At 56.1% G+C, this 101173-nt stretch overlaps 1 protein-coding gene across 3 annotated transcripts; it reads right to left on the minus strand.

The window, feature by feature from the left end:
- Window positions 1-1379: 1379 nt before the first annotated feature.
- On the minus strand, window positions 1380-92537 carry SEMA6C (semaphorin 6C). Of its 3 annotated transcripts, XM_050929804.1 has the most exons (20): window positions 92429-92537; window positions 62168-62248; window positions 35444-35646; window positions 34888-35002; window positions 34177-34234; window positions 33566-33622; window positions 32594-32695; window positions 31780-31870; window positions 30616-30738; window positions 30029-30117; window positions 29160-29377; window positions 27786-27917; window positions 27129-27284; window positions 26154-26327; window positions 25344-25481; window positions 21431-21508; window positions 17305-17360; window positions 16314-16364; window positions 13222-13371; window positions 1380-3645 (listed from the first exon to the last, which is right to left on the minus strand). In XM_050929804.1, the coding sequence occupies exons 3-20, from the start codon at window positions 35559-35561 to the stop codon at window positions 2423-2425; spliced, it is 3129 nt and encodes a 1042-aa protein (XP_050785761.1). In that variant the 5' UTR covers window positions 35562-35646; window positions 62168-62248; window positions 92429-92537; the 3' UTR covers window positions 1380-2422. The 3 variants fall into 3 exon arrangements, with proteins under 3 accessions (XP_050785761.1, XP_050785762.1, XP_050785763.1); XM_050929805.1 differs by lacking the exon at window positions 13222-13371; XM_050929806.1 differs by lacking the exons at window positions 1380-3645; window positions 13222-13371; window positions 16314-16364; ... (1 more) ...; window positions 21431-21508; window positions 25344-25481 and having other exon boundaries at window positions 26150-26327.
- Window positions 92538-101173: the final 8636 nt, after the last annotated feature.

The following is a 101173-nucleotide window of genomic DNA, read 5'->3' on the forward strand; positions in this document are numbered from 1 at the left end:
AAAATCAGAGCGCGCCCACAGCTCAGGTTTCAGTTCCTACCCGTGATTAAAGCTAGGCCGAACCAACTGCCCCCACGCCTGGTTCTTGCCAGCCTGGTACCTTGTGCAGGGCCAGATTTCCAAAAGTGCTGCGCTCCCACTGGTCTCAGTGGGGGAGGGAGGAGGATTCACCATTGTTTTCTGTGCCCGGGTTAGGAGTTAGCCGTTCTCTAGGACGGAGGAAAGGGATGATCCATTGCTCTCAATAGTAGTGTGTGTGTGATACTCCATTGTTCTCAGCGGGTGTCTCTGTTCTCAGTGGGGGTGGCTGGGTGCTGACACATTTGAAATTCTAGCTTTTGGGGCCAGATCCAAAGCAGGCTGGAGATGATGGGAAGCCTCTCACAGAGGTGGGCTTTGGACCACAGCTATATCCCTGTGCTGGGGGCGGGAGGGGCAGATAGATCAGACCATATCCCAGGGAGAGGGTTTGTGTGTGTGTGTGAGATGGATCAGACCCATACACCAGTGTGGGGAGTGAGAAGGATCAGACCCGTACCCCAGTGGGGGGAGTGAGATGGATCAGACCCATACCCCAGTGGTTAGTGGGGGGGAATGAGATGGATCAGACCCATACCCCAATGGTTGGTGGGGGGGAATGAGATGGATCAGACCCATACCCCAATGGTTGGTGGGGGGGATGTGAGATGGATCAGACTCGTACCCCAGTGGTTAGTGGGGGGGAATGAGATGGATCAGACCCGTACCCCAGTGGTTGGTGGGGGGGAGTGAGACAGATCAGACCCGTACCCCAGTGCGGGGAGTGAGATGGATTAGACCCGTACCCCAATGGTTGGTGGGGGGGAGTGAGATGGATCAGACCCGTACCCCAGTGCGGGGAGTGAGATGGATTAGACCCGTACCCCAGTGGGGGGAGTGAGATGGATCAGACCTGTACCCCAATGGTTGGTGGGGGGGAATGAGATGGATCAGACCCGTACCCTAGTGCGGGGAGTGAGATGAATCAGACCCGTACCACAGTGGGGGATGTGAGATGGATCAGACCCGTACCCCAATGGTTGGTGAGGGGGGAGTGAGATGGATCAGACCCGTACCACAGTGGGGGATGTGAGATGGATCAGACCCGTACCCCAATGGTTGGTGGGGGGGAATGAGATTGATCAGACCCGTACCCCAGTGCGGGGAGTGAGATGGATTAGACCCATACCCCAGTGGAGAATTCTCCCCCCTCCCCCAGCATCTATCCTGATGATCAGACTCAGCCCAAACACTGGAGCTCTCTCTCCTTTGTTGCTGTTTTTTTAACGCTCTGGTACAAAGCTCATTTGAGGGTAACTGACCCTGCCCACCCACACCCAAAAAACGACCCAACATTTGGGGCACGACGAGATTATATAATTCAGGCATCAACACGGGCTGTGTCTGTCCCGACACCGCATGTCCATGGCTGCAGCACCATTGGCTCGTGCACAGCTCACTCTCCTACACGGTAGGATAAATTTGACTTCTCTTATGTGAAGTTACCTTGAAATATATATATATATATATATATATATATATATATAGCTATGTACAGTATTTATATATATATATTCCACAAGGCTCGTAGGGCCATCTGTCTGAGGCTTCCTAGCCCTCTGCAATCCTGTCAAGTCGCTGGTCGGGTGGGAGCGCTCTGATCTTCACCCCAAAATTGATTTTTGCTCCACGATGGGCTGTCCCAGGCCGATGCTTTCATCTGCCTCGGGGAGGCTCCGAAATGTGCCTGGCTGCAGTGACACCGCTGGGTGTCAAACCTCTGGCTCCAGCACGGGCCGATGCTACAACGGGGCTGTTGCGTTTAAATTAGTTTCATCTAATAAATAAAACCAGTGAGCGGCAGGTTACTGGGGGCTTAAATGGAGCTAGGGGGAGGCATGATCCCCTTTTCTTCCCGCCCCGGCTGGTTACTGGAGTCGTTTGGAAGCAAAATGCAGCTGTGGTGTGGCGGGCTGGCCCAACTTCCCTTCCCTCAGGTGCTGACAAGCTGCAGGCGACAGCCAGGAGGCGCTCATGTCTCTCAGGGCTCCACCGGCCCTGCCTCCCCGCAAATCGCAACAGGCCAAGCAGGAAAGGAGGTGGCTGGTTGACAACGTGGCCCCTGCAGCTTTTTATGGGGGGGTGGATGTGGTGGCAGGGAGTCTGGGGGACATGTTCTCCGCTCGCCCCATGGTCTTGAAGCTCGGGCGTTAGGAGGGGACGTGTGCTGGATGCATGTTAAAAAAAAATGCTCTTTTAGATGCAAAACTACAAATCCAGGGGGCAGAGGGCAGGACCTTTTGCCCAGCCGGTGCCAATTGTTCTCCCCTCCCCTCCCCCGGAACCGTGGACGGGGGCTCAGGGGGCACCGGCAAGCAGTGCCCCCCAGCTCATGTTGGCGGGGTCAGTACTTGAACTGGGTGGCCGACTTGATGGGGGATGAGGGCATGAAGAGCAGCTTGGAGGGCACGTCGGGCTTCATAGAGGCTGATCTCTTGATGCCGCCAGGCCTGGGCAGCGAGCTCTGGAAGACGCCGTGCCCTTCGAGGGGCACCTGGGTGCCCGTGGAGTGCATACGAGTCAGGAGCGTGGGGGGCGGGTGCTGCCGAACTGCCTGGCTCAGGCTGTGCTGCCGGGAGATTAGCCCCCCGCCTACTGCTAGGTTCATCAGCTTCTGCGCCGAGCATAGCGAGTGCCTCTGCGACGGGTGCCTGGATGGCGGCTGCTTCTCCAGGCAGGACTGCGGCGTGCCGTCGGGGGGAACGTCCAGCCTCCGGGGCAAGCTGTCCCTGGGGAGGGTGGAGGAGCTGTAATAGGGGGCGCTCTCGGTGTCCGGGATCTTGGGCTGCACCCTGTTAGTGAAGGACATGGCTGCGTGGGGGCTGATGGCCGGCTGATGGCTCAGCAGCTTCTTCGGGGATCCACTAGCCTCGTGGAGGTGTTTCAGCAGCTCCTCCAACGTCGTCACCTCCACCCCTTTGGGCAGGTAGCACTGGGAGGGGCGCACCAGCACCCGCTCTGCGTTGGGGATCTTCTTTTCATCCGGATAGCCGGCCAGCGATGGGTCGTAGCCCTGGAGGTTGCTAGGCAGCACCATGGCACCGGGGAACTGGAAGACCTGGGTGCCGGAGACGGGGCCGGGGAACAGGTGGCCCTTGCCTTGCGACTCCTTGGCGTTGTTGCAGTTTTGGTTCTTCTCCCATTGGTTCCTGATGGCCTTCATGTTCTTCATGGGCAGCTCTGGGGTGGACTCAGGCGTGGGCAAACCGGACAGCTCTGGGTGCTCCTTCACGCCGACCTTGGCCGTTCCGTTGTGCGGCTCTTTCTCACTGGGCAGCAGCGTGGTGTACAGTTTTGGAGAGGAGGCTTCCGTCAGCCCATCCTTGGACGGGTTGTCCAGCAGCCCGTTCATCTTAGCCAAGCTCCGCAGGGACAGGGGGCGCTGGATCGTGTTCTCAGGGTCCTTGCTGACGTGCTTGGTCTTCTGGAACACGTGGCTGCAGTAGCAGGAGACAAACAAACCGGAAAAGAAAGCCCCAAGGATGAATGCCACAAAGACGCAGCCGATGAGGAAGGTGAAATGGACGCTCTTGGAGCTGTCTTTGCCTTCGGATTCCTGCCACACACCTAGAAACACAACAAGAGAGTTAGATGGGAGGTTAATCCATCAATCATCCATCAACATCCTCAAAAGTCCCAGAAGAATTGTCTGAGGCAGGAATGTCCTTTCGTGGGCTGGAGCTGAGTAAAATACCCTTCCCAGGTTGGGACCCATTTTAGAGAGGCCAGAGACTTCAGCTCACGGTGTCTTTTCTCTCTTGTTTTCTGTTCAGAATGAAATAGGGTCAAGCCAAGGAAATCCCTGAATTTGTGCTCCTGCTGAATAATCTCTGGGACTGCAGAAAGGGGCAATGACATGAGATGGGGAATGGAATCGGATGGCCAACATGGAGTCAATGAAGGTGCAACATGGAAGATTCCTGCCTGAAATAACTCCTTTGATTTTGCCCAGGGGTGATATCTGGCCCAGTGGCTGCTGTCTTGCATGGAAAGCTATGCCAGCTATTCGGAGCCAGTGCGAAACTCCAAGGGTGCGCGGATTGGGGGAAGGAGGGGGTTATTATTTCTAGCGATGGGCAAGCGAAGAAGGCCACTCGAAGGCCTCATTTGGGAGCAACTTCTTTAAAGTCAACAGAGTCACAGCGATGTAATGAAAAGGAGGTTCAGGCTGTGGGTTCAGATGAGCATCTGAAGGTCCCAGATTCAGAGGTGTTAAGAGCAGAAGGGACCATTAGATCATGCAGCTGTGCCTCCTGTATGGCCACAGGCCAGATAATTTCACCCAGTTCCCCCTGGATTTGCCAAAACCTTGCTCTTGGCTAAAGTTTTGGCTTTTGAGCCACATCTTGGATGTTGCTTTGAACTTTGAACAATATGGATGGAAATCTTGGGGGAACATGGGGGACGCTGGCCAGTCCCTGCCTCTTGTAGGGGCAGAAATACTGCCAAGAGAAGATGAAAAACAGCCTGAAGAACCCAAGTGGCTTCTGCTGGAGGTTGGGATGATGGGTCCTCACCAGTCTACCCAGTTAGAGACGGCAACGTGTCAGCTTCCTGTGGGAAAATCCCTTGAAATTCAATCATCCCATTAGTCGGGCTGCTGCAGCTGTTTCTGCTCCTTTATTCTTTTCCTCCCCTTTGCAAGCCGCTGAGGCATTATTCTAAGGGCACCGTATGGGGGGAGCTGATTAATTTCAAAGCTGCGTGCTCCGAACAGGGAATGGAGCAGCCAAGCCCAAGGCAGCCAGAAGGCAGGCGGCTGCAGAGAGCGACGAGTGGCCTACAGCGCAGAGTGGCAGGGAAAGCAATCAGGCTGCCTGACGGCTAATTGTGAAAGCTGGCAGCAGAGAGAGAAAGAGACAAAGACCAGACAGAGGAATGGAAAACTAGAGAAAAAAGAGAACAGGAAATACGGACACGGAGAGCGAGGGAAAGGACCCTCCCCCACTCCACTCCCACTGGCTATCAGGCCAACAAGAGGCACTGAGGAGGGGGTCACCACTGGGCCCCAAGAAAGACATGGAGATAAAAGAGGCAGAGAGGTTAGGGGACAGAAAAAGACAGAAAAAAGAGATTAGCTAGAGAGGGTGTGTGTGTGTGTGTGGGCTAGATAAATAGAGAGATGGGATGTGTGGGGATAGATAGATAGATAGGGGGTGTATGGGGATAGATTCACAGAGGGGGTGTCTGGGGATAAATAGTTAGACAGACAGACATACAGATAGATAGATACAGGGGGTGTATGGGGATAGATAGATAGAGGGGGTGTATGGGGATAGATAGATGGATAGATAGAGGGGGTGTATGGAGATAGATAGATGGATAGATAGAGGGGGTGTATGGAGATAGATAGATAGATAGATAGATAGATAGATAGATAGATAGATAGATAGGGTATGGAGATTGTTTGTTCATAGTTTGTCCACTGGCTCCCAAGGCCTTTGGGTTGGCCGCTTTGTGTAACTTGCCCTGAGCCCCAGGCTGGCTGTGTGGCCCCCGTGGGTCTTTGCTGATTTAGCTCTTTCTGGGGGTGTGGGGTAGCGAAGGAAGATGGCCAGTAGGGCAGCAGGGAGGGACCTGGGGGATTTGACTGGTGGAGCAGCCACTGGGCTCATCCCATCCTGCAGCTTGTGAAGAGACCCAAGTGGGCCCTGCTGGGACGACGGGTGTAGGGAAGGGAGGGGTTCAGGACTCAGAGCATAATCCAGCCACCAGTCCTGGGGTCAGGAGGGAGCATTCCCTGGGGGCAGGTTCTCCATCGCTGCAGGATCTTGGCAGCTTCCTCTGATGCAGCTGGTACCAGCCACGGGGCAAGAGGAGATTGCGGCTAGCCAGAGCCCCGTCCTGACCCAGCCCAGAGATTCCAATGGGAAGGCAGTAGGGGAACAGAGCCCAGGGACCCAGCTGGGGCCATGGGGGTCAGCGGCAGGGCTGTGCTGTTTTGCAGTTATCCCAAAGGGCATGTGATGAGCACAGGTCTGTCCTGAAATGGCACAAGACACCATGGGCTTTGCGCAGGCCAGGGCTGATGGCACAGAAGGAGCATGCCGCCCGGACACACGCGCCCTGCCCAGCCCTCGCCAGCCCCGAGGGACTAATCACACGCCGTGCAGTTAGTCATTACACGAGAAGCATGTGTGCCACTGGGGGACTGAAGCTGCAGTGGGAGCTGGTCAGCCGACCGTGGCAGTAAAGCATGTGCGGGTGACAGGGGCAAGCAACGCGTTCCATGCAGCAGCAACGGCGGCGCTCGGGGAAGATGCCCACGAGGAGGGGCTGGCGCATGACACAGGATCGAGGGCCCCTACCCGAGTACTCACGCTCACCCAACAGCTGATCAGTCGACCAAGAGAACAAAGGGCCATGATCCCGGTTTCTGACTCCTAAAAATATCCTGTTCCTCCCTGGCTCTAACTGCCAGACCCAATACCCTCCAGTGGAACCCAGGAGTCCTGGATTCCAGCCCCCCACACTAACCACGAGGCCCCATGTCCTCCCAAAGCCAGGAAAGGAACCCAGGAGTCCTGGCTTTTATTCCCTTGCTCTTACAACTAGGAAACACTTCCCCTCGGTGCCATGAACAGAACTCCAGGGTCCCGACCACCCGTCCCCTACGCCACAAAGCCTGGAATAGAACCCAGATGTCCTGACTCCTCCTCCCAAGCTCCGGCAGGGTTCAGATGAACAGTGGGGGGATTGCAACACTAAGTCGTGTGGTTGTGCGTGGTCTCCCACAGCTTGACCAGACCATTGCCATTTTCTGTTAGCCACAGGGGTCAGGAAAAAAGGCACCATCTTCCCATTCATGCCTTGAATTTTTCAAGTACGGCACGAGAAATGAAAGAGACGGGAGGGGGCTGATTATTATGATCGGGTACAAAATCCTGTGAGTCAAGGGAAAAAACGATTTTTTCCAGTAAAAAAAAAGAGGGAGTAATAAAGTATCCATGGAAACGGGCCATTTCTTTCTACTGGGGCTGGGAGAGTTGGACATCTGTAGTTCTTTTATCCGAGCAGCCGGGAGGGAAGGGGGGCTGGAACTGGGTCAGACCGGCATCTGCCAAAGGCACACGTCTCCCCAGAGCGAAGGCATCAATAAAGCTCCTTTGCACCCGAACTTTTGGGAGTTAAACCCCCCAAGCCAGCCCCTGCTGAAATCAGCCTTTCTGCTGTGCTGAGGCATAAATCTTAAAAATCCCAGAAGAGGGGGAAGGGGAGAAGGCTGGAAGAGAACTGGATTTCTTCTCCTTTTTTGTGGGGGGTGTTGTTTTTTAGCTCCATCGAGCAGGAATTTGCTCCCTGGCTCGGAAAACACCAAAGCGCCACATCACAGGCTGGAACTGGTCCACAATCTACCCCACAACCCCTTCGCCACGGACTTTTAACCCACTGGTACCTAGGAACCCTGCAGCTCCAATGCCTTCCATTTTAGGGGATTTTTTATTTTATCATTTGCTCTGTGCTTAAAGAGGGAGACGCAAGGGGTCACGGCTGTTAACTGAGCTGGGTCGCTGCGGGGCACATGTTAAGTGCTCTTACCACAGCTGCAGCTCCCAGCTTATGATAGCCCTCTCCACCGCTTTCACTGCCCTCCCTCCTGCCCTGGCTGGGTACCGCTCGCTTTACAAAAGCCAAGCCATGAGAGGCCTTTAAAGAAAAGACAGTGGATCCCTTTAATCTGCTGCATTTCACCGTGAGGAGCAAGGGGCAGGAGTGCTGGAGGTGGGGACCCTCTTCAGTTTGTTAAAAATGGGAGCTTGAGGAATGACAGAGGAAATCCGCGTCTGTGCAGAACCGATCTGTTATTCAGCCAAAGTTCATGGGACTCTGTGCTTTCAAATTCCCTTGAGGGCTGAACCCCTCCTTTGGCTGCTCAGAAGTTCAGCCCAGCAGCTGGGAGGGTGCAATTTACAAGCGCAAGATGCTTTTTTATGTGTTGCAAGCGTCTCCCCAGCCCGCCAGCGGCAAGCGGTATGGGGCCAAGCTTGTCTCCCCATGCCACAAGGGCCAGATCCTCGGCTGGTGTAAATGGGCATCGCTCCATAGGAGTCAACCGTGCTGCATAAGCTGAGGATCTGGCCCATTGACTCCCATGGAGAGATGCCTGTTCAACCCAGCTGAGAATGTGACCCCATGGACATGCCCAGCCTCAGGGACAGGTACAGGGGTGGGGTGGGGGGAATACTGTTGTTACCTTAGGCACTCTTGGCTTTCCAAGGCTGCGGTATGAGGCACCCCGATCTGCCCTGGGACCTGCCATTTCCAGCTCTGATTTATTTCCCGGGGCAGGAGAGCCAGTGCTGCCCATCTGCGTCACGGTGTCTGTCCCGGCACGGCTTACGGGGGAAGCAGCTGGGATGGCAGGAACTGAGCCACTGGGGCTGCGTGGCTGGGTCGGTGGAACCGGTGTCTCAGACTGGACGTTACAGTCTGGGCATCAGGCTGTCTAAGCTCACCCCTCCTGATAAACCTCATGCTGCAGTGAGGAGTGTGGGGGGCAGGCGAAGGGCTGTGGGCCACCCGCGTTTAGCAGAAGGGTGATGGGGGGGACTTCGCTCCCGTCTCTTGCTCTCGTCCGTTATAGTTCAAGGCAGAGCAATGAGTAACCCTGGGCAATGGAAACAAGGCGGCAGAATGTGCTGCTGATGGAAAGTCACTGGCTCATCTGGAGGGCAGGGTCTGGCACAGGCTGCAGGTAGCTGAGCTGCCTTGCACTGGGGTCCTGGATCTGCAGGGCTAGGGAGGTCGGTGCTTGGAGTGGAGACCTCTCCCCCGGCCAAGAGCCTGGTGGATACGAGAGGGGTGCTGACCCCGGTGTCCCAGGGAGCTACGGTATTTCAGGGGAGGCGTAACCCCTTGTGGCTGGTGACGATCCTGAGGCACTTTCAGCTAGTGTCAGGGGGTTAACCCCCCACTCCAGTCTGAACGCTAACCTGCGTAGTTCCCTTCTACCCTACCCCTGCATGTTCTCTTCTGCATCCCAGCTTGGTCTGCATGGCTGTTAAAAAGCTGCTGCGTTCCACTCTAGAGGTGGCTGCATGCTAGTGGTGAGTGAATGAGCCCTACATAAAGAGCTGCTGTGTTCCACCCCAGAGGCAGCTGCATGTCAGAGGGGGCTGAAGTAAAAACAGCTGTAGCAGTAAAGTCACTCTCAGAGGCTTTGAGAGGTTTTGGTTATTAACAACACTGGGCTCTGCTCAGTCACCCTAGAATGTCACCAAACACCCTCCTCCTTTTGCTGCAGAAGTTGGGGCCAGGCCTCGCGCTGGGGAAGGCTCCCCAGGAGCTGCTCTATTCACCGGCTCTGGGAGCAGTGACAACAGCTGGTCCTTGACTGAGGACCTGGTTCGAAGGTCACATCAGCGACAATACCCTGGGTCACCCCCTCAGGGCTCCTGCCCCACTGATTTAGCAGGGATCAGACACCGTGCCCATGCAGAACTGCTCAGCCCACTGCTCCGGCCCTGCCAGCCCCTGCTCACATGAATTCAGCCTCACAGGCACCCTGCGAGGGAGAGGCGTCCAGGGTCACAGTCAGTTCTCTGCTCGACCCATGGCTTACACCCGGGACGGATTCGGCCCATTTCCCTCACTGGATGGCCAGGGAAGTGAAGGTGCAGAGGGAGGCAGAGGCCAGGCCACACCCTGAGTCGGGGCTTGTTCACATGGGAAAGTTATCCCGGGGAAGGCTCGTCCACACCACGGATGGCGCTGTAGCACCGTAGTATGGACACCTCCTACAGTGGGAGACGGGGTTTCCCCATTGCTGCAGGAACACCGCTTCCCTGAGCAGCTGTAGCCAGCCAACTGATGCATCCGTCCATCAACCTAGCCGTGTCTAGGCCAGGAGTTAAGCTGGTACAGCCGCAGAGCGGAGGACTGTGGATTTTTCACACCCCTGAGCGATACAGCTATGTCGACCTGCATTTTACATGTAGACCAGGTGTGAATTCAAACTGTGCTAGGTATAACCCACGGGGGGGATGCTTTATCCCAGGACAAGGGGCTTTTTTTCTGGTTTAGTATAATCCTTGTCCAAAGTGATATATGCCAAGCCTAAAAGAGATACAGGGTTCTTGTGGAGGTTATCCTGGTATCTCTCTCGTGGTTTAAATTCTCACCTTATCTCATACTGGTATAACTTTCTCTTACAGCCAAGCCCTTCGCAGCTGTCAGCAAGAGAATCCAAGTGTCCTGGCTCCCCATCCCCTGCTCTAACCACTAGACCACACTCCTCTCCCAGAACCAAGACTGGAACCCAGGAGTCCCAACTCCCAGCCCCTTCTGCTCTAACCACTAGAGACCACTGCCTGCCTGCAAGCTGGGAAGAGATGCCAGGACTCGTGACTACCATTTATCGGCTCTAACCACTAGCGAACACTCCCCTCCCAGAGCCAACAGAACGCAGGAGTCCTGCATCCCAGTCCCGTGTGCTAACCATCAGCTTGCAACTCCATCACTGATTTTCCAGGCAGTATATATAAGGGGTGTGTGTGAGGAGCTGTTTTTTTCTGGGAGGTGGAGGAGGTTCCCCTGAAATCATCCCCTCTGATCCCCCAGTACCCGGCTGGGTCGGTGACTTTACCCAGGGCTCAGAGCTGCCAGCAATCTGTGGCCTTCCCCCTGCCCATCCTGCTGCCAGTGCTGACTGGGTAAGGCCAGACAAGCCTTTCATCTGTGGCGGGGGGGATAATCTGGCTGCTTTTTGCGACCCATTTCCGCGCACTCCAGAGCCCGCTTCCGAGCGCTCGCTGCAATTTGATGGTTATTTTCTCACCTTCCCTCCTGCCAGGAGCAGCTCCGTCTCGCTGACTGGCTTTGTTTTTATAGCTTGTTGAGTGTCTGGCTGGGTTTTTAAAATAGACATTAGTCCTAATGCCCCAATCAGCTTGGCTTTTAAAAGCCATTTCGGCTCTGGCCCTTCAGCGGTCTCCCAGGCAAAGGGCATCCGTGTCTTCCCTCGCCAAAGGGTTGGGCTCGTTTCAGCTTGTGAATTCTGCAGAGGGGATGGACTGACAGCGCTGGAGCCTGTCGTACCTCAAGCCTCAGGTGGGGGAAGGCATCAGAGCTCCACCGTCTTCAAGTCAGGACTCCTGGGTTCTGCTCTGGGTCCCTGTGTTGGGTTAGTGGTTAGAGCAGACTCAGGACTCCTGGGTTCTGCTCTGGGTCCCTGTGTTGGGTTAGTAGATAGAGGAGGTGTCAGGACTTCTGGGTTCTGCTCTGGGTCCCTGTGTTGGGTTAGTGGTTAGAGCAGACTCAGGACTCCTGGGTTCTGCTCTGGGTCCCTGTGTTGGGTTAGTGGACAGAGGAGGTGTCAGGACTCCTGGGTTCTGCTCTGGGTCCCTGTGTAGGGTTAGTGGTTAGAGCAGACTCAGGACTCCTGGGTTCTGCTCTGGGTCCCTGTGTTGGGTTAGTAGATAGAGGAGGTGTCAGGACTTCTGGGTTCTGCTCTGGGTCCCTGTGTTGGGTTAGTGGTTAGAGCAGACTCAGGACTCCTGGGTTCTGCTCTGGGTCCCTGTGTTGGGTTAGTGGACAGAGGAGGTGTCAGGACTCCTGGGTTCTGCTCTGGGTCCCTGTGTAGGGTTAGTGGTTAGAGCAGACTCAGGAGTCCTGGGTTCTGCTCTGGGTCCCTGTGTTGGGCTAGTGGATAGAGCGGGTGTCAGGACTCCTGGGTTCTCTCCCAGGCTCTGCAAGGGAGGTGCAGCCTAATGCCTAGAGGAGGATGGGGGACTGGACTTCAGAAGAGCTACCCCAGCTGCCGATCTGTCTGTGCAGCACAACTCCCCAGCACCCGAATCCTGATGGCTCCTTCCCTGGTGGCACTAAGGGAGCAGTGGCAAGTGCCAAGCGCTCACTCTGAGTTCAGCGGCAGAGGGCAGGACACTGGGGTAGCGAGGCCAAAGGTCCCACTGACTGCAGCAGGGACACCGGGCAGATTCCTGTTCTAACCACCTCCCACCCAGTGCCTGGAACAGAACCCAGGAGTCCTACTCGTGCTGGGGACAGGGTGTGGGACTGGCTCTGCTACTGATTCCCTCTGGGACCCTGGACAAGTCCCGGCCTCTCTTTGGGCCTGTTTCCCCATCATGACACTAGCTCTGCTGCATATGGCCTGGGGGATCGAAGGGAGATGAGCTAAGGATGAGCCGCTCTGTGACACACACACGTACAAACTGCTCACCACACGTGTGCACACCTCTCACCAACACACACACACACAGTACCCTGTGCACAGGCCTCGCACACACACAAAGCACCCTGTGCACATGTCCCCACACAGCGCCCTGTGCACACCTCTCTCACACACACACAGCACCCTGTGCACACGTCCCCCAACAGCACTCTGTGCGCACACACACACACCACACACCACTATAGCCAGGTGGGAACTCTCTCTCCTGACCCATGACAATTTTCAGAACGACCCCTGTGTGGCCTGGGGCTAACCCTGCGCCCTTTTGCCATTCTTCATGGAAACCCAGGCAGCGAGAGTGGCACTGCCCCTCCCCAGAACAGCCAGCAGCTCAGGGATCGGGGCTGTCGCCTGCAATGTGGAAGCCCGAGGTTCAGAGCAGGGACTTGACCACAGATCGCCCCATACCACATGACAGCAGTGGGCACCGGGCGATTGGCTCCTCTGGGGTGGGAGGCTCTCTCTCTCTCTATTTCTCTCCCCCAGCAAGTGAAATCCCAGCCTGGCCCAGAGAACGTCCCGCATGAACTTGCAAAAAGTATCAGTTTCTGATGAAAAACCTGCTGCATCACCTAATCCCCACCCTGATCCAGCAGCATCCCCGCCTGCGGTGGCATTCACTGCCCCTCCTGCAGCATCCAGTGATGGGACACTGGGCTAGACGGGCCCTGAATCCGGCCCCACACCGCTCTCATACGCACACACACCCTGACCCCCCGATCCTGTCCCTCTCCTTGCACACCAGGGGTTATGCACTGCAGAGAAGCTTCCCCCTGCCGAACACCACTGAAAGGGAGAGAGCTGGTTATTCTCCGCTTGCAAACAGGTGCCATGCTCCCACGAGTTAATCCTCGCTGTGGGGAACCGCAGCCGCCACAGCTCCGGGGCTTGAGTTAATGGTGCTGGTGACAGCCCGTCGTGCAGCTCCGCGCGGGCACATCCCCTCTTACCCTGAGTGTTTACAGCCACGCGTAAGGTGGAGCGTGGGTCCCCGGCGCCAGGGGCGGGCCGGGCGTCTCGGGCTGTGCCCGCCTGGGTACGGCCCGTGGGCGCCGGGAAGGATGCGGCATTGGCAGTGGGGCCCGCGGCTCGGACTTGCCCTGTGTTACCGGCAACAAAGAAAAACATCAGGGAGACGCAGCAGGCTGGTGACGGCAGCATAAGCCTGCACCCTTGTGGGATCCGGGTCGGGGTCGGGCTGGGTCACCCCCTCCACCTACTGCATTATCACCAGTGACTCCCAGCGCCGGCACAAAGGGCCAAAAGTCAGCCACAAAGCAGGTAGCCCAGCACCTCCTGCTGGATGGTAAAATACCCGCGCCCAGATCTATCCCACTGGTGGCTGCAACAGGCCCCTACACACCAACGCTGGCTCTGCACAGAGCATACGCAGGGACAGCTTCCCCTACACCCAACCCCCCTGCCCATGGGCCTGGGCCCTGCCCTGGAGAGACCCCCCTTGAGGGTGTGGGAAGGAGAAGCCCACTCGCTGGCCCCATTGACCACTGTAGGGTGGGCCTAGGTGCAGAAGGCTTGCCTGTGATACAGCCCAGGAGAACCTAGGGCTGGGCTGGTCGGGATTGAGGGGCATTGGCAGAGCTGTGGGGGGAGCACAGGGCTGGGTTAGCAGGGGCCTGTGGGTCGGGATTGAGGGGCACTGGCAGAGCTGTGGGGGGAGCACAGGGATGGGCTAGCAGGGGGCTGGGGTTCGGGATTGAGGGGCACTGGCAGAGCTGTGGGGGAAGCACAGAGCTGGGCTAGCAGGGGACTGGGGGTCGGGATTGAGGGGCACTGGCAGAGCTGTGAGGGGAGCACAGGGCTGGGATAGCAGGGGGCTGCAGGTCAGGATTGAGGGGCACCGGAAGAGCTGTGGGGGGACCCAGGGCTGGGCTAGCAGGGGGCTGCAGGTCAGGATTGAGGGGCACTGGCAGAGCTGTGGGGGGACAGGGCTGGGACAGCAGGGGGCTGTGGGTCAGGATTGAGGGGCACTGGCAGAGCTGTGGAGGGAGCACAGAGCTGGGCTAGCAGGGGGCTGTGGGTTGGGATTGAGGGGCACTGGCAGAGCTGTGGGGGGAGCACAGGGCTGGGCTAGCAGGGGGCTGTGGGTCGGGATTGAGGGGCACTGGCAGAGCTGTGGGGGGAGCAAAGGGCTGGGACAGCAGGGGGCTGTGGGTCAGGATTGAGGGGCACCGGCAGAGCTGTGGGGGGAGCACAGGGCTGGGCTAGCAGGGGGCTGTGGGTCGGGATTGAGGGGCACTGGCAGAGCTGTGGGGGGAGCACAGAGCTGGGCTTGCAGGGGGCTGCGGGTTGGGATTGAGGGGCACTGGCAGAGCTGTGGGTGGGGTGGGGGAAAGCCCAGCATTGCCCAGGAGGAGTTTGCACGGCACCTGCCCATGCTGTGCCTGGCTCTGTGTACAGAGCAGCCGGCGTGAGCCCCATGCTCAGAGCCTGGGCCTAGCACCTCACTTGCTACGGCACTGCATGGCCGGCCCTGTGTCCTCAGCCCTAGTCCGGAGGGGTGAGAAGATGAGCGAGAGAGAAACCAACACCGCACTCTGCCCCATGCCACGGCGCTTCGTGACGCTCCGAAGGACAGATTCAGATTCAGCCCCCACCCCATGCCTGGGGGCATCTCCCGCCGCAATCTAACCCCTCTCTTCAATAAACCCAGCTGCCCCTTCCTGCCTTCCTTCGAACAGGGACTACGCACGCAGCTGTCTGGCCCTGCTTTCTCCTCCAGACCTAGCCCCGGGGGAGGACAGGTCGGGTCCTGGCTGCCCGGGGGCTACGAGGAATTCTGCTGCTGCGCACAGAACCAGGATCTGGCCCGCTGGATTCACAGCACGACCTTAGGGGTGAAGGCCGTCATCGCGGGGCCTGACTCGAGCTGTGCAGCACAGCCGGTGAGGGAGCCACTGGGTTCCCAACCTCCCTCCACACCCTGGGGATCAGCGGCTCCGTCCCTGCCCTGGCAGAGAGGGATGTGGGACGTTCTGAGTGACGATGAGCAGAGATGGCAGGTGGGGTGATGAGAGATGACAGGGTTAGAGATGGCAGCCAGGGGACACAGTTAGTGTCGGTGTGGATGGTGACAGACTAGCAACGCAACTCCTGGCACCCAACCCTCTGCCCTCTCTCCATTTTACCACCTTGTCAAGCCTCACTGGCTGGTGAGCATTTTGTCTGAGCATGGTCGGGCCTGGTGGGAGCCATCTTTGGACACCAGGCTTCAGCAGACCCGCACTCCCAGAGCAGGAGACACCGGGCCTGGCCCTGAGGCAGTTTATCGCTGTCCCAATAGGATGGTGTGGGGGATTCATGGAGGGTGTTACTCTTAGCCAACAGGAAGAAATGGTGGTACTGCAGACGGGGGGTCCTGGTCAGTGGCACAATGCTAATACACTGGGGGGTGGGGGGGTCAGGGGATTCCCAACATGGCACCGTCATGGAGTAACCCAACATGGCGTCACCAAGGGGCATCCCAACATAGCGTCCCCATGAGGTGTTCCAATATGGCATCCCCATGAGGTGTTCCAATATGGCCTCACAACATAGCATCCTCACAACCTGTCCCAACATGGCCTCCCGCTGAGGTGTCCCAACATGGCGTCCCCACGAGGTGTCCCAGTGTAATGTCCCAACATGGCGTTGCCAACGGTTATCCCCATGAGAACCCCCAACGTGACATCCCAATATAGAGTCCATATGGGGCAGCCCAATATGGCATCCCAACATGGGCTGTCTCACTGTTCTGTCCCCATAGGCTGTCTCAATACGGCGTCCCAGCATGGCGTGCTCATGGGACACACCAATGTTGGGGTCTCAGTGAGACTGGGATAAGCCCTCTGTGTTGTAACCCACCCTCAAACTCTCCCCGGCCCCGGGGTGGGGGGCGAGAGCAGAACCGCGATGAGGAGTAAACCGTGTAGGGCCAGTCCCTCCCCGGGGCCTTGGGAGGAGACGTCACAGAGGGTTGGGGGTAAGGGATCTGGGGGGCAGCAGAGTTGGCAGGAGGCCGAAAGCGAGGGGGGGGGTCACTGACCATACGATGAGTCACTGGCACTGTTGTGATTCCCCGTGGAGGTCACAGCGTCTATGGAAAGGAGAAGAGAGAGAGAGCTAGATATCAACAGGGAGAGGGGGCAGGAACGGGGAGACTGCAGCACAGCTGGGGGGAATGTCAGGGTGGGAAACTACAGGGCAGGGGACAGAGGTTCAGGGATTCATCCGACTAGGCCAGCACCTTGTGCACCCGCTCCCTGTGACACCCACCGCTAAGGGTCTGGGCGGCCCCATGGGTCCCAGCGCTCCCAGCCAGGGAGGCCTGGAGTTCGGTTTGCAAACTGAGGCCCTTATGGGTTCAGCACATGGGGCTTTTAGCAAGAACTGCTCCCATGGTCACAGCTCTGGGTCACCAGGTGGGAACCAGAGCCTGGGAGGTAACAGGCCCCATTCTACCAGCACCCCAGAAAGGCAAGTCCCCACAATCCATTCCTAGCTCCCCTTAGCCAGCCAGTGCCCTGGCCTGGGCACAGCTCGGCACTAACCTCCCAGCAGCGAAAGGCCCCATACCCCCTTCCTTGCCTCCCGGATCCCTCCAGTACCCCAGGATGGAAACACGAGGATTTTCCCCCTAGAATCCAGCTCCAAATTTTGCATCTCTCCACAACAGGCAGAACCCGGCCCCCCGCTGGCCCCACAGCTGCGATATCACAGGGGGCTGCAAACCGGATGGGAATTTTTCTTTTTCGCAATTTAAAGAGGCTCCATGATGAAGAAACCATGATGGCTGCTGCTTCCTCCTCTTTCCTCAGATGAGGTTCACGCTCCCACGCAACAGCTATTCGCCCGCCGCCAGGCTGCCAGAGCCGGGCCTCGGGGGGCACACGGCCACTTTTGTTCTGCTGGGCCAGGCCTGTTTTATGGGCAGCCCGGGATGCTGACTCATCCCATTTCTCCTCCGCGGAGACCCCCAGCGCTTCCTGCCCCTGCAGCTGCTGCTGCTGGGGGGAGGTGGCCCTGGCCCCACGTACCTTGACAGCTCCCCGGCTGCTTGGCGGCGTTCTCAACATCTTGTTCGAATCCGGCCCTGGAAGGAAACCAAGGGAGACTGCGGTGAAGGAGCCTGTCGCCTCCATTAGCCCCTCCGCTCGTTAATCGGGGCTCCAGGAAAATGATACAGAGATAAAGCTAGAGGCAAGGGATCCCCTCCCCCAAAGCACCCCCTCCCCGCAAACCCCCAGCCCTCGCTCTGCTTGGAGGAGCCTGATGTAATGTCTTCCCTTGGCTGGTTAGTTGGGTTGATGTCGGATCAGTCGGGTCTTGGTCTCGTGGCAAAGGTAGGAAGGAGTTGGGGGGGTGGAAGCAGGGAAGGCCATCAGGAAGGAGCTAGAGTGAAGAACCCAGGAGACCCTGGAATTCAGGTGACAGGCGGTTAGGAGAGGGCTCTTCCACCCTGCCCCCTACCACCTGGGCTCGGAGACAAATGAGGCTCAGTAAAGGGACTCCCTCACACTGCTCTCATTCACACTATCACCCTTGCCCCCAACCCTTCTGGATGCAGGGTCACTGCATGGCAGAGCCGGGCTGCTCTCAGGTCCTCACTCTCCCCTCATTAAGGTTTCCACTTCACAAACAACATCCAGCCTGTGGCTGCGACGGGCTAGTGGGGTCATGAAGACCCCATAAAACACCCCATATGGAATAGGCAGTGTCTCCATGGAAGTGTGATGTAGTGGTTAGGGCAGGGAGGACTTGGCGTCAGGATGCCTGGGTTCTGCTCCTGGTTTGGGAAGGGGAGTGGTGCCCAGTTGTAAGAGAAAGGGGAACTTGGAATCAAGAGTCCTGCGTTCGATTCTCTCCATTCATTCCAGGCTCTCTGTGCCTCAGTTTCCCCATCTGTGAGATGGGGGCACTTGCCTAGATCTCTCTCTTTCAGGGAATGCTGTGGGGCTTATAGAACAGGTGAGATGGGGGGTGACCCAGACTGAGAGATGTTCAGCTCAGAAGGCTTCACTCTCATCATCTAGTTTGACCTCCTGGCTGACCGCCAGCCATAGGACTTCCCTGAATTAATTCCTAGTCCGAGTTGAACGCGAGCAGGTCTTTTAGAAAAGCAGCTGGTCTTGATCTGAAAATGTCCAATGAAGGAAAGTTCCTGGTGCTGCTAGGTCATTAGCTGGGCCAATGGTTAATAACCCTCACTGTGAAAAATTCCTAGTCCACAGGGTTGGAAGGGACTTCAGGAGGTCACCTAGTCTGACCTCCTGCTCAAAGCAGGACCAGTCTCCAGATAGATTTTTGCCCCAGATCCCTAAATGGCCCCCTTAAGGATTGAAGTCATAACCCTGGGTTTAGCAGGCCACGGCTCAAACCACTGAGCTATCCCTCCCCTCTAGCTTGACCTCCCAGCTGTTGGGTTGTGTTGGATGGAAGAGACCTCTATTCTCAAATTTCTGCTCCCCTCTATGTACCACTAGACTGTGATCAAGTCACCCCCCAACCTGCTCTTTGTTAAGCTAAACAGATTGAGCTCCTTGAGTCTCTCACTATAAGGTTTTCCAATCCTCAATCTTATGGCTCTTCTCTGACTCCTCTCCAAGAGGGAGGGAGGGTACATAGAATGGGGACACAATGAGGGGTGGGATCCAGGTGGCCCCTGACCAGACGACCAAAGGCCGGATGGACCCAATCTGAGAGCATGGCATTGCTACCTGACACATGGAGTCACAACGCCACTCAAAGATAGGGCAGCTGGGCAGGGAATCTGGGCCTCGTCCTTAGCAAAACTCTGGTTGTGCTCCTGATACAGTGTTCCCAGAGAAGAGAAGTGGAGGGCGCAGGAGCAGTCTCGGAGGCCTAGTTTACACTAGGTCAACCCAGCTATGGTACCGCTCAGGGGTGTGACTGATGCGGTGCAGACTTTGCTAGATCCATGGAAGAATTCTCCTTCCAACCTAGCTACAGCTTCTCAGGGAGGTGGATTAATGACAGGGATGGGAGCACACCCGAGGTCGACACTGAAGCATTTCACCGTAAACCATCTAACACCCAATGCACAGCATGATCCCAGGAACTGACAAACCAGCAGCCTTGATTTCTGTCCTTCCCCCACTATCGCGCCGCTCGGACCCTTTCCAGAGCCAACCAGACAATCCCCTTTTGAGGTGCAGAAACATATTGTCCTCCTGCCTGGGACGGAAGCCAAGCCTCTCCAACCGTTTTTGCCAAAGAGAGCAGTTGAAATGTCCCAGGATGTGAGGCCAATGGCCGGGGACCGGGGAGTCCCTGCTCTGCCTGGGTCAAAGCTGAATTTTTTAACCCGGAGCACGCTGCTCCAGGCAGAATCTGGCTCTTTCCCCAGGCTACAGAACATGACTCTCCCTCCGCTCCAAAACCCGCTTTGTCGCAGCTTGTCTCAAAACATTTCGGCTTCCATGAAATTTCAGTTCATAAAAAATGTTCCTACCAGTTCCACCTTCCTCCTCTCCTCCCGGCCCCGCACGGGCTGGGTTTCAAGGGTTCCTTTCTAGCACCCAGATCTGGCGGGACTCCTAAGGCAGGCTGAGGACCCAGGAGTCCGGGGGCCGGAGGCTGCAGGAGCTGCTGTGGCTGCTCTGTGGGTGAGCCCAGCCGCCCATGTAGCCAGGGAGTGGGGTTTGTCCCGAGCTTTCTCAGGGATGGAGCCTTCCGTGTGTCCCCCGCTAGGCGCCCTGTTCTGCAGCTTCAGAAAGTGACACGCTGGGGAGCCCTCTGGCTAGTGCCACTGTGTCCCCATCTCTGTGCATGTTCCCAAGCATAACCGAACCCAGAGCCCAGTATTCCCCAGGCAGCTGTTCCCCAGCACAAGATCCTAATTAGATGCAGCTGGGAGGCGTGGCTGTACTGCCGCCGAGTTCCATACACTCTAGGAGCCGGCAGTGGGGTTTATTTGTGCTGCGGCCCTAATGAGGCTAATTACACGTTTCGTGCCCTGTGGTTTTCTCATGGTCCCCACGCAGGTGTCTTCTCCAGCAGAGGGCGCTCTGGGCACACGCCTGCTGGGTCCTGGCCAGCCAGGGTGATGCGGGAACCGGGAATTGAAGGGAACAGCTGACACAGGGCAGGGCCTGAGGGAAGTCACTGCATGGACACATGCACAATGCTTCCGGGTGGGCACGTGGCTAGCTCTGCCGTGGCACGGCGGCACTCCGCTTGCTTCTGCAATACGCCCGCTTAGCGCATGCAACTCTTGTCTCCCTCTAAGGGTCAGCCTGGCAACTGCACCAGCTCACAGAGAAAGGCGCCATTGCCCCCAGAGGGGTGGAGCGAGGCAGATTTGGCATCGGTCGGTGCCCAGCACCCTGTGCATTATACTTCCCAAGGGGACCCAGCTGCTGGGCATTCCAAGGAGGGTGGGGCGGGGGAAGGGGAGCTCTGCTAACCATCTTTGCCAGCACATGGGCCTCGGGCCTGATTCTCCAGAGCCAGGCATGGACAGAACAGGTGGGTACACAGCAGGGTGCTATCAGATGGCAGCGGCAGCCTGTCACACCCACTGTGTGCTGGGGAAAATGACTGTGCAATCAGGGAACAGGCGCACGCCAGCTGTGAGAACCAGATCACACTCGCCACAGCTGTGTGTGTGTGTTACACACCCCACTGACTGGAAGGGTCTTTCCTCACTGGCACCCTGGAGACTCAGCTTGGGGAGAGCTTTCCGTGCAATCTGTATTGCTGAGCTCCGTGGGATAGGAGTGATTCAGACGGTGCAAGAGCGACTCGAACTGAGCCCGAGAGTTGGCAGTGACAGAGAGACCGACTCTGCCAGCTGGAGACGCAGAGGAGAGACACTGTGTGAAGGAGACAGATGCAGAGGGGTGGGAGAGGAGAGGAGAATCTGAGCCTGAAGTGGGGGTGAAAGGCCACTGTCCTGATTTGACTGGCGCAATGAGCGCACACCAGGTGGGCAATTTGTAACAGGCTCAGTGAGCGGTGGAGTCGGCCGGGCAGGGCAGCTAGTCAGGGACATATGGTAAATTCTTCCATCCCCCAGCTGAGTTGTGTCAGGGCACATTTGAAACCCGCATCTGGTTTGCTTCAACGGCCGTCCCGTGCACTGTGCCGGGGACTGCAGACCCCTGGGAAATGCCCCTCCAATCTCTAACCAGAGCCACTCACCTGATTTCTTGCCCATAAGCCACGCATGCTCCCGGCCTGAGCCAGACACAGTAAGGATCGCGGGAGGCCAAGCAGCTCCTGTGATGGATTGGGAAGCAGATCAGACACAGAATCACAGAAATGCAGGGCTGGACGGAACCTCGGTAGGTCAGCTGATCCAATTCCCTGCACCGAGGCAGGACTGAATATTAACTAGACCATCCCTGACATGTGTTTGTCCAATCTGCTCTTAAAAACCTCCAACGATGAGATTTCAAAACCACCCTAGGTAATTTGTTTGAATGTTTAACTCTCCTTGCAGTTAGGAAGTTTCTCCTAATGGCTGACCTAAATCTCCCTAACTGCAATTTAAGCCCATTGCTTCTTGTCCTATCCTCAGGGGTTAAGGAGAATAATTTATCACCCTCCTCTTTATCACAACCTGTTACCGACTTGAAGGCTGTTATCATGTCCCAGACTCGGTCTTCTCTTCTCCAGACTAAACAACCCCAATTTTTCTAATCTTTCCTCGCAGGTCAAGCTTTCTAGACCTTTAATCATTTTTGTTGCTCTCCTCCGGACTTTCTCCAATTTGTCCACATCTTTCCCGAAGTGTGAACTGGACACAATACTCCAGGTGAGACCTTATCAGCGCCAAGTAGAGCGGAAGAATTACCTCTCGTGTCTTGCTTACAACCCTCCTGCTAATATGGCTCGGAATGATGTTCACTTTTTTGGCCACAGTATTACATTGTTGACTCATATTTAGTTTGTGATCCGTTATAACCCCCAGATCCCTCTCCGCAGTCCTCCTTCCTAGGCAGTCATTTCCCATTTTGTATGTGTGCAACTGACTGTTCCTTCCTAAGTGGAGCACTCTGCATTTGTCCTTACTGAATTTCATCCTATTTAATTCAAACCATTTCTCCACTTTGTCCAGATCGTTTTGAATTTCTAATCCTGTCTCCGAAAGTGCTTTCAACCTCTCCCAGCTTGGCGTGGTCCACAGACTTTATAAGTGTACTCGCTGTGCCATTATCCATATCTGCGATGAAGATATTGACTAGAACCAGAGTAAGGAGAAAGCCCGGCGGGACCCCACTCGATATGTGCCTCCAGCTTGACTTTTCCAGCCTGTTGTGCACCCACCTTACAGTAGATCATCTCTAAGCTATGTTTCTCTAGTTCATTTACGAGACGGTCATGTGAGACAGTATCAAAAGCCAGACTGAGGTTGAGATATACCGCATCTACCGCTTCCCCCCATCGACAAGGCTTGTTAGCCTATCCGGGAAGGGTAGTAGGTTGGTTTGACATGGTTTGTCTTTTGACAAATCCATGTTGACTGTTACTTATCATCTTATTTTCTTCTAGGTCGGGGTAGGCACCCTATGGCACGCGTGCCGAAGGCGGCATGCGAGCTGATTTTCAGTGGCACTCACACTGCCTGGGTCCTGGCCACCAGTCCAGGGGGCTCTGCATTTTAATTTAATGTTAAATGAAGATTCTTAAACATTTTAAAAACCTTATTTGCTTTACATACAACAATAGTTTAGTTATATATTATAGACTTAGAGAAAGAGAACTGCTAAAAACATTAAAATGTATTACTGGCACGCAAAACCTTAAATTAGCGTGAATAAATGAAGACTCAGCACACCACTTCTGAAAGGTTGCCGACCCCTGTTCTAAGTTTTTGCAACTCGACTGTTTAATTATTTGCTCCATTATCTTTCCAGGTACCACAGTTCTGTAATTCCCTGGGTTGTCTTTAGTCTCCTTTTTACAACTAGCTACTATGTTTGCCCTTTTCCAGTCCTCTGGGATCGCTCCCGTCCTCCATGAGTTCTCAAAGATAGTCACTAATGGCTCACAGATCTCTTCAGCCATCTGCTTAAGCAATATGAATGGTAGCAGCCTGGATGGGGCTAGCCAGCCTCATGCTCCAGGGCAAAATCAGATCATCCTCTGAGGGCCAGGAAGGAATCCCCCACTTCTGGCCCCAGGGGTAGTTAATGCTCATGTGGGGGGTGGTTTACCTGCCTTCAAAACAGCTGGCATGGGATAGTCAGGAAACCAGGCAAGACTGATCACAGGTGTGTTCTGGGGCCTGATTCTGCCTTCACTTATGGCCCGATCCAAGGCCAGTGAAGTCAGTGGGGGGACGTCCCTGGGTGTCAGATCAGACTTTGGTTTGATGCCCATGTCAATGACAGACTGATCCCGGAGCATGTGGGTGTGAGAGCAGGGCCAGGATGTCCAGCGTGCTCCTTTAGCTCCTCCCGCCCAGAGGGCCAGCAGTGCCGCCGGGTTGGGCAGGCTGCACCAGGCAGGGGAACTACGAATGCGAGGCAGCGGGGAACTCCTAGGTTCTGGTCCCGGCTCTGCCGTCTGCGTGACCCCTGTGCAATGAGGCGAATGGTCCTGGGAGCCGCAGGGATTAGGCAGCTAAGAAGCGCTAAGGATTAGAGCACCGAGCAGCAATAAACTAGCAGTGTGGAGATGACGCAGCTGGTAACACATGCTGCAGAGACACCAGCTCATCACCTCCCTGCCCCTCCACCCCCACCCCTGGGGCCACTTTCAGCCACGTAGAAAATGAGGCTCAGAGGATGGAAGTGACCTATCCGAAATCACACATATCACTGGCAGAGCTGGGAATGGGACCCAGGAGTCCTGGCTCCCTTCCCCCTCCCCCATGTCAACCATTAGGCCCCAGTCTCCTCTCAGAGCTGGGAATAGAACCCAGGAGTCCTGACTCCCTCCCCCTCCCAGCTCCAACCACTAGACAGGCCCCCATGCTTCTAATGCCAGGCTGGTTCTGCTTGTTATCCTGGCTCCTGGCGACTCGGAGGGGGCTGCTCAGGGCTCCGCTGGGGGCTTTTTATAGGTGGTTTTAATTACCAGATAAAGGCCATGGAAAGGTCAGAGAGAGACTGCAGGGGGCTCTGGGTTTCTTGGAACTGGCTCGGGTCGGACATCTACACCTGTCGGGGCTGGGACACGGGCCAGGCCCAGGGCATTGGGGGAGCCAATGGCTGCTTACAGTGCAAACACACCCTACGCTCACACAAACACACACACACACACATACACACACACACATTCCCCCTCGACACACACGCTGTACACTCCCCACCCTACACGCACAGAGACTTCCCCAACATGCATACCCTACACACACTCACCCCCCCTGACACACACACACATGCTGTACACCCCACCCTACACACACACACACGTCCCCAATGCACAGACAGACACACACTCCCCCTTGACACATATGCTGTACACCCTCACCCTACACACACACACACACACACACACACACAGACTTCCCCAATATGCACACCCTACACATACACGCTGTACACTCCCACCCTACACACACACACACAGACTTTCCCAACACACACACACCCTACTCACACACACACATGCAGACACACACACTTCCCCTTGACACACATACACATGCTTTACACCCCGATACCTTTCACATACACACGCACACTTCCCCTCAACACACATTCACATGCTGTACCTGCCCTTCTCTCTCACACACACACTCACACTTTCCCACCACACACACACACTTTCAAAAACATACATAGACATGCTGTACACTCCCCATGCCCTCACACACAGACTTTCCCCAACACACACACCCTACACACACGTGCACACTTCCCCGACACTCAGATACACACTTCCTTGACACAGATACACATGCTGTACACCGTGAACACACACACACACACATTCCCCCACCTGACACACGCACACAGTTTCCGTCCCTCTCACCCACCCCAGCACACGCACTGTATGAATGGAGCCCTGGGCCTTGCTGGACCTTCAGGACTCTGCTGGGAAGGGTCCCTCCAAGCCAGGGGGCAGCAGGCCTCCGCCCATCCCACGGCCCTTCCCCACTCACTTCCGGCAGCTCCCATAGATGTCGCAGCGGCTGAGTGGCACACGGCGCACGCAGCTGGAGAAGGCCACGTACAGGGCCTGCTGGGCCGCGTCCAGCTCCAGGCCCAAAATCCGCCTGTCCTCCTTCTTCACGTTGCATCTGGGGCCGAGCACAGAGAGCCAGAGTCAAAACCAAGCCCGCGCCCCCAGTCCCTGTGCCGGCCTGAGCCCCTCCTCCCACATGAGCACAGGGACAGCAGAAGCGCTCTCCCTGTTTGACAGGTGGGGAAACTGAGGCACAGAGGGGGCGAGGTGAAGACTCCCAGGCTAAACGGCTAGTCAGTGGCACAGGGGAATAGGACCCAGGAGTCTGAACTCCCAGGTGCCTTTGCTAATCAGTCAGCCACATCCAGGAACAGAACCCTGGAGCCGTGATCCTCCTCCCCCTTGCTCTAACCACTAGACACCACTTCCATAACACTGAGGCCAGAACCCAGGAGTCCTGCTCTAAGCCCTAGACTCCACGTCCCCAAAACTGAGGCCAGAACCCAGGAGCCCCGCTCTAAGCCCTAGATCCATGTCCCCAAAACTGAGGCCAGAACCCAGGAGTTTTGCTCTAAGCCCTAGATCTCGCATCCCCAAAACTGAGGCCAGAACCAGGAGTCCTGCTCTAAGCCCTAGACCTCGCGTTCCCAAAACTGAGGCCAGAACCCAGGAGGTTCCTCTAATCCACTAGGTCTCACGCTCTCCAGTGAGCACTTTGCTTGGTCTCCATCCCTCCGTCAAGGTGCCCCTCCCACAGGGCTGTGCGGAGTGCCCCGGCTGCACTCACTGGGCCAGGCTGTAGACGCTGATCTCCTCCAGGAGCAGGGTCTCCACGCTGGAGTTCTCCTTCGTCCCGGTAAGAACCTTCAGCACCTTCCCGTCCTCCGAGCCGAGGAACAGCACCGTGTAGTTCCTGTGGGGGCCGGCAGCTGTGTCGACTGCCAGCTGGGTCAGCTTGTACCTGTGGGGGGCGGCAGGGAGCAAGGTCAGGGCACGAGCCTGGCGTGGCAGCCATTGCACACACAGACACATGAACATGCATGTGCACCCATGCGTGTGCACATGAATGCACGCCCCTGCACATGCACTACTGCACAAGGGAAAAACATAACAGACATGCACACATACCCGTGCACACATGATCACACCTCCAAAGGCATGCACACGTGCCCAACGGGCGCACATAGAACCGTATCTGGGCACGGCACACGCACATGTAAATGCACACCATTGTGCACACACGTGTCACACATGTGAACACCCCCCCATGAACACGTACACATCCGCGCACACTGGTACGTGTGCAGAGGCCGGTCTGTCGCCAGGGCCCAGGTGGTTTATTCTCACTGACCACTGGCCAATAGTAATAATAGTAATAGTATTACTGGCCCCAAAGGATCCCAGCCCAAGAGCCCAGGGTCGATTACCTCCGCCACTGATGGCTGCCCCTCAACCCCAGGCCCCTTCCCTGGGCACAGCTGAGCTGGAGGATCAGGCCGCACAGGGCTGTTTAGCGTGAGCCATCAGGGACTGAGGCGGAGCACAATTAAGCAGGGAAAACGTTCGGACAGCATCAGCTCCCGGGGGAAGGGCTGGGAGCCCCCTCCCCGGGGCCCTTTTGCCCTAGGTTGAGACCATCTTGATGGAGGCGAATGCGGTACAGGAGGAGCTGGCCCTGGACTAGGTGGACCTGGCTGGACTCGATGGTTCCCCGCCTCAGCCTTCCTCGGCTGCCCCTCTAGCCCCAGTGCCCACAGGGTACCTGCTGGTGGTCTTGGTGAACCAGGGCCTTCCCGTGGCGGCGGGCACGGCCTCGTCCAGCAGCGGGTAGGACTTGATGAAGGCCAGCGTCTCGTCGGGGAACTCATTGGAGGTTCTGTAGCCGGCCGCTTGCCCAACGCTGGCACAGCTGCCTGGCCTGCAGGGACGGAGAGAATCCAGATGTAGGCGCAGGGGCCAAGGGGTGGCACTTCAGCTGGCACTGGGCAGGGGGCAGTGCCCCTCCATATTGTAGCTGCTTCACACGCCCAACTCCCAGTCCCATCCACAGGGTTGGACTGGGGAGCCCCCAAGGGAGCCGATGTTGCGTTAACAAAACCTTGTGTCCACCTCTTTACATAATTAAGGTGCCAGGGTAGAACCCCCTAGACCCCACTTCCCAGCTTGGAAGAGGCGCCCACCCCTGCTCCACTAGACCATACTCCCCTCCAAGAGCCAGGAGAAGAACCCAGGAGTCCTGGTTCCCAACCCTCTGCTCCGATGCCCAGGCCACTGTTCTAGCCCCTAGTCCCAGTGCTGGAACTAGAACCAAGGAGTCCTGGCTTCTGGCCCATTGCCTTGACAGGCGGGCCAGGGGCTGTGCCCAGTAACAGCCCCCACATGTCCTGCTCCATTTCGGGGAGGGAGAGGTGTTGTTTACCTGGGTTTAGGCACCTTCTCCTCCGGGACTGGCGTCCAGGCGGAATCCGCGTTCTTCTGCTCCTTGAACTTCCCGGTGAATGCTCGCTCGATGTCGTCCAGGTAGAAGGCGCAGACGGCCGAGCCAGTGATGCTGGGGGGTAGGAGAGATGAGAGGAGGCGTGAGTGGGGCTGCCGGTGGCTCCAACCTCCACCCAGCTGCTGCTGGGTCCAGCTTGGATTCACCTCCCAGCAGTCATCTCCCTCCCTGTTACCTTCAGGCCCCGACCTCCCGAGGGGGCTGCAGCAATCTAGGAGGCTAATGGGGTCAGAGGCTGCGACGCGAGGGGTGGGGGTCACAGTCAGTGTATGGGCACCCGTGAGCAAGGAGGGGCTAGAGCCCCATTGCCCCCCCCCCGGCATCTCAGTCCATCTCAGACCCGCCACAAGTCCCCCTCCCCCGCATCTCGTTCCAATCCCACCCCCACCCCAGGACTCTCCTCCAGCCCCTCCCATCCTGTCCTTTCCATGCCCCCTCCTGCCCAGCACCCCCTCACCCAGCCAGGGTCCTCCTTCCTTCATTCTCTACCCCACATATTTACCCCTTCCCCAGTCAGCACCCCCCCAGCCCTAAATCCCCCTCCATCCCCCCCATGATACCCCCTAGTCTCTTTCCATCCCCCCATAATGGGCACGATCTATTCCCCACCCCGGTCCCTTCGCATCCTGGGAAATGGCCCTCACAGTGGTGGGGTGAGGGGGGTTTTCTTATTGTAGGGTCTCTGGGCTGTGCACACTGGTTTGTTATTGTAGGGTCTCTGGGCTGCGCACATCACTTGTTATCACAGGATCATTTATAAAGAATCCCAATGGGCTTTGCAGGCAGGAAGTGACAGGGCAATGGGGAAGGCACAGCAGGGGGATTTATAGAATCCAGGCCCCCTCTCACAGCGCTGCACCTGCCCCTTTCAGCCTTTTCTAACAGGCTCCTCTGCTCCACATCGGAGCCCGTCACTGACAGGAATGGATGGATCCTCCCACCCTCCTGGGAGGCAGGAATGTTTCCTTATCCCCATTGTACTCATGGGGAAACTGAGGCACGGTGCAATCAAGTGACTTATCCATGGTCACATGGGAAGTCATCGGCAGAGCCAGCTCCCCTACCCCAGGCTGGGGAGTGGATCTCAACCCTTCCCCTCCTGCCAGCACCCTCAAGATTCCTCCCTCCTCCTCCTCAAAAGGCCCCCGAAGGCACATGATGTTTTGCAGGCACATGGCATCCCAGCGCCACACTCCAGGGCCTGGCACCCTGGGTGCTGCTGGGCTGTCAGCAGGAAGGCCTAGCAGGACCCGCCCCACTGAGCGAGTCGGCAGGGCTGGAGTGGGGCTGCAGTACCTGTTGGACTGGGTGGTGAACACCCCGAAGACGGCGGGGCGCCCGTTGACCTGGAAGACATCGGTGACGGCCTGCAGCACGTCGAAGTAGAAGAAGGCGTCTCCGGGCACGGAGCAGTTGAGCCGGGCCTTGAGGAAGGAGGTCCAGTACTTCTCCAGCACGCGGGGAGAACCCCCCATGTCGTTCTTACACACCCGGCCCACGCGCGAGAAGATCACCTGCCGGGACAGGGCACTGGTTACAGGGAGGGGCCGGCCGGCCCAGCTGGGGGCACTAACACTCAGCTCCAGCCACGCTGAGGTGCCCTGCGGCAGGCCCAGCCTTTGGGCTGAGTGCTTACGCTGCCTTGGATTAGGACACTGGGGGGAGAGGATGTTCTCTTCCTGCTGTGGGGCTCAACTGAAGCATGGCCTGGCCAGAGGCCACAGTGATGGGCACACAGCAGGCTCCAAGCCTAAGGGGTAAACTGTTCAAAGCTGCTCAGTACCCAGCAGCACCCACTGAGACTCTCCCCATGGAGAGCAATGGGGAATCCCACCCAACCCCCCATGGAGAGCAACGGGACAGGGCTTTAGAAAGTGGCTTAAAGGGTTCAGGGATCCCCTCAGCTTCCCTGTCTATGGGATTTAGATGCCCAGGTACCTTCGACCCCATTGCAAAGCCCAGGCTGGGAGGTGCTGGGCATGGGCCCCACTGGCTGTCAGGCCGCTACCATGTCCGGGGACCGGAGTATTGCCACACGGGCTGTGGGTGCCCCAGAGGGCATGGTGCCCCCAACCGCCAGCATGCTAACCCCCACCTGCCATGGTTGCACCCCATCCCTTGGGGCCTGGCCACGCTGAGTCCCCTCGGCCCCGCCCAGCACTCACCCTGCCCAGCGTGGTGTATTCCATGGAGATCTCCCGGAAGAAGAAGTAGACGTAATTCCCGTACTCCAGAGCGTGGAGGAAGTGGGGCTCTGCAAGGAGGGGCAAAGACAGGGGGTAAAGCCATTATGATACATGTGTTCGTCTCAGGCACGAGCCGCAGAAGGAGCGCGAAGCACTTTGCAGATATTAATTCAGGCTGCCTCGGAGCCCTGCCCCCCAAGGGCTGGGTCAATATTATCCCCACTACACGTGGGGGGAAACTGAGGCAAAGGGTGGGGAAGGGGCTTGCCAGAGCTAGTAGCAGAGCCAGAGATAGAATCCAGAAGTCCAGTCTCACCTGCTCTAACCACCAGACCTCACTCTCCTCCCAGAGCTGGGAACAGAACCCAGGGGTCCTGGCATCCAGCCCTCTGCTTTAACTACTAATCTATGCTCCCTGCTAGTTCCCTTGATATGAGTCATTTGCTTCCCTGGGACGGCTCCAAGAGAATCCTGGCTTGGGGGCAAGGCTCCCAAATGTGACCTATTCCTGCTGCTCCCCCGCCCCCTCACCAGCCGGGGCTTACCCACGGCTTCTGGCCCCTCACCTCGCAGCCACTTGGAGTCGTACTTGACGGTGCGGAGCACGGGGCTCCTCTCACCCAGGCTGCGGTAAATCACCGCGTCGCTGGCCTGGAAGTCTGCCACGGTGGCTGAGTACAGGTTCCCGTCTGGGAGGGGGAAGGAAGAACGAGAGAGGGAAGGAGGGAGGGAGAGAAAAGGGGAGATTAGATACATAGATAAATAAAGAGAAGGAGTGTATGGGGATAGACAGATCGATAGATAGATGGGGTGTATGGGGATAGATAGATAGATGAGTGTGTATGGGGATAGACAGACAGACAAACAGAGGGGGTGTCTGGGAACGGGACAGATACATTTAGGGTGACCAGACAGCAAATGTGAAAAATCAGGACAGGGGGTGGGGGGTAATAGGAGACTATATAAGAAAAAGACCCAAAAATCAGGACTGTCCCTATAAAACCAGGACGTCTGGTCACCCAAGACACATTAAACAGCTAGACATGTAGGAAGGAAGGAAGGAAACATGAGGATGGAACTCAGGAAGCTGTCTAGTGTAATGCAGATGGGCTTGTCCGGGGGTGCCCCACACGTGCCCCGTAGCGCCCACTCCTGGTGATCTCAGGGCAAGGACTGAGCTGGTCACCGTCAAGGATTTATCCCTGGTGAACTGAGCCAACAGGCAGCTTCTGCGAACACTCCCATGTGTCAACGCACACGTGTCAGAGATGGGTCCCAGCCCTGCCCCGCAGACCTAGCGCTCCCCGGTGTCAGAATGAAAACCCCTGTGTGGGTCAGAGTTGTGTGCGAACTCCCCCCGCAGCCCCAGAACGACCCTCAGGTCCGGACACCCTGGGGGGAGAACAGGAGTCTGAACCCCAAAGCAATTGACTCAGCTGATGGTGCACAATGTGACAGGACTACGATGCTCACTGACATTACGCTTTGAAGTCTGTGACCAAACAAAGGGAGAAGTGGCTTTTCCCCCAGGCAGGCTGGTGTGTCATGACTGGCTGCACAGTGTGACCACTTGCCTGTGCAATTGCGTATTCTATGGGGATCAGACCCCCTGTTCTCCCCATGGGGTGTCTGGAACCTGAGTGTCACCCCCGCATCCTGGCACAGCATCTGGAGGTTAGCTGTCCCCCTCAGCCTGTGTCCCACCACCCGCTGAGGGCGCGGCAGCGTACCTGCAAAGAGGGCAACGTTGGTCTGCTTGGCATCGAAGGGGCAGCGGGCCTGGCCATTCAGCTCCTCCCCTTCCTGCTCCAGGCTGCTGATCTGAGAACCAAGGGCTGAGGTGAACTCATGGGCCACGCAGATAACACCCCAGGGCCCTACAGGAGAGCACGTCGCAGCGATGCATGGGGCCCCGTCAAGGGAGGGCTGGACTGGGCTGACCCACACAGATCCTGGGTGGCCTGAGTGCAGCCCATGGAGCTGATGGCCACCTCATTACCTTTGATAGGGAGACACGGCCCATGGGGCCTCTTGCTCTCAGCATGCATTGCCCCACCCTGACCCTGGGGGAATCGGACAAGGCGCGCTCATACCTGGCCAGGGGGAGACTCCAGTCTGTGGGACCCACTCACTCCTCGGCCTCTCTTCTGAGGCTGCCCACAAGGGGGTGGTTTCTGAGTCCTGGACACCTGGGCTGAGCCCCAGCAAACTCATTTCACTTGGGGGTCACCCAGCAGCCACCTGCCGGCCCAGCCTTTGAGACGTGAGCCTGGATTGGAACCTAAGGGCCCTGCAGCACGATCGTTGGAAGTTCACTGGAGCCTAATCAGATTTGCTCAGGCACGTAGGCCACCAGGAACAGCCCTGAGCGTGTGCAGGGCGCTGAGTGAGAGAGGGATCCAGCCAGCAACCAGCGTCCGTCCACCTCCCAAGCCCCACCACCTCAGCCCCATCTGAGCTCAGCGGGGATTGGGCTTGGTCCCCGTGGGGCTCTGTGATGCTGCAGACAGGTCAGTGCAGGGGACGGATGGGTGGTGCCCTCACCTTGTAAGTTCGGCACACGGGATTGAAGGAGTTCGTCCCGCAGGCGAAGAGGCTCCGATCATTCTTGGGCACCAGCACCTTGATGTAGTTATAGCATTCGTCCTGCGGGGGGGGTAGCCATGATCCAAATGAAAGGGGATTGGGGAAGGGGTGGGGAACCTGGCATTGTGGGGGGGCATGGCTTTGCCTAGCACTGGGAAGGGGGAGGTCTGAGGGGTGGGAGTGGGCTCCCTGGTATAGGGGAAGTGCAATCAGGTGGTAAGGAGGGGCAAAGAAGGGGGCATGGTCAGTTGGTTCTGATGGGGGTGTGGAGTGAGTCACCTGGGGCGGCGCGGGTGTGTAGATCACCCGGCACCAGAACCTGGGCTAAGTGATGAAGAAAGGAGACAGGAACCAGGAGATGTCACATTTCCCTAGCCCCTTCCAGCCTGGAGGATCTCAAAGTGTTTTGGAAACTTGTGCCTAGAGCACCACGGGAATGCAGCCACCTCTGGGGTGGAGGGCAACATCTGACAGGCACATAGGGTATGGCACAACCCTGCAGGGTGGGGCCCTGAGCCAACCCTCCCCGACCGTTGATGCTGTAGATGTCATGGGCTTTGGACTGGGCTCTTAGAGCGCATCTCCCAAGAAGGGGGGATGAATCTCCCAAGGCGCCCAGAGCTGCTCCCTGCTATAGGAGCTCAGAGACCCACGGGGAATGGGCGACAGGGGATGGATCACTTGGTGATCACCTGTTCTGTTCATTCCCTCTGGGGCACCTGGCACTGGCCACTGTCGGCAGACAGGATGCGGGGCTAGATGGACCTTTGATCTGACCCAGTGGGGCTGTTCTTATGATCTCATGGGGGAGAGAGAGGCTCCGGGACTTGCACAGGGGCATTTCCAGACTCCAGCTCTCCCCTCTCCCTGGGGTGGCTGAGGAGGGAACATTTGTACGAGAACATCTGGCGGCAGAGCCACATTTCTTACCCGCAGCTTCCCACGCATGGCGCAGTTCTTCATGTCCTGGGTCTTCCAGGTGAGATGCTAGAGAAGGGGTGGGGGAGGCAAAGAAAAGGGGTTAGGAGGGGCACAGAGGTGTTCTGGGGGGAGCATGGGACCCCGCAGGCGTCTGGCTAAGGAAGGGAAGGGCAGGATGGCAGCAGAGGTCACAGGATGCTCTGTGGACAGCCCCAGCCAGCAGCTTTTAACTCTTGGGGAGGGATAGCTGTAACTGGGGGAGGGGTAGCTCAGTGGTTTGAGCATTGGCCGGCTAAACCCAGGGTTGTGAGTTCAATTCTTGAGGGGGACATTTAGTGAACTGGGGTAAAAATCTGTCTGGGGATTGGTCCTGCTTTGAGCAGGGGGTTGGACTAGATACCTCCTGAGGTCCCTTCCAACCCTAATCTTCTATGATTCTTGAGCAGTGTGAGCCAAGAATGCCCAGGCCACTGTTCTAACCCCAGAGGTGAAAAAGAACCCAGGAGTCCTGTTCCCAGCCCCCTGCTCTAAGCACTGCACCCCATCCTGACATGAGGGAAGATTGCCAAACAGTCCCACCCCACGCCAGTGCCATGGCTGCGACTCCTCTTCCTCCTTACCCTGTCGGGATAGAACTCCTCTGGGGTCTGGCTGAGGTCAAAGGCATAAACGTGGTCCCTGTGGAGAGAGAGCAGGGAACATGATGATCTCCCGAGCATAGGAGGAGGCAAAAGGACCACGGCTGAGGGCAGGGGGTGTGTGATGGTCTATGTGAGTGTGCTGCGGTCACATGCGAGGTGTGTGAGCGGGCTCTGATTGTTTGAGGGGACCCTGTGAGGGATGGGACCGTGCTGTGTGTGTGAGGCCATGTGTACCCTGCGGGGTGTGGGAGGGGATGCATGCACTGTGGCTGGGTGAAGGGCGTGTGCACACTGTGCTTGTGCGAGAGGCATGAGAGGTCTGTTCTGTGGCTGTGTGGGACGGGGTGTGCTCACACTGTGGTTGTGCAAGGGCCGGGGCAGGTTTGTGCTGTAGTTGTGATGATGTGGGAGGGGGTGTGCTCACTCCAGCTGGGCGAGGAGCATGTACACACAGCTGATCATGGGGCATGCACACACAGCTGATTTAGGGGCGTAGACACAGCTGGGTGAGGGGTGTACGTACACACAACTGATTGACGGGCGTACACACGGCTGATCAAGGAGTGTGAACACACGTCTGGGCGAGGGGCCTGTGCACACTGGCATCTGGAGGAGGGGTGTAGGGCCCCCGTGTTGCACGTGGGGTGCCCTGGCACGATGCCCCCGGGGGCTGTCTCTCTCCTAACTCACCGCGCGGCGATGAAGAGCGTCTGGTTGAGCCGCAGCATCCTCTGGAAGTCCAGGCCGAGCTGGGCCGTGTCATTGTCACCGGTGAGGCCTCGGAAGCAGGGGTACATGGACGTCGCTGGTGGCAGAGAATAGGGCGGCCATTATATGCTTCCACCTCCCCTAGCATGGGGTCCCCCCCCACACGATGGCCACCAGTGACATCCCAGCCCAGCAGCTGAGGAGAACCCCATAGTGTCCTTCATACATCACCCCCCACACCCCACTTATAGACCCTGTTCCATTCCAGACTTGGGGAGACACCCCAGCCCAGGAAGGGGGCCATCCCATTTGCTCTCCCTCTGACGGGGAGGGGGGGACATGTCGTGGCCCTGGCAGCAGGCCATGTGGTCTAGCAGCCATGGCCAAGGCCACTATGTGGCTCGCCCAGTGTCCTGTCCTGCAGGCAGCTGCCTCGGGCGACACGAGCGTGGCAGGTCTCAGCCCAGACCCGTGGCTCGACAGCTGTGGGCTCCCTGCTCCGGGGGGCAGCGTGGAGGGCGCAACCGGGCTGGCTTACTCGGCAGGCCCACGGTGCTGAGGGGAGCGAGGTCCTTGGGGAAGGAGAGCGCGGATGGCAGCAGGCATCGGCCCAGCAGGAGGAGCAGAGCGGCCGCAGCAGGGCAGGAGGAGGGCATCCTCGTGGCCTTCCCAGCCGGAGAGCAGAGCGGAACCGGCTGGGCCTTACGACTGGACCATCACTCGCTCGCCCATCAGCAGGCCCTGTGGAGACCGGGGGGGGCTGTCACTGTCACATCAACCTTGGAGCCCACGCTGCTGGCTCCATGCAGCTCCTCCTCTCCAGAACATGCCTCACAAGCTCTCGTTCCACCCCAGAGCCAGGGCGGGGTGAACAAAGGGGCTGTGCCAACGGAGCTGGGGCCGGGGAAGCTTCCCGCACGCTCTGCCTCCCTGCCGACGCGCTCCAGCCCTGCCTTCCGGGCACCCCCTCTTTTTAAGATAGCGCCCCCCTCAGGTTGCTTCTGGTTGATGCCTCGTGGGGCATGGCACAGGAAGGACGGAGGTTAATCCGTCCTAATCCGGGACAGGGCTCTGAAGGGAGGGTGCTGTGTAGACAGAGAGGCCTGGGGTGCAGGGCAGCTAACACTGGGTCAGTCCAACCGGGCACAGTGGGGAGGGAATGGGACACACACGGGTACCGTGAGTCAGGCTGGGCTGGCTCCAGAAAAGCCGGTAAAGCCAAATGGAAGCAAGATGGTCAATCCGCACCCACAACCTCCGTCCCCCCACCCCACAACAAAAAATTAATTTAAGAGTCTATTGGTAACAGCAGAGTCAAAGGGCTAATCGGAGGGAAAGGCAGATATAGGCAATTTGCCAGCATTGACTCACTAAAGCCCACAGCATCCCTGTGAAGGCATCACCACTGCATTATACAAATGGAAAAACTGAGGCAGGTGGGGGGGTGACTGCCCCAGGTCATACATCCGGTCAGCTGCAAATCTTGGGAAAGAACCCTTAACCACTAGATCACACTCCCCTTCCCTAGAGCCCAGAAACCCTGATTCCTACGTCCTTGCTCTAACCATTGGATTATACTCTCCTGCCAGAGCTGGAGAGAGAAGCCAGGAGTCCTGACTCCCAGACCCTCCTGCTTTGCCCCTAGACCCTGCTGCCCACCCAGGACTGCAAACAGAACCCAGGAGGCCGGATGCCCAGACCTTGTAGCCTGATTCTTATTTACATTAAGACTTCATTGTGCCCCCTGGCAACATAATGGGTCCATAAAAGGAGCATCAGCTTAATTTACCCATTTTAAGGCCTTTTCATTTTGCCCTGGCTTTCCCAGCCCACACACTGCCCTGCTCTAACCACTAGACACCATGCCCAATGCCAAGGGGTCCTACAAGTAGCCACATGGGATTGGGAGATGCTGAGGACTGCTGAAAACTCAGGCCTGTTCCGGCCGGAGCACAGAAATCCCTGCCGAGGGTGCACTCATTCTCAGAATATCCGGTCGACGCGGGGGCTCTGGGAGCGCGGGCTCCACCCCAGCGGGGATGGGCAGGGGTGTGAACACCCCCCACCCCCAGCTTCCACTTTGTGCTGCGGGCTGGAGCTCTTCCCAGGCCAGGTTATAACCAGGGTACCAGACCCTCACCCGGCCCCACTCGCATATGGGGCTTGCAAGCATTAGGGAGCAGCAGCTGGGGCAAGGGGTGGAGTTACAATGGGAGCTGCAGCCTCAGATCTGGGTTGTAGGGGGAGGAAGGGAGCAAGCAGAGGGGGAAGAACACAGGGGCGGGGGAGAAGCAACCCCATTTCTCCCCCTCCCCCGATGCCAGAGGACCCACACCTCTTCCCCAATCCCCTTTCAGTTGGATGATGGCAAACCCCCTACATCAAGGTGCTGCTGCAGGAAGTAGTAACAACAGCCCAAATACATGGTTTCTGCCTTCAGCACTCCCATTGAAAACCTGCTCCAGCACCATTGATACCTGGGCGTGTGTAAGGCGCCTGCGTGTGTGAGTGTAACCCTGTGTGTGTGAATGTATGTGTAAGCGGTGCGTGCTATGTAGACCGCTGCGTGTGTGTGTAATGGTTGTGTATGTGTATACCAGTGAGTGTGTATACCTGTATGTGAGCGGGTGTGGGAGGCGTGTAAGGGGTGTGTGCGTATAACTGTGTGTGTGAGGTGTATAAAGTGTGTGTGAGTCTATGTTTATATGTCGTGTGTACAGGCTGTGTGTGAGGGCTGTGGGGGATGTATAAGGTGTATATGTGTCTATGTAAACCTGCGTGTGTAAAGATTGTGTGTGTATTACCTGTGAGCGGGTGTATAAGAGGTGTGTGTGAGTCTATGTATAAGCCTGTGTGTGTAGGCTGTGTGTGAGGGGTGTATAAGGGGAGTTGTAAAAGCTGTGTGTGTGAGGGGGTGTTGGAGTGTATAAGAGCTGTGTGGGAGTGGAAAAGGGGGTGTAAAGGCTGTGTGTGAGGAGGTGTACAAGGACTGTGTGTGTGCAGGGCATGGGGGTGTAAAAGGGCTGTGTGTGAGGGGTGTGGGAGTGTATAAGGGGGGTGTATGGGCTGGGGGGGTGTACAAGGACTGTGTGCGCAGGGCATGGGGGTGTAAAAGGGGTGTGTGTGAGAGGTGTGGGAGTGTATAAGGGGGGTGTATGGGCTGGGGGGTGTACAAGGACTGTGTGTGCAGGGCATGGGAGTGTAAAAGGGGTGTGTGTGAGGGTGTTTGGGAGTGTATAAGGGGGGTGTATGGGCTGGGGGGGTGTACAAGGACTGTGTGCGCAGGGCATGGGGGTGTAAAGGGGTGTGGGGGGAGATGTGAGAGTGTATAAGGACTGTGTCAGAGGGGGTGTGGGAGTGTATAAGGGGGTGTATGGGCTGTGGGGGGGTGTACAAGGACTCTGTGTGTGTGCAGGGTGTGGGGGTGTAAAAGGGGGATGTACGGCCTCTGGGGGCAGGTGTACAAGGACTGTGTGTGTGAGGAGCGTGAGGGTGTAAAAGGGGTGTGTGTACAAGGAGTGTGTGTGAGAGGTGTGGTGGAGCCTCTCCCCATCTACACACCCCAGGAGAGCCACATTCTGGGCTGCCAATTAGCAGGCCCTGCCCACAGGGCCTCCCCCGGGGTGCAGCGGGCACCCAGTGCCCCGGAACAGAGGCAGGTGATGGCGTCAGTGCCAAGTGGCGCTGACGGGCGCTGACGCATGTTGGCTCTTGCGGGAGCCTCAGAAAATCTCTCCGGTAATTCCAGGACGGAGCCCGAGACGATTCCCCATCCTCCAGAGTTCCCACGCAGGCAGGATGTAGGCTCCCCACCCCCCCGGAGGGCTCCCCAAACCACAGGCAAGGGGGGTTAGAGACTAGCCAACTGGGGGGGCACATGGGGGTGCTACTGCAAAGGCCAGCTCAGCAGCAGTTTGGAGCAGAGCCCCAGACGGACGGACAGACACCCGTTTTAAAGGAAAAACGTGACAACAAACTCTGACCACTAGACCCAACTCCCCTCCCAGAGCTCCTTCCCAGCACTGAAAATAGAACCCAGGAGTCCTGACTCCCAGTCCCCTCCCCCCTGCTCACACCATGAGAAACCACTCCTGGCCTAGAGCGGGACGAACCCAGGAGTCCTGGCTGCCAGTCACCTGTCCTAACCACTGCTCCATGCCACCTGCTATCTCGGCGCTGTGCCCCTTTCCCCTTGGGCCGTGGGAGGAGTCGGAGATCTGCCCCAGGAAGGGGAAATTGCCACCAAAGCCCAATTAATGCCCAACACGATGACAGTTACAGGGAGGCTTGTAGGGTGGGCTGGGGGGGGACCCCGTTCCAGGGCGGTTTTCCAGCCGGGATCCAAGTGCCAGGCTTTAGAAATAACCTGGCGCGGTCAGGTCGGGGTGGTGAGCCGTGATTAGCCAGGGACGGGAGTTTGTGCTGCCGGATTTATAGGGAGCGGAGGGGCTGGGGTCCCGGTTCAGGGCAGCGGGGGTTAGCCGCAGGGGAGGGGAGACAGCACTGGGGAAGGAAGGAAGGAAGGAAGAAGAGAAAAGAGGAGAAAAGGAGGCGCTAGGGACAGAGAGATGGAGGGAAGCTGGGCTGAGTGTGAGAGAGAGGAGCGGGGAGAGGTGTGAGTATGGAAATGACTGGGAAATGAGTGTGTGTGGGTGTGGGTGTGTGTCCAGGAAGGATGAGGCTGTGTGTGTGTGTATTCTGATAGGGACAATGCATAGTGTGTGTGTGTGGGTCTGTGCGTGTGCGCACAGCTGCGGGGGCAATGCATGGTGTGAGTGTGTGTGTGTATCCAGGAAGGAGGAGACTGTATATGCATGTGTGTAGTCAGGCAGGGGCAACGCATAGTGTGTGTGTGCGTCTGCAGCTATGGGGGCAATGCATGGTGTGTGTATCCAGGCAGCGGGATTCATGGCATGTGGGGGCTGTAGCTGAGCAGGGAGAATACATGGAGGGGATTACTGGGGGGGCGGGGTGATGCATGGAGTGTGTGTGTGTATCCAGGAAGGATGAGGCACTGTGTGTGTGTATAGAGTCAGGCAGGGGCGATGCATAGTGTGTGTGTCTGCAGCTGTGGGGGCAATGCATGGGGTGTGTGTGTTTGTATGTGTGTGTGCGCGCATGTGTTTAGGCAGCGGGATGCACGGCATGTGGGGGTGTAGCTGGGTAGGGACTAGGGTGACCAGACGTCCCGATTTTATAGGGAGAGCCCCGATTTTTGGGTCTTTTTGTTATATCAGCTCCTATTACCAGTCACCCCGTCCTGATTTTTTAGGGATGAATGGAACACCATTTCAAGGACCCAGGCCCGTAGCCACATACGAGCTCCGGCTCCGGGTCCTGGCGCTCCAGCCCTGTGCCCTCGGAGGCTGCTGGGGTGGCCGGGCTGGAGTGCCAGGACCTGGCGTGGTGCTGGCCATGCTGATGGGCCGCCTGGGCTGTGGGCTCTCTGCAGTCCGACAGCAACACCCAGTGAGTGGGGAGGGCTGGAGCCACTCACCTGCCAGGAGCCTGGTGCCTGTAGCAGAGCACCTGGGCTCCAACCCAGGGCTCCATCTCACTGTGAATCCCAGTGCGCCCCTGGGCATGGGCCCCATCCCGCCCCTGCCCTGTGAATCTGCCCCCACACAGAATGCACTAGCAGCTGAGCAGCACAGCACCCACCACACCTGGGAGCCCGAGGTTTGGTCAGGGGTCAGCCCCCCACTCTCCTGTTGCCGTCACCTCCTGGATGCAGGCAACATCTGTGGGAGTGCAGACAACAGCTGTCATTCCCATCACCTACATGCCCCGTCCATGTATCCATCCCTCCACCACCTAACAACCCTCTATGTATCCATCCACCCATCCATCCCCTACACAGCCCTCCATGTACCCATCCATCCCTCCATCCCCTACACACCCCTCCATGTACCCATCCATCCCTCCATCCCCTACACACCCGTCCATGTATCCATCTATCCCTCCATCCCCTACACAGCCCTCCATGTACCCATTCATCCCTCCATCCCCTACACATCCCTCCATGTATCCATCTATCCCTCCATCCCCTACACACCCCTCCATGTATCCATCCACCCATCCATCCCCTACACAGCCCTCCATGTACCCATCCATCCCTCCATCCCCTACACACCCTTTCATGTACCCATCCATCCCTCCATCCCCTACACACCCCTCCATGTACCCATTCATCCCTCCATCCCCTACACACCCCTCCATGTATCCATCTATCCCTCCATCCCCTACACACCCCTCCATGTATCCATCGATCCCTCCATAACCCTCCACAGATCCAACCATCCCTTCCATCACCTACACACCCCTCCATCCAGTCTTCCATCCAATGCCATAATACTCTATATATACACATCCATCACGATGCACAACCTTCCCTTTCTCCCTTCAGTCCTGTGCCATAAACACCCGCCCTCCTTCCGTCCATCCACCCTGTTCTGTACATACCGCTCCATGGATCCCCGGATTCCCTTCATCACTGGCTATCCAGTGCCACATGCACCCGTTCATCATGACATGTACCCTTCCTCGATTCCCGCATGCATTCATCTAACCTACCTCTCAGGACACCTGCTTCTCTGTCTACCTATCCATCCAGTGCCTTACGTGAGCCTCTCTCCATCCACCTATCTATTATCCTACATGCTTCTCTACCTACGGGTTTTTCGGGAGAGCTTGCAGGCAGCAGGATCAGGCCCCTGTGTCTTCATAACAACCTAATTCTTGCTCAGATGGGGAGCTGGGGAGTGTGCGTGGGAGGAGTGGGGGGTGAGCAGGGGCTGGGAAGAGGAGAATGATTTAAGCTCGTCAGCCGGTTTGCAAGTCCCAGCACCCCATCGCCTCCCGTCAGCCCGAGCTCCCTGCTGCACTGCTAATTATGACGAGCTGCACCATCCCAATCACCTGCTAATTGGAAGTTGGGACTGATTAGCTGTAATCTGATTGTGATGAGGCACCAGGTTAGAACAAAGACAGGCTGCCAGGCTGGTCACTTTCTTGGCCAGTGGCCGGGAGGGGTTGGGGGGGGGGGAAGAACCTGGCACCCTGAAGACGCCCCCCAGTGTCGGGCGTCGTTCTCAGCCACGCCCTGCTACTTCTTGCCATTTACTCAATGGAGCCAGCGCACGGTCCCCCAAAGTGGGGCGAGGGGACCTGGACTCCGGAGCGGAAGGAAGTGTGGTCACTCGGCTTGGACTCTTGATCATGAAGAAAGCTGAGGTGATGCACTGGAGCACAATGCGTAGCCAGGAGCCCTTTGCCAACAGGGGAAACATCCAGGCCTAATCACAGAACTCCATTAGCACCCAGGTCCGGTTGCTCAGTCACACATATCACTCCCCCACAGCTAACAAGAGGCCCCAGGCTCCTGATGGAGGCAGGGGACCTGGGTTCTCATCCCAGCTCGGCCACCTGCCAGAGAACATTGGGCTGGAGAATCCGTCCACTCTCTGTGCCTCAGTTTCCCCTCCCCTGCATCCATCTGTTTAGCTTGGGAGGGCTTTGGGGCAGGGATTGTCTCTCGCTTCACATCTGTCAAGTGCCCGGCACAATGGGGCCCCTACCTGAGTTGCTGCCATAATGTAACTAAGTAGTTGTAAAAGCCAGGAAATCCTGGTTTAAACCACCAGCGGCAATTTCTCTGGAACCCTGTTAACTGCCCTGCGTCCACGCTAACCCCCGTGAAATGGAGCAGCTGCGGTCTCATAGCTGAGAATAAGCAGCGGGAGCTGGGCAAACCCTTGAGCCGCATGGCTTCTCTGTTCGCATCTCAACTGCGCCCTGGTAACAGGGGGGATGGATGCAGCAAACCTCAGGCCCGGCTGGGGCGAAAGCTTCTAAATGGGCCGTTTATCGGCCTTTTCCAGGAAGTCTCAGCAGGCTCCTGCGGGAGGCTCACTGCATTTTGCTGTTCTTGTCTCCCAGCGCCTGTTCTTCCTGGTGATTGAGTTACAATGAAAATACACACGGCGCCGGGACTGATCATATGGTTCCCTCGTGAGTGACTGAGCTGAGAATTCGTCCCCCTCCCCCCTCGCTCACTGCCTGTCAGCAGCCAGGAGAACGTTGGTTATGAACCTCCAGCCCGCACTGAACGAGAGGGGAGTCAAATCACCCCACTGACATGGCTTGCCAGCTTAGCTGTACGTCACTGCCTGGAGACAGCCGAGGGCCTAGGTTAACATCCTACACAAGCTTTGGTACAGTTAGGATGGCTAACCTTCAGCAGTGATGCCTAGTGGGAGGATCGCTACCCTGGGACTCAGGAGACCTGAGTTTTAGACCCACCTCTACCACTAGACTGCTGGGTGACCTTGGGCAAGTCCTTTCCCTGCCCCCGTGCCTCAGTTTCCCCATCTGTGAAACAGGGATAACAGTACCGACCTCCTTTGTAAAGCGCATTGAGATCTGTGGAAAGGCGCTATTAAAGGGTGTCAGAATGTACACAGCTTTCCCCAGACCCAGTCTGATTTCTTTTACGGGAAGCATGACGGTAGCAGGGAACACCCCCCTGCTGAGATCCGAGCCCCATTGTGCCAGGCGCTGCACAGACAGAGCAGAGCGCATCCCTGCTCCAGAGGGATCCCAGCCCAAACACATACAGGGACAAACAGGAGCTGAGGCCTGGGATGCACAGGGTGTTTCTGCAGCTTGTACAGACATACCCGAGCTGGCTTTAATCTCACGAAGCTGTGGCAGGATGGACTTCAGCGTGGGCTAGCTGCCCACGTAATTACCCAGTGGGGTTGGGGGGGGACTTGCACAGCTGCTGCCAGGGCATCTCTGCTCCAGCACCCGAGCAAGCCCCAGGAAATCTAGCTGGGGTACGTTTACACACGCTGCAGTCACCCCACGACTGCAGTCTAGGACAAGAGACAGCAGGTGGAGACAGCCCGGGGAGACAATATTGGGCCAGCATGACGGGCAGTGAGATCTGCTTCTGCAAAGCTGGTCAGATCCCTTCCCTGGATCCTATTCCAATGAGGAGCCGATCCCAGGTGCTGCGAAGCCAGCACAGTCTATGAAAAGCCATGAATTTGGCAGGGGGGGGGAGACAGACGGCAAAGACGCGTTTTAAATATAGACCGAAAATGAATTTCTTCCCCGAGCGACCGTTACCATTCCCAGAATCCCAGCGAGGCGTGTGCCAAGATCTCCTTTGTCAGCACGGCCCAGCAGGTGAGAAGGAGACCGGGGCGGATTTATTTACATTTGATAAACTGACGTTCCAGCCGATTTATAATTAGACTGATGGGGAAGGGGCCCTTTTATGTTTTCAACACCATTTAAAAATAGATGGTGAGTAACATGGAGAGAAGGTTTCTTTTTACCCCAGGGCACAGAGTAGCCAGGACTCAGCCCTCCCTGCTATGGCTGGCCCAGGCCGTAGGCTGCGGAGCGATACACACCGGGGGATTGCAAAGGTGGGTGAGGATCATTTTTCACACTTGACAGATGGAGAAAAATGAGGCAGAGAGATGGGAAGTGACTTACCCAGCAAGGAATCAGCAGAGCTCGGTACAGAGCCTGGGAGTCTTGAGTCACCATTCCCTGTGCTAACCACTAGATCACACTGCCTCCTATGGCTGGGAATAGAAACCAGGAGTCCTGGCTCCCAGTATCCCCTACTCTGATGACTAGATTCCCCTCCCCTCTCACAGGTGTGAAGAGACTAGCAGTCCTGACTCTGAGCCCCTCCTACTCTACCAACTAGGCCACACACCTTTCCAGAACCAGGACTAGAACCCAGGAGTCCTGCTGCTAAGGCCTGCCTACTCTAACCCACAGCAAGGAATAGAACCCAGGAGTCCTGCTGCTAAGGCCTGCCTACTCTAACCCACAGCAAGGAACAGAACCCAGGAGTCCTGCTGCTAAGGCCTGCCTACTCTAACCCACAGCAAGGAACAGAACCCAGGAGTCCTGCTGCTAAGGCATGGGATAAAAGGGAAGGTCCTTTCATGGACTGAGAACTGGTTAAAAGACAGGGAACAAAGGGTAGGAATTAATGGTAAATTCTCAGAATGGAGAGGGGTAACTGGTGGTGTTCCCCAAGGGTCAGTCCTAGGATCAATCCTATTCAATTTATTCATAAATGATCTGGAGAAAGGGGTAAACAGTGAGGTGGCAAAGTTTGCAGATGATACTAAACTACTCAAGATAGTTAAGACCAAAGCAGATTGTGAAGAACTTCAAAAAGATCTCACAAAACTAACTGATTGGGCAACAAAATGGCAAATGAAATTTAATGTGGATAAATGTAAAGTGATGCATACTGGAAAAAATAACCCCAACTATACATACAATATGATGGGGGCTAATTTAGCTACAAAAAGTCAGGAAAAAGATCTTGGCGTCATCGTGGATAGTTCTCTGAAGATGTCCATGCAGTGTGCAGAGGCGGTCAAAAAAGCAAACAGGATGTTAGGAATCATTAAAAAGCGGATAGAGAATAAGACTGAGAATATATTATTGCCCTTATATAAATCCATGGTACGCCCACATCTCGAATACTGTGTACAGATGTGGTCTCCTCACCTCAAAAAAGATATTCTAGCACTAGAAAAGGTTCAGAAAAGGGCAACTAAAATGATTAGGGGTTTGGAGAGGGTCCCATATGAGGAAAGATTAAATAGGCTAGGACTCTTCAGCTTGGAAAAGAGGAGACTAAGGGGGGATATGATAGAGGTATATAAAATCATGAGTGATGTTGAGAAAGTGGATAAGGAAAAGTTATTTACTTATTCCCATAATACAAGAACTAGGAGTCACCAAATGAAATTAATGGGCAGCAGGTTTAAAACAAATAAAAGGAAGTTCTTCTTCACACAGCGCACAGTCAACTTGTGGAACTCCTTACCTGAGGAGGTTGTGAAGGCTGGGACTATAACAATGTTTAAAAGGGAACTGGACAAATTCATGGTGGCTAAGTCCATAAATGGCTATTAGCCAGGCTGGGTAAGGAATGATGTCCCTAGCTTCTGTTCATCAGAGGATGGAGATGGATGGCAGGAGAGAGATCACTTGATCATTGCCTGTTAGCGTCACTCCCTCTGGGGCACCTGGCATTGGCCACTGTCGGTAGACAGATACTGGGCTAGATGGAGCTTTGGTCTGACCCGGTACGGCCGTTCTTATGTTCTTAAGGCCTGCCTACTGTAACCCACAGCAAGGAGTCCTGGCTCCCAATCCCATCCTACCTGTAACCCACTACACCTCACTCCCCTCCCAGAGCAGGGAACAGAACCCAGGAGTCCTGGCTCCCTGTCCTCTGCACTACAACCTCATGGGCAGCCTAAGAGTGTTGGACTCATGCCAGTCCTACCAACTCCCTCGGTGAGTTTTGTGCCAGTCACCCTCAGTGTAACATTAACCCCTATTTCAGAAGCTGAGCAATTGGGGGGGGGGGAACTAGGGCCCCAAATGCCTATGAATTTAGAGAAACTGTACAGAGCTGCCGCTGGTGGGGGGGAGCCCCACAGCTTGGGGGCTGTATAACACTGGGCAGCACAAAGCGCTAGAGAGAGGGATGGAACAATCCTGGGCCAGATCCTGACCCTACTAGGCCTGATCCATGGCCAATATCCCATCACATTTCATGGGAGCAGCCCTGGTTCCTAGAGGGTGCATCAGGATCCTCCGTCTCCGGGCCCTGGAACTCGCCATGGGGTGAAACGAGTTGGGGTAGGGGGGACCTCGAGCCAGTCGCCACGTCCCCAAACGCTCCCAGAAGATTCATCACTCAACCAGTCCCCGATTTGGGAAGGGAGTGAGATGTAGTGGGTTAGAGGCTGGATGGGATTGGGAGCCAAGACTCCTGGGTTCTATTGCTTTCTGTGGGTTAAAGTAGGCAGGTCTTACCAGCCCCTCCCAGCCAAACCTCTCCCCCAACAAAGGGAATTAAATAACAAGACTGAACCCAAAGATCCCTGGCGCTACCATGCCAGCTGCCCACTCGCTCTGCAGGCAGGTTCTACCCCTTCTCCCCGCCCCCCACCCGGTGGCTGTCTTGTCTGTACAGCACCTGGCACAAGGAGGCCCTGTTCTCAGTTGGAAACCAGGCGCTCCAGTCATAAACAAGCTCCCCTGTGGATGAACAGAGTTGTTAAGCTGGAACCTTTCGTAGCAATTACTGGCTTAGGCGCTAATCTAGCCGGGAGCCTGCATCTGCCAGTGGCTGGCATCAGATGGAAGAGGCTGGCATAAAAAGCCCTGCAGGAGGTAGGGTAACCTGCCCCCCCTAGTTAGAACTGGAGACCGTTTTTCTCATCTAAGCAAAGGCCTCTCTGCTTTGGCTCTTCCCCATGGTACCCGGGGAGGCGTGTGGCCTGATCTCAGTCTAGCTCTGCAGGGTGGAGGAGGTGTTGGGTTTTTTCCCCTTGTGCCATAAAAACGTGTCATCATTTTAAAGCCCGGGCGAAGGAAAGGGAAGGGAAGGGGAGAGGAAAAGCACAAATGCGAAGGACCCCCCGATAGGCTGAGAAACGGTTGAAACGGCAGTGCTGTCACGCCATCTGTCTGCCTGGGTGGCACTATAAATAGGCCAGGAACAAGCCTGGCTCAGGTGCCAGCGAGCTGCTGTGATTGACGGGAGAGCTGCCAGACAGTGGCAGAGGGGGACAGGGTGGCTCCGGCACACATGGCCTTTCACCTCTGAGGCTAGGGCTGGAGATTTCCCACTGGAGCCTTGGGCTCCTCTGTCTGTTTGCATCTGCTGTCTCTTCTCTTAGACTGTGAGCTCTTTGGGGCAGCAATCGTCTGTTTCTTCTGGGCTTGTACAGTGCCTAGCACCATGGGGTCTAGGCCATGACTGGGGCCTCAAGGCACTGCCATAGTATATCTAATAGATAATGTAGAGCACCTGGCACCATGGGGTCTGGGCCATGATTGGGGCTCTTTGGTGCTACCATAATACACCTAATAGATAATGTACAGCACCTGGCACCACGGTGTCTGGGCCATGATTGGGGCTCCTAGGTGCTACCGTAATACACCTAATAGATAATGTACAGCACCTGGTACCATGGGGTCTGGACCATGATTGGGGTTCCTAAGTGTTCCCATAATACACCTAATAGATAATATACAGCGCCTAGCTCCATGGGGGTCTGATCCATGACTGTGGCTTCTTAGTGCTACCAAAATACACCTAATAGATAATAATAGTAACTCAATAGCAGGCAAACTTTCTCTCTGTGTGGGTCACTGTCTTCCATGGAAATGCTTAGATGGGGCACAGGCATCCTCTTCCATGGCAGAGGAATCAGGGCGGCTGTGTGTACTGGCGGGTGGGTCACTAGGTTAGGCTGTGGGAGCTGTGAGTTCCAGACACAGCCCTGCAATCTTGGGCCAATCACTCCCCCACACGGTGCCTCAGTTTCCTCTCCTGGCCTGTCTCTATTTTCACTGTAAGCTCTTTGGGGCAGGGGCAGTCTCTGCGTTTGTACAGTGCTGGGCACAATATGCCCCCTTCCCCCCAGATGCTACTGCAGTACGAATAACAAGGCCCTGGCACCAGTGGGTGACAATCCAGCTCTGACTGTGCCCTCCGGTGGGCAGGCGCTGCAAAGAGGCCAAGGATGGAATGGGCCACTGAATATGAGCTCCTCTCCCTGTATCACAGGGCAACTTGCTGGGGTAGAACCAGGGCATTCAAAGGACCCACGTACGGTTTCTAAGAGCTGTTTGATCAGATCAGACCACTGGGCAGTAGTTTAGCACCTACTCTCGTCACACGATCGGGTCTTTTAGTTGGCGTTGGTCAGCTTTGAGCAGGAGGCTGGACTGGACGACCTCCTGAGGTCCCTTCCAACCCTAATCTTCTATGATTCTTTTCACCAGCCGGGCCTACATCACAATGTACCCCATCCCAGCCAGACGAGCATCCCCCCATCTCCCAGTGCAGAGCACTCGGCCCAAGCAGGAAAAAGCAAACCACCAGGGCCAGATTAGAGACACGGGCCTGGAGCAACCCTTCCTGGGGAGTGAATTCCAAGGACAACCCGCCATACAGCAATGACAATAATGCTTGTCTCCGTTATTAGGGATATTTGCACAGCCCTGACGCATTATGCAATGTCTCCCCGCGCAATACGCCACCCCTGAGGCAATAGAGATATTTACCCTCTCGGACGACGGGCTGGGGATTTGAACCAGCAACCACCGAAGCAAAACGCAGGAGCTGCTACGCTTGGGTGAAGGCTCCCGAGGTGGGCGTGAGACGAGACACAGCTGAGCTTGGCCACATTCATTCAGGGTGGACCAAGGCCTGTGTTACGCCGGCGGTGAGATGAGATGATGCCAACGGTCCCATCTGGCCTTGGAATTCAGGCCTCTGTTTCCATTTGAAAAGGGGGTGCGAGGGATGGCCGGAGGCTGCGTGTGCATGTCAGAGGCGTGCCGAGGCATGTCACAGACGTGTTATAGGCACCGCGGGGGGGGGGGGGGATGGGACAGACGGTTAGACATGACCTATAGCAATTGGTCACTCGGCTCTATAGGAATCGATTAACCTTTCTGAGTATGCTTTATAAAGAGGACCTGATGGAAAGGTTTCCCCCATGCCCTGCGGCCCCCATTGGCATACGCTGGCAAAGCTCCATTGCCTTCAGCTGAAGGGGCAGGTGCTGGCATGAACCCCTGAGGCTGTGCCCCCTGCCATTAAGATACAGAGCGGGTCCCGCTCTCCTCCGCCAACCTGAGCTTGCGTGGTACCATCCTGTCACACTGTCTTGCCTTCCAAGTGGTCCTGTCTGCAGGAGGGACTGCGAGGGCCTCCAGGCTGCTGGCAGGGACAGGGCAGGGAAGGCATCAGAGCTGGGCGGGGCGGGGGGGGAGAGTGAGCAGACAGGTTGGGTGGGGGGTGCCAACATATGGCTGGTTTTGCTGCTCTGCCCTGCTGAGCTAGGCAGGTTCAGGACTAAAATAGGAGGCCCCAGATCGAAATCCTCCAAGTGCTCAGGAGTTAGGAGCTCTGGCCTCATTCCAGCTCCATTTATTGCTCCTTGCTGTTGCCCAGACATAGCTGCTTTCCAGCAATGGGTGGCTGGGATCCTAGGCCAGTGACTGTGTCAGAGCTGCGGAGAGAACCCAGGAGTCCTGGCTCACCCCTCCACGGCCGGTCTCTCCCTTCCCCCCACCTCACTCTCTCTCTGAATCCATCAGGTCTTTTTCCGCTCTATTATTTTTAAAGAAAGATCCCAGCACTGCTGTCGCTGCCACACGCATCATTAGCGTGGTTAATTACACTGCTGCTGAAAAGCCGGGCTCAGCCACTTCCCCCGGCCCCCCAGCTGCCCCCAGCCCCACGCTGGCACGGCCCTGTGCTCCTAGAACTACCTGTGTGAGCGTGGGGAGCGGGCTTCAGGCCTCTAGAGGTTATGGGATGGGACTTGGATCTATTCCCAGCTCTAGCAGAGGACTGGGGACTAATGGTTAAAGCAGGGCCAGGGGGATCCAAGAATCCTAGGTTCTGCAGCCGGCTCTGGGAGGGGAATGGCAACTAGTGGTTAGAGGAGGGAAGTGGGGGGGAGCCAGGATTCCTGGGTTCTGCTCCCAGCTCTGGGAGGGGAGTGGCGACTAGTGGTCAGAGCCAGGCAGCAGGGGTGGGGGATAGCCAGGACTCCTGGGTTCTGTTTCCTCACTCTGCCAGTGTGGCCCTAGGTGAGTTGCTTCCCTCTCTCTCTCCCGCCTCTCCCAACAAACAAAGCCTGCTGAGACACAAACACCCTTTCTAGGGTCCTTTCCTCACACTGCAACAGCTCAGCCCCCAGGAGGGGCGGCTGCTGAATGACGCTGAGAAGGCACCAGGCTAACGGCCAGCTACCCCACCTGTGGGTCTGGTCCCTGGTGTCCATGACCACAGGGTAACTACCATGCACGGTGCTTGCACGGTAACAAAGACACCCCCCAAGGAGCTGTTCCCACCTTCCAGCTGTCCCGGTCTCCCAAGGCAGCTGCTCCCATACAACAGCGTGGGAACACTGGGGGGACAAAGGGCTTGGTCCTGCAGAGGGAAGATTCATCTCCTGTCCAGCAACTGATTCCCCATGACTCCCCTATCACCCTCAGGGAAGGAGAGGGGAGATGGGAGCCTGGACTGCAGTCTCCAGCCCTGTCTCCCAGGGGGGTCCCATTCCTGCATGTGGGACAGGGACAGACATGGGGATGGGAAGCTGCTCTGAGCCCCCTTTGAACTCCCTGTATCCAGGCAGCCCAGCCGGGGTATAAATTAGAGCAGTTCCGGGGTGGCTCTAACTTACTCGCTGCTTCCCATGATCCCTTTGGGGTCAGAGAATAGCCAGAGCGCAATGTGCTCTGATCACACCCCCAATGCTGGGGGGCTAGCAGCAGGACTGGTGCACAGGGAGGCTGTTTCCACCCACTCCAAGGTCCTTTTATGCTGCTGGGGCAGGGGGGGCAAAGAGGCCAGAGAATTGCCCCCCTCACCCTCCGCACACACCCTCATCTCTCGTTCAGCAACATTTTGTGGTTTAATGCAAATTTAATGGCAGACAATTACGCTCTGCATCAAAGAGGATCCTGCCAGTAACAACCGCTCCCGCAGGCCCGTTCAGCGGTAATTTGTGTCAGCCTCAAATTGGTGCTCGGCTGCAATTTAAATATCATCTCTAACTGCGGATGCATCGCCTGGGCTGGGGACTTGTAGAGAAATCAATGTGCCACAGGTAGAGAGGTGGGCCGCATGTCTGGGTAGGGTGCCGATCCAGCCCCCACAGCTATGGCAATAAACAAGTGGAGAGTTCTGGGATTTATCTGCGAAGGTCCTCTTTGTCCCCATTTAACTGGTGAGGAAACTGAGGCACGTCACAAATGGGTTTTTTTGGTAAATGATTTGGAGGTGGGAATAAAAGCGGGTTTCCTAGGTCCCAGTGAAGTATCCTACCAACAAGCCTACTTTGGATTACAGTGCAACTGAAAGGCCCCTGATCACACTAGGCAGCAGGGCAACCAGATCCTTACACACCTGTCTAAAATGTGTAGCAAAAGAACAAGAACTGCATGAGACTTCAATTTGAGTGACACAAGCTGGAGGTCTCAGGCTGCCAGCTGTGAAACATCCTCGGAATTTCTAAATATTATAGATTGCAATTTCCTAACTCAAAACATGTTGCAGCCAACAGCTAGGAATTCTATATTAGACCTTATCTTGACAGATAAAGAGGGACTGATCACAGAACTAACAATTAATGGCAACTGAGGTATAAGTGATCAAGACTTGATCACATTTATAATGCACATGCAGAATAAAGTCCAGACCAGCCATAGATATACTTGGTGCTTTACAAGGGCCAGTTTCACAAAGTTGAAAACAATTCTGAGCCAAATCAACTGGGAGGAATAATTTAATCATAAAAATGTGAAAGATCATCGGGAATTGCTTAAGAACGCTTTACATGCCCAAGAAAACACAATTTCACAATCAAGGAAGGAGGCTGTATTGATTAAAAAAAGCCAGCAGTCTGGTTTAGAGAGGAAGTGAAGACAGCTATAATAATAAAAAAATAATATATATATAAAATGGAAAAGAGGGGAAGCTGATACTAACAAAAATCAATCAGAAGTTAGGAACTGTAGAAAACTGAAAAGGGAAGCAAAGGACACAAGTAGACCACTATGTCCAGCAGAGTTAAGGACAATAAGGAGTTTCTTTAAGTATATTAGGGGGAAAAAAAGAATCTTAACAATGATATTGGTCCATCGGTAGATGGAAATGGTAGAATTATCAAGAACAATTCAGAAAAGGCAGAAGTGTTCAATTAATATTTTTATTCTGTATTTAGGAGAAAAACAGAAGACAAGACTTTTATTTCCACTAGTATCTCAGGTGGATAAACACCAGCTACTAAAGTTAGACATTTTTAAATTGGCAAGTCTGGATAACTTTCATCCAAGAGTTTTAACAGATCTGGCTAAGGAGCTCGCTGGACCATTAATATTGCTTCTCAATAAGTCTTGGAACACTGGGGACGTTCCAGAAGACTAGAAGAAAGCGGCTGCTATGCCGATATTTAAAAAGGGTAAATGGAATGACCGTGTAATTATAGGCCTGTCGGTCTGACACTGCACCCTGCAAGATAATGCAGTGGCTGATATGGCACTCGATTAATAAAGAATTAAAGGAGGGTAATATAATTAATGGGTTTATGCAAAATAGATCCTCTGTAACTTGATCTTTTTTGATGAGATTACAAGATTGATTGATAAAAGGAACAGCCTTGATGTAATAGACAAACTTCCGCACGGCATTTCACTCAGTACTGCACGGCATTTTGATGAAAAAACTGGAAAGATATCAAATTAACATGGCACAGATTAAATGGATTTAAATGCTGGCTCACTGATAGGTCTCCAAATGTAACTGTAAACCGCGAGGGGGTGTGTTTCTAGTGGAGTCCTGCAGGGATCGGTTCTCGGCCTCACGCTATCGAACATTTTTATTAACCAAGAAAACATAAAAGCATCACTGATGAAGCTTGCAGATGATGCAAAAATTGGGGACGTGGTAAATAATGAAGAGGACGGGTCACTGATACAGAGCGATCTGGATCGCTGGGTAAACTGAGGGCACGCGTGTGCATCTAGGAACAAAGAACACAAACCATACTTACAGGATGGGGACTCTGTCCTAGGAAGCAGGGACTCTGAACAAGTTCCGGGGGGGGGAGTGGGGGAAGGTTCTTGGACGATAATCAGCTGAACTTGAGCCCCCCAGTGCGATGCTGTGGCCAAATGGGCTAATATCGTGGGAGGCATAAAGAGGGGAATGGGGAGTAGGAGCAGAGAGGTTATTTTACCTCCGTGTCTGGCACTGGTGCGACCGGTGCTGGAATCCCGTATCCAGTGTTGGTGCCCACAATTCAAAAAGGATATTGAAAAATTGGAAAAGGGACAGAGAAGACCCCCAAGGATGATTAAAGGGCTAGAAAACCTGACTTAGAGTGACAGACGCCAGGAGGTGAATCTATTTAGTTTAACAAAGAACGCTATGGGGTGACTTGATCACCGTCTATAAGTACCTAGATGGGGAACAAATATTTAATAAAGGGCTCTTCAGCCTAGCCGAGAAAGGTCGAACACCATCCAAGAGCTGGAAGTTGAAGCGAGATACATTCAGACTGAAAATAAGGTGCATGTTTTTAACAGGTGGGTAATTAACCATCAGAACAATTTCCCAAGGGTCGTGATGGATTCTCCGTCGCTGACCATATTTAAATAAAGACTGGCTGTTTCTCTAACATCTCTGCTCTAGGATTTCCTTTTGGGCAGTTCTCTGGCCCGAGCTACCCAAGACGTCAGAGTAAATGATCACAGTGGTCCCCTCTGGCCTTGGAATTTGTGACAATCCAGGCCCCAGTGCGCCGGGTGCTGGACAAACATATAGTGCGAGACAGAGTGCAGGCTCTTCAGGGCAGGGAGGGAAATGGAGGCACCAAGAGGGAAAGTGACTTGTCAAGATCAGAGAGCTGGTCAGTGGCAGAGGCTGGAAAAGAACCTAGGTGTCCTGCCCAGCACCCTGCCCGCTAGGCCACATTGCCTCTTCTACAGGCTGGCCTTCCAAGACATCGCAGCATTAGGCCCACGAGGTCTCTGGGAGGGGAAAAGCATCCAGGGGTCAGCTGAGGGGTGAGCTGAGCTGACATGGGTCTGAAGTTGGGCTGCCCAGGCTGGGTTATGGAGATGCCGGACCTGGGGAAATCCCGCCTCTGGCTTAGCATAGGGCAGCCTATAGGGCAGAGGTGGGGGAGAGCAGGGGTTTAGCTGGAGCTTGAGCTTAAGCAATAGCTGTTCCTCTCCACAGACCTGGGTTTAAATCCTGCCTGAGGGTCATGACTGAGGGGCATCGGCAGGGCACCAGCAGGGACCCCCATGTCCAGGCTGGAGCTGACAAGCACAGCAGTTCCCCCTGGCTCTATCTCTGCCCCATTGATCCCTGGTTTCCACGGCCCTTAGCATCTCCTCAGTGACAAACAGAATGAGCGGGGATGCAGGCCCCTGGCCCAGGAGGCTGCAGCTGGGAAGGCACATATCACCCTGGGCTTTGCAGACAGCAGCAGCCTGTGGCCCCATCGGCTGCTCCCAGATGTGGCCAAGGAGCCTCTCCAACTGCCCTGCCAGGATTGGGGAGCAGGGGGAGCTCGGGACCAGAGGACTGAGTCCCTTATGGTTTATTCTTCCATCATTGCTATCCCCGCAGGGGAGGAAGACACAAGCCACCCTTCCCAGCACGGGGTGAAGGTGGAATCGGGCCCCACTTCCCCCCAGCAGGCCGGTGGGTGCCGACCTGTCTCTGCCAAAGGGGATTGGCTTGGGAGCCCCATTTCTGAGCATCCTGCAAGCCCCCCGCCATTCCCTCTATGGGGCTGTCCCCCCAGTGCCACGATTCCCCCCTAGCCCCAGGCTCTCTCTGGACGACAGAAGAGAATCCTCAGGCCTTATGGGCACCCGCCCCCACACTGTGCTGCTGGGCATTGGGGTGGGCATCATGCACCCACGGGGCGGGGCAGTGCTCAGGGCCGGCTCTAGCCATTTCGCTGCCCCAAGCACGGCGGCACGCCGCAGGGGACGCTCTGCCGCTCGCCAGTCCCGCGGCTCCGGTGGACCTCCCGCAGGCGTCCCTGCGGAGGGTCTGTTGGTCCCACGGCTCCGGTGGAGCATCCACAGGCATGCCTGCGGGAGGTCCACCGGAGCCGCCTGCCGCCCTCCTGGCAACCGGCAGAGTGACCCCTGCGGCATGCCACCCCAAGCATGCGCTTGGTGCACTGGGGCATGGAGCCGACCCTGGCAGTGCTGAAGCCTTCATGGTGGACCCAGAGGGGGCATGTGCCCAGCCCGCAGAAAGGCTGCTTAGGGCAAGGCTGCAGTGTGCCGCCCCTTCAGCTCTGAGTGAATGGCGAATGGCACACGAGGTCACCGCGCCACTCAGGACAGCTGGGTGGCTGGGCTAAATCTGCCACTGTAGGCAGCGGCCCAGAAATCTGCAGCTTGCCTGTGGCTAGAACGGACTCTAGGGCACACTGGGCTGGGCAGGGGCTGGGGCTGGGAACTCTGCTTTTGAGCCAAGGAGGCAGAGGGCTCCCCGCAGTGGGAGGATTTCTGTGACCAAGGGAACAGATCCCAGCTGCCAGCCCTGGTGTCTGAGCACAGCGGGGTGGGTGCTAGTGAACCTGGTCTGGGTCTCTGTGCCAACCTGGAGCTGCCTCCGGGTGCCACCCTTCCCCCATCAGAGCTGCGCCGCCCGCCCCACAGATCCCTCCCATTCCCAGCTCTCCAGCCCGTCGCCCGCCTCCTCCTTCCCAGCTATTGCGCAGCAGCTGGGGCCTGGCCAAGTCCTCCAGAGGCCACTCGACTTCTCAGTGCCCGGGGCTTTTCCAGGAACGAGCCGTTCAGCGCCGTGGCCTCACACCGACCCAGCCTGGCCGGGCACGGCGCCGGGGGGAGCGGGGCAAGGCGGGGCGGCCTAACACTGCCAGCAGCCCACGGGTACGCGCCAAGCTGCCTTGGACCGGTGCCAGGTGCAGAGAGAGCAGGAGATGCCATGGCCCTGGTGCAGGTGGAGAGGAGGGGCATTTGATGGGCACCTATCACTAGGGCATGAAAAGGGGCGAGAATTCAGACCTGCTTCTCGCCTGGGAGGGGGGAGTCTGCTGGGTGGGGCTGGGAGTCAGGGCTCCTGCGTTCTAGCCCCAGCTCTGGGGGGCGGGGTCTAGTGGCTGCTATGGGGGCAGGACTCCTGGGTTCTATTCCCAACTCATTTTAATGATGTGTGAGGAGAAGGAAGAAAGCTTTTCTATGTTCCGATTTACAGATCAAGGCTCTGACGCGCCACAGCTCAGGGTTGCTGGCTGGAGACAAGCGCAGGGAGCTAGGGGTCGGTGCCCCTCGGGTCGGCGAGACCGTTGTCCCCCAAAGCCCTTCTCACAAACAGCACTTGTCATTAAGCACGTTCCTGCTGGCAGAGGCCATGAGAATCCCCATCCCCAACCCGCCACCCTGCTCCAAGGGCCAGGAGAACCAGGGCCACTGGCCTTAAGCTACACTCTGAGCTGCGGCACTGGGGAACAAAATCTGTTCGGACCCCAAGGCCAGAGAGAGGTGGAGGAGATGCAATGGGCACACCATCCCCATCTGCTGGATGGAAAATGAACTGCTCACCTGTGTGTCATATTCCCATCACTGCTAATGGGGATTCTTCTTCAGCTCTAGCTGGGGATTGGGGCTTTTGATCCCTAATTCAACCCTTGCAGTCACCATGGAGTTCTCAGCAGCCCCTCCCTGGATCGCAAGGTGCTTAAAACATACCCAAGGGTCAGGTCTAAATCCAATATGGAGTCAGGCATAATTAACCCTGCATCACAAAGGGGAAAACTGAGTCACAAGAGGAGAGAGACTTGGCTTAAGGATCACACAGCAAGTCAGTGACTGAGCTGCAAATAGAACCCAGGAATCCTGGCTCCTAGATCTAAGCCTCCCAAAGCTGAGGGCAGAACCCAGGAGTCCTAGCTCGTTGCCTGATCTAACCACTACACCACATCCCTCTGAGATCTTTCTCCACTCCAAGTTCTACCCATTCCAATGTCCCTTTCCTTTATTATTCATATCACAGCAGCAGCAGCCCAAGATTAGGGCCCTGTTGCGTCCGGCGCTGCACACTCACCTAGTGAGAGACAGCCCCAGCCTTGAAGAGCTCCGTCGCAACACACCAGACAGACAAAAGATGGGAGGGGAAACTGAGGCAAAGAAGAGTGAAGTGACTTGCCCATGTTCACCCAGCAGGCCAAGTAGCAGAGCAAGGAATCAAACCCAGCCATCCTGGCTCCCAGCCCAGTGCGCCAGCCACTAGGTCACAGCGGGTGGGGTCTAGCTCCCACTCCTTGCAGGCGGCTGTCACGGCCTGACCAATACGCTCTGCTCCCCAAGCAGGCACCAAGCAGTTAAAGGAGCGAATGCCGAGTTAATGGCACAGATCTAATGGCGTTCTATTGAGAAATGTCGTTACTACTGAAGACCTGTGCTGGGTGTCTGAAATAGACGATGTAATTAAATGAAATATTATGCCAATTAAAATCCAGGCCCCCATATGCCAATATAATTCTTACACTGGGCCATTCGCAATGTAAATTTAATGTATGACGTCTCATCAGTCCCACGTTATATTCTGCTGTCTCGGAGCGGTGGTTAATTTTAGCCTGCGCTCCAGCCATCTCTTCTGCTTCCTCCAGGCCAGCGAAGCCAGGTCCGTACAACGCAATAGAGACTCATTCTTTCAGCGTTACTTCTGCTTCCACCCCCTATTTCACATGAGTTGGGAATGGAACCCAGGAGTCCTGACCTCCGCCCCCCAGCTCTCACTCAGCCCTACACCCTATGACTCAAATGCATCTCCCACAAGCATTAATGCATCACTGAGATCCTGAGGGAAATGGGGGGGGCGCGCCCCCTCCCTCTGCACTGGGACTGGATTCACTCTTTCCTTTCACAGTGGGGCAGGGGAACAAATGAAGTTAAAAGGCTACTAATGCAGAGCATGAAGGAAGGAAATGTTTTCTAATGCCACACGTGAGTAACTTGTGGAACTCCTCGCCACATGATGTCCTTGAGGCCAAGGGCTAAGCAGGATCCACAACTGACAGGACCAGACACTGCTGCATTAAAGAGAAGGACTAGGGACCCTTCAGCTTTAGGGCCTGAGCCCACCACCAACTGAACAGGCTCAGGAAGGGATTTCCTCTGAATCAGTGACTGTGGGCAAGTCACTCCCCCATGCTGTGCCTCAGTTTCCCTTCCCATCCTCTGTCTGTCTGGTCTATTCAGCCTGTGAGCTCTCTGGGGGAGGGACTGTCTCACTCTGTAGCTGTGCAGTGCCCGGTGCAACAGAGACCTGGGCTCGGAGGAGGGATGGGGGGGGGCAACAGCTGGATCCAGTTGCAGCTCTTAAGGGAGCCCAGCCAGCCTGGTGCACTGTGCCCCATCAGGAGCCCCTGCAGCCTACAGCTTCCCCATGGCCTGACTCAGCTGCCTACCCCTTGCCTGCTTCGCTGCTTCTCTGCCTGGGATTGAACCCACAGCCTCTGGAGCTCAGCCCCTCTGTCTGCCCCAACTGCTACACATGAACCGGCCACTGGAGGGAGACGGGGAGCCACTCCAGGGGCCAGTCCCCACTGTGGAGGAGCAGGCAGGTGTGATGGAGCGATGAGCTGACCAGGCGTGGTAGCCACCACCATGTGATTTCAACTTCCCCACTCCCTACTTAGCATCCCCCTCGCCCCTCCTTGGCTCCCAAACCAGTCCCTCCCCACTGCTAAAGGAGAATCCCTGCCAGCTGCTGCACTGCAGGGGCTATGGTACACACCGCTGAGCAGGTGAGCTCCTGGCCTTCTCCCCAGACTCGGCCGCCCCGTGCACCCCTCCATCCCTCCCCCGGGCCCTCGGCTGGCTGCATCGGAAATTAAAATATAAATAATTCAGTCTCCATCGCCGTTATGAATAAGAATATGAACCTGACAGAAAGCGCCTGGGAGAAATTTATGTAGGGGGAGAAGTGACTCCGCTTTCAGATCCATTTGTGAGCAGGAGGGAGCTGGGTGCAGGAGGGACGCCGAACAGGGGGACCGGGACGGAGAGTCAGGAGGAACTCAGTTTCAATCCGGGCAAGGTTGTAATTGCTCCTGATCGACGCACACGTCACATCTTTGGCAAGCGTCAAAGCCCTGGGCACCGATGCCAGGAGCACAGTGAGGAGGCGTCGTCCCCCTCCGCTGCCATGAGGACAGGAAGTGAGAAAAGAACCCTGGGCCCAGATCCACAGCGGGTGCAAAGGGCTTTAACGGAGCTGGCTTACACCAGCGGAGGATCCGGGCCCCTGTCTCCAGCTGCAGCTCGTGGGAAGGTGGAGGGGCGTTTCGAAACCCGCAGGCGGCGTTCAGCTGGGACATGGCGGGATAGTGAGATCCCAAGAGATCCCAGAGGTCAGGACCCGCGTCGTTTACATCACAGCACCAATATTAACAGAGACAGGAGCGCACACCCGTGGCCTAGCTGTGCGCTCGAGAGCTCCCCTCTGCTAGTGCGAATCACTGCACTCCCAAAGCATGTCGGTGCCAACAGTGCCCGGGGCCAGTAACTCCATGCCTGGCATACACCAGCCTGCCCGGGGCCAGTCCTCACTCAGAGCCCCCTGCCCTGTGGCAGTCCACACTGGGCACCCCATGCCCTGGGCCAGAGCTGGACCAGTCCATGCTGAGCACCACCCCGGGCCGGTCTGCACTGGGCACAAGCAGCCCCATTTCTGTTCCCGTAACTTTTATTTTGGAAACTGGAACGGGTCATGGTTACGAGCCCCAAACCCTTTGCCATTGACGGAGCCGGAGTGCCAGGGCCAGGGATGCACTGTGGGGGGGGTCACTTTCATTTCTTTTAGGGAAAAGAGCAGGAGGAAAACAACCAATCTGATTTGTTTTAAAAGCTGCTGCCTGTTTCCTAAGGGCATCTCTGTGCTGTGTCTACTGGCGCAGCCGCATTCCGGCTGCGAAGTCCATGCCCCCGCGCGCCGGCCTTGGCAGCATAAATCCAGCGATAGCCAGGCTGCCATCCTGCTGCTGGCAAGGCCACAGCAGACAGGGGAGTAGCAGAGGGATGTTCCCCTAGGGGGGCTGCCTGATGTGCTGGAACAGATCAGTGGGTAAAAGGCTGGGTGGAAGGTTGTCGGTTTCAATCTCTCCCCAGAAAGTATCCCGTGTCAGACTGAAAGAGGTGAGCAGCACAGCAATGATACCCTGCTGAGCTGGGGGTGGGAGCAGGGGGGTCTGTTTTCCCATCCCACGAGAACTTGCATGATTTTGAAAAAAATTTCCCACCCCAAATTCAGATGAAAAATCCCAATCTCAAAAGTGTCCACAAACCGATTTTTTCAGTCTGGGGGCAATCGAAACCTTTTGTTTTCATCATTCTGAACCGTTTTCTTTTGCATTTGATGTTTCCTTTCTTTGGAACCTTTTTTTAAAAAATCCTACATTAAGGTATAGTTGGCAACAGAGAGGCATTTCGAACAAAAAAAAAAACAAAAAATGAAATTTTTCCTTTTGACCATGTCAGAATGTCCCATTTCCACAGTTTCTAACTTTCTTTTTCTTTTTTTTCAAAAAAAATTTCACGCCGGGAGATCAGCCACATTTGTCTGACCCTCTCCCCATAGACAATTTCAGTTCCGACAAACTGGCATTTTTCAGCAAAAAAAAGTTCATACAAAACTTCTATATTAACACTAGTTCGGATCCCACCGCTAACACTCATTTATAGCTTGCCATCAACAAGTCAATGAGGCCAACATTTTCCAAAGCAGCTCTAATCTTGGTTGCCTGTGTTAAGAGGTTTTAAGGGCAGGTTGCTCACAGGGCTCCGGATGTGGGGTATGAGTATCCCAGCACAAGCAGGGAACAGTGGTTTCTGGACTCCAGCTCTTCCCCGGGCCTAACCGAGGCCCCAATCTTACCCCATCCCTGGCCAAGGCAGGGGTGCGTACAAGTCACAAGCCATGTTTCCCTGGCGGGAGGAGACGGCTCCCACCACATCACCGTGATGGGATAAGGAGGGGCTCGGCCCAGGCGATTGGTGGGAGAGATCAGGGTTGAGATAGCCAGAAGCATTGAGTTGGCCACAGCAAGCAAAACCAAACTCCCAAGCTGCCCCAGAAGCTCTGCATCCAAGCCTCCCGCCCCCAAACTCCAATCGGAACTGGGACCCTAAGATCACAGCCCTGTACCCCGTGAATAACTCGGAACTGCCTTGGCTCCTCTGCTTCGGCCTCGAACCACCAACCCCGCCCCGTTCCTGCGCTGTGCTCTGCATCGTCCCAAGATCCCGGCTCGCTGGGTCCAAGACCCTGTGCCAGGCAGGACATCAAACTGCAATGGAAATGCCAACCCCCACCCCTGAGTAGAGCTGCCAGAGGAAGCCGTTGGCACCAAACCCACAACCCCCCGAGGTGCACAGATCCTGCAAGGAGCTGGGCTCTGTAACTGGCAGGTGCCCACAGCTGGCACCTTATCTCCTAACTATTGACCTATATACACGCCTGGAGCACTCCTGGGACACCACAGAGCGCGAGGCCCCGCCCCTTTGCAGCCTGAATACTGTGGGGGGAAAGAGACCCCCTGCTGGTCAGAAGGAGGTATTGCAGAGCACAAGGCGAGAGCACCCCACACACACCCCCTACTGCCGGCCGCGACCTTACCTTAGTTTCCAGGGTCCGTGGGGCAGCTGTGCACGGGTGGGGCTGGCCAGGCACTTGGGCGACTCTGGGGGTCGGGCAAGGCTGGGAGGAGACACAATTCAAAGGGGAGGGAGGTGAGAGACAAGGTCAGACAGGCAGCACAGTGGGGGTATCAAGGACCTGTGTTCAGTCGGCTGCATGGGGAGGGCACTGAGCCAGGAGCATGGCACTGCCAGGGGCTCGGTGCCCCAGCTCTGCCACCTGCCCCACAGCCCAGGTAGCACAGACAGGCCTGGCGAGGCCAAGTGAGGGGGGAGCGGCGTGTGCCCGACAGCATCTGGGCATCACAGGGCAGCGCTACTCTGCTTTGGGCACTGGGAGAGATGCCCGCTGGGCCCGGGTCCCCCGGATCCAGTGCCAACGATCAGAGAGGGTGAGGCTGGGAGCTTGCGGTTGACACGCGTGACCCAGGCGTGCAGTAACATGTACGTGCACATGGTTGGGGGGGGTATTTTTAGCCAGACGGTGACTCTGAGGGAAACAAAGTCAGCGGCGTGACAGAAATAGCCCTGCTAGGGAGCCCGGCATCAATGGATACAGAGCAGAGCAGGGTGGAGCAGGGGGTCTCCAGACAGCCAGCCTTGGCGGGGAGGGGCAGAGACCAGACCCTTGTGCAGTGAGCCCTGCAATCCGGCTGCAGAGGTTCCGCTGAGCAAAGTTATAAATATCTCCCCCGTCAGACCCACCCACTCTCCCTCCAGCAGGTGGTGCTAGCCAGAGGGGTTTCCCCAGGTGGCATAGGTGCTGCAGGCGCTGACAAGGAGCTGGGGGGGGGGGAGATTGCCCCATCCTGCCCCTGCCCACCCCGAATGAATGGAGGGCTAATGGCAGGTCTGGCTGTGGGGGTGCATAGGGAGAGAACAGAGGAGTGGCGGACGGAGGGACAGACAGGCACACAGCACGCACAAGGATATCAGGGCAGTCGCAGCCGCAGGAGGGGCTCCTGGCTCCAGATCGAGCCCTTTGGGACCCTCCCTGCCTCCGAGTGCCTTTGAATTCTCAGCTGCCGCCCGCCCGTGCCCACTGCCCCAGAAGAGGAGCCCCAACGACCAGCGCCGCGAGTCGGATGCGGAGCCACGAGCTGCTTCCCCAGCTGAGATTCGATCCGGGGCTCCCCGTGGGCCGCGTCGTGCTACCCCGGCCTTCTAGGCAGGCAACAGTGTGACACAAAACCTGATTCGCCCGCGTGCCTCGGGCCTGCCCCCAGCTGCTCAGACCAAGGCCACGGGGTGTTACCAAGCCAGCTTCAGAGAGGCCTTGAGCAGCAGAGCGAGTCATTTCATCCCCTCCAGAGCCCCTGGCCACGCGGCCCTAAGGAGGCGCATTATCTGGGCCAGGGATCAGCCGACCGGCATGGGACAGCATCCCATACGCGAGGCAATTTCAGGATGAACGGGGAGATTCAGTGCAGAGTCAGAGAGGCCTTTTGTTTCCCTGATTGAAGGCTGCCCGGGTGTCACCGGAGCGGTCCTGCTTCATTTGCACGGCACAGAGAAACTCCACGAAGCCAGGCTGGCGTCTTCCCATGGGCTGCGATGCCCGAGGCAGATGAGCCAAGTCTTCCTGGTTAAAAGCCAACAGCTGGATCCGGATTACACCCGCTCTGGGGAGATTAGGAACAGCTTCCCGGCAGGTCACAGGGCACCCCGGCCCAGCAGCTGTGTGCATGTGGCCCCTGTGCCCGCGGGTAGCACCAGCCAGGGGGTAGTGCCAGCCATGAGGCAGGCAGGGGCAATGCAAGATTTCCCCGGGCAGCCGCAGTTACAGTCTCAAGGGCCTTGAACAAACTGTCAATGCCCCTCCGTCCCAACCCAAAACCCCCTGGTCCTCCATGCTATCCCAGCCTTGCCAGATCCCGTTTCTCCCAGCCTGTACTAAAGGGCTGGCTCTTGGACAGTGCCTGTGGGGCATGGGGCTGGGCGGGGACTCACGGGGTGCCCAGCTGCTCCCCGGCGGCATTGACGCTCTCCAGCCACAGAGGAGGAGCAGCTGAACCTCTGCGACCATGGCCTATTTTCCAGTCCATTTCCCTCGCTCTGTCGCTCTGACATCTCAGTCCCGCCGCACCTGCCCCCGGGGACCAGAGATATTCCCTCCCCCCGCCGCAAACACAAGCTTGCCGGGCGTGCCGGAGGGAAACAAAAGCAGATCGGATCCGTGAAGGAAACGCGGCATTTTAACTGGGCTCAGTGGAGAGGAAATGAAACGCATGGTGGGGGGGGGGTCCCTAATAGAGCAGGAGGAGGGTATAACAGGGGTGTAATCGCTTTCCACTCCGGCTCCCTCGGAAAGGTCTGATCGGCCTTGATTGCTAACACGTGTGGGAAATCCTAAGGAGGGAGCTGGCCTCTGTGCAGAGCAGGGAACAGGTGGCCGATGGCCTGCTGCCCGCACCGGGCCCTGCCAGCTCCTGGGGATGCAGCGGCTGCAAGAGGATCCAGAGCAGTGACTGTTGTTACAGGAGCATCACATGAGAGCAGGGTCCCCATTGTGGCAGGCGCTGCGTAGACCCTGGGAGAGAGCAGGGCCCCGTTGTGCCGGGCACTGCACAGACCCCGACTGAGATCAGGGCCCTGCTGTGCCGGGCGCTGCGCAGACCCCTACTGAGAGCAGGGCCCCGTTGTGCCGGGCGCTGCGCAGACCCCGACTGAGATCAGGGCCCCGCTGTGCTGGGCGCTGCACAGACCCCGACTGAGAGCAGGGCCCCCTTGTGCCAGGCGCTGCACAGACCCCGACTGAGAGCAGGGCCCCCTTGTGCCAGGCGCTGCACAGACCCCAAGATCAGGGCCCTGTTGAGCCAGGCACTGTACAGACCCCGACTGAGATCAGGGTCCGTTGTGCCAGGCGCTGCACAGACCCGGCCGAGAGCAAGGCCCCATTACGCTAGGCACTGAGCCAATCTGAACTAAGGGAGAATCCGTGCCACAAAGAGCTTGGAGACCTGCCCCCTACCCTTTGTCTGCTCTGCTCACACTGTGAGCTCTCTGGGGCCACGACTGTCTCTCACTCTGCAACTGTGCAGCCCCTGGCACAACGGGGCCTGCTCTCGGCTGGTGCTACCACAACATCGCAAACAACAGTCAGACGGTGCAATCGGACGGTGCTGCGGTGAAACGTGGCGAGGAGGACGGGGGACTCCAGAGGTGCAAAGCATGGTGGAGAAACCGACAAAGCCCACACTAGGGGCCCGTACGGGCTTTACCTTGGAATCATCAGGCGGAATCACCCAGAGGCTTTCCAGGAAACGTGCCCCGGCTGGAGAAACCGATGCCTTACTCATGACCTAAGTTCTGCATGGTAGTGTCAAGAGCTGAAGCTGCCTCGGGGAGCGAACGAAGTCCAGGGCTCAGCGACCCAGCTAAGCTGCCTCCCCTCCTCATGCTCCTCCCAGCTCCCTCGGCTGATCTCCCGGTTCTCAGCAGAGGGTAATTGCCCCCCACAGAGTTGCTGTGTGGAGCGTGACACCACGTGTGAGCACCAAGACCAGACGCTGGGATGTCCCTGGGAGCGTGGGACCGATCTCCATCCAGCCTGGGGAGCAGCTGCTCCAGAGATCCAGGCACTGGCAGTTGATAGGTGTATTACGGTCATGCTGGCCAAGAGCGAGGCCCTGCCGTGCTGGGCACCGCACGGACCCCAACCGAGATCAGGGCCCCGTTGTGCTGGGCGCTGCACAGACCCCAACCGAGATCAGGGCCCCGTTGTGCCGGGTGCTGCACAGACCCCGACCAAGAGCAGGGTCCCATTTGTGCCAGGTGCTGCGCAGACCCTAACAGAGAGCAGGCCCCGTTGTACCGGGTGCTGCACAGACCCCGACCGAGAGCAGGGACCCCTTGTGCCGGGCGCTGTGCAGACCGTGGCCGAGAGCAGGGCTCCCCCCCACCATGATACCAGGCTACTTGTTCTCATTGACAACTGAGCCAGGAGCCACCAGTGCACTGAGTGGGGTGTACTTGGGGTCTCACGCTCTGTGTTTTAATGGAAGGAAATACAGGAACTTCCAGACTGGATCAGACCAGGGTCCATCCACCCCTTTATCCTGCCTCCCATAGTGACCACAGTCACACAGCAGGGCAGAGCAGAGCCAGAAACAGAACCCAGGAGTCCTGATGTCCAGCCCAAGGCTGGGAATGAAGGTCTGGGAGGGGAGTGTGGTCTAGTGGTTAAAGCGGGGGGGCTGGGAGCCAGGACTCCGGGGTTCTGTTCCCAGCTCTGGGAGGGGAGTGGGGTCTAGTGGTTAAAGCGAGGGGCTGGGAGGCAGGACTCTGGGGTTCTGTTCCCAGCTCTGGGAGGGGAGTGGGGTCTAGTGGTCTCAGGGGAGGGGCTGGGAACCAGGAGTCCTGACTCCTGTCAAATACCCAGTGGTTGATTCCTGTGGTGTGACAAGAGGAAACCACAGCAGCCGTTGTCCTGGTCTGGCTCCCCAGCCAAAGCCAACAGGCTGCCTCTAAGAAGGAGAACTGGATCCGTTAACTCTCTGGAGCCTGGTGCTTCCCAGCAGGGGATTGGGGGAGTCGATACAAGTGCAGCCTGGCCAGGGAGACCCAACAGGGGGCAGTGCTGAGCCAATGCCCTTGTGTGGTACTGGGGAGAGGTGGGGAATAGTGCAGCTGCTGCCCCAGCAGGGGGCGCTCTTCTCTGAGCCAGTGCAGTTCCCTAGCAGGGGGTGCGGAGCTGCACGGGAAAGGTGGGGGGTCCAGTAGCACTGTGCCTGCCTTTGAGCATTGCTGACCCAGGACACCTGGGTTCTCTTCCCAGCTCTAGGAGGGGAGAGGGCTTTAGTGGTTACAGCAGGGAGCAGCTGGAGAGTCAGGACTCCTGGGTTCGTCACAGGAGCATGGTCTCGCGGCCACGGGAGTCAGGATTCCTGAGTTCAAAGACAGTAAGTTCTGGGCACATCACAGATTTTAGTTAAAGGAGAACTCGGGAGCTGCTGTGCCGTGGTGTCCTCCAGAGACCCCAGGTGAGTGCCCCAGCCCAGGTCAGACCCACTCCTGTCTTCTCCCACTGGCGAGCGCCCTCAGCTCAGACCTCTGCCCACCCTCCCCCCAGCTGGGCGGTCTGCGTGCACAGAGCCTGGAGGGGGCGGGGTTGAGCGTGCGCTGTTAGCAATCCGTGGAATTGTATCAACTGGATCATTAACGAGGTCAGGGCTCCTAAAGGCACCTTTATTATTTGAAATGTAAATAATTAAATTCAAGACAATAAATCACTATTAATGCCAAGGGGCGGGGCAGGGCAGGGACTGGTGAGTGGGATGGGGGAGGGGAGTGCATCGGGTTGCATCATTAGGTGACCCTACAATAACAAATCAGAGAGAGCTCCACTGTGGCTGTGAAGGACCCTACAACAGCATCCATGAGAGACCCTACAATAACAAAACATAGCATGCCCAGCCTAGCATCCATGAGAGACCCTACAATAACAAACCATAGCATGCCCAGCCTAGCATCCATGAGAGACCCTACAGTAACAGGCTTTATGAGAGACTCTACATGGTGCTTTACAAACAATGACTTATTGTGAAGTGGGCCCTGTCAGACCCATGTTACAGGCGGGGCAACTGAGGCATGGTGGGGCCAAGTAACTTGCTTCAGGACACGTGGTAGGGAATTGGTCCCAGGAGTCCCGACTCTCAGCCCAGTGCTTTAATCAGTAGTCCATGCTGCCCAATGACCTCTGGCCTCAAAGGGTTAACGAGGGCAGAGCTGGCTGGCTGGCAGCCCCATTTCCCTAATGGGAATGTTGTGTGTCACCCCATCCCTGACAAAACGCCAGGCTGCCATGGCCAATGGCCCTTCTGTGCCAAACTGCAGCTTCCTGTAGCAGGCTGTGAATGACCGACGCAGGACTCACACAGCTCAAGGCTGGCGAGGCCACCACCATGGAGGAGGAAACCGGCTCGGAGGGGTTGCTCCACAGCAGAGCGGGGCTTGTGTGTGCATGCATGTCTGTGTGCTGGTTTGTATGTGCATGTGTGTTTGCACATGTATACGTGTGTGCACACACACAGCTGTGCATGTACATCGATGCGCATGCACATGTGTGCACTCAGGTGCACGCATGTGCATGAGCGTGCATGTGGATGCCTGCACACATGTGCAGATATGTGCATGAGTTTGCATGTGCATGCTTGCACGTATGTGCATGAGTGTACATATGGATGCCTGCACATGTGTAGGTATGTGCATGAGCATGCATGTGGATGCTTGCATGTGTGTGCAGGTATGTACCAGAGTGTGCATGTGGATGCATGCACGGGTGTGCATGAGTGTGCATGTGGATGCATGCACGTGTGCATGTACAGATATGTGCGTGCATGTTTGTGCATGCAGGTGTTTGTGCATGCACGTCTCTATGTTTGTGTCTTTGTGCAGGGATGCGTGTGCACATGAGGGTGTGGGTGGCAGGTGGCACTGGGAAGCCATCGCTGAAGAGAATGAAGTCATGACTTCTAAGGAGGTGAAGTAACAGCCCCAGTGTGAATCCCAGCGCAGGCTGGGAGCCATTTTAAGAGCTGCCAACTTTCTTCTTAATTATCAAAGAGCCCACAATGTATCACAGCTAACTACTGTTGGCGCAGGAAGAGCAAACAACCGGGTAAGTTATGACTTGCCTCAGGCACGGGAACGATGCCAGCCTTTGGCCTGCACCGTGGCCCAGACCTCACCAGCACGACGCTCGTCAAAGCCTGACCAGAGATGCTGAGCTGCACCAATTCCCGTGGTGCGCACCCTCGCACGCACACACACAGAGCACCCATCTCTATGCGTGAGCTCGGAGGTGCAGGTTTACCTGCATGCTCATGCAGCTGCCCCTCCGCCCCGAATTCTGTCCCCTGAACTAGGCTCAGTGGGTCCAATGCTCTGTCACCCAGTGGCCAGCCAGTCGTTTGCAGCAGGGCAAAAAGAGTCCTCCCCCAGCCCCCACCCCCACTTTGCACTGGTGCAGGCGACGGCCTGGCAGACTGGCCATGGCGCATTGGGCCCCCTGCATTTGTTATTTGTATTCCACTAATGCCTAGAATCCCAACGGAGATGGGACCCTGCTGGGCCACCGGGCCCTGAGCTCAGAGATGCTCACAGGTGCTTTAGGCACACGTAGCCCCATTGATTTAACGAGCAAGGCACAGAGCCAGATCGTTAGCTGGCGCAAGCTAGTGTAGCTGCATTGATATAACTGATTTACACCACGGGGGATCTGGCCCATTGATTCCAGCGGAGTGAGGCCCATTGACACCTGCTGGGAATCTGGGCCATGCTCCATGGGGCTGAGTTGTGTAATGACAGAGGGGTTTCCCAGGTGGGAGGATGCACCTCGCCATAGGGGTGCACAGGGGGGTGGCCCTGGGGCAGTCCCCTCCTCCGGGCCTAACTGGCTGGAGCCCTGATCCCCCCTGAGCCTCTGTTGAAACTGACCAGCTGCTTCCCCTCTCCATTTTGAGGAATTCAGGCATCCCCCCAGAGGGGCAGTGCCCAGCTCTGGGCAGCACCAGGCTGGCTCCAGCCAAAAGCAGAGGAGATGAAGAGCAGGAGCCACAGGCGAGCTCGAGCTTTCCAACCTCCTCTCGGCTGTAACTAGCAAGGGGATAGAAATGGGCCTGACTCCCATGAGGACTTGGGGCCTGGGGGCCAAGTGTGCAGAGCCCCCAACGGGAGCTAGATCTTCACAAGGGGTGTGCACAACTGTGCATGTGCATTCACATATGTGTGTGGACGTGCGGTATGCATTTGTGCATGCATGTGTGTGTGTGCACGACCATGCATGCAGAGCATCCAATGTGCAACACTCTTGTGAAAATTCTGACTAAAGCCTGGGAGTTTAGTGTGGGAGGGGGAATCAAAATGGGCAGAGCTGTGGGAGACAGGACGGGTCAGTGGGCGCAGCACAGGGCTGCCAGTCAGGACACCTGGATTTCAGACCTAGCTCAAGGAGGGGAGTGGGCTCTGGTGGTTAGAGCCAGGGGGCTGGGAGTCAGGACTCCTGGGTTCTACTTCCCAGCTCTGGGAAGGGACTGGAATGTAGTGGTTAGAGCAGGGAATTTGGAGTCAGGACTAAGACCCCCACCCCCACCCAATCATTCTCATATTTGGGGGTGAGTTTTGTGAAGTTAACACTGTTTTCGGGAGCGGGGAGGAGCTGAAGACTGACATTCTCTGACACTCTCCAGGGCAGGACCAGTCTGGATCCTAACAGCGGGCGCTCCCTGTTACCCTGAATTTAAGGGGGGGTGTACCCCAGAATGTAATCAAGCTAATTGCAACCATCTTGAGTGCATTCAGCCATCACAAATGACAAATAAACCACCACATATAGAGGGTTAATTGGAAAGCAGGCTTTTAGAGGCAAAGTCAAAATGAGCCGGCAGTTTCTGCTAATTAGAACGGGAAAAGCGGGGAAACAAGTGAACAAATAAAACTAGAAAAAAATTAAGTAAATAAAAAACCTTAAGTCTGAGCACCTTCAATAGTAAAAAATGATTACAAATTTTAAAACATCTTAATTTTCTAGGGGTTATTGTAACCTGTGTGTTTGATAAAGAATAGTTATAAAAAACCCTAGCTAATCTAGTGGAATTCAAAGCTGTCCTCTGAAGCCATCTCGAGAAATGTTTTTCCTAACACCGTGGGTGAGCAACCAGCCACTGCGTACCCGCTGTTAATTACCCAACACCGTTCCGGATTTAAGGTAAACCTATTGCGTCTGCCTGTGCTTAAATGTAATAAACTGCAGCTTACTCGCATTAATCTTATACCAGACGGAATTGCTGTGCTCCCATCCATTGATTTCCTGACACTGCCTGGAGTGAAACGGTGAAGTTGCTCCTGCTGTGGGTTCCTAAAACCCTGGATAACATGCCCCCAGCTATTCCTTCTGCCTCCCGCTCGCCCTTCCACCCTAGGCCTCTGTCACCTCCCAGCTGACTCCATGACCGTGCACAGCCTGGTATAGCACATGGCTGCCTACCTCCTCTGTGGCTCAGGCCACTGCAAACAGCCCATGGACCATGTCCCTGCACCATCCCCACCCATTCACAGAATATCAGGGTTAGAAGGGACCTCAGGAGGTCATCTAGCCCAACCCCCTGTTCAAAGGAGGACTAATCCCCAGACAGATTTTTTTGCCCCAGACCCCTAAATGGTCCCTTCAAGGATTGAACTCACAACCCTGGATTTCGCAAACCAATGCTCAAACCACTGAGCTATCCCTTCCCGTTTGAGGGCCTGCCCCTAATTCTCCCAGCAGCAAACGGCTCAGCAACGTCAGGGAGTGACTATCCATCTACACACGCCTGCGACAGCTGAGCGGCTCCGGGACAAGGCAGACCCCAGAGCTGGGGCACGGGAGAGCTGAGGACACAGCACCCCCAGAGCTAGATCAAACAACCCCAAGGAGACCAGGCGGATCCAGAGTCTGACCAGCTTTAGGAGGCATCACAGGACAAACGCTCCTTTTACTCCCAACCCTACCAATCCCTTCCCACCCCCTAAAAAACCTACCTAAGCAGAGTTCTGGCCCCAGAAAGGGAGAAGAGCTAGAGACTCCATCAAGTTCATTAGAGGCTTTGCTATTGCTCCTGATTTTATGTGGAAGGTGCCCAGACACCACAGTGGTGGATGGCAGGATAACGCCCTATGGAGTAGCTCGCTAGCTAGAATTACCCCACATGGCTGCCAGCAGGGGAGAGTTGTCCTCATGGACTCTTCAGGCCCTGGTCTTATCATCCTGAGATCAGGACCTTCTTGCACTGGACACTGCCCAGACGCACAGTGAGGGACACCCCCTGCCCTTAAGAGCTAACAATCTAGACAGACGAGACGGACTAAGGGTGGGAGGGGAAACTGAGGCAGAAAGAGGGGTCCTGATCTGCCCAAGCCAGGCCTAGAACCCAGGTGCCCTAATGCCCAGTGCCTTAGCTGGCGGCTCATCCAGCATTGCTGTTCAGGGCTCAGCCGCTAGGCAGTAACAGCACCCCAAGTGCCACACTGGGGCTTTAGAACAACCACCCCCTCCAATGCCCCCCTTCCTGCAGACTCTGTTGGCATCACCCAGCCGCTGAATGCCCATCCCGTGGGAGAGCTGCCACCGGCCGAACCCGACCAGGTCACCGCAGCACCACTGAAGGGGAACTTGGAACAATTCCCGTTACCACTTGGGTTCTTCCTGCTGCAGCCAACGGGGCCGTAAATGCCATATTGATTAATCCGTTTGCCCGCTTACTGATAAATAGCTTCTAATTTGTTGCCTCTGGGCACGGCAACCAATGCAGATGAACCGCGGGTGACGGAGATTAATGGGTTGCTGGGTGGTAATTTGATTTCATTGGGGCTCTGAGTCACTCTGACTTCGGCAATTTAACCCCGTCACCTGCGATTCTGCTAGCACCTGGGACAAGGCTGCTTCTCCACAGGCTGGGTGGCAAGTGGGATTCCTCACTGCTAACTACCACAGGCTTTCGAGGGTTAAACTGCACCAGGGAAATAAAATCCTTGCAGGCCAAGGAGGCAGTGTTGCCTCGTGGCTTGGGAGACAGCACACCTGGGCTCTCTTCCTACTGATCTTGGGTAAGCCCTTTCTTGCACCATGCCTCAGTTTCCCCACCCACTCCTTGTCTATTTAGCCTGTGAGGCCCAGATCCTCAAAGGTATTCAGGTGCCTGACTCCCATAGGCATCTAGGCCTACACCCTTCGGGCCAGGGATCACCTCCCACTCTGTGTCCGTGCAGCGCCCTGCACAATCTCAGCTGGGTCATCTCGGCGCTACCATAATACACCTAATATTATCACCAGCTGGGGATGATGCCAAAGCTATTTTAGGGGGAGCCTCGCCGATTTGGACCGGTGGACACACGTGTGTCTCGTGGGTTATCAGAGCAAAGTGGGAATTTTCCAGAATATTGTTCTGAAGCCCCTGCGTGCCTCAGTTTCCCCCACATTTTGCACTGCTACACAGCGGGAGCAAAGGGGTTAACAGTGCTCTTGGAGTAGAGCTGGAGACAGGAGGATGGAAGGAATAGCCTCTCTGGCCGAGGCAGACCAAAGGGGCCAAAAGAGAATCCGAAAAGGGCGAATGCCCAGAACATGCCCACAAGCAAACAGCAGCCCAGAGGAAGGCGATTTTCCCCAGGGAAGCTGAGCCGAGGGCCCCGCTCAAGAACAAAGGGAGCAAGGTGCCAGGTGGCGAAGTTAAACAGAGTCCGTGACAGCTTGGCAGGCTGATTACATTGGCTTAGCCAGCATGGACCGTGGCTTCACCTTTGCCTCTGTTTGCTGGCGTAAGGACTTTCAGATTCTGTAGCCAGGCGACTATAAATTCTCCTCTGCTGGGAGAAGGCTGCCTGCTCTGGCTGCAGGTAAGCAGGAGTCTGGCTGGGCTGGATTCATTGCAGGGAGCCCTGGAGACAGACAGGGATCGCTGGTGCCTAACGAGCCAGTTTCAGCATCTTGAAAACCCCGGGCCTGCCCCTGTGGAACTGAGGGTCCTGGGGGCCCAGCCCACTAAAGGGGTCACTCCCATAGACCAGCCTTGTGGATCCACTGTCTCTAACTTCCCTGGAAAGGGTTAACGGGAGTGGTGCCCAGCGCAACCCTGGGGAAGCGCGCGGGGCTGTTTGCATTCTGCTGTGTACGTCGATTGCGTTTTGCAGGCGATAGATTTCACTGAACATCTTAATTATTAAATGCGGCGCACCTGCTGTTCCACTGCAGCGCCAGCCACCCCCTGCCCCCCACCGGCACAGCCAGCCGCCCGGAAACCCAGCCCCACGCGCACCGTCCCGGGAGGGAAATCAAACCCCACTGAACAGCCCCGGTTCTCAAATCAACTGAGCTGCCTGCCTCACCCCGGGGGTGGCTCCCTGTTCCCTCAGCTTGTTAGAAAGGTGAGCTGGGGCAGCCACTAGGATGTTCCTAATGCAGTCCCCCGGGGAGGGGGAAATCGGAGCAGGCTCAGCTGGGGGAAGGCAGGCCGGATCAGTGGGCAGAGATCAGGACTGGGAGTTGGGACGGCGGGATTCTGTTCCCCAGCTCTGGCAAAGAGCGAAGTTTAGTGGTTAGAGTAGGTAGCTGGGAATCAGGACTCCTGGGTTCTGTTCCCCAGGGCTGGGAAGGGAGTGGTGTGCAGTGGTTAGAGCCAGGGTGGTGTGGCTGGGAGTCAGGACTCCTGGGATCTGTTTCCCAGGGCTGGGAAGGGAGTGGGGTGCAGTGGTTAGAGCTAGGGTGGCGTGGCTGGGAGTCAGGACTCCTGGGTTCTGTTTCCCAGGGCTGGGAACGGAGTGGGGTGCAGTGGTTAGAGCCAGGGGCAGGGCTGGAAGTCAGGACTCCTGGGTTCTATCCCTGGGAGGTGATTAGAACCAGAGTGGAGGGGGGCAGGCTGTGAACCAGGACGTGCGGCGAGGCGGTCGCATGCTATATGGATGGACACAGGCAGCTGCCTGTGGCAGTTTGGCTGTTGACCTCCCTGGGAGCAGGAGAGGGAGCAGGAGCAGGCTTGTGTGAAATGGGCCGGGAGGAGGGGGCAGGGTAGTCGGCCTGGCCCTCTCATACAGAGTCAATCTTTCACGGCCCTAGTTAGGGGAGGCTAAGCCAGCCGTAATCACCCCCCCACGCGCGGCCAGGCAGCCATCCCTGTGCCTGAGCCTCCCGACCCAGCCTAAGAGCTGGCCAGGAACTGCTCTTGGAGCAATAGGTGCTTTATTCCAGCACTGTCTGGTTTAACGGGGGTGGGGGGTCCTCTCCCCCTGTGAAAGTCTTCCCCAAGGGCATTAAGCCACAGCAGGTGGAGCAAGGGAAGGTTGCAGCAGGGCAGAGGGGAGCAGCTGCGGAACAAACCCAGAGCTTCACCATTATCCGACCCATGGGGCTAGATTTCAACTCCTCCTGTCACCTGAGCCAAAGGAGAATCCCCCACAGGCTGTTAGCAGCCCAGGGCTTATGACACACAGTTGAGCAGTTCTGATTCCTGACACCAGACAGCAGTGGTGATGCACACACTCTAGATAGACTGACACAGTATTCGAGAAGGGAATTCTAGCGGCCAAGCGGTGAGCAGTTTATATCTTGAAGAGCCCAGAATGCTAACTTATAAGGATCACCTCCCCTGCCACAGAAGCGCAGCCCCCTCTGGGGTGCAGCGCAGCAGGTGGCTAACAGCTGCACAGCACTGCTGCAGTAGGATTGCTTATCCAGCGCTGAAAGGTTGCGATCTCTGGGGTGGGGCACAGCAGCACGTTAAGAGCTACCTGGTAAGAGTGCATAGGGATGGCTTGCCCAGAGCTGAAATGCAGCCACCTCTGGGGTGGAGTGCATCAGTGGTTTAGCAACCACCCAGCAATGCTGCCCAACCTTTTAGGGCACACAGGAAGGCAAAGGCCAACCGACGCTGGATCGGGCTAGCAAATCAGCTCTTCGCACCTGGAACCCTGTCACGTCCAGCAAGTGGAATGAGTTTCTGGGACTTCAGCCCAGTTTCTGGGCGGGCATCGGAGCAGCATGAGGGAGTCAGCTCAGGCCCCTGCTCTGGGCTGCAGAGCGGCAGCATCTGAGTGCTCTGCTGGGCCTGGCTCCAAATCATCCCAGCGGATGTCAGGTACCATCAGCTCCCCTGTTCAGCCTCTGGCCTGGCTCTGATGAGGAAAGGGAGGGACCTGAGAGTGTCTGTGACAATAGCAGGAAGCAAGTAACACTGCGAGACATCCTGATTCCGGCAGCGCCGTGGCTCCGAGATCGGCAGCTCCGACCCATTGCATCAGCCTGCCCCATAACCCTTCACCCCAGGGAGAGGAGCAGAGGGGTGGACGGAGCGGGGGATGGCCTGCCCGTCCGGGGGTGAGTAGCAGACCCTGACTCCCCCACAGCTCCAGCCTGGGGCTCTGCAACTCTTGCAAGCTGGCTGCTGCCTGCCTGGATCCTGTGGTTTGTTACAAGGGCAAACGCCCTCCCCACACTCCACTGCCCCTGTCCAGCCCTCAGAGAGGCTGGCGTGGTGCGGGAAGCGATTTCAGGCAGCTCTTCTGTTCGCACAGTCGCTGGATTGAAGGCACAGGGGCTCCTGGCAGCTGCTCTCCAGCCCTAATCAAAGTGAGCAGTTAGCATGAGGTAATCGCTGGCAGGAGACAGAGCCAAAACTAAGGACACCATGGCCATACACAATGGGCTCGGGCCGGGCTGCTCATGGTGCCAGAGCACTGGTCTCCCCAGGCTGTCGGCCAAGTGCCCACCAAGTAGGGGGCACAGATCAATCGTTCTTAATCCCCCACAGCACTCCCCATCTCTCCCAGCTAGAAATAGAACACAACAACCACGGTTAGAGGTTCTAACCGAGATCGGGGACCCATCATGCCAGGTGCTGCATGGACACAGAATGACCGAGATCAGGGCGCCATCATACCGGGTGCTACCCAGACACAGAGTGACCGAGATCTTGGCCCCAACGTGCCTCGCACTGCCCAGACACAGAGTAACTGAGATCAGTGCCCCGACGTGCCAGGCACTGCCCAGACACAGAATAACCTTCCCTCCTCCCCCATCCGGCTCCTCGATCCACTCACCCCTGTGCCCCAGCCCTCGGCAAAACCAAGTACCAGGCTTGTTACAATTACCCTTTCACCACCCCAGCAGGACTTCTGGGTTCTACCCCCAGCTCTGGGAAAGGAGTGGGGTCTAGTGGCTAGAGCAGGGTGGGGGAGGGGACTGGGAGTCAGCACTCCTGGGTTCTATTCCCAGCTCCAGGAGTGGAGTGGGATCTAGTGGTTGAAGCAGATCAACCTGCCCATCAGGACTCCTGGGTTCTCATCTCTATGATTTCCTGTGTGACCAGGAACAAGTCCTTTCCTCTCTGTAAACGCAGCCAACCCTGTCCACCATGGCTGTTCCACTGCCCCCGGCTCACAAGGTGCCAGATAAGCCAAGCCCAGCCGATACCCGCAGGATGGGACGCAGTGCTCAAGACCACGCTGGCACGACTCCACTGCGCCTGCTGCCAGCCTGGCTCGCTTGCTCGGGCCCCACACACAGCCCAAAGGGCAGCCAACGCCAACCACGTGGCGTTCACAGCAGGGCCAGCTCTGGTAACAGGGGTCTAATCGCACTGGGTACGTCGACACTGCAGTAACGAACCCGCGGTGCCTGTCTCAGGGTTATGAGCCCCTGGGCTATGAGCCCCTCCCCATTTGGAGGTCTCAGAGCCTGGGCTCCAGCCTGAGCCCAAACGTCTCCTCTGCTACTGTTAGCCCGGTGAGCCTGAGTCAATGGACCCAGGCTCGGAGACTTGCTGCCGCGGGCTTTCTGTTGCGGTGCAGCCATAGCCACAGAGACAGGGCCCATAGTGAACCCCCGGGGCTGGACCGGGGACGACAACCGGAGTGTCTGACCGTAGGGAAACACTAGACAACCACAATCCAAATTAGTGCCCTTGGGTTCAATCACCCCAACTCCTCCAGAACCCCCAGCAGGCACCCAAGCTCCCCAGGTGCCTTGGATGTAGCCCAGGTTAAGCAGAAATTAGCCTACCCCGAGCAGTGTGGGAAACTGAGGTCGGTAGTGTGAGAAAGTTGAAAACGTGCTTCAGACAAGGACAAGGCCCGAGGGTAAACTGTGGCTCTGTTTTGGTTATAACTGGTCTCTGCAGGGCTTTTAACGAGTGTTTTTAAGAACTGTGAATGTTTTATTAAACCGCTATCTATCCTGATAGTATGGGAAGGAGACTGGTGCAGATGGACAAGCTGGGGGAGGGAATATCTTTTATTCAACCAATTTCTGTTGGTGAGAGAGACATGCTTTCAAGCTACACAGACTCTTCTCCAGGGCTGGAAATGTACTTAGAGCGTCCCAGCGAAATATAAGGTGGAACAGATGGTTTAGTGTAAGTAGCAAACACGTATTTCTTGGCAAATGTACCATGAAACCAATGATACACCTGAGACACATGGATGATATTTTCCATGATATAAACCACAACTTCAACAAGCACCACCCGTCCACAGCAGCATCCACTTCCTGGACACCACAATCAGCTTCAGCAGTGGATAGGTTGACCACCTTTCAAATGGCTGGCAACTGGACCTCTGAGACCCCACCCTTGTCCTGGCTCTCCCCTCAAGGCCTTGCCCCTGCTCCACCCTTTCCCCAGGCCCCATCCCATGCTCTGCCTCTACCCCAACGGCCCCACCCCTGCACCCCACCCCACCGTGACCTGGGAGGCAGTTCGTGCTGCTGCTTTGCTGCCTCCTTCCTTCTGCTTAAGGTTGCCACAGATTTGAAGAAAAAGAACGTCAGGGCTTGTCAAATGACACCCAGCACACAAGCCAAAACCCAGGCTGTCCGGGTGAAAACCTGACAGGTGGTAACCCTATCAACGGAACCCTACAGTCGCCTACATACAAGAAACCCAGGGATCACCACACCCGTAACCACCTCAAACACAGCAAGGAATCTGTTATCTACAGCCAGGCGCTCAGATACCACAGAATACTCTCCAAGGAGAAAGGCCGGGATACACACCTTAACACACTCAAAACCACCTTCTCCAAACAAGGACCCTGCACCAGGGAAGCAGATCACAGCATGAAGCAGGGCCACACAAATACCCCGAGATAAGTGCTTCTATACAGATATAAAACCCCCTCCGACCACACACACCGAGTTGTCAACCACTACAACCCAGACTCGATGGGGACCCCATCCTACAAAAAAAAATCTTTCCTGAACCCCCTCTTCTGGCCTTCAGACAACCTCCCACGCTCATCATCAGAAGCAAGCTCCCCACAGGCCAGGACCCACCAACCCAAAGTGGCACCAGACCCTGCCGGAACAACAGGTGCAAAACTTGCAGACACAACTCCACTGCTGCAATGATCAACACCCCCCACAACACACCAGTCAAGATCCATGGATCCTACCCAGGCCTAGCACAGGTGCTGCACCTCCACCAGTGCACTGAATGCCCCAATAACCACTAGACAATCAACGATAAAAGACAAAAACACCCTGTGGATGAGCACTTTTCACAGAGCGATCGCTCTGTATCTGACCTCTCAGTTCTCGTCCTCAAAGGAAACTGGCACAACCCCTTCAAAAGACGAGCCTGAGAGCTTAAACTCAGAGCTTTGCTAGATGCTAAAAATCATGGACTGAACAGAGATGCTGGATTTACGGTTTATTACAACAGTCTGTGATCAGGGGTGCCAGGACAGGGGGTGCCAGGGGGCCATGGCCCATCACTTTTTACCAGCCATAAGGACAAGCAGTGGGGGGAAGGATGGAGGGGAGCGAGCAGGGAGGTGGGGTCTTGGGAGGAAGAGGCAGGGTAAGGACGGGGCATCAAGAGGAAGTGGCGGGGCAGGGGTGGTGCCTCAGGGGAAGGGGCAGCAGGAGGGCGAGGGCTTCGGGGGAAGGGGTGGTGTGAGGGTGGGGACTCTGGGGGAAGGGGCAGCATGGGCGGCAGGGCCCCAGTTTGGGCATCAGTGCTCCCCCACACACACACACTTTTAGGGAGCATCGGTCACCTTGGTCTGTGACCCACTAACAACCCCACCCAGCTCCTTTCCTCCCCTGTTTCTTTTCCCCCTCTGACTGGGGGGGTGTTAAGGGGACACCTTACTTCGAATGGCCCCTTGAAACACCATGTGTCCCTCCTTGTATTTAGCTGTGACCCTCAGGACATTTCCCAGCCCTGAAGAAGAGCTCTGAGGAAGCTCGCAAGCACCATCTCTCTCACCAACAGAAGTTGGTCCATTACAATATATTCCCTCCTGATCTCCTGGGCCCCGCATGGCTACAACACTGCAGATGCTATTTCAAATAACGTGTCCTGTAAAGCACCGATCAGCAGGTGACGGAAGCAGAAATGGGAACAGGGTACGGGGCAGTTTGATGTTAATTAGTGGGATGATGGCTTGTCACAGGAGTAGTTTTGTTAAAACAGAGGCGCGTGCCAATTAACATGCCCACGGGCCATTAGGTTATCAGGTGTCCTTCACTCTGTTGTCAGCGGACTGAGCGCCCAGCGACACACTGTCTCCTCGGTGGGTGTAAGAATAATTGTTCGTGTCAATGGAAAGTGAGCACAGTGGCAGTATCGTGGGAGCGGGAACCTCACGCCTGTTTGCTGACCTCCTCGCTCTTCTGTGGAATAACGATTGGTTTTCTCATTCAAAGCGTCGCCCGGCGTCCTCCACTAAATGCATCTTCTGTAACCCACCGAGAGGCTCCAACCTGACACCGGCGCTGGGTTTTATTGTGCCTTTATCCTTCAGGGCTTAATATTAATCGGGAACGTTTCGACAGAAAGGGGCTGATCCTGCAGCACGCTCCAGGATCTGATTGCCCTGGTGTCCGATCCCCCTGGAGCTTCAGGGCCTGATCTGTGCCAGTGCCCCCGGCACCTCCAGGCAGGGGGGGCTCTAGCTTTTTTGGTCCCCCAAGCACGGCAGTCAGGCAGCCTTCGGCGGCATGCCTGCGGGAGGTCCCCGGTCCCACGGATTCGGCAGCATGTCTGCGGGAGGTCTGCCGGTCCCGCGGCTTCAGCGTACCCACCGCCGAATTGCCGACAAATCTGCAGAACCAGCAGACCTCCCGCAGGCAAGCCGCCAAAGGCTGCCTGACTGCCGCCCTCGCAGGGAACGGCAGGGCGCCCCCCCGAGGCTTGCCGCCCCTGGCACGCGCTTGGAGCACTGGTGCCTGGAGTCGCTGCTGCCTCTAGGACGATCCCCACCCCGGTGAGCGTGACCCACGTCTGTTCTGCCTGGGCAGCATTTTGCATGGGCATAAGTGATTCCACGAGGCAAAGTCCTGCAAAGGGGCCGGATGCCTGGCTGGCGTGAAGCAGCATTGCTCCCTCTGGCCCTGGTTTCTGAAGCCGGGCGCCCTCTCGCCACACTCGGCGATGGGACGGATTGTGGACGCAGCCCAGACGCTCCCACAATGGCTCAGTTCCCACCAGCGAAAGCCACCTCCCCGGCAGCACATCCCGCTGGCCATTTCCCTGGGGGGGAGGGGACACGGCAGGGGCTGGGAAAGCATGAGATTGGGAAAGATTTCCCCCTTCTCCTGCCGTCGGCCCAGCTCTTCCCATGACTCTTAACACAAACATCCCGTCCCTGGCGTGATCGGAGTGTTACAATCATTTGTTCCCCGCCCCCACCCCTGGCTTTGCACCGGGAAGCTGGGAACTGAAAGCTGCTATTTTCCTCACGCACGCTGGCTTGTTGCGGTAGGCTTGTACACGTACCCCACTGCTGTGGTAGGGTTGTGTGTACACACTGCAGTTTGTTATGGGAGGGTTGCACACATACCCAGCTGATACGGTAGGGTCGTGCACAGTGATTTGTTATTCTACACATTCCCCACCCTTCTTGTTATGGCAGAGTTGTGTACACACAGCACTTTGTCTCGGGTTGCACACACATCCAGTTATTGTTGTAGGATTGCGCACACAGTGGTTTGTTATTGTAGGGTCACGCATGTCTGCCACTGTTATGGTCGGCTGTGCACACACAGCGGTTTGTTATTGGAGGGTTGCCCACATACCCAGCTGTCATGGAGGACTGTGCACACAACAGGTTGTTATGAGAGGGTCACACACGTCTCCCATTGCGCACAGAGTGGTTTGTTATTATAGGGTCACACATACCGGTTGTTATGGTAGGGCTACATACATGCCAGTCTGCTATTTGCAGGGTTATGCCCAGGCAAGCGGGTAACAGAAGGAAGCAGGTGCCAGGTTGTTATTGTAAATGCAGCAGGTCCCTGTTATTTGAGGGTGTGTGCATGCCAGTTTGTTACTGTAGGGTCGCACACTGGCCCATTTATTATGGTTCCCTTTTCTAGCCATTGGACCACAACCCTTTCCATACATAGGAACAGTGTCCAGGAGTCTTGACCCCCTCTCCTTCCCCTCCAGCTCTAACCCTTAGACACCACTCCCCTCCCAGAGCTGGCAACAAAAGGAGTCCTGATGACCCATCTCCCACTGATCTCAGGAGAAGGTTTGGGTGGGGAAAGGGTGAAGCAGGGGTGTGTCCTATCAAAATAGCAAAGCAACCCTGCCATGGGGGCTGGGAATGGGTTCTCAGTCCCCACCCCACCCCCGGAATCCTGGCCCCCACATCACACCCAAGCGGCTCACCCAGAACAAATATTTAGATGCACATTTTGCTTATTTACATTTCCCGCAGCTTGGGGCTGGCTCCCCGAAAGCCAAGCACCACCCCCCCCATCCATCTCCACACCAACCCCAGGGCAGGGAGTGCAGACTGCCAGCGGGCACTGCCAGGGCTTCCCCCTGCACTGCCCCTCTAGCTGTGGGAAGGAGTCAGAGGCAGCTGGGCTCACAGTGCCTCCTGCTGGCGAGAGGACAAAGACGACTGCAGGAGATGCCGCTGCCCCTGATGCATCAATGCAGGCTCCGGCGTTACTAATGCAATAGTCTTGAGCCCCCATGCAGGCCACACTGGGGGCTAAAAAGCAGAGATGGGGGAGCAGCCAATGGCTGTTCCAGTGCCCCCTGCTGGTGGCGGGGTGCTGGGAACATCCCAGAGTCTGGGGGGGATCATGGCAAGCCAAACAGAAATTGTCTCCTACCAACAGTTCCCAGCCCCAGAGGACACTGGACCAGCTGCTGCTGCAAGGAGCTTGCTGGGCTTCGTAACACACGGGCCTCCAGGCTCAGCTCCTGGGCCACTGTGGCACGAAGGGGACCCCTCCCCTCTCGCGGGGACAGAGGGGGACACTGCGGGGCCAGGCTGGGAGTGGGGTGCAAGGGGAGATGGGGGCACACAGGCATTCCAGGGACCCTGCAGGGCAGTGGGGGAATGGGAACGCCTATAATTTCAAAGACCAAGCCAGGTGGGGGAGCAGAATGCATGGGGCAGGCCCCGCTCCCCAAGTCACTCTGCCCACAGTGTTCACCTCACTCCTGTCTTTCGCTGCCCGTGTGGGGCTGCGGAAGGGGGGGGGTCCTGGGCCGCTCCCCTAGATCCCTGCTTCTGCACCCACGCTGCCCCTTCCCTGCTGGCTCAGCACCTGCCCAGGGGACTCCTGCCCCACCCCTGGAATATGGACTCAGGATCTCCGTTAGCACCACCCAGCGAGCACAGCTGAGCAGGACAGCGGCTGAGCAAAGCGGCACCAGGCCTGGGCTACCCACCTCCCAGGTTCTAGTGCTGACTCACCTAGAGCCGGGGCTGGGAGCCAGGACTCCTGGGTTCTAACCCCCAGCTCTGGGAGGAGAGTGGGGTCCAGTGGCTAGGGGAAGGGGGTATTAGGGGCCAGGACTCCTGGGTTCTAACCCCCAGCTCTGGGAGGAGAGTGGGGTGCAGTGGCTAGGGGAAGGGGGTATTAGGAGCCAGGACTCCTGGGTTCTAGTCCCCAGCTCTGAGGGAAGAGTAGGGCCCAGTGAGTAATGCATGAGGGCTGGGAGTCAGGACCAAACACACAGATCTGTCTCCCTGCCCTCCACACTTTCTTGGTCCCTTTTTGCCACTGTTCCTGATTAGGGGGTAGTTACCAGACACCCATTTGCCCCAGATGGCCACATTCAGGTCCTTCATGACCACCTTCCCCCCACCGCCCTGGCCGCTCCTCTGTTCCATTCCTACCCTATAAACATGCTCTAGGATTAACCGGCCCTATTACAATGCAAAATATTTGTATTCACTCCCAGTGTAAACCCCAGGAGGCAGGGGGGAGGGGGAAATCAATGGGGTGAAGTTGCCCCCTACCCGTCTTCAGAGGCCACTGCCTGAGAGCACATTTGTATTGCATCTAGCACTCTGCCATCTCCCCGAAAGGTCACCCTGCCAAGGCTGGAAGGGGGGAGCGTAACTGGAACCCACGAAGCCGGTGGCTCCAGACAAGAGAGTTTTATTTATCTGCTGTTTGTTAAAGCCGAAGCGCTGCAGCCGGTAATCAGGGCCAGGGGAAATAATCAATTCACTTATTTTAATGGGGGGTCGTTTTTAAAGACTTGTAAATATCAGAAATCGAGCAAAACGGCGACTCGACAAGCAACAGAGAGTGGAGTGGCGGCCCATCAGAGGCAACTTCTGTTCCTTTAAAAGCTTAAACGTGCCGAGACTATTCTGCACCTTTATTTTTTGCAAGCCAGGAGCGTGCTGGTCATAACATCCCAGCCTGCAGGTGGCGCCCGAGTGCAGCAGGGCAATAGCTCCGTGGGGTTGGGTCATGCTGCCCCCTGCATGACGTGCAGCCCCGACACCGCTGCCAAGCAAGCGTGCGGTGCATAGCGACCCTACCACAACAAAGCAGCACACACAGCCCCATGGCCCACGAGAGACCCTACAATAACAAACTGGCATCATAGCCCTAGAGCCTACGAGCAATCCTACCATAACAAATCAGCATCATAGTCCCAGGCCCACGAGTGACGCTACAATAACAAACAGCCCCAGCCCATGCGAGTACCCTACTGTGTCAAGGCGGCATGCACAGTGCTTGGCATTAACGTTGCAGTGGTGCCTGTGACTGCACGTGGTGCGAGGCACCAAAGCCACACAGCCCAAATGTTGCTCCATTTCCGCCTGCATTCGCAGGGACCCTGCGTTTCCTCCACCCCACAGCTCAGGGATGTAATGGCAAAGAGTGGCTGCCTCAGCGCTTGTCACAGGTCTGGAGATGCTAAAACAGCCAAATGCCAAGGGCCTTTCTTCAGGCAAACCTCCCAGTGACAGGATTTGCCCCAAGCTCACTGAAGACCCTACAATAACGAACAACCAGCTGCAGGATGAGACGCAGCAAAGCACTGCAGGCCGGCATTCCCCAGCCACCCTGCACTAACGAACCAGCGCCTCCGGCCTCAGGCTCCTACAATAGCTCTCGTTTGCCCCAGCCAGCATTTGCAAGAGGCCACACAATAATAGAGTCAGCCACTAGAAAGACCTCGCAACAGTAAAGAAGGAGGCGCAGCCTGGTGCCTCAGAGTCACCCAACAACAGTTATGGAGAGCTCCAGCAACTCCGTGCAGATCTCAACTGGAGGCTCTTTGGAGCAAGGACCATCTCTTTGTTCTGTGTGTGTACAGCCCCTAGCACCATGAGGTTCTGGTGCAGGGCTGGGGCTCCTATGAGCTACCGTAATACTCCTAATAAATAATGTACAGCATCTAGCACACTGGGATCCTGGTCCAGGACAGGAGCTCCTAGGCATTACCATAATACACTTAATAGCATTAAAAAGGAAAGTGTCCAGCACAGTGTGGTTGTGGTCCTGGTCGCAGACTGGGGTGCCTAGGAGCTACCATAATACACCTAATTTCAATACAAATGTACAGCGCCTAGCACAATAGGGTCCTGGTCCATGAATGCGACTCCTAGATGCTACCATAATACATCTAATAAATAATAATTATAGTTATAAAACTGGTGTGTACTGCAAAGCCATCACAGGCGACCCTACAGAAACAAACCAACACAGCGTTACCAGTGCCACCCTATGCTGAAATTCTCAAGCATGCGGCACAGCAGTCACATGCAACCCTACGATAACAAACCAGCATGTAAACAAAAGACGGAGAGGAGCAATCATTCCGGTGTGCTCAGTTTCCAGCCTAAGGCACATTTGCTATAATTAACAGCCAAAGGGAAATATATTGTGTGTATATATATATATTAGAAATAAAAATAGACGATAGATCTTGTGCCAGGGCCCCAGGCGGAGAAACTAACCCATACTTTTCCAGAGGAACAAGAGAGACCATCTCTTGTGAATGGAAATCTCTGCTCGGCTCTTTCCATCCTTGAGATCCATGGGATTTGACCTCACAATGGACACCCTGGGGGAGTAAAGGCCAGGCCCGGTTATTGACCAAAGCTCTGTCACCTGGTGAACATCACAGGACAGTGGGTCAATCTCTCCCATGTCTCCTTGGGCTAGGAGCTGCAGTTATCTTCGGGGGGAGGGAAACGGGGATCCAGACACCCCTCCCTCCACAAGGCAGCGAGGAACTGGGTTTGTGGCATCCCAACACACTTCGCTGTCTTGTTAGAATGCTGGTAATTGGCCCCCATAAGAGACCCTACAATAACAAACCAGCATGCACAGCCCGATGGCCCATGAGCAACCCTATCATAACAAACCAGCACACACAGAGAATTACCAGGTGGGATCACATTTGGATCCATCTGGCCCAGTAGAGCCAGTGACCAGAATCAGCTGCACCAAGAAACCTTGCAGCCATGGGATAGCCTGTCCCCAGGGAAAGGCCCCTTGTGGCGCACCCACAAATAAGCACAACCTACAAAAACAAACCAGCACACGCAGCCCCAGCCTCACAGGGGCCCTACAATGACAGGGCAGCATATGGCACAACCTGTACAAGGAGCCATGTTTCATAAAATTGCTCATGGTACATACATAGGGGTCAGTTCCTCTCTCACTGATGTGCAGCCACTTCTGGGGTGGGGCACCACCACTGATTTACTCTTAAAACATCCACGGTGCTAACAGCTCTCAGGGGGCATTTTTCATCCATCTCTAAATGCTTTACATGGGCGGGTAAGTATCATTATGTTCCTTTCACAGGTGGGGAAACTGAGGCATGGAGAAGGGAAATGACTTACCCGAGTTCACCAGGCTGGTCAAGACCAGGAACAGAACACAGGAGTCCAGTGCCTCAGTTGCTGTACTGCATCACCTCCCCGTTTCCTCCCCCAGATCTGTCCCGATGGGTCCTCGCTTGCCCGTTTGGGACAGGAAGTGAAGAAAAACGCCACCTCTAATGGAAAGCACAAAGGGGTGGGGGTGGGGATTCGCACAGGAGAACTGAATTTCCTTTGCTGGAGCAGGAAGGGCTCAGAGTTTATGTCAAAGACTCCTATACACTGAGCCGGGGAGCGTTCTGATGTACTAGGGGCTCTGGGATGCAGGCTAAGGAGATGGCACCAGTGCCCTGCGCGGTTTGGATGGGGAAGTCCGTGCTGCTGTTTCTGATCCTGGCAAAAAGGCAATTACGGGGCCAGAGCGCTGGGGAAATCAGTTGTTGCCCGGTATGTCCATCCACACATGGTTGTGTCACCCCATCCTGCCAGGGTGCAGGCCCCACATGCTGCAGAGAGATTCTGCCCCAGGGGCCAGGGAGAACTGGCTGGATTGAGCATGGGAGATGCAGCCTTCCTCAGCCTCCAAGAGAGGGTGCTGTTCTGCAGCTGTCTGCGTGAAACGAGTTTGCTGGGTCTGAGTCCCGGGGCCCAGTGAGCAGCGTGGCCAGGCGGATGGCAATGGATGTCACCCTGCTTGGCATTCACCTGTCTCCTTGGGGAAAGGCCCAGGGCAGAGCCTGACTCTCCTTTAGAGAGTGGGTCCTTTCAGCGCAGGGCAAAGAGGGTGGGAGAGCGATGCCTCCTGGGCTGTCCCTGATTGGTGGGGTGGGAGTCCCCAGGGCTGCCAATCCAGCAGTCACCCCAACTTCAGAGATGGGGGGCAGGGCTGTTAAACCACCTTGCTCTAGTCTAATGACGGCTGATTTCCACAGCTCTAATTGCCAATCAAGAGATTGAACAGCCCCCCCGGCAGGCAGACGGGGCTGCAAGACAGAGTCTCAAGAGGTCTCTCAGCCAATCTCCCCATTGGGCCGTAACCCCTTTACAGGCTTGGGGGGGCAGGGAGGGGATATTTCCGGCATCAATACACCAGGAGCTGTGATCTTAGGGGGCCGGAGGGGAGAGAATCCCCGCCCCCCATGCACTGGGCTGGGGGAGGCGGTGGAGCTCCGATCGGGGCTGGAAGGGCAATCTCAGCATCCCAGCGCCTCATCTGCTCCTCCAGAGCCTCTTCCCGGGTTTTATTGTCAATAATAATTAAAGGGAAGTTGGGGGAGGGGCAGGAGCGGCTCCACGTCCTGAATTTCCAATGAAAGAGAGAGATCCCTGCAGAGAGAGACACATAATGAAAAAGCCGGAATCCGGGACTGCATCCTTAGGACTCAGCCAGCCTTCATCCTTCCAATGCACACGCTGCACCTCCCTGCCCTTCGGCAACGGAGGGGGCAGCTTGGTGCCTAGACTACAGCAGGAAGTAGACATCACACTGGCCTGGGATCTGCAGCCCCACGGCAGGTCTGTGCTGGGATGCGTCTGTGTCCGAGACAGGGGCAGGGTAGGGGGTGGAATCTGTGAGGCAAAGGAAGCAGATCTTCACCCCACTGTTTCCCACTAGAATGGGGAGGAGTTACACACATACACATGCGCGGCCCGGACGCCATGACTTCCCAGCCCCTTAGGCCCCACCACCAGTGTTAACTGCACAACGTTGCTGCAGCCTCAGAGCTTTGCCACAGAAGGGAGCGACTTCCCCCTCTCCACACCTCGCCCCCTTAGCCATTCCTTGGGCTCCCCACAGGTCAAGATCTGGAGGGTCCTTACACTCAAGCTAAGCTCCCATAGCTGCTCTCCCATGAGCCGTACAGGGCCCATGACACACAGTCGAGCCATTCCCAATACATCCAGCGGAGGCAGTCTCTCCACCAGTTCATAATAAGACATAAAGCTCCTCTCTCTGGTGACCGCTAGAATACATTTCATACCGCCACAGGCTAATCGGATATAGGATCTGTGTAATATGATTCACAGTCACAGCATAACTTGCTTCCTACTGACATGGTGCAAAACGCATCAGGCTCACTCTAACTTTCCAGTAGGAATAATATGGGCTACTACATGTTAGGGGGAGGGATCGCTCAGTGGTTGGAGCATTGGCCTGCTAAACCCAGGCTTGTGAGCTCAATCCTTGAGGGGGCCATTTAGGGAACTGGGGTAAAAATCTGGCTGGGGATTGATCCTGCTTTGAGCAGCGGGGTTGAACTAGATGACTTCCTGAGGTCCCTTCCAACTCTGATATTCTACATGTAAGAGAGCAGTGCTTAGAGGCCCCAAACTGAAATTAGGGCCCCATTGTGTCAGGTGCTGCAAAGACACGGGGCAGAGACAGTCCCTGTCCTCAAAAAGCTCTGAGACAAAGAGCAGGAGGAGAAACTGAGGCACAGAATGGCAAAGCAACTTATCTAAAATCATCCAGCAGGATGGTGGTAAATCTAGGCATTCTGGGTCCCAGACTAACATCTTACCCACAAGGGTATGCTATCTCTCAGTTTGGCTATGACTAGTGCTGGCCAGGGAAGTTCAGATGGGACTCTATTCCATCAGAAGACGAGTTCCATCAAAATTGAAACACTTCACGAAATCAAGTCAATTTCACAGGAATTTTGCTTCAGATCAAAACATGGAGCAAGGCAGAATTCTAACAATGCTGAAACAGACCATTTTACTATTTTGGGGATCGAATGTTTTTTCAATGTTTTTGTTTTGAAATGACGTGTTGCCAAATTTTTTAAAATGTTGTATTCTGCTCCCTCATTCAGATTCAGCAATGGCAGATGCTGAACTGGAACGTTTCCATCCACCCAAAAGGAATCTGATTTTCGGAATTTTCTTTCCTGGAGAATTCTGAAGCATTTGGGTTGCGTCCGGATTTGGAACAAAAGCCCCTTTCAGCATCTCATGCCTTCGCGAAAGGGAATGCCCACCCTCACAGAGCTCTAGCCAGGAACTGCTGCCCCCTCTGGGCTCGCGACCTGTCCCGGGCTGCTCTTCGTCAGCAAATCGCTTCGGACAAATTGGTTTTGGCCGCTAGCCTTGCTCTCAGACGGGTTCCCTTTTGCCATTCGAGGTGTGCGGTTGGTCACCTCTGAATCACATGGTGTTGCAGCTCCTCTCTGATTGGAAGAATGAAATTCTCGAGGAGCTGCTCATTCTAAAAACTATGAAACTCGGAATTTGTGAACTTGTTTCACACCTTTCCAGCTGCCGAGCAAATATCTGTACAGTCTCTGGGATAATGGGGATCTGGTTCCTGCCTGGAGCTCCTAAATGATACCATAATACACCTAATAGCAATAAAAACGTACAGCTCCTGGCACATTGGAGTCCTGGTCCATGTCTGCGGGCTCTTACATGCTACCATAATCCAGATGGCAAACAACAGTTACAGCCTCATGCATCACAATGAAACCCATACAATGCTTTTATTTACATTTCACGGCCCAAATCTGGAGCGTAGCATGAAGGACTGGAGAATAGGGTCTGACACCTGGGGCTCAGCTCAAGGAGCCTGATTCAGTTCAACCGCCCCATCGGAAGCAGCCCCATGATGGGAGCTTTCACTTTCCTTCTTGGTTAGCTCCCATTGCCCTTAAACAGGAGTAACCGCTGCTGGACGCGCACTGCGCTGTACAAACGCAGTCTTAAGAAATCTCGCTCCATTGTGCCAGTGCCGCTCTGCTCAATGTGCCAGCCATGGCATGATCCTCAGAGAACAGTTTCCGAATCTGACACTGCAACCTCCCGCTGCCGAGTTATTAAGGAAATGAGTGAGGATCTATTCCAGCCCTCGCCTCTTGACACAACTAGCAGGGCCCGTCATATAAAGAGCCGTCTCCTTTCCAGGCCTCACCGGCAATGTCACAGGTGTCATCCTCAACATTGCCCGACTGCCAACACTAGTACGGCAGCTGGCAGGAGGGGAAGGACAGTCGGAAAGGGTTAAAAAAAACAGAAGAGACTGTGTTTGTTTTTCCAGGACCGATTTCCACACGCACCATTCAGAGGATCTGAAATTAAATCTCAGCCTGTGGAGAGAGGAGTTTTATTGTGCCATAGGGTTGCAATCTGGGAGCAAATCCATAATCCTGGAATTTAGGGGGAGGGAAAGAGTCAGTTCCACAATTTCAGGATCCCTCAAAATACCAGCTGCCCTCCCCCTTCCCCTCCCCGATCAAGACCAATGAGAACAGGGCACTAAAGGAATTTCAGCCCCCCAGGCAGCATTTTGCCTTCCAAGGTTTCCGAAGCAGCCATTAGACCTAGAATGGATTTCATTGAGCCCTCCCCATTCCAGGAGCAGCCACTCTGCAATCCCTGGGGTGCCACATCCCTGTTTTTTTTTGGGGGGGGGGGGAACCCACATTGCTCCATCCACTGCAGCAGCCTCGCTAGCAGAGCATGCCAAGCCTCGCTAGCTGCCCAAACGGGCACAGGTCCGAGTCCGGGCAAGGGATTAAAATAAACTTGTGCTTGCAAAACAGTGGGGGGGGGGATTGAATTCCCCTCGCCCCTCCGCCCCATATTGGTGCAGAGGTGCCAGCCCCAGAGGCTATTTTCGCCTCCATGTTACAGTGCTGAATGGCAACACCAGGGGAATAAAAATAATGAATAAATTGCAAACTTTCCAGCCAGCTTCCCTGCCTGCGAGCTGGACTTCTGCACACGCTGCTCGCCACTGCTTGTGATGGGGGGGGGGCGTGCTGGTGGCAGGGAAATGTGCAGTCACCACAATTCATGAGGGTTGTCTGTATTTCTGTCGGGAAGGGATTTGGGGGGACAGCCCTGGGCAAAGTGGGGGACCCTCAACAGCTGGAGTGTGGGGGGGGGTCTGTCTCCTATAACATCCCCTCTAGCGCTGGCGTTAGTCCTTGGTGGTGCAAAGTGCCATGCCCCTCTCCCCGGCCGGCAAACTCCCGGGGGACCCCAGGGATCACGGACCCGCAGGCTCGGAGTCACCTAAGCAACCTGGGGGGAAAGAGGGGCGCACCCCGCAGACCCAGCCAGCGCTCCGGCACCAGGAGCTAACTCGACACCTCCAGCAGGGGGCAGGCTGCTGTGTGCAGCTCTCCAGCCAGCAGCAGCAGCAGCTCAGTCCCCCCTGCCCCACGGAGCTGGGCTCAGAGCAGGCTCCGTGCCAGCCTCCCAGCTGGGCGAGCCTCGGCTGCAGCCGCTGCTTCCCAAACAGGACTTCTTGGACACAGGATGAGCGTCGCAAGTCACTTGCCAAGCAACCCCCCCCCATGCAATAACTCCCCCCTCCAGTGTCCTCGCCCCCCCCCTCAACCCCCCCAACACAAACAGGGGCTTCCATTTGCAAGTGTCAATGCGCGCACCCCCCCCCCCCCCGCTGGATTGCCTACCCCCTCCCCTTTGCAGAACAGAGACACACAAACACACATCCAGGCTGACTCCCCCCCGCCCGTTTCGGACCGCCCCAGTCCGCCTTTGGGAGAAGTTTCACGCCACGGAACAAGTCACATCGCGAACTCCGGACACCCCCCCTCAGCCCCCGGCGGGGGCAGGCTCCGCTCAGCCCCGGGCACAGGCAGCTCCGTGCACGACCCCAGCCCCCGACTCCCGTCCCTGGCAGGGAAGCAGCCACCCGTCTTACCTCCGATCCCTGCAGCCCCGGCTGAGGCCGCCCCGCCAGGGCCCGATCCCCGCGGGTAGGGGGGCGCTGGCGCCCCGCAGCCGAGTTATAATCCGGCCCTGCGCCCCGACGGCCGAGGCGGGGGAATAACAAAGCCCTGCATGCCAAGGGCTCGCAGCTCACCGCCCAGCCGGCCCTCCCCCGGCAGCCGGCGCCAATCTCCTGCCTCTCCCCTCCCCTGGCCCAGCCCAGCGTCCTCCCCCTGCTCCCGGCCCTGGCAGCCGCCCCCAGCCTGCGCCGCTTCCCGGCAGGGAAAGGGAAAGGGAAGGGGGCCGGGCGGAGGCCAGCCCGGGCCGTAGGCCCGTCCCCCAGCTGGTGCCCATTGCCCCCAGGGCGGGGGGAGGAGAAGGGGTCGGGAGGGGGAGGAGAGGAAAGACGCGGCAGGAGGGATCGCAAGGCGGCTGGGGAGGGGTCGGCCTTGGGTTAAGCCCAGTGAAAAGTTCTCCCTGGCCATGAGGGAACCTGGCAGAGGTGCCACCTTCCCACTCCCCAGCAATGTTCCACCATTTCAGACTTTCCTCTTACCCCAAGTCCCAGCGGAGGGTGGAAATTCCCCCCCCCAGACTTGGCATTGGAGCTGTCGAGCCGCCCGGCCAGGCTGGGTGCCCAAGGGAAGCGAACCCCCTTTCCCTCGGGTTTGTGGGTGAGATCGCCCCGTTCCCGCCAGCTGTTCTGTGAGGGGATTGTCCCCCAGTGGTGCTGAGCCCCCGCGGGGGGGAGCAGCTGGGACTCTTGGAGCCGCTCGGGAGTGGCCCAGCCTGGACCGGGCTCAACGCCAGTCCACGACCGTGTGTGAAATGCACTTTCCCCCGAGTACACTAGGCCAGGGTCAGCAACCTTTCAGAAGCAATGTGCCGAATCTTCATGTATTCACTGTAATTTAAGGTTTCACGTGCCAGTAATACATTTTAACGTTTTTAGAAGGTCTCTTTCTAGAAGTCTATAATATAGAACTAAACTATTGTTGTATGTAAAGTAAATAAGGTTCTTAAAATGTTTAAGAAACTTCATTTAAAATTAAATTAAAATGTAGAGCCCCCTGGTTCGGTGGCCAGGACCCGGGCAGTGTGAGTGCCACTGAAAATCAGCTCGCCTGCTGCAGGTTGCCTACCCCTGCGCTAGGCTATTGACACAGGTTTGGAAAAGCTTTTATCCCAGGGCCTTGTCTTCACTAGGAAACATGGTGTTTGGAGCCATGGTACAACCCGAGTGTAGACAGGGCAGTGTGTATTTTAACAAGTGTTAAGCCCCTTGGAGCCGGCCCTACAGGGGAGCCTACCATGTAGCAGGAGCAGCTAACTAGTTAAAGCTACAGCTTGTCTCTGCGCTAGGGCTAAAATCCTGGCTCCACTGAGTACAGGTGAGGTTTGCCATTGACTTCAGTGGGGTTAGGATTTTAACATGTTGGCTAATATATGTCAGCTAACGTGAATTAATACACACCAGCTAAGGCGTAAGTAAAAACATCCCAGCTGACACATGTTAGCTAATACATCCCAGCTAACATGTGTTAGTTAATACATTGCAGCTGACACATGTTAGTTAATGCATGTCAGATAACATGTTAATACACATCAGCTAATGTGTTGATTAATACCTGCCAGTTAACGTGTTAGTTAATGAATGCCAGGTAATATGTTAGTTAATACATAGTTAATCCATGTCAGATAACACGTTAATACATGCCAGCTAACATGCTAGTTAATACATCCCAGGTAATGTGTGTTAGATAATGCTTGCCAGCTAACACTTGCTAATTAATACATATCAGTTGCCACATTAGTTAATTCATGTTTGCTAACACGTGTTAGTTAATACACACCAACTAACACATGTTAAAACCACACCATCTTCCTAGTGTGAACATGCTTGTAGCGAAGACACACACACACACACACACACACACACACACACTCTCTCTCTCTCTCCCCGACGCACGTGCAAACACACACACACTTTCTAGCCCAAGTTAGACGGGATGCCTTGCCAGCCAGAAAGCAACTTGTGGGAGGACTCATGATCTCCCCACAGAAATGGGCAAGCAGCAGGGAGTGTGTGGAAGCCCAGCCCTGCCTCCTCATGCTGCTTTCAAAGGACAAGACTGCAAAGCCGGACTGGGCTGGCCTGGCAAGATGTTGGCACTGCCCAAGCTCTTCTGCAGAGAGACACCTGCCCAGGTAGCAAAGAAACACATGGCTAGAATGTGAACCAGTGCTGCACTTCCTGGTGCACAGAGGAGCCCCGGTTTAGTGCCACGTGACGGGAGGCCACAAATGGTGCACTTGGGGGTGGGGGGGATGCAATAAACATGCAACAAATCTTGTGCTAAGTAAAACATCTGTCACTCCAAGAAGCATTTGGGTGCTAATTAGCCAATTATTTCTCTCTTTTTTTTTTTAGTGTAGCATTAGTAACGGGGGCGGGCGGGGGGGAGGAACTGAATAAATAACAATACGTGAAGCACCTGCCCCCAATAAACAGGGGCCTGCACAAAGGGGGGTCAAGCTGGGACCTGCCCCCCCCAGAATCGGCAAGGACACAGAACTCCTCCAGCCCTGGGGCCATGGTGGTGAGAGCGAGCTCCTCTGGCCCCGGGGCCTTGGTGGGATCACAGAACTCCTCCTGCCCCCAGGGCTGCAGCAAGGCACCCCACTGAAAGCAGTCAAATTTAAATTCCTGTGCATGCCCCTGCCAATAAATAAATCTGGGGACAAACTATTTCCATTCAGGAGATCTTAAACCGTGCCACCGTCTTCCTGCTATCTCTTAAAAGCAGAAAGCACTAAGATGATGAATACATTTGGATTGTGTGTGTGTGTTTGTGCATGTAGCTGGGTTTTTGTATTGCTCCATTTGCCTGGATAGAAAGTGCCGGTGTAATTAGCAACACAGCAGCCTCGGGTGCTGGGGTTTTGAAATGTGAAGGAAGTTAAAAAAGATCAGCCATTTTTTATGATTGTGTGGTTGTCGCTGTGAGCTGAAAGGCCTGCTGCTGACGTGCGTGCATACTCATCTGCAAGGATAGACGGATAGATCTGAATCTGTGCAGCTCCTGACACAATGGGACCCTGATCTCAGCTATTCTGTGTCTGCGCAGGACCTGACACAATGAGCCCTGATCTCGGCTATTCTGTGTCTGTGCAGCACCTGACACAATGAGCCCTGATCTCGGCTATTCTGTGTCTGTGCAGCACCTGACACAATGGGCCCTGATCTCAGCTATTCTGTGTCTGTGCAGCACCTGACACAATGGACCCTAATCTCGACTATTCTGTGTCTGTGCAGCAGCTGACACAATGGGCCCTGATCTCGGTTATTCTGCGTCTGTGCAGCACCTGACACAATGGGGCCTGATCTTGGTTATTCTGTGTCTGTGCAGCACCTGACACAATGGGCTCTGATCTTGCTCTGACCCTCTAGGCACTATAGTAACAAACTTAAGAACACTAATAATGTAAGAGAGAGAAAAGTCCCAAGATAAAAATAGTTTGTCCCGTATTTCCTCTAACCAATCGCCCTGGGGTTGTTCAGACAGACTCTGAACCGGCCGATTTCCTTCCCCCTTGTGGGTTCAATTTTCACGCTCCCCTCGGCTGGCACCCATTCACTTTCTGTTTTCAGTCCATTTCACTTTCTAGTTCTACGGTCTGATCTGAACCCTACTGAAGTCCAGGCCAGTCTTTCCTGTTGACTGCGGTGGGCTTTGAATTCGGGCCCCTAGTGCTTTACACTCCAACTATGGTGGTTAGTGGATAGTGCACTGCACTGGGACTCAGGAAATCTGGGTGCTAGTCTCAGCTGTGCCACTGGGTGACCTCGGGCAAGTCGCTTCCCTGCTCTGTGCCTCAGTTTCCCCCAATCTATTCAACAGCTGATAACCATCCTGCTTTGTAAAGCACTGTGAGATCTGCAGATGGAGAGATGATAATTAATATCACGGGTGGACACGCTTTCTAGCATCTTTTCACTGAGATTGCTGCATACGCAAGGGCCCCCTGCATCCCTCCATCTCCTGTGTGTGCCACGCTCTATAGCAGGTTCTCTGTGCCCCACCATACCAGCATCTCCCATTCGCTTCCCCCCACTCCCATGCCAGGGGTTGTGTGCTCTTCTCCCCCGGCCCCATCATAATTATTTGTGTCTCTCTGTCCAGAAGACCAGAGACAGGGCACCGAGCTGGGAGCGAAGCCTTGGGAAGCAAGCTACTGACCCGTATTGATCGAAATACTAACCAGGCCTTGCTGGCACGAGCAGCCTGTGTCAGGGAGTGGGGATGCCGGGTTACCCCGCTTCCAAGCAAAGTCAGTGGGAGCTGCAGGGACTTGGGCCCAGGGCTTCTAACAGCAGCATATCCAGTGCTGAGTGCCCGTGAGACTCTGGCCTCAAGCTTCCCACCGAGTGATGCAGGCCCTTGGGGGTCCCCAGCGGGATGCCCCGAAATGGAGGCCCTAGTAATTAGAGGCTGCTTTTGAACATAGGAATGGGCAGACTGGAGTCAGGACACCTGGATTGTATCCTCCAGCCTGGCCTCCAGTTTACAGTGACACCTTGGGCAAAGCACGCTCCTCCCGTGCCTCAGTTTCCCCACCCATTAAGTGGCCTCAGTAAGATGCCTACCACACAGCCAGGCACTGTAAATTGATGCTCACTGTGCTTTGAGATCCCTGGCTGAATGGAGCTGTAGCTGGTTGTTCAATAACTCGATTCCCACCACAAGGCCACCTCTCTCCAGAGCAGCCCTGCACCAGGAGGAGCCTGCAGGAAGAGCATGGCATTCTGGGTATTGAGATGCAAATGAGCACCCCAGGCTCATCTGTTAAAGGACAGAGAGGCCCGGCGGAACAAGACATGCTCCTCTTAAATGAAGCTGATGTTCCCTGCAACCTCCCAAGCAATGGGCTCCTCTAATTCCAGCAATTAGCGTTTATTCGTTAGCTCGGCAAAGCGCTGATTAGAGAACAGGGCTGCTGCAGGGATGGCGACCCTCTTGCCCCCTTCCCTCACCCCCGTGTTGCCTCTGCACCAAGATCTGAGACACCCCCCCTTCTCCCTCCCCTGCCAGGGGCACTCTCTGCTGGTGGGGAAGAGATCAGAAGTAGCTGCAGTGGCTGGTGGCACCGGGCTGGGTAACATAACACTCGGCCTGCAGGCTCAGGCACGCTGATCAGTGGTGCTCTGTCAGCCCTAGGAGAGCAGCGTTGTTCTCCTCCTTTTACTAAAGGGGAGGCGAAGCATGGAGAAGGGGAGAGATTTCCCAGTGAATCAGGGCCGACCAGATATGGCCATAGAACCCAAGTGTCCGGGCTTCCTGCTCCTTGCTAGACCACACAGCTAGACCACACTGCTCACCCAGAGCTGCAGATAGAACCCAGGAGTCCTGGTTCCCAACCCCCTGCGCTCGCTAACCACTAGACCACACTCCTCAGCCAGAGCTGCAGATAGAACCCAGGAGTCCTGGTTCCCAGCCCCCCGCCGTCTCTAACCACTAGACTGTACAGCCTACCCACAGCCAGGAATAGAACCCAGGAGTCCTGACTCTCTGTCCCCTCCTATAACAGCTAAATCACACTCCCCTTCTATAGCTGGGGATAGAACCCAGGAGCCCTGACTCCATCGTCCCTTCTCACCCCACACCCTAATCAGTACACCCCACTCCCTACCAGAGCTTGGGATAGAACCCAGGCATCCTGACTCCACCATCCTTCTTATCCCACACCCCTAATCACTACACCCCACTCCCTACCAGAGCTTGGGATAGAACCCAGGCGTTCTGACTCCACCGTCCTTCTCGCCCTACACCCTAATCACTACACCCCACTCCCTACCAGATCTTGGGATAGAACCCAGATGTCCTGACTCCTAGCCCTTCTGTTCTAACCACTAGATCCCACCCCCAAGGTCTTTCTGGTGAATCTTTCTCAGCTATTAGCTTCTCAATCCCTGCTATGTGGGAGTGCCAGGCCCATGCTCATGTGATGCCCAGACACAATGGTGATGGGCCCATCAGAAAGACAAATCCAAGTTAGCCATGTTCCAGGCCAGCAGAAATGGGCAAGATCACTGGTGGGAAGGCAGCTGTGGGAAGCCCCCATGATCTCTGCAGACCCCATCTCTGAGGGCAGCTCACCTGGATTGCAGCTGGCAGAAGAGATCCATCTCCTGACCTCCCCTTGGGGCCCCATGTCCTGCCTGGGGCAAGGGGAGGAACCTCACAGCCCAGGACTGAGCAACCCCCTCTGGGATCTGGAACAGGCTGGGAGGAGGGAGATATGTGACCCTGCCCCGCCCGGGGGGCTGGTGGGAGAGGGTCAAGAGCTCACATAACAAGGCAAAGGGACTGGATTGGCCTGACACTCCCCCCCCCAGCTGCTGAATCCCCCCCAACTCCCTACCATGCTCCTCTTCCAGCTGCTCACACCCCTACAACTCCCCACCATCACCCCCCAGCCACTCAGATCCCCCACCTCCCTACCATGCTCCTCTTCCAGCTGCTCACACCCCTACAACTCCCCACCATCACCCTCCAGCCACTCAGATCCCCCAACTCCCTACCATGCTCCTCTTCCAACTGCTCATACCCCTACAACTCCCCACCATCACTCTCCAGCCACTCAGATCCCCCAACTCCCCACCATCACCCCCCAGCCACTCAGATCCCCCACCTCCCTACCATGCTCCTCTTCCAGCTGCTCACACCCCTACAACTCCCCACCATCACCCCCCAGCCACTCAGATCCCCCACCTCCTTACCATGCTCCTCTTCTAGCTGCTCAGACCCCCCAACTCCCCACCATAACCCCCCAGTCACTCAGATCCCCCACCTCCCTACCATGCTCCTCTTCCAGCTGCTCACACCCCTACAACTCCCCACCATCACCCCCCAGCCACTCAGATCCCCCAACTCCCTACCATGCTCCTCTTCCAGCTGCTCATACCCCTACAACTCCCCACCATCACTCTCCAGCCACTCAGATCCCCCAACTCCCTACCATGCTCCTCTTCTAGCTGCTCAGACCCCCCAACTCTCCACCATAACCCCCCAGTCACTCAGATCCCCCACCTCCCTACCATGCTCCTCTTCCAGCTGCTCATACCCCCAACTCCCCACCATAACCCCCCAGTCACTCAGATCCCTCAACTCCCCACCACGCCCCCCCCCCAGCAGCTCAGACCCCATCCCCCCCCAGGGCCTGCCTGCACCATAATCCGCCTGCCTTATTTATTTATTGACTCAGAAAAACTTTGTGTTGATTAGGACGCGGGGGTCCCGGTGGGATCCAGCGCCTGCCACACAGGATTTCCCTGGCACGCTAATTACCAGCAGCGCTAATGGAAGCGCCAGCCGGAAGTAATGAGCTCAAAGCGGGATGGGATGGGGAGGTGGGCGCTGAGCCGGGCTTTGGGGACGACTCCTTGGGTGTTGATTTCTTTGATCTTCTCTCCTCCTCCCCCCACACCCTCAAAAATTCTCCAGCCCCCTTGAGGACACGTGGATGGGGAGCTCTGGGAAGACAAGGTCCCGCCTCTGATCTTGGGGTCAGCATAGGAATAAGAGCCTGGGAAGGTCTATTTGAACAGCTGGTACCTCCGTCCGCTGCAATACAGGATGACGTCTGGCGTGAAGGCGGCTGCCACAGCCGCCCCTCTGCTGGCAATGCTGAGATCTCTCCATCGGGCAGCTCCCCCTGCCCTTCAGCCTGGGCTTTTCCTTGGCCCTGTGCCCCCGTAGAGGAGCTGGATGGGCCGGCTGGGAAGAGGAGGGAGGGTCTTGATGCTGGACTGTGACTCAGGAGAGCGGGGACCAGCACAGACCAAACACAGCCCCTGCCTCAAAGAGCTTCGCAAGGCTAAGATAAGAGACACCAGGCAGGCATGGATAGACAAGCCTGGCAGCTTAAACTCACAACGGTCCTAACCACTAAAAATCCTGGACTGGGCAGAGTCACGTCTCATTCCAACAATCTGTAACCCGCTGACCCGCCTTTGGCCTCCGACGGCAGAGATGTCAATTGCACATGGCGCCTTGATTGGTCTCTTGCAAGGTGTGTTAACTGCTTACGCTTAACACTCTGTTCCACCTCGTATTTAGCTCTGACGCTCAGAGTACCTCTCCCTGGAGAAGAGCCTATAGAGCCTGAAAGCTCGTCTCTCTCACCAACAGAAGTTGGTCCAACCCACCGCATCTCTCTCAGACCCTGGGACCAGCCTGGCTCCAACAACACTGCAAACAGATAGACAAGGGAGCAGAAGGAGGCAACAAAGTTACAGACTCCCCAACCTGACACTGGGCAAGTCACTTAGGGCCAGACTTTCTGCAGAGCTCAGCTGCCGTACCCATAGGGTCATAGATTTGAAGGCCAGAAGGGACCGCTGTGATCATAAGAATGGCCCTACTGGGACAGGCCACAGTCCCTCTAGCCCAGTATCCTGTCTCCCAACAGTGTTCAATGCCAGGTGCCCCAGAGGGAATGAACAGAACAGGTAATGATCAAGTGATCCATCCCCTGTCACCCATTCCCAGCTTCTGGCAAACAGAGCCTGAGGACACCATCCCTGCCCATCCTCACTAATAGCCTTGATGGACTTATCCCCCATGAATCTATCTAGTTCTTTTTTGAACCCTGTTATAGTCTTGGCCTTCACAACATTCCCTGGCAAGGAGTTCCACAGTTTGACTCGTCTGTCCTCCTGGATAACAGAGAGCTG

The sequence above is a fragment of the Gopherus flavomarginatus genome, chromosome 20 (genome assembly GCF_025201925.1).
Source record: "Gopherus flavomarginatus isolate rGopFla2 chromosome 20, rGopFla2.mat.asm, whole genome shotgun sequence".
NCBI lineage: Eukaryota > Metazoa > Chordata > Testudines > Testudinidae > Gopherus > Gopherus flavomarginatus.

Coding starts and splice junctions, on each gene's coding strand:
- SEMA6C (XM_050929804.1), bottom strand. CDS start 35,561: ATGCCCTCCTCCTGCCCTGCTGCGGCCGCTCTGCTCCTCCTGCTGGGC. Junction 30,739..31,779: donor CAACGTTGCCCTCTTTGCAG/GTACGCTGCCGC, acceptor TCCCCCTCCCAG/ACGGGAACCTGTACTCAGCC. Junction 27,918..29,159: donor TTCACCACCCAGTCCAACAG/GTACTGCAGCCC, acceptor CCTACCCCCCAG/CATCACTGGCTCGGCCGTCT.